Source organism: Suncus etruscus, chromosome 15 (genome assembly GCF_024139225.1).
Source record: "Suncus etruscus isolate mSunEtr1 chromosome 15, mSunEtr1.pri.cur, whole genome shotgun sequence".
NCBI lineage: Eukaryota > Metazoa > Chordata > Mammalia > Eulipotyphla > Soricidae > Suncus > Suncus etruscus.
This window is the reverse complement of record NC_064862.1, coordinates 64309051-64453229: the sequence shown is the minus strand read 5'-3', so window position 1 is coordinate 64453229 and position 144179 is coordinate 64309051. Positions and strand designations below refer to the sequence as shown.

The following is a 144179-nucleotide window of genomic DNA, read 5'->3' as shown; positions in this document are numbered from 1 at the left end:
CTGTTAATTTTTCACTTCAACAACTTTGGTTTTGGAGACAAATCTGGAAGTCCTCAGGGGTTACTCTTGGCTCTGTTTTCAGGAATCATTCCTGATGGGCTCAGGGTGTCATATAGGACAGAGGGGATTGAACCTACGTTGGCTGAATGCTAGGCAAGTGCCCCTACCTGCTGTACTATCTCTCTAGTCCCCCATCACATTTTAATACCCAAATAATTCATTCTCTAAATTTACTTGAAAACATATTTTTTTCTGAAAAAACAATCCTTATTGATATGATTCCTTTCGGCGGTAGGAATAATGGGGGGAAAATGGGAATTTTTGGTGAACGATGGATGCAAGGAAGGGTCAAAGGATGCAGTATTGCTAGGACTATGTGATGCCGAGGATAACCTAGGCACCTCTGGTGTTGCTGTTCAGGGAACCTTTAGAGTCATAACCAGCAGTGCTTGAGGGTGCTAACAGACTGCACCCCCGATGAGGCAAGGGGGAAATTTAAGAAGAGTCAGGGGCAGGCATGAGCCTTACTTAATCATGCTATCTCTCTCTGACTCTGAGACTGTTGCTTTCTAAAACTAAAACAAAAACAAACACGATGCAGTATAATGGCAAACATTCATACAGAGAGCCTTGTATATAGCAAAATAATATTCTATCGTCCCCAAAGCCATTTCCTCAGCCCAAACGCTGAGGAAAAGCCAGGCAGAAAATACACTCCTGGTTCTGAAGCGACAGGACCGTGGGGCAAGGTTCTTGGGCCTTGTGAGCCCCAAGTGGGTTCCCCGAGGCTCACGAAAGCTGATCCCTGAGTGCAGGGCCAAGGAGGAAGGCCAAAGCCTCGCCAGGTGTGGCCCCCAAACCAAAGACAGGGAATATAGACGCCGCGGGAGCCACTGCAAAGTCTCCAACCCTAGAACTAGGGCAGAGCGGAAGCGGAAGTCGGCTCAGTGGGCGCCGCGCGGAATTTTGAAAGAACCGGAAACGGGGCAAAGCGACTTCCGGCGGCGAGACCGGGAGTACCGAGGGAGCGTCCGCTATGGCGACCAAGAGGCTGGCGCGGTACGCGGAGGGGCCCTGGTGCTGCCGATGGGAGCCGGCCAGGGTGCAGCATCATGCTCCTTTCCCAGGACCGGGTCTCGAACCTGATAGACGAGAGTGGAACCCGGGCCCGCCTTCCTTCTCCAGCCTGTTTGGGGAAGGGTGGGCTTGAGCCCGCTTCTTAGGTCCTGGGGGGCTGGATCTGCGGCCCTAACGCGGCCTTCAAGTTTGCGAGCAAATTGTTTCATTCATTTGTGTCGGGAATCGTTGTTGCAGCGGGCGTGGCTTGGGGGACCCTATGGGAAGCCGGGGGATCGAACCGCGGTCCTTCCTAGTTTAGCAAGTTCAAGGCAGACGCCTTACCGCTTGGGCCACCGCTCCGGCCCCCTGACAGCTTCTTTCTTTAGGGCCCTATCTTTAACTTTACCCCACTTTGTCCACTTTTTTTTTTGTTTTTTTGGGTCACACCGGTGTCACTCGGGGTTTGCTCTGCGCTCAGAAATCGCTCCTGGCAGGCTCAGGGGACCTTATGGGATGCCAGGATTCGAACCACCATCCTTCTGCATGCAAGGCAAACGCCTTACCTCCATGCTATCTCTCAGGCCCCACTTGTTCCACTTTTAATCCTGGTACCATGCTAGGTTCCCCAGACCCTTTCCCCTTAGTCCTTTCCTGCACAAGCTGTGTGCTTTCCCAGTTTCTAGATGCCTCGTATTAGTGATTATCCGCCCGCTGGGGAGTGTCCTGCATTCACATACCAGCTCCATTCTTTGGCAATTTACCGATTTTTCTCTCCCATAAATGGATGACTTTGTCCAGTTGTTGAAGAAATAATAAAGTTTCAGTGCCTGCTGTGCCGTGAGCTGTTTACTCGATAGCTGTTCACTCGTTATTCCCAATATGTCTTGTTTCCTTTCACTCTTAGACTACAAAACTACCTCTTTAAACGACCCATTCTTCAAACTAGTTTGTCTCATCTTTTGCTTCTAAGTTTGATTCCATCGTCACCCCCCCCCCCACAGTCAGTCATTAGTTGGTTAATTTATTAACTTGTTCAAACAGGAGCGTAAATGAATATCTTGGGTTATTTTATATTTTTAGGCAGCTTGGGTTAATTAGGAGAAAGGCAATTGCACCAACTAATGGAAGTCTAGGAAAAAGCAAATCCAGTAAGTATAGTGTGCTTTATGTTTGTTTACATTTTGTAGCTGTGCAGTTTTTTTAAATAGATAATGCATAAGTCACCCTGATCTTTTGCAGAACAGTTGTTTGACTATTTAATAGTCATTGATTTTGAGTCAACGTGCTGGAATGATGGAAAGCGCCACCATGACCAGGAAATAAGTAAGTTTGATCAGCCAGTGATCTAAACAAGCTTTAGAATAATCACTTTAGGGTTTGCACATACAAACCAGTGAATACTTGGGGCCGGAGAGATAGCATGGAGGTAGGGCGTTTGCTTTGCACGCAGAAAGACGGTGGTTAGAATCCTGGCATCCCATATGGTCCCCTGAGCCTGCCAGGTGTGATTTCTGAGCGTAGAGCACTGCCGGGTGTGACCCAAAAACCAAAAAAAAAAAAAAAAAATCCCAACAAAATAAACCCCAAAACAAATACAGTGAATACTTAATTTAAAGAACTAAGATGGTTTATGAATTGATATTATATTAAGTAATATTTTTTGTACCATTGTTCATTTAAAACCTGACTGGACTAAAATGGGAACAAAAATATAAATAAAGATGGCATCATATAATTGTTTTAGAACTAATTACATGTAAAATTTCAACAGTATAGAACAAAGTAATTTTGTATAATTTTTAGATTCTAAAAATTATATGAAATTATAAATAAGAAAAAAGAATTATATCTTAGCTTTCATATGATTTTTATACCGAGTCTAAATATATATTCAAAAATTTTTATTTTAATTGTATGATTTTAATATTCTTGTTTTTTTTGGCTGTAATTTACTAAAACTAAATCATGTTACTTTGGTTATTTGTTTATTTATTTGTTTTGTTTTATGGCCACACCCAGTGATTCTCAGGGCTTACTCCTGGCTATGTACTCAGAAATTGCTCCTGGCTTGGGAGACCATATGGGATGCTAGGGGATCAAACTGTGGTTCCTCCTAGGCTAATGGCGCACAAGGCAGACGCCTTATGGCTTGTGCCACCGTTCTGGATCCTACTTTGTTTTTTTTTTTTATATACCTTAAGTAGAATAACGATTGTAAATCTATATAATAAAATTTAATTTAGAATGATTATAGCATTAATATAATAGTCACATTGAAATCATATTGTAATGCCTATTACACATTTTTTCACTTAGTTGAATTTCCAGCAGTATTGTTGAACACATCAACTGGAGAAATTGAATCTGAGTTTCATGCTTATGTTCAACCTCAGGAACACCCAGTACTTTCCAAATTTTGCATGGAATTGACAGGCATCAAGCAGGTATGATGCAGATATCAGATATTAGTTTCAGGGGCCAGAGCCATTGCACAGAGGGTAGGCATTTGCCTTGCTTTCTGTCTACCTGGGATATCCCATATGGTCCTCCAAACCTGCCAGGAGTGATTTCTGAATGCAGAGCCAGGAGTAACCCCTGAGCAAAGCTAAGTGTGGACCCTAAACAAAAACAAATTAGTTTCAAAAAAGAAAATAAAGTGTATATATACACACTCAGTGTTAGCAGATCTTCAGAATAATAATGAAGTCTTTAAAAATTAAAATGATATAAAAAGAGATTTGTTGATGGAAATGAAATAACATCAAATTTCTATCTAGATATAATTATTTTTTAGACTTGATTGTTTTTTTGGGCCATTTCCAGCAGCTTTCAGGGCTTACTCCTGGCTCTGCACTCAGAAATGGCCCCTGGCAGGCTGGGGACCATATGTCAGGAATCGAATTGGTTCCTCATAGGTCAGCTGCATGCACGGCAAATGCCTTACTGCTGAGCTATCTCTTCGGCCCCTAGGTTTAATTATTTTTAAATTATGTAATTAAATATGTGATTTTTTAGGTTGATCAGCCTCATTTTTCTCAATTTGTAAAGTTCTTTTTTTTTTTTTTTTTTTTGGTTTTTGGGCCACACCCATTTGACGCTCAGGGGTTACTCCTGGCTATGTGCTCAGAAATCGCCCCTGGCGTGGGGGGACCATATGGGATGCCAGGGGATTGAACTGCGGGTCCTATGCTAGTGCTTGCAAGACAGACACCTTACCTCTAGCGCCACCTTCCAGGCCCGTAAAGTTCTAATCATATTCTTCCCATGCATTTTAACATTTGCATTCTTTTGTTGTTTTGGGGCCATATCCATCAGTGCTCAGGGATCATTACTTTTTTGTTTGTTTTGTTTTGTTTTTGGTGGGGGGTCACACCCAGCAAGGTGCACACCCTACCCACCTTGCAACTGCTCCAGCCCCAACACTTTTCATTCTTTTTTTTGTTTGTTTTGTTTTTTTGTTTTTGGGCTACACCCGTTTGACGCTCAGGGGTTACTCCTGGCTATGCGCTCAGAAATCGCCCCTGGCTTGGGGGGACCATATGGGACGCCGGGGGATCGAACCAGGGGGATTGAACCACGGTCCATCCTACGCTAGCGCTTGCAAGGCAGACACCTTACCTCTAGCGCCACCTTCCTGGCTCCCACTTTTCATTCTTTATTAGACTTTTCTTTGTTGTATTCTTCCACAGTGCCTAATTGTGCACAGAATATATGCTTAATAATGATGGAATTCAGTGGTTAAATTTAGATTTTGTGACTATTCAGGATCAAGTTGATGAAGGGGTCCCTCTGAAGATTTGCTTATCTCAGTTCTGTAAATGGATCCATAAGATTCAGGAACAGAAGAAATTTGTTTTTGCTACTGGAGTTTTGGATCTTTGTACTTCTGAGAAAAACTTGTGTGCATTTGTCACTTGGTCAGGTAAAAATTAAATTCTATCTAAATGAGTAGCTTTTTCATGAATTCTTTAGTAAGAATTGTTAGTATTACTCTGAAGGACTTTGTAGATCACAATGGTTTCAATAAAATAAAATTAAAATTAAAAAAAAAAAGAAAGGTTAGTATCAATCTCCTGAACCAGAAAAGAAATGCAAGTGCTCACCAGATGTTAACTATGTAGTATAAATTCATTTTCTTAAAACTACCATTCTAGGACGCCTTAACAATGGAAGCCTTAATTTTTTTTTTTTTGGTTTTTGGTTTTTGGGCCACACCCGGCGGTGCTCAGGGGTTACTCCTGGCTGTCTGCTCAGAAATAGCTCCTGGCAGGCACGGGGGACCATATGGGACACTGGGATTCGAACCAACCACCTTTGGTCCTGGATTGTCTGCTTGCAAGGCAAACACTGCTGTGTTTTCTTCCAGGCCCTGGAAGCCTTAATTTTTAAGAATTTTTTTAGATAATTTCTCTGTTCTTTATCCAAGCAAAAATGATTTAGTAAAGATTATGTATCTCATTTATAAAACCTTGAGGAAAAGCAGTCCTCATTCAACTTGCATTTTTTTCTTTGCTTCTATATTTGACACATATTGATACTGTAAGGGGGGAAAATGAGTTGACCTTTTGTATTTCAATGACATAATATTGTTATTAATAGCTTAGTATTAATAAACATAGTTGATTTCTAATGATAGTAGATTGCTAAAAGATAATTGGTTTTTCCATATTTTTTCTTTAGAATGTTGAAAGAAGATAATCTCCAGATTGGCCAATTTCACACTTCTTTTTGAAGAGTTTTGTAGTATTGTGAAATACTTAGTGTATTTCATTGAGTATTTAGGAAATTGTTATGAAACTTATTTTCAATTGCTTATATAAAATGATTAGTTGTTAGATATTAACAAAGTAAAAGATATTGGCATAATTAACTTTGTTTTATTTTAATATATTTAATACAGACTGGGACTTGGGGGTTTGCCTGGAATATGAGTGTAAAAGAAAACAACTGTTAAAACCCACATTCTTAAATTCTTGGATAGATCTTAGAGTAACTTACAAGGTAAGGATCACTTTCCTTATGTTGAAAATGGTTCTTAGTTTAAAAAAAGAGGATTAAATTTTATTCTAAATACCTATATGGGGTTTTAGGGTTTTCTGTTGTTGTTGTTGTTGTTGTTATTTTTGATTTGGGGCCATACCTGGCAGCACTCAGAGGTTGATAAATTCCTTTCTTTCTCTCTTTTTTTTTGGCTTTTGGGTCATACCCAGTGGCACTCAGGGGTTACTCCTGGCTCTGCGCTCAGAAGCCATTCCTGGCTGGCTTGGGGGACCATATGGAATGCCGAGAGTCAAACCACCATTCGTCCTGTGTTGGTTGTGTGCAAGGCAAATGCCTTACTGCTGTACTATTGCTCCAGCCCCCTAACCTAATTTCTTTTTTTTTTTTTTTTTTTTTTTTTTTGGTTTTTGGGTCACACCCAGCAGCGCTCAGGAGTTACTCCTGGCTCTACACTCAGAAATCACTCCTGGCAGGCTCGGTAGATCATATGGGATGCCGGGATTTGAACCACTGTCCTTCTGCATGCAAGGCAAATACCTTACCTCCATGCTATCTCTCCGGCCCCCTAAACTAATTTCTTTTGAGGGCTGGAGCAATAGCATAGTGGTAGGGCATTTGCCTTGCATGTGGCTGATCCCTTGGTTTAATCTCCGGCATCCCGTATGGTCCCCCAAGCCAGGGGCAATTTCTGAGCACATAGCTAGGAGTAACCCCAGAGCAGAACAGGGTGTGTGGCCCAAAAAGCAAAAATAAATAATTTTTTTCTTTTGAACATTGATATTAATACTTTAAAATATTATTTAAAAAACAACAAAAATAAGTATTTCTGAGAGCTAAAAATTATGAAAAATATAAAGTTAATCATAGTTTCAAATAGTGATCAACTTTTTAGATATTGTTTTCTTTTATTAGATTTTTTATAGGAGAAAACCAAAAGGACTAAGTGGTGCTCTGAAGGAAGTGGGAATAGAATTCTTAGGACGAGAACATTCAGGTTAGTATAATAGAAAATAATTTCATGTCATTAATGAGGAATATGGGACTGGAGAGATAACACAGCCATTGGGCATTCACCTTGCACGCAGTCAACCCAGGACAGATACCCGGTTTCCCATATGGTCCACTGAGCCTGCTAAGAGCAATTTCTGAGCACAGAGCCAGGAGTAACCCCTGAACGCCACCGGGTGTGACTCAAAAAACTTAAAAACAAAAAACATTAATGAGGAATATTTTTCAGCCTATAAGAATATACTATGTGCAATTCAAGTTATTTCTAAAATTTTCAAATAACCACTTTTACAAACAATTATAAATGATAACTGCTATCTAATTACTTTCTACTGGTTTTAAAAAAAATTAAAAATTAGCCAAATAACACTTAGTGAAAAATTGAACAAGAATTGGGCTAGAGAGATAGTTCAGTGCATGTGAGAAGTGTGGATCAAGCTCTGGTACCTTACATATAAGTATATATAAGTATATATATAAAAATATATATAGTATATATGTATGTATGCATGTTTGTATATATATAAAAATATATATAGTATATATATGTATGTATGCATGTTTATATATATTTATATATACTATATATAATAGTATAGTTCTTCAAGTCCAACCAGCTAACTCCAACTTCAAGAACCACTGGGTATAATCCAAAATCAAACAAACAAAAAACCCCAACAAAATATATACAAGACTATTCATTTATTTACAAATCAAGGTCCTTTCAGAGTGTTGATGATATTTTTATGAGTGTAACAAATTATGTCTTTTTTAAATGTGGGAGTTTGGGCCCAGAGAGATAGCACAGCAGCGTTTGCCTTGCAAGCAGCCGATCCAAGGACCAAAGGTGGTTGGTTTGAATCCCGGTGTCCCATATGGTTCCCAGTGCCTGCCAGGAGCTATTTCTGAGCAGACAGCCAGGAGAAACCCCTGAGCACCGCCGGGTATGGCCCAACAACCCCCCCCCCCAAAAAAATGTGGGAGTTTATGTCTCCTTGGTAATGTTGTTACAGTTTTTCACATCAACGTAACATTATCAAAACTAACCACATATCATCATTTATATTTAAGTGATGGCTTGTTTTTTTTTTCCCCTATAGTTCTTTTTACTAGAACCACTTTAATTCACTGTTTGGTATATTTCCTCAGGCTTAGATGATTCTCGGAATACTGCCCTTCTTGCTTGGAAAATGATCAGAGATGGCTGCTTAATGAAAATTACAAGGTCCTTGAAAAAGGTTAGTCAGATCTTGCCTCTTTGTAGTGTCTTCTTTTTTTTGGGGGGTGGTGGTCACACCCAGCTTTGCTCAGGGGTTACTCCTGGCTCTACACTCAGAAATTGCTCCTGGCAGGCTCAGGGGACCATATGGGATGCCAGGATTTGAACCACCAACCTACATGAAAGGCAAACGCCTTACCTCCATGCTATCTCTCCGGCCCCTGTAGTGTCTTCTTAAGTTGCAAAAATAACCATAGTTCATTGAACTATGATTTTATGTAGTCATCTGTAAAGTAACTGCTCTTTTCTTTTATTTCTTATCACATGGACATTAAGGGAATGAATGAGCACAGCTTTTAAAATAAAATATAATATTATTTTAAATTTTAAAATAATAATAATAATTTAATTATTTTATTTAAAATTTTATTTTAGGCAGTGATTTAACAGTACTGATAATCGTGGGGTTTCTTGCAGAAATCATTCTGGCATAATATCATCCACCAGATTAGCCATTCCCTCCACTATTGTTCCAGTGTGCCCATCTCCCCCCATGCTTTTTCTGTTCTCATACCTCATTCCCCTCTCTGCTTCCAGGGCATTTTTTTTTGTTGTTGTTTGTTTGTTCGTTTGTTTTTAGGCCACACCCAGCAGTGCTCAGGAGTTACTCCTGGCTCTGCACTCAGAAATCACTCCTGACAGGCTCAGGAGACAATATGGAATGCCGGGAATTGAATCTGGGTCTATCAGGGTCGACTGTGTGCATGGCAAATGTCCTACTGCTGTGTTATCTCTTCACCCCCGCCCCCTAAGGCAGTTCTTGATTGCAATAGCCTTTGGGCATTTGTGATATCCTTACTATATAAATATACATTATATATTTTATATAATATATACTTAGATATATAGTTAATTTAAACATCAGGGTTACAAAGTTGTTTATAGAACAGTTGTTTTGGGCATGCAGTGTTCCAATACCAATCCCACTACCAGTGTGATGTTCCCTCCACCATTGTCTCCAGTTTCCCATCTACCTCCCAAGCAGACATAAAACAATTTATTTTATATTGCTTATTACAACTAAATGATTAATGGAGTTATCAGAAAATACTTTAGCAAAAACAAATTTATGAAATTTATTATATTTTACTATGGGGTCATTAAGTCATATCTGAGGGTTACCAAGCTATTTAATGCTAATTGAGCTTTCTGTGTGGTTGTTTTTGTTTATTGAACTTGGCTGGCTTCTATACTACTCTAGCATCTAATTTGGAGAGTATACAGTTTCTAAAGCTAATTGATCTGTCTGTATAAATCACAGGTTCCCACTAAGAAGAATTCCAATATTCTAGCTAGAAATTTGAATGCAGATCACACTGTTGAAACAACTACCTGGAGAAGCAACATGCAGTCTCTAAATGTAAGTGAAAAGGAATCAAAAAATGAGATAAATTCTCATGGAAAAGTTCAGATGCAATCAACTGGTGTGAATTCTCCTATAAAGGAACAGCAAAATCAATTACTGTCAAAAAGCAGTGTAAAAACAGGTCTTCCCAACGTCAAAAGCTGCTTCTCTCCTTTGAATACTAGACCCTCTACTTGTCTGGGGCAGTGGCCATCTACCAGCATGAATCTGCCTATCCCTCTGCAGAAGCAAGTACAAAATGAACATCTTGCTTTTAGTACTAAATCAAAGTCTTCAACAGTTGGTTCAGAATTGGTACTTGTTTCAACTACCCTTTCATCTGTGAATCATGTGTCTAACAGGGAAATGAGTTCTGCTCTTGACTGTTTACCTATGTTGGCTGATTGGGAGGATGTTGCTTTACTTCCAGCCTCTCAGCCTGAAAACGACATAGAGGGTATGCCTCCCATTAACGACTCATCAGTAGGCACTTTCAGTTCTGGAGAAAGAAGAACGGTTCTAAAAGAATTTGAAATACTAAATCATGAAAATGTTCAAGACATGGAAGAAACTCCTCAGAAATCTGAGACTTCTAAGTCTGTTGTGTATAAAAGTCCTCACACTACTATTTATAATGTAAAAAAAGCCAAAGATCAGGGTTCAGATGGTTCTGATTTTAAATTACCAGAATGCAAATCAAATATCTTACACACTGTTCACACCACTATTTGGGGGAAACAGCCTCTTCTCTCAGGTGGTATTAAAAGGTATTCATTGTCTCCCCAAGCTTTCCCACCTGCAAAAAAACAGACCTTCACTGTTCATGAAGAAAAGCTTTCAACACCTGAAGTCTCCCCAGTGAGAAATTCTGCACAGAAGATACTTCCCTCTGTCTTAAATTCTAATGTTAACCTACAAGATCCCTGGAAGATTGGGAAAATGACACCTCCATTATGCAAATGTGGTCGAAGATCTAAGAGACTTGTTGTTTCTAATAATGGGCCAAACCATGGGAAAATCTTCTATTGTTGTCCTATTGGGAAATACCAAGAAAACAGAAAGTGTTGTGATTACTTTAAATGGGAACATACACTTCAGAAGGAAAAAACCAAAAGCATAGTGCTTTCTCATTCCCCAAGGGAACACAATTTTAGTGCTCCAGAAACAAGCCATATTGATAACAGAAATATAAATCTGACTACTAAAAATTCATTGAGACTTAGACCTTCAATGAGGAATTGATGAACTTTCTTTATATCTAAAAATCATGATTTTATAGTGTCTGTTAAAATGAAAAAAAAAATTGGGGTGGAGAAATAGCTTAAAGGATGGAATGCTTGTTTTGTAAGCAGGAGGCCCTGAGTTTGATCTCTGGCACCACATGGCCTCCCAGAGCACCTTAGGTGTAGCTATGGTATCCCCAAGAGTCTCTGAATACCACCAGAATGGTCCCTATATGCCCCAATGCCATCAGTTTGAGTATTAGATTGTCAGTCTGAGTATTAAATTGTCAAGCTAGCAATATTAGACTGAGGATTGTCAGGACTGGCCATACTTCCCCACCCCTGCCCCAGAACATTCCTGGAGAGGGCCCTATTTATTTATTTTAAGTATATAAGCCAGGGGTGGCGAACAGGATTTTTACCGTCACTCAAAATGGCAAAATGCAATATGTGTTTAATATATTATTGTTAAAATTATATGCTTTTGTGTGAGTGTTTGTCTGTTTTGGCAGGTCACTGCGTGGTGTGGCTCTCTGACTCTCACAGTTTAAAATTTTGGCTCTTTGTATTGAACTTGTTTGCCACCCCTGATATAAGCTTTTAATATGAGATCTTGTGTCCTTATAATTTAATTTGAGGACTAGTGTCCTCAAATGCATACAAACTGAAAGTTTTACATACTTTTAATTTCATTTATCAGTTTTCTAGTATAATGTTTATGATCTTTTGTTCCTCAAATCCCCAACCATGAACATTTTAATGTCTTACAATTTTTTTTTTTTTTTTGGTTTTTGGTTTTTGGGCCACACCCGGCGGTGCTCAGGGGTTACTCCTGGCTGTCTGCTTAGAAATAGCTCCTGGCAGGCACGGGGGACCATATGGGACACTGGGATTCGAACCAACCACCTTTGGTCCTGAATCGGCTACTTCAAGGCAAACGCCACTGCGCTATCTCTCCGGGCCCAAAAAAAAAATCTTTTTTTTTTTTTTTTTTGGTTTTTGGGCCACACTCGACGTTGCTCAGGATTTACTCCTGGCTATCTGCTCAGAAATAGCTCCTGGCAGGCACGGGGGACCATATGGGACACCGGGATTCGAAACAACCACCGTAGGTCTTAGATCGGCTGCTTGCAAGGCAAATGCCGCTGTGCTATCTCTCCGGGCCCTACAAATTTTTATTTATATTTTATATATTAATGTTTGCTAAGGTTATCATCCTTTTTTTTTTCTTTTGGTTTTTGGGCCACACTCGACACTCAGGGGTTACTCCTGGCTATGCGCTCAGAAATCACTCCTGGCTTGGGAGACCTTATGGGATGCTGGGTATGGAACCGTGGTCCGTCCTAGGTCTGCTGTGTGCAAGGCACACACCCTCACGCTGTGCCACTGCTCCGGCCCTGGTTATCATACTTTTGAAGAATCAAAATATTTTTGTTCTGAGCAACCATAATATATATTATTTTACAGTTAGCCTCGAAACAAATATTTTTTGCTTGTTTTTGGGAACCACAACTACCTCAAGACTTGCTCAAGACTTCTTGCCCTGTTCTCAGGGCTCATTCCTAGCAGTGCTCAGGGAATCATCTGGGGTACTGGGGATCAAACCTCAGTTGGTCTTGTTCAAGGCAAGCATTTTACATGCTGGACTATATCCCTAGCTCCTTGAAACAAAGTTTTAAATTGTTTTACTGAGATTTGAAAAACTAATGGGTCATTTAGTTGAACAACTGATAGTTTTCATATATGACCAAAGTATTGAAGCATTAACACATGAATTTACTATTTTATTTTAAAACTCAGCCTTTAGTGACCACAATATACTTTTAATCACCCGATTATTTCATATTATCACCTCTGTATAATCTTGTTTCTGCAGGCTGTCTTGTACCACGATAATGGAATGAATTTAAGTTGTTTTCCATTCTTTATTTTTCAGTTCTTTTCTTTTTATTTTCCCACTGATAGTCTTTGGCATCTCTTGAATAAATTCTACCTGTTGGTATCAAGGGGAGAAAATTAGAACAGGAATATTTTATCTTTAGGCAAAGTTCTATTGTGTATTTTAGATGAAAGAATTAGAGCACCTATTGGACTGAATTCTTTGTAACAACTAAAACAAAGAGAGGTACTGTGAGATTTTTCTTTAGTGTTTACTAAAAGTTTGGCAAGCCAAAAGATCTAACCAATTAGGTTAAATTCTTTTTAATCTCAGATTCTGATTTTTATCCATGTCTTCAGTTCACTTTAGAATATCTGGCATAACACATTTTAAGAAGAATGTTCATGAAGATGAAGCAAATAATGTTTTCCTGAATGCTAAACAAATATAATGAAGTGCTTACCTTTCTGGGGTATTTGTAAGGTGCTGTGGATTTTTTTACATGCTCCTGAATCTCCTTTTTCAGTTGTTCTTGATCATATGACTTGTAATTGGGGTTCAGAACAATAAAAGCCTTTACCACCTAAAATAAATAGAGCAGGACAATGAATGGTGACTTTTTAGTTTGGTCTGTCTTGTTTACTGTTTCTAACCAGGAATCTAAGTGCCTAGTGGCGTGGCGCAGAGGGGATCAGAGATTGAGCACAGCTTCGTACTCTAAGCCTACCATCATAACTCCTTTTCTGTTCCACCCAGAGAATTTCTGAAACTCCTCTATTTTTTTTTTTTTTTTGTCTATACGCTTAACAGTTTGAACTCACCTGTTTCTAATTCTGCACTTGACTTCATCTCATTCTTTATCTTCAAAAGATAAAACTTGTAGAAATTTGGCAATGTGCTCAGGTAGTGTTCTAACAGTCCAGCAGGATCTAGCCAAGCTTCTAGATCCACACCCTCCTTGGTGGATCCTATTCACAATTTGCCGTATTCTTGAAGGAAACAATTGAAACCATAAACTATTCCAGAGACACATGGTGATGCGAGACTGAAAATTCTAAGTTACTAATGCTTGGAGAATCCAGCTTAGAGTTTTAGACCCTTTAGTGAGAAAGACAAATAGGTCATGGCTCCCATAGCCTTTATTATGATTTAGATAATATGATTACAATAGTAGTAGGGTTTCTTGTAATTATGAATAGTTACTGCTTACTATTGCCACTGAAGTTCCCGTGACCCTTCATCCCTGGCATGTCATTTCTGGTCTGATCTTTTCCATTGATGATTGAAAATTATAGTGTTCTTGGTTGGCTTTTTGTTTATTTGTTTATTTTGGTACCACACCCAGAAATGTTCAGGGCTGATTCCTGGCTCTGCTTAGGGTTCACCCCTAGCAGGCTGGGCAAACCTGGGTCAGCCACTCATGGCAATGCCCTACCCTTGCCTTTGCATTAGTGTTCCGGGCTCTATTTTATCCTTTTGTGACATTACATATTTACCTATATTTAGTTACTACCTATAGTTAGTTACCTGCAGACTTCCCAATTTTTTGTTATAACACTGATTTACCAAGTTGTTCGTACAGTTGTTTTAGTCATTAAATGTTAAATCACAAATTCCACCACCAGTTTGACCTTCCCTTCACCAGCGTCCCCAATCTCCCACTCACCACCATAGCCTACCTCTAGGCAGGCACAAATTTGTTTGTTAAGCTGCAGATTTTGAATTAAAACTTATTCTGACTTTAAGTGAATTGTTAAAACTATTGTTCGTATCCCATTCTAGCACAACTGGATTTATGAGAACTAAATGTTTATAATTTGACTGGCATAATTATGCTCTTGTATTTTGGATAAATTAAATAGGACTTTTATAAACCTTGGAACTAGAGAGATAATACAGTAGGTAGAGCACTAGCCTTCTATGCAGCTGGTCCGGATTTGATTCCTTGAATCCTGAGCACCACCAGGAGTGATTTCTGAATGCAAAACCAGGAATAACATGCCAGTTGTGCCCCCCCCAAAACAAAACAAATTTGTTACAGTGTATATATCTGTGTTCTTATTCTGTAGCAGTTCTTTCTGATGAGCACATTAAATTTCAGATTTGTATAGTTAATAAGTAAATTTTTATTCGGCAAGTATTGTCAGCAAATCACTTGCACAGTTTTGTTTTAATGTATGTTTCAGATTGCCAACAAATTAGGAAGTTGAGATGAATCAAGTCTTACCTCTCCTCTGATGGGGTCTGGGCTACTGACAACAGCTGACTCTGCAACAGCAGGATGCTCCAACAGGGCACTTTCTACCTCAAATGGTCCAATTCGGTAACTGGGAAAGAAAGGAAACAGCAGGAATTTTATAAAGGTGAACAGCAAGCTCATTCCTGTACATTGATGCTCCATTAACATAAATATGTATAGAAGAAGAAAATTACCCAGAGGATAATATGACGTCATCTGATCTTGCAACAAACCAGAAATATCCATCTTCATCTATATAACCCCTGTCTCCAGTGATATAGAAATCACCTCGTAAAGTTGAAGCTGTTTTTTTAGGATTATCCTGTGAAGTAAATAGCATTTTACTAATACTGTGAATGTGACTCTTCTGTTGAGTTGCACTTTTAAACGTTCAGAGGTAAAGAAAAAGTTGGTTGCCTTTAAATCTATAGTTTAGAGAAGACCAAGATTCAAATAAATACTGAATTCCAAAACTGAGCTGGCTCAACATAAGATAAACTAGGTCAGAAGAGATACCTTGCTTAAGTGAAGCCTCCAGGCTCCATGCTTGTCATTTTATTAGTTCCCCAAACATCATCAAGGGTAGCTCTGCTGCTTCCCAAGTATTGTTGGGGATCATCAAGCCATCATAGTCGTACCTTGGAAGGTAAATTACATTTAAAAAGACTAGACGTGCTTTTATTCTGATAATTTTATTAACTAGATTTCAAAATAAATAATGCAGGGTTTCAGAACTCCGAGGAGTAGACCAAGTTCTAAATAGTTGTTATTTAGGAAGAGAGAAAAAGCAATATGCAAAAAAAAAAAAAAAAGCACCATCGTGTGGTTTTTTTTTTTTTTTTTTTTTTTTTTCTGGTTACTCCTGATGGCACTCAGAAATTGCTCCTGGCAGGTTCGGGGGAGCATGTGGGATGCTGGGGAACGAATCCAGGTTCGTCCTGGGTTGGCAGCGTGCAAGACAAATTGCCCTACCACTATGCTATCACTCCGGCACCTGGTTTTTTATTTGTATGTGGTTTTGTCTTTTGTTTTACACAGAAATAAAGAATTGACTGTTTTTGACAGGAAGGAAGATGAAGCATTGTCTCATTTTACATCATGTAAAATTTACTGGCAAGTAGCCCCAGGAATTTTAATTGCATTTATGTAAAGATTGCTTTAATATTTGTCTATTAGAAAAAAATGAAAAGATGTTTCTGAGCATTAAGGAGCTTGGGGGCCTTTAGTGAAAGAAATTTACTTAATTTCATATTCTACCTCTCATTTTTCCTAAGAGAGACTACTATTTAGATTTAAGGAAAATAATTAGGTTTACTTTTATAGCAAGAAAAGATAAAGGTGGGGGCCGGAGAGAGAGTTCAGTGGTAGAGCATTTGCCTTAGACGCAGGACAGTGGTTCGAATCCTGGCATCTCATATGGTTCCCCAAGCCTGCCAGAAGCGATTTCTGAGCGTAGAGCCAGGAGTAACACCTGAGCACTGCTTGGTGTGACCCAAAAAACAAAAACAAAAAGATAAAGGTATATTAAGAGAATTGTCTTCTAGTTTGGAACAATTATACTCCACTAAGCATTTAGAAGTGCTTTCAATTTCCTAACTAAAGAATTACAGTCAGGACTATGGCTTTCTCAAGAGGGGCCAAGTATCTATACTAGGTGTATCTTAGGAAAAGTAGGAATAACAAGCACTTTTTAGAAATAAAATAGAATATAAGAGGTTACTTAATAAATCTCTTACTACATAACAAGCAAAAAGGCCAAATGGTCGATCAGGCAGAACTCGAATGCCAATATCTCCTTCTTGTCTAGGAGGTAGAGCATTGCCATCTGCATCTAAAATCTAGGATAAAACAACAATTTAAGGGAATTTCATTTTATGTCACACTTTAAATCTTGACTTTGTTTTGCCATTTATAAACAACTCAAAGCTTAAGTATGCTCTAAATTTCTAAGAGCAATGCATTTATTTACATTCTCATTACAAAATATATTGAGAATTATGGATTGGGAAAGTGAAAGAAGAACAAAACTTTATTATCCAGCAATAATCACACTTAACACCATAAACAAATCCTTTGAGATAATATAAATAGGCAAATTAGGATCACTTCATAAAACACTTTTACAATCTGCTTTTATCATTTAGCTTGTCTTTTCCCCTAAAGAAACATCACATCTACCCTCAGTGTCCACTTTCTTGCATCTATATTCCAGACCCATCCCACACTCCTCTCTTCCCTCATTGCAGATAAATTCAGTTTTATTTTATTTTATTTTTTTGTGGGAGTCATATCCGGTGGCGCTCAGGAGGGGTTATTCCTGGCTCTGTGGACCATATGGGATGCTAGGATTCGAACCACTGTCCTTACTGTGTGCAAGACAAACACCCTACTGCTGTGCTATCTCTCCGGCCCTAAATTTAGTTCTTATAGACTACCTCTTAATTTTTGTTGCCCCCTTACTTTAGTTTCTTTATATTTGAGAGGGAACATTTTGAATATCTCCTCCTGAATGATCTTACGGAGCATCATACCTCCTAGTTCCATCCACATAGTGAATGGCAAATTGAATGATTTCATTTTTTCATTGCTCCATAAAGTACCACCAGGGGTCACTCTTGAGCACCAAAGCCAGGATTAGACCTTGAGCAACCCTAATAAGGGTTTTAAACCTACAAAAATTGCTTGAGGCTGAGTTAGTTTTGCAAATTAATATGATTTAATACTTATAAAATATCACATGTACTTTCCCAAAACAGAATAAACTAATATTTTTTTGCCCTTTTTTTTTTTTTTTTTTTTTTTTTGATCACACCCAGCAGTGCTCGGGTTATTCCTGGCTCTACGCTCAGAAATCGCTCCCGGCAGGTTCTGGGGACCATATGGCAATTCGGGATTCGAACCACCGTCCTGCATGCAAGGCAAACGCCCTACCGCTGAACTATCTCTCTGGCCCCTCTTGTTTTGCTTTGGGGCCACGCCTGGGGGCGCTCTGGCGTTACTCCTGGGTCTGCGTTCAGAAATCGCTCCTGGCAGGCTGGAGGACCTAATAGGATGCCAGGAATAAAATCCAGGTCTGTCCCTGGTCAGCCGCGTGCAAGGCAAACACCCTACCCGCTGTGCTATCTCTCTGGCCCCTAAACTAATATTTCTTTTTCTTAATTATTGTTTGTTTTGGGGCCATACCTGCTGACACTCGGTTTTACTCTAGTCTCTGCACTCAGAACTATTCCTGGCAGGCTCGGAGAGATGCCAGAGACTGACTGAACCCAGGTTGGCTTTATGCAAAGCACATGCCCTACTCGCTGTGCTAACACTCGAACCCCTAAACTAACATTTCTAATCTATTTCTATATTTACAAGGAAGATACTGTTAAGATATCACGAAACTTACCTAAAATCACTCCCAATACCATGAGTATGGGAAAGAGAAAGATAGCATAGGTGATAAACAGATTGGATTATAAAATATTCTAGAAGGGAATGTAACAACCTTAACATCAAAAGCAGGAGAAGGCTTTCCCATGGAGCCAGGCTTAATTCTCATTCCTTTAAAATTTCCACAGATTAGTACCTAATTAAAAAAAGAAAGGACTAAATTATAATCCCAGTAATTTCAAAATGTATTCATTTATTCATTATGCATTCAATGCACAAATGTTTACTGAGAACATGCTATGGAATAAAATATATGCTTCCTAAAGATATACACTAAAATACATAGTATAGTACAGTAGGTTCATAGTAACTAAAATATCCATATTTGGGGCTGGACTGGAGTGATAACACAGCAGGTAGAGTATTTGCCTTACTGGAGTGATAACACAGCAGGTAGAGTATTTGCCTTACATGCAGCTGACCCAAATCCCATCTCCATTATCCCATATGATCCCCAGAACCTGCCAGGAGTGATTTACTTATTCATTTATTTTCTTTCTTTCTTTCTTTCTTTCTTTCTTTCTTTCTTTCTTTCTTTCTTTCTTTCTTTCTTTCTTTCTTTCTTTCTTTCTTTCTTTCTTTCTTTCTTTCTTTCTTTCTTTCTTTCTTTCTTTCTTTCTTTCTTTCTTTCTTTCTTTCTTTCTTTCTTTCTTCCTTCCTTCCTCCCTCCCTCCCTCCCTCCCTCCCTCCCTCCCTCCCTCCCTCCCTCCCTCCCTCCCTCTCTCTCTCTCTCTCTTTCTTTCTTTCTTTCTTTCTTTCTTTCTTTCTTTCTTTCTTCTCCTTCCTTCCTTCCTTCCTTCCTTCCTTCCCTCCCTCCCTCCCTCCCTCCCTCTTTCCCTCCCTCCCTCCCTCCCTCCCTCCCTCCCTCCCTCCTTCCTTCCTTCCTTCCTTCCTTCCTTCCTTCCTTCCTTCCTTCCTTCCTTCCTTCCTTCCTTCCTTCCTTCCTTCCATCCTTCCTTCCATCCTTCCTTCCATCCAAGCGGCACTTAGGGAATGATCCTGGTTCTGTGTTCAGACATCACTCCTAACAGGATTGGGGAATCTATATTTATGAAATCATTCATACTCGTATGAGCTTGTGCTTGTTATGCTGCTTCTTTTGAACAAATATGTACATTTTGGGTTTTATTTTATTATTGGTCTATTAATTTTAACCAGGCACTGTACCTTCATTGTTTAGAAATGTAAGCATTAGGAAAAATACATGGAAGAATTTCTTACATCTTTCCTATATTTGTTTTATTATTATTAATTTTTGGCCACACCCGGTGGTACTCAGGGGTTACTCCTGGCTCTGTGCTCAGAAATCGCTTCTAGCAGGCATGGTGGACCATATGGGATGCTGGGATTTGAACCACCGTTCCTCCTGGGTCAGCCACTTGGAAGGCAGACGCCCTCCTGCCGTGCTATCTCTCTAGCCCCTCTTTCCCATATTTGTATTTGCTCTATCCTACCCTTCCAATTTTTAGAAAATATAATAACCCCTTGAAGTCCTTCTTAAATAGTTTTTTTTTTTTAAAGTACTCTTGCCAAGGAGCTGTCTAGAAAATAGCATCTAACAAAGAGCTCAGAGTTTTCCATTTTTTGAGGTAGCCATAGGAAGTTCCCATTTATATAAGGGGACATCTCTCTGTATGTCTAGTGTTTTAATTTTAAAATAGTTTAGGAGCTGGAGTGATAGAAGTGTGGTGGGGCATTTGCCTTGTACACTGCCACCCCAGACTGACCCAGGTTCCATCCCCAGTATCTCATATGGTCCACAAACATACCAGTCATGATTTCTGAGTGCAGAATCAGGAGTAACCCCTGAGTGCCACGGGGTGTAGACTCCCCAAAAAGCCTCAAAGCAACAACAACAACAATTAAAAATAGTTTAGTATCTTTAGTGGAGAAAAAGAGCACTGGTGTCAACTGGAGTTGACACTGGTGATGGTCTGGGTGTTGAACTATATGGCTAAAACTCAACTACCAATACCTTTGTAAATCACAGTTCTTTAAATAAAATTTTAATAAAAATACATTTTTTAACAAATGGAAAAAATAGTATAGTATCTTCATCGTGTAATATAACAGTTGTCACAGGGAATTTTACAACTAGCTTTTGATTTCTTAATTGTTCTAACTACTCAACTTTTTACTTTGCCTCAACCAACTGTAAGGACACAGTAAGCACATTAATTTTGATTCATCTGACTAAATCAATCCTAGCCTTTTTCTTCAGGGAGGTGGGCGTACCGTTTCTGTCTGTCCATAGCCTTCATAAATATCCAGGCCAGTGCTGCGTTTCCATTGTTCTGTCACTTCAGGGTTGATGGGCTCTCCAGCACTCACACAGTGATTTAAGTGCTTAAATTTATAGCTTCTCAAGAAAAGAAATAGCAGGTTAAATTTAGGAGGATAAATGTTAATTAGGATTACTAATGAAATTTGTTTTGGTATCTTTCTGTCATTCTCTTACCTATAAAATAAACAAACCATCCTTATATCATAAAATTCCAACACCATTTCCTCCCTCCTTAGCCACATTTTATTTAAAATAACACGTGTGTGAGAGACCGGAGAGATGGCACAGCGGCGTTTGCCTTGTAAGCAGCCTATCCAAGGACCAAAGGTGGTTGGTTCGAATCCCGGTGTCCCATATGGTCCCCCGTGCCTGCTAGGAGCTATTTCTGAGCAGACAGCCAGGAGTAACCCCTGAGCATCGCCGATTGTGACCCCAAAACCAAAAACAAACAAACAAAAAAACACGTGTGTATGAATTATTGAAAAAAAAAAAGCCACATCATCTTCGAAAAGTATCACTGAGGGTCAAAGCGATAGTGCAGTGATAGGGTGTTTGTCTTGCACGCGGCTGACCCAGGAAGGACCTGAGTTCAATCCCTGGCGTCCCATATGGTTCCCCAAGGCAGGAGCAATTTTGAGTATATAGCTAGGAGTAACCCCTGAGCATCACTGGGTATGCCCCCCTCCCCCCAAAAAAGTATCACTGAATAGCACTTTAAAAAGCAGTGATTTAAGATTAACCTATGGGGGTTGGATCAATAGTGGGCAGGGCACTTGTCTTGCATGTGGCCAACCTGGTTTCAATCGCTGGCATCTCATATGGTCTCCTGAGCATTACCAAGAGTAATTTCTGAGTTCAGGACCAGGAGTAAACTCTGAGCCAAATATAAAACGATGAACAAACAAACAACAAAGATTATCTATTGTTTCTTTAAAGGACTGTTAAGGGCCAGAGAGTTTCTACAGGTGCTGCCTTGGATTTCATCTACCAGGTTCAAACCAGCAAAAACCACATATATCATTTGTGCCCAGTCAAGTATCATTCCTGAATACAGATATAGAGTCCCTGAACATTTCCAGGAGAAAGAAGGAAGGAAGGAAGGTAAGAAGGAAGGACGGAAGGTAGGTAGGTAGGTAGGAAGGAAGGAAGGAAGGAAGGAAGGAAGGAAGGAAGGAAGGAAGGAAGGAAGGAAGGGGAGGGATAGAGGGAAGAGAAGGAAGGGAAAAGAGAGAAGGGAAGAAAGGGAAGAGAGAGGGAAGGGAATGGAGGGAGGGAAGGGAAGGAAGGGAGAGAGGGAAGGGTAAGGAGAGGGAGGGAAGGGAAGGAAGGGAGGGAGGGAAGGCAAGGAAGGGAGAGAGGGAAGGGGAGGAAAGGGAAGGAAATGGAAGGAAGAAAGAAGGGAAGGAAGGGAGGGAGGGAAGAGAAGGAAGTAGTGAGGGATGGGAAGGAAGAGGGAGGGATGGGAAGGAAGGGAGGGAGGGAAGAGAAGGAAGTAGTGAGGGATGGGAAGGAAGGGAGGGAAGGGAAGGAAAGGGGAGGGAGGGAATGAAAGGAAGGGAGGGAAGGAAGTGGTGAGGGAAGGGAAGGAAGGGAAGGAGGGAAGGCAAGGGAGGGAAGGAAGGGAGGGATGAGAAGGGAGGGAATGGATGAGGGAAGGGAAGGAAAGAATGCTTCGCCTAGAATACTGCACCCAGCCAGACTCAGTTTCAGGATTGAAGGAAGTATACATAGATTCACAGATAAACAGCAGCTCAGAAACTTTACAGACTCAAAACTACCCTTAAGAGAAAATCTGAGGGGCCAGAGTGGTGGCACAAGTGGTAGGGCATTTACCTTGCATGTGCTAACCTAGGACGGACTGTGGTTCGATCCCCTGGTGTCCCATATGGTCCTCCAAGCCAGGAGCAATTTTTGAGCACATAGCCGGGAGTAACCTCTGAGCATCACTGGATGTGCCCCCCACCAAAAAAAAACCACCCTGAAAGGTATACTTTAAGACAAGACAGACCAAAAGATAAAACAAACTTCTACACAAGATGACACTAAAGGGGCCGGAGACATAGCATGGAGGTAAAACATTTGCCTTGCATGCAGAAGGATGGTGCTTCGAATCCCGGCATCCTATATGGTCCCCAGTGCCTGCCAGGAGTGATTTCTGAGTGTAGAACCAGGAGTAACCCCTGAGCACTGTTTGGTGTGACACCCCAAAAAATTAAAAATAAAAATAAAGATGACACTAAATCCCATGACAATTATCTCTTTCAATGTCAATGGATTAACTTCACCAGTTAAGAGACATGGAGTGGGCCGGGAAGGTGGCGCTGGAGATAAGGTGTCTGCCTTGTAAGCGCTACCAAGGAATGGACCGCGGTTCGATCCCCCGGCGTCCCATATGGTCCCCCCAAGCCAGGGGCGATTTCTGAGCACATAGCCAGGAGTAACCCCTGAGCGTCAAACGGGTGTGGCCCAAAAACCAAAAAAAAAAAAAAAAAAAAAAAAAGAGACATGGAGTGACTAAATGGATCAAAAAAGTTGAAGCCAACATTCTGCCACCTACAAAAGCATCTGACTAGTCAGAAAAAAAAACCTCAAAATAAAAATGGAAGGCTGGAGGAAAATCAAGCAAACAATTCCCTTAAAAAAGCTGGAGTGCGGGGCCGGCGAGGTGGCGCTAGAGGTAAGGTGTCTGCCTTGCAAGCGCTAGCCAAGGAAAGGACCACGGTTCGATCCCCCGGCGTCCCATATGGTCCCCCCAAGCCAGGGGCAATTTCTGAGCGCATAGCCAGGAGTAACCCCTGAGCATCTAACGGGTGTGGCCCGAAAAACCAAAAAAACAAAAAAAAAAACAAAAAAAGCTGGAGTGCAAAAGAAAAAAAGAGGAAGGGCAGAGTAATAGCACAGCAGTAAGGTGGCAGGCTACAAAATTAACACACAGAAATCAATGGCCTTTTTATACACCAATAATGATAGGGAAGAGATGGACGTTAAGAAGGCAATCCTGGGGCCGGTGAGGTGGCGCTAGAGGTAAGGAGTCTGCCTTGCAAGCGCTAGCCAAGGAAAGACCACGGTTCGATCCCTCGGCGTCCCATGTGGTCCCCCAAGCCAGGGACAATTTCTGAGCGCTTAGCCAGGAGTAACCCCTGAGCATCAAACAGGTGTGGCCGAAAAAAACAGAAAAAAAAAAAGGCAATCCCATTCACATTAGTGTCAAACAAACTCAAATATCTTTTGTGTGTGTGTGTGTGTGTGTGTGTGTGTGTTTTTGGGTCACACCCGGCAGTGCTCGGGTTATTTCTGGCTCCAGGCTCAGAAATTGCTCCTGGCAGGCACGGGGGTCCATATGGGACACTGGGATTCGAACTGATGACCTCCTGCATGAAAGGCAAGTACCTTACCTCCATGCTATCTCTCCGGCCCCCAAACTCAGATATTTTGGAGTCAACTTGACCAAAAATGTGAAGGACCTATACAAAGAAAACTATAAAGCCCTGCTCCAAGAAATAAGAGAGGACACACAGAAATGGAAACACATACCCTGCTCATGGATTGGCATAATTAACATTATTAAAATGGCAATACTCCCCAAAGCATTATACAGATTTAATGCGATCCCTCTAAAGACACCCATGACATTATTCAAAGAAGTGGATCAAACACTTATGAAGTTCATCTGAAACAATAAACACCCTCAAATAGCTAAAGCACTCCTAGGGAAAAGGAGTATGGGAGGCATTACTTTCCCCAACTTTAAACTGTACTACAAAGCAATAGTTATCAAAACAGCATGGAATTGGAATAAAGACAAACCCTCAGATCAGTGGAATAGGCTTGAGTTCTCAGAGAATGTTCCTCAGACATACATACACCTAATTTTTGACAAAGGAGCAAGAAATCCTAAGTGGAGCAGGGAAAACCTCTGCAACAAATGGTGCTGGCAGAACTGGTTAGCCACATGCAAAAAAAAAATGAACATAGACCCCACTTAACACGATGTACGAAGGTAAAATCCAAATGGATTAAAGACCTTGATATCAGACATGATAAGGTATATAGAACAACACGTAGGTAAAACACTCCATGCCATTGAGACTAAAGGCATCTTCAAGGAGGAAACTGCACTTTCCAAACAAGTGGAAGCAGAGATAAACAGATGGAATACATTAAGCTGAGAAGCTTCTGCACCTCAAAGGAAATCGTGCCCAGGATACAAGAGCCACCACTGAGTGGGAGAAACTATTCACCCAGTGCCCATCAGATAAGGGGCTAATCTCCAAAATATACAGGGCACTAACAGAACTTTACAAGAAAAAAACATCTAATCACATAAAATAATGGGGAGAAGAAATGAACAGACACTTTGATAAAAAAGAAATACAAATGGCCAAAAGGCACATGAAAAAATGCTCCACATCACTAATCATCAGGGAGATGCAAATCAAAACAATGATGAGGGCCCGGAGAGATAGTACAGTGGCGTTTGTCTTGCAAGCAGCCGATCCAGGACCAAAGGTGGTTGGTTCGAATCCTGGTGTCCCATATGGTCCCCCCGTGCCTGCCGGGAGATATTTCTGAGAAGACAGCCAGGAATAACCCCTGAGCACTGCTGGGTGTGGCCCAAAAACCAAAAAAACAAAACAAACAAAAAAAAACCCCCCAAAAAATGATGAGATACCATCTCACACCACAGAGATTGGCACACATCACAAAGAACAAGAACAATCAGTGCTGGTGGAGATGTGGAGAGAAAGGAACTCTTATCCACTGCTGGTGGGAATGCTGTCTAGTCCAACCTCTATGGAAAGGAATTTGGAGATTCCTTCAAAAACTGGAAATTGAGCTCCCATTCAACCCCGCTATTCCACTCCTAGGGATATACCCTAGGAACACAAGATACAATACAATAACCCCTTCCTCACACCTATATTTATTGCAGCACTATTCACAATATCCAGGCTGTGGAAACAACCAAAATGCCCTTCAACAGACGAATGGCTAAAGAAACTGTGGTACACAGTACACAATGGAATATTATGCAACCATAAGGAGAGATGAAGTCATGAAATTTTTCTATACATGGATGTACATGGAATCTATCATGCTGAGTGAAATAAGTCAGAGGAATAGAGAGAGACGCAGAATAGTCTCACTCATCTATGGGTTTTAAGAAAAATAAAAGTCATTTTTGCAACAATCCTGAGACAATGAGAGGAGGGCTGGAACTTCCAGCTCACTTCATGAAGCTCACCACAAAGAGTGGTGAGTGCAGTTATAGAAATAACTGCACTGAGAACTACCATAATCATGTGAATGAATGAGGGAACTGGAAAGCCTGTCTAGAGTACAGGTGGGGGTGGGATGGGATGGAGGGAGATTTGGGACATTGGTGGTGAGAATGTTGCACTGGTGAAGGGGGGTGTTCTTTACATGAGTGAAACCTAATCACAATCATATTTGTAATCAAGATGCTTAAATAAAGATACTATAAATAAAAATAAATAAAAATGAAAGGCTGGAGGAAAATCAAGCAAACAACTCCCTTAAAAAAGCTGGAGTGCAAAAGAAAAAAAGAGGCGGGGCAGAGCAATAGCACAGCAGTAAGGTATTTGCCTTGCATTTTACCAACACATGACAGATGGTGGTTTGAATCCCAGCATCCCCTGTGCCTATCGGGGCGATTTTTGAGCACAAAGCCAGAAGTAATCCCTAAGTGCTGCTGAGTGTGACCCAAAAACAAACAAATAAATGAAAAAGCTGGAGTGGCCATATTAAGATCAAATGACACAAACTTTAGACACAGAAAAGTTTTAAGGGACAAAGATGGTCATTTTTTACTAATCAGAGGATATGTACAGCAGGAAGAAATAACTCTCCTAAACATATACATACCCAATGAGGGACCAGCACATTTTTTAATATAATTGTTGACAAATCTGAAAGAAGACATCAATAGCAAAACAATAATAGTTGGAAACCTCAACTCTGCCCTGTCATTCCTTGATAGGTCAACCAGGCTAAAACCTAACAAGAATATACTAGCTCTGAGAAGAGAAATGAAAGAAAGTGGACTAGTAGGTATATATAGGGCATTCCATCCCCAGAAACCTGGATACACATTCTTCTCTGATACACATGGGTCATTCTCCAGGATAGACTACATGCTGGCCCATAAAATATATATACATAAAGTCAAGAGGATAGAAATTGTACAGACTGCCTTCTCAGATCACAAGGCATTGAAATTTAGAAGTGAACTACGAAAGGTCACAGAAGAAAAAATTTAACACCTGGAAATTAAACAGCACACTGCTGAACAACCAGTGGGTCAGAGAGGAAAACAAAACATTTCTGAAAACAAATGATAATGAAGATACAAACTATCAGAATTTATGGGACACAGCAAAAGCAGTACTAAGAAGAAATTTTAGAGCTTTGCAAGTACACATAAGAAAGGAAGAAGAGGCCTACATAAATAGCTCAATGACACAGATTTTAAAATTAGAAAATGATCAACAAAAGGAGCCAAAAATAGGTAGGCAGAAGAAATAATAAAGTTTAGAGCAGAAATTAATGAAATATAAATAAAAAACCAATTCAAAAAATTAATGAAAGTTAAAGTTGGTTCTTTGAAAAAGTAAACAAGATTGATAAACAACTAGTAAAACTCAAATGGAGAGAGAGAGAAAATTAATAAATTGGATTAGAAATGAAAAGAGGTAGATCACTACAGATACTGCAGAGATTCAAAAGGTAATCAGTTATTATTTTGAGAAAACCTATGCCATGAAACATGAGAACCTGGAAGGAATGGATAAATTCTTGGACTCCTACAATCTTCTAGGGTTAATCCAGAATGATCTAACATATCAAAATAGACCCATCACTACTGAGGAAATTAAAATAGTAAGAAAAAATCTTCCCCAAAACAAAAGCTCAGGCCCAGATGGATTCACTAATGATTTCTTTCAAACCTTTCTGCCAATTCTTTCAGTTCTTTCATGAAATTGAAAAATCAGGAACACTCCCAAATAGTTTTTTGAAGTTAACATCACCCTGATACCCAAACCAGACAGAGATCTTGCAAAAAAAGAGAACTACAGATCAATAACCCTGATGAACACAGATGCAAAGATCCTCAATAAAATTCCGGCAAATAAGATTCAAGGCGTCATCAAGAAAGTCATCCATCACGATCAGTAGGATTCATTCCAAGAATGCAAAGATGGTTTAACATACGTAAATCAATCAATATAATACACCATATCAACAAAAAGAAAAATAAAAACCATATGATCATATTAATAGATGCAGAGAAAGCATCTGATAAGGTCCAATTTACATTCTTGATAAAAATTCTCTTCAAGATGGGAATGGAAGGAACTTTTCTCAGTATAGTCAAGCCATCTACCACAGGCCAATGGCAAATATTATTCTTAATTATTCTTAATTCTAAAAGCATTTCCTCTAAAATATGGTACAAGACAAGGCTGCCCTCTCTCACACTACTATTCATTATAGTGCTGGAAGGTCTTGCCATAGCAATTAGGCAAGAAAACGATATCAAGGGCATCCAGATAGGAAAGGAAGAAGTCAAGTTCTCACTGTTTGCAGATTACTTGATAATATATTTAGAAAGTCCTAAAAACTCTACAAAAAAGCTTCTAGAAACAATAGATTCATATAGCAAAGTGGCAGGTTACAAAATTAACGTTCAAAAATAAATGGCCTTCTTATACACCAATAATGATAAAGAAGAAATGAACATTAAAAAAACAATCCTCGGGGCCAGAGTGGTAGCACAGTGGTAGGGCATTTGCCTTGCACACAACTGACCCAGGACAGACAGTGGTTTGATCTCCAGCATCTCATATGGTCCCCCAAGTCAGGAGGGATTTCTGAGCACATAGCCAAAAATGTCACTGGGTGTGGCCCAAAAACAATAATTAAACAAACAAACAAACAACCCCATTCACATTAGTGTCACACAAACTCAAATATCTTTGAGTCAACTTAACTAAAGAGGTGAAAACCTATACAAAGAAAACTACAAAACCCTGCTTCAAGCAATAAGAGGTAACAAGGAAATGAAGACACACATGCTGCTCATGGATTGGCAGGATTAACATCATTAAAATGACAATACTCCCCAAAGCATTGTACAGATTTAATGCAATCCCTCTAAGGATACCCATGACATTCTTTAAAGAAGTGAGTCAAACACTCCTGAAATTCATTTTGAACAGTAAACACTAATGAATAGCTAGAGAAACCTTTGAGAAAAGGAGTATGGGAGGCATCACTTTTCCCAACTTTAAATTGTATTAAAAATATATAATCATTAAAACAGCATGGTATTGGATTAAAAACAGACCTTCAGACCAGTGGGATAGACTTGAGTATTCAGAAAATGTTCCCTCAGACATACAATCAATTAATCTTTGTTAAAGGGCAAGAAATCCAAAATGGATCAAGGAAAGCCTCTTCAACAAGTGGTGTTGGGGCAATTGGTCAGCCACTTGCAAAAAAGTGAATTCAGATCTCCATCTAACACCATTTACAAAGGTCAAATCCAAATGGATTAAAGACCTTGATATCAGACCCAAAACCATAAGGTATATTAAGCAACCAGTAGGTAAAACACTTCATGACATTGGTACTGAAGGCATCTTCAAGGCGAAAATAGCACTCTTCATACAAGTGGAAACCGAGATAAACAAATGGGATTATATTAAACTGAAAAGCTTCTGCACCTCAAAGGAAATAGTGCCTAGGATACAAAAGCCACCCACAGAATGAGAGAAACTATTCATCCAATAACCATCACACAAGGGGCTAATATCTGAGAAATGCAAGGCACTGACAGAACTTAACAAGAAAAATACATCTAACCATCAAAAAATGGGGAGAAGAAATAAACAGACATTTGTTTTAAGTATCAGTGTTCAATTTTTAATGTCTTGTTTATTTGATTTTTTAAATGCAATTTAATTTATTACAATACTCTTACTTATAGGGTTTTATAGGTAGGTAATTCATTTTCATTTTCATTTTCTTTTTCTTTTCCTTCTCCCTTCCTTCCTTCCTTCCTTCCTTCCTTCCTTCCTTCCTTCCTTCCTTCTTTCCTTCCCTCCCTCCGTCCCTCCCTCCTTCCTTCCTTCCTTCCTTCCTTCTTTCCTTCCCTCCCTCCTTCCTTCCCTCTTTCCTTCCTTCCTTCCTTCCTTCCTTCCTTCCTTCCTTCCTTCCTTCCTTCCTTCCTTCCTTCCTTCCTTCCTTCCTTCCTTCCTTCCTTCCTTCCTTCCTTCCTTCCTTCCTTCCTTCCTTCCTTTCTTTCTTTCTTTCTTTCTTTCTTTCTTTCTTTCTTTTTTGGGTCACACCTGGCAGCACTCAGGTCACTCCTGGCTCCAGGCGCAGAAATCACTTCTGGCAGGTTTGGGGAACCATATGGGATGCTGGGATTCGAACCACCGACCTTCTGCACGTGAGGCAAACACCTTACCTCCATGCTATCTCTCCAGCCCCTAAATAGACAATTTCTCAAAAAATAAATACAAATGGCCAAAAGGCATATGAAAAAAAGCTCCACATCATTAATTATCAGGGAGATGCAAATCAAAACAACAGTGAGGTACCATCTTACACCACAGAGACTGGCACACATCACAAAGAACAAAAATAATCAGAGCTGGTAGGGATGTGGAGAGAAAGGAACTCTCATTCCTCTCATTCACTGCTGGTGGGAATGCTGTCTAGTTCAGCCTTTATGGAAAACAATATGGAGATTCCTCAAAAAACTGGAAATTGAGCTCCCATATGATCCAGCTAAACTACTCCTAGGGATATATCCTAGGAACACAAAAGTGCAATGCAATAATCACTTCCTCATACCTATATATTTATTTCAGCACTATTTACAATAGCCAGACTCTGAAAATAACTAAGATGCCCTTCAACAGATGAATGGCTAAAGAAACTGTGGTACATATACACAATGGAATATTATGCAGCCGTCAGGAGAGATGAAGTCATGAAATTTTCCTATACATGGATGGACATGGAAACTATTACGCTGAGTGAAATAAGTCAGAGGGAGAGAGAGACACACACACAGAATAGCCTCACTCATCTATGGGATTTAAGAAAAATAAAAGACATTATTGTAATAATGCCCAGAGATGAGGCCAGCAAAACCGGCTCACGATATGAAGCTCACCTCAAAGAGGAGTGAAGGCAGTTAGAGAAATAATACACTAACAACTACCATGACAATGTAAATGAATGAGGAAAGTAGAATCCTTGTTTGGAATACAGGCAGGGGGTGTAGTAGGAGGGAGATGGGGGCATTGGTAGTGGGAATGTTGCACTGATGAAGGTGGGGTTTCTTTTTGTGACTGAAACCCAACTATAGTCATGTTTGTAATCACGGTGTTTAAATATATTATAAAAAGAAAAAATTTAAATATTTTAATTAAAATATTTACCAATCTACCTATTCTATGAAATCATTACTGGAGTAAAAGACATTTATCTTCTTTCCTATTTGGCATATACAATTTCTCTAGGGCAATTTTCTAGGGGCAATTTCTCTGCAGAAAACTGACATCATCCAAAAGATAAATACTTATAATCTCTATTCATGAACTAAGATAAACATATATAAATTATAAATATATATATATATATATATATATATATATATATATATATAAATGTCCTTTTCCTCCTTTGACTTACTGGTGCCTTTCATGAACATAGAATTATCTTTTACAGAATGTGGTACCTGAGAGTTAGAGTATAGCCTGCATGGGGTTGATCCTGATTTAATCTCTGGCACCACACTTAGTTTCCTGCTAGACCCCTGAGCACAGGAGTAAATAAGCCTGGAGTTTAGCCAACTATGATCCAACCCACCCATATCCCCATAAAGAAAAAGACAGGGAGGATGATATATGTCATACCCTATCCTGTAGTTAAATTTTTAGGCAGAGTTTGTATTTTATAGTTTTCTTTTTCTTTCCCCACCTTCCTCCACTAAGTACCTGTTTATCAACTTTTCTTACCTGCTCATATCATCTTGTACAAGCATTCGGTATGCGGTGGGAGCTGAACAGAAGACTGAGATAGGAAACTTGGAAAGTGTCTGCAATTTAGAAGTAAATTCTCAGTCTTACTAGAACTGTAATGTTTCACAGTCTCTGACAGGCACAGAACAACTTAGATATTTTTTATTCCAACATGAATGTGCTCACACCTTTTCTCTCTACAATTTTTTGAGGATTATTGATTCTTCAGATGAAACATATCCATAAATCATGTCATCTGATCTGATTTCTGCAAATTACCTCATTCACCTGCATTATTAGTGACACCATCAATACATTTCTAAATGTAGATAGTAGGCTTTGCCTTACTTGCAAGATGTAAGTTGACTCAAAACGTGGTAAATAATGTGTAAATACACATGCTCCCTGGGTCCATGGGGAAAAAATGCTACTCCAGGCTGACTTTGCCCAGCCTGTGTCTGCAGTGTTCCACATCACATCTGAAGGTGTCAAATCTAGCCAGAACCTGGGAAAACAAACAAAACCCTGATGCACACAGGGAAAAAATAAAGAGGCCAATAGACATAATAATTACTTTTGTACTTTTGACACTTCAAGCTTTAGCTCTGGAGAAGTACCTTCCATTGATTGATAATCCTAAACCAAAACTGCTGTGAGTGTGGCCAGTCATTTTAGGAGATCCAGTTGTCCCACTAGTGAAATAAATGGCCATCAGCTCATCATGCCTTGTCTTCACACAGGTATGGTTGTCACTGACATGTCTATAAAGGAAAAACTGCAATGATTACAAAAGTTATTTCAAGATAAAAGCTATTTCTCTCTCCATTCTTTTAAGTGCTTCTTGAAACCCAGGAACTTCTTGAAAACCCAGGAAACTTCAGAAACTCATTTACAACAATTGATTCCATAGCTTTTTATGCTATGATAAAGAGGAGATAAAATATTGTCTAAGCTTTATTATATTACAGGCAGAATGAAGATTCTATGATCTTATGATTATGAAAAATGGTCCATTCCCTTCCACTATGAACATCTTTAACATGTGAGTCTGCCACAGAGGTCATAATTATACAAATAATTGTACAAAAGGGTCATAAATCTACCATATTTTCCAGCGTATAAGACGACCCCCCTAATTTTGCAGTTAAAACATAGGTTTAGGCCTATATTCGCTGTATCAGACAGAACATTCCTGTGCTGCAACTGTATGTACCACAGTGAGCCAATCACAACAAGCAAAGGTTCAAAGGTTATACTGTAATAGACTTTCTCTCTGACTCTGGCCAATCTGAGCAGGCTTTTGACAGTGTAGATTCGGGTGCAGACATTGTCTAATTTGCATGCATAAAAAGCCTGGTTGGATTGGCTGAGTTAGAGAGGCGGTCCAAGCAGCCTTGCAGTGATTGGTCCCTTATCATAGGCACCTTTTCTGGCGATTCCTGGTGGCGTCAGTTAATCTCCCCCACTACATAAACCAAACAACACCCCATCCTCCGACCCTAGCACTGAACCACCAACATGGTTAGCTGGGTTTTGCCAGAGTGGCCCCCAGATCTCCTGAGTACTGTTTGGGAGCCCCCAAGAAAGAGATCTGGAAACTCTGCGGCCTGATTTTTTTGTTTGTTTGTTTTGTTTAGTGGCATATTGAAACACTTTTCGGGATATACTCGGCATATAAGACGACCCCTGATTTTCGGTTGACTTTTTTGTTTGTTTGTTTGTTTGTTTGTTTCAAAAGTCGTCTTATACACCGGAAAATATGGTCTATCTCACTGGTTGTATTGTATATAAAAGGTATGCCTTTTATTTTTATAAGTTTATTTTGGGGCCACAACTAGAAGTGCTCAGGGGCTACTCCTGGTTCTGCATCCAGAAATTATTCTGGTGGATTTGGGAAAGTCATATAAGAAGTTGAGGATCAACCCCAGGTTGGCAGCATGCAAGGCAAGTGCCTTACCCTCTGTGCTATCACTCTGGCCTCCATAAATTAAGTTCTATTGGCACATATTTCTATCCACCAACTTGAATACTATCTATAGATGTTTTCACACTAAGCAGAAATAAATATTTTGACAGACTGCATGGCCTTTACAGTCTAAAATATTTATTGTTCCTTTTATAGAAAATATTTGTTGACCACCAAAAGGAAGTATTTTTTGTCTAAGAGGGTATATTTAATCCTGAATATAATAAACAATAATACTGAAGGGGGTATAAGTATTCAATCAGGGAGGAAAAATTTCACTTAAAAAGTAAAAACTCATTTTCATTTTCGAAAGATTAACTGGACTTCTATTCAAATCATGCACTAGGCTAGCTATAGGAGGCAACTGTACAATTTGGTGTGTGGGAAATGAATTTTTTTTCTGGGAGTGATGGGAAAAATGAATAAATCAGAAACACCCAGGCTATGAAAATATAAACAAAACTGTTTTCAAAACCTAATACAGCTAAATAGGCACTTAATCTATGATTCCTTTTTTAGAAGCAGCATTAGACCTATCAGTAATAGACCTATCAATCCTGTCATTAGATAAGATTGTTCTTGAAATCCAAGACAGGCTTATAGCATCAATCTTTTACTACTAATGAAGCAATCTGTGAGAAGCAAGGGCTCAGAAGTCCTCCTGCCTGTGTGACTGAAACTTAGCTCTACCAGACACTTATTTCTCTGAGTAATTACAGGTGGCTCTCAGACTTTTAATAAATTGATCTATTTGAAGTGCTTGGAAAAGCTTTTGGCCTACAAAAGCCATATAAAGGTTATATAAGCTATATAAGGGTTAACAATTATTTTTTGTTTGTTTATTTTGTTTTTGGGCCACACCCGGTGATGCTCAGGAGTTACTCCTGGCTCTGCTCTCAGAAATCTCCTGGCTTGGGGGACCATATGGGACACCAGGGGATCAAACCGAGGTCCATCCTAAGTTAGCATGTGCAAGGTAAACGCCCTACCACACATGCCACCGCTCTGGCCCCTATTGCAATGATTTTTATTTGTACATTAACCCTGTCTTTGGTAAGAATTCAATAAATATTAGTGATTCTAGAAGAGGGCGGTACTAGGCCATAGTTGGATGAATTTTCCCAAATCCTTGAGTAAAAGTACGAAGCTCCTTTCAGAATAATTGCCAAACTAAAAATAAATTATACCTAGGAATAGTTTCAGATAACACTAGGAAGCAGCCAGGCTTGAACTATAGAATAATTCAGTTTTATAGGTTAGGCTATATCTTCAGACTGTGTCCTTTAGAATGAAATCGTTTTTCTTTCTATCTTTTTTGGTTTTGGGGTCACACCAGGCAATGATGTTACAGAGTCATTTCCAGCTCGGTATTTAGAAATCCCTGTGATGTTGGGAACTGAGTCCCAGGTTAGGCTTACCAAATATGTGGTTTAGCCAGTTTAGCAATTTTATCAGCCCTGAAGTATTTGTTCTGTTCTGTTTTGTTTTTGGACCATATCTAGTGGTGCCAGGGAACTCCTGGCTCTGTGCTAAGAATTTACTCCTGGTAGACTCAGGGGATCATATGGGATGCTGGGGACCAAACCTGGATCAGTTGAATACAAGGCAAACACCCTACCCGCTTGCTATTGCTCTGGCATTGTACGTGTTCTTGTTATAACCTAGTATAGGTGCTGCTGTCAACAAAGCTCACACACAAAAGAAACAATTGTGACAATGTCCCTGGAAGGTGCTCTGAATCTGATGCCTTGTTATATCTCCTAGATTCTACTGCAGAAATCAATATAAAGGTATTGGAGACCTCTTTAAAAACTGGCTCTGTGGGACACTTGCTTTGCATATGACCAAGTGGTTAGATCTCAGGCACTGGCTCCCCAAGTACCACCAGGTGTGACCACTGAGTACCACCATGTGTAGTCCAAACTATTTCTATTTCCTGCCACCAGTTCAAAAAGAGAAATTTCCTTGGCTGAAGAAAGGTACCTTCTTCAGGTGTATGCCTCCTTCTAGGGACAGCCCATACCCAATTAACTTAAGAGTATCTAAAGGTTACTATCTCTTTAGCAGGAAACAACTATGAGGGGCTATCCAAATTTCTAGAGATCTCCATAGAATTTTCTGGAGCTTTTTAGGGAATACTCTTAGATATATTTCATTTTCTGCATGATTTTATGTCCTCCTTTTTTCAAAGATTTTTGTCCCAAGAGAACACTTTACACAACCATTTTATGTCTAAGTGTCTTTGACCTGAAAATCCTATGTCATGAAAAAAAATTCTTTCCTGCCTCAGAGTTGACACAATTGGTACAGTATTAATTGTGTTTGATTATTGCTTTAATTGACTAATGGTCATTTATGATCATTGGAGTTGAATATCATTTCATGGTTTTCTTTTTATTTGTTAGCTGTGTTCATCTTTGGCTACTCACTTCATCATCTCTTTAAGGTGCCCCCAGCCCTCTCTGGAATTCTCAGACACAATTAACTTAGAGTGAAGATTTTCACATTTAGATGCAATAGCATCTACAGCAGGGGCTAAATCTTCATTTGTAATGATACATTTTGCTTTTGAAGTCTGTAGTCTGTAGAGAATGTCTTTCTGGGTCAGCTGTGTGGTTCCTGGAATTACAACTATCCCTGAAAGAGAAGAAAATAAATTATGTTTAGAAAGATTTTCTTCATCATGTTAATTAGGGCATAGATATCTCATGTAATTTCCTATTTTCAAAATAACTTTTTGAAGTTACCAAGAAAGGTTACTGTTTCATTATTTTGGTCTGGCTTTTCAAGGGATATCGAAGTCTGTGACCCTTTTTTGACCTAATATGAATAGAAAGGATGTTCAATAACATAGAATTGACTTATCCTTAGATCATTCATAATATTCAATTACAAAAGGATTCTGATTGAAAAGTGCACTGAGCACATGAATGCTAGAACTTATTCTATATATATTTTTCAAAAACTTTTAAAACATAAAGCGAATTATTAAGTTTGAGGTAAACAGCATGGGACTGGGGCACATCCAGCAATGTTCAGTGTTTACTCCTGGTTCTGTACTCAGGAATTACTCCTGGTGGTAGTTGGCGACCCCAAATGGGATGTCAGGGATTGAACATATATCAGTCACATGCAAGGAAAATGTCCTACCTGCTGTACTATTGTTCCGGCACTAAATTCCACTTAAAATCCACATTTGTATATATTTACCCTCAGATTCATAGTTTCTTTTTTTTTTTTTTTTCAGACCACACCCATTTGATGCTCAGGGGTTACTTCTGGTTAAGCACTCAGAAATTGTCCCTGGCTTGGGGGGACCATATGGGACGCTGGGGGATCGAACCACAGTCCTTCCTTGGCTAGTGCTTGCAAGTCAGACACCTTACCTCTAGCGCCACCTTGCCGGCCCCTGATTCATAGTTTTGATCCATCACTCTATAGTTATACAGTTTACCCACCTACTTCTCCATTCCCTTTCTCTTAATATTTTGTTCTTGTCATCCAAAATTTTGTTTCATTACTTTTTAAGATAACAAGAATGAAAATATATAGTGTTGTATTTTACTAAGTGCATAATATTCTCTAGCTCTATTCATGGTGGATATATAAATATAATATATTATAAATATATAATATAATATAAATATAATTGATAAACTATAATTAATAGCTGAGTACTATTCTATTATGTGCTTACACTATGTATTTACTTAATTAACTGTTGCTAATAGACATTTAGGCTGTTGCTAATTTTTTTTTTTTTTTTTGGTTTTTGAGTCACACCCAGCAGCACTCAGGGTTACTCCAAGCTCTACACTCATAATGCTCTATATTCATATGGCTCGGGGGACCTTATGGGATGCTGGGATTCGAACCACCATCCTTCTGCATGCAAGGTGAACACTCCATGCTATCTCTCTGGCCCCTGTTGCTAATTTTTGGTTAGTGTGAATAATTTGATAAGTATAATGGTATTGGAGACAGAATTGGTACTTCATACATGTAAAGCCCGAGTTCTACCATGGAACTACATCTCTAGCATATGTAGTTTATATATGGTTAGACTGCAAACATTACTAACCTGTTCTCAGACAGGCTACGTTTGCAAGCCACCATTCTGGGATCCTGGGTAGAATTACAATTAATCGGTCTCCCTTTTGCAGAGCACAGTTTTCTGTTAGTATATTAGCAAATTTCCTAGACAAAGATCCCAGTTCCTCAAAACTCCATCTCACTTCTTCTCCTTTTCCATTTATCCACCAGAAGGCTGGATTAGGAGGTCTCTTTCCAGCCTGAGGAAAGACAAGCAATAGATGAATTTATTTCAAAAGTGGAAACCTGTTTTGTTACAATACAAAAATTTACCTTACAAAACTGAAAGCAAATGAAATAAAGTACATGCTTTTTTTGTTTTTGTTATTCATGTTTGTATAGAAGTTCACAGTAAGTTATAAATACGTCTAATGCTTTAAAATCACCTTTTCCCCCAGAGTCCTTTATGTAGCAGGGACATGTGTTATTTATTACATCTCCTCTTAATTTTTAAAGAGAGAAAACCACTTTGGGGAACAGTGAGGAAGCTCAGGTAGGAGATCAAGTCCTGGGATAAATTTCTGGGCCCAGCTCACACTGTCAAATGTGTTCTCACAACAATAAAAGAAAATGAAACTGTATTTCTGTCTTACCTAGGTACACACTAAAATTATGTTCTTGGGGCCAGAGCAATTGCGCAGCAACACGCGGCTAAGCCAGGACAACAGCGGTTTGACCCCTGGAGTCCCATATGGTCCCCCAAGCCAGGAGCAATTTCTGAGCGCATAGGCAGGAGTAACCCCTGAGTATCACTGGGTGTAGCCCCTCCCCAAAATTAAATATAAAAAATAATTATGTTCTTCACTTCGGTGGCAGGTGGCTATAATAGTCATTTTGCATATTGATCAGACATTTTAACACTATTGTAAAATAAATTAAATAAAATAATCAAAACATAAAATAAGGATACAGAGCAATAGTACAGTGAATAGGGGGTTTTGCTCACAGACAGTGACACTGATACAATTACTGGAACTATATATGGTTCCTTCAGCCCACCAGGAACACTCCCTAAGCAGAGTTAAGAGTTGAGTCTAGGGACCCCACAGGTAGCATAGCGGTGTTTGCCTTGCAAGCAGCCGATCCAGGATCTAAGGTGGTTGGTTTGAATCCCGGTGTCCCATATGGTCCCCCGTGCCTTCCAGGAGCTATTTCTGAGCAGATAGCCAGGAGTAACCCCTGAACAACGCCAGGTGTGGCCCCAAAACAAAAACCAAAAAAAAAAAAAAAAGAGTTGAGTCTAGGGGCTAGGGGCTGGAGAGATAGCATGGAGGTAGGGTGTTTCCTTGCATGCAGAAGGACGGTGGTTCAAATCCCACCATCCCATATGGTCCCCCAAGCCTGATAGGAGTGATTTCTGAGCGCAGAGCCAAGAGTAACCCCTGAGTGCTGCCGGGTGTGACCCAAAAACAAAAACAAAACAAAACAAACAAACCAAAAAAATAAAGAGTTGAGTCTAGGGGCCGGAGAGATAGCATGGTGGTAAGGCGTTTGCCTTGCATGTAGAAGGGATAGTGGTTCGAATCCTGGCATCCCATATGGTCCCCCGAGCCTGCCAGGAGTAATTTCTGAGCGTAGAGCCAGGAGTAACCCCTGAGTGCTGCCGGGTATGACCCACCCAAAAAAAAAAGAGTTGAGTCTAGAGCAACACCAGGAGTAGCCTCAAAATAATGAACAAAATGATATTGCGGTCTTCAAAGAAGGTTGTGAGGGTATCCCTGTATAGATAATATAGAAGTGTCCTAAAATAGTACTAGGACTAGTACGTCATCTGTTCTGATTTTCTAGAAAATCCTCAAACTCCTTACAACTTTGGGTAACCTATATCCAACTATATAAACATGTACAAAAAGAAGTTGATGCTAGGCCCGGAGAGATAGCACAGCGGCGTTTGCCTTGCAAGCAGCCAATCTAGGACCAAAGGTGGTTGGTTCAAATCCCGGTGTCCCATATGGTCCCCTGTGCCTGCCAGGAGCTATTTCTGAGCAGACAGCCAGGAGTAACCCCTGAGCACCGCTGGGTGTGGCCCAAAAAAAAAAAAAACAAAAAAAAAGAAGTTGGTGCTTTCATTTCTGAGTCATAAACTAAGAATATATAAATATATACATATAATGGTATTTATTCAACTAAAGTTTATTTTGCCAGACTTACTGAAAGTTTTCTCTGAAGAAAATTCATAGGTCGTGAACTAGGATGTATATGAAATATTTGTAAATAACTCTAGGATTCTCACCTGCATACATTGGGAATCATGTTATTTCTTCTAGCCCATGACATTACTTATTTAGCATGATCATGTTTCTTTCCAAAGTGTTAAAATTTTGTACTTCTTCATAAGCTCTATCCATATGTTTTTATTTTATTTATTATTATGTTTATTTCATCCATATTTATTCATCCATTATTTATCTATCTATCATAAATATTTTTTGTTTTATTTTCTTTCTGGGGCTACACCTGGTGGTGTTCAGGGGTTATTCCTGGCTTTGCACTCAGAAATTGCTCCTGACATGCTCGGGGCACCATATGGAATTTCGGAGATTGAACCCAGGCCTGCCCCAGGTCAGCAGCATGCAAGGCAAATGCCCTACCGCTGTGCTATCACTCTGGTCTCAGTCTCATAAAAGTTTGAGGTAGAGAAGACTGGGCTATGCAGAGATGCAGGGACTAATGCTGGCTCTGTGTTCAAGTTGACTCCTGGTGGTTTATGAAGTCCTGGGGGTTCAAACCAGGCTTTTAGCAACCACAGTACCATGCAAGGTAAGTGACTTCCAGCCTGTAATATACTATCTCTTAGTCCCTGAGAAACTCCCTCCTTCCCTTCCTTTCTCCCTCCCTCCTCCTGCCCCCTTCTCTTCTACCTTCTTCTCCATTCCTTCCTCTGTCCCTCCATTCTTTCTTCTCATGGAACTACTGTAATACTTCTGGAGGCCATTATGGTAGATCTCACACATGCAAAGCTTGCTCTAGCCACATCCCTGTCATAGAATTATTATTGTTATGTTTGTTTTGGGGCCACACCTGGCAGTGCTTGGGGTTACTACTGACTCTGCACTCAGGAATGCTCAATGGACCATATGGGATGCTAGGGATTGAACTAGCATGTTTGCTTGTAAGGCAGATACCCTACCCACTATCCTATTACTCATTTCGAGAATTACTATCTTTTACAACAAATTTTTGACTTAAAAATTTTAAAAATTGACATGTATTTCTTTTAGATAGTCAAATAGTTCTACAGTTTTATTTATTATTTTATGATATATAAAATTTTATATACATTTATATAACATAATATATAATATATGATATATAACATTTTATATAAAAATAAAAAATAAAACTATTATAAAATAGTTTCCATATTATTGCTTGATATTTGAAATGCTACTTCACCATCTTCATGACTAGTCCTTTCTACAAACTTTTAAAAACATTTTTCAGTTGAGAAATGCTTTCCTTTTTAATACTAATATAGCATAATTTACTACAACTTATCTCCACATTAAAATTGTTCACTTTAATACATTTTTTATTAACTGTCTCATATTTGCTTAATTTTTTAAAATATAGTTTTTATTTTAATCATAGTGGCTTACATATCATTGACAATAATATTTTAGGTACATATTAACATAAAATCAGGGGAATTCCCATTACCGAATTGTCCTCCCTCCACCTCCGTTCCCGTCCTACCTCCCATATCCTCTTTCCTCGCCCCTGGGGCTGCTAGAATAAGTGGTTCCCTCTGTGCCTAGCTTACTACTTAGTGGTCTAATTATTTTACCAGTTTTCATAGTATGTAGCATCTTACATGTCTAAAATAATTATGTAAACAAGTACTGTAAAAATATTGAAATTAATGACTAAATTTAAAGGGTATTTTATAAAACATAGTGAAACATTTTCTTATGGTGCTCTTGAGATTTAAGGATAAAATAAAAATCTTGAAATATGGGTCTCACTTTTATTTGTAATTAAAAAAACGTTTTTTTTTTCTGCCAAAGAGATAGCTCAATGAGCTGAATTCATGATTTGCATGCAGAAATCCTGGGTTCGATATGATGTGCTGCATGGTTCCCCACTACAGCTGGGAGTGACCTCTGACTATAGAGTCAGGAATATTCCTGAGCACCACTGGGTATAGTCCCCAAACAAACAAACAAAAAAAATACAAAACCTAAAACATCTTTCCGTTTTGGGGTCATGCCAGGCAGTGCACAGGGGTTATTTCAGACTCTGCACTCAGAAATCACTCCTAGCAGGCTCAGGGGACCTTATGAGATGGAACCACCATCTGTCCTGGGTCGACTGCATCCAAAGCAAACCCTTTACTGCTGTGCTATCTCTCTGAAAATATAAAACATCTTTCTACTTTTCATTCCCCCACCTTGACATGGCCATCTTTCCACAAATAATCTTCATCAGTTTATTTCTTCATTTTAGACCTCAGGATCTCTAATTGTTTACTTGAACTAAATTAATTTTTCAATCTTTTTTTTTTTCTTTTTTCTTTTTGGTTTTTTGGGCCATACCCGGCAGTGCTCAGGGGTTACTACTGGCTGTCTGCTCAGAAATAGCTCCTGGCAGGCACGGGGGACCATATGGGACACCGGGATTTGAACCAGCCACCTTAGGTCCTGGATCGGCTGATTGCACAGCAAACGCTGCTGTGCTATCTCTCCGGGCCTAATTTTTCAATCTTGAGCAATTTTTTTTTATTAACTTCCCAAAATGGAGTATGGGGATGCACATCTTTTTATTTCACCTGTTCTCTTCACATAGGTCTGTATTTCCCATTCCTTCAGTGTGTAAAATGTTACTAAATATATCTTAGTGAAAAACTAAGCTTGAAATTCAGAGTTTTTACTATCATTTCCAAGCAATAATTTACTACAATTTATCTCCACAATAAAATTGTTCACTTTAATACATGTTTTTATTAACTGCCTCATATTTGCTTAATTTTTTAAAATATAGTTTTTATTTTAATCATAGTAGCTTACATATCATTGACAATAATATTTTAGGTACATATTAACATAAAATCAGGGGAATTCCCATTACCGAATTGTCCTCCTTCCACCTCCGTTCCCGTCCTACCTCCCATATCCTCTTCCCTCGCCCCCGGGGCTACTAGAATAAGTGGTTCCCTCTGTGCCTAGCTTACTACATTTTCCAAACAAAATTGAATGAAATATATTGAGCAAGATATGTTCTATAATTTTGGTTTGGTATTTCTCAATTTTTTACATAAGCATTATTACAGTTGAGGTACCCATCATGGAACAAATAATATTTATGCCTGATGATACTTCACTGTGGGATACTGTTAAGCATGTTGTAGGATATTTACCAGCATCTTTGACCTCTAACCTTTAGCCACATCTTCCTTCATGGAAAAGAAAATGTCTTCAGACATTACCAAATAGTTCCTGGGGGTGGGGGAATTACTCTCAATTGAGAAAAATATTATATATAGTCTAGGTCCTTTCTCCATACCTTTTCTAAATTGGTCCATTGGTCCATGACATCATGAGCAAAGTTGAAATACTCTGGAATCTCTAGTTTGAAGTCACGTATCATAGATTCATAGTTGGAGAAATTCTGAGGAGTCACTGTTCTGTAATCTTTATGCAACAATCTGATAAAACCAGGGATTGCTAAACGCTGAAACGTATTTGGCATGTAGTAACATCTTCATGGTGACAAGAATGAGCATCAGTCTTATTGAATGTCCGAGTACTCAGATTTTCCAAAGATACCAACCCATCTAAAAGATAAGCAAAAGGGCATGCACTTGTTTCTGTCTCACAATAATTACAATAATATGCTTTATATTAATCATCTTATTGGTACCAGTTCTGAGAACTTATTTCAAACACCTTATTCAAGTGTTTTATTTTATATCCAGTCTAATCATGAAATCCCTAAAGGAACCAAATAAATTAGCACCTTGGATTTCCCAGACGACAGAATGATGAAAAATCAAAGACTTTTACATATCACCATTTTGGAAGCCTAAAAAACCAAGTGACTAGCTGATTTGGTTTCCCACTGAGCATATAGATGACAGATGGTTCTTTCTTTTCTCTACCCTGGCATGGTGGAGATTCTCTCTCTCTCTCTTTTTTTCTTTTAAGTTTTTGGGTCACACCCGGTAGCGGTCAGGGGTTGCTCCTGGCTCCATGCTCAGAAATTGCTCCTGGCAGGCTCAGGGACCATATGGGATGCCAGGATTTGAACCAATGACCTTCTGCATGAAAGGGCAAAACGCATTACCCTTCATGTTATCTCTACGGCCCCCGGAGATTCTCTTCTTAAAAAGACATTAAATCCCTTCATGGGGAAAATCTCACCTTCAAGATCTCAACTAAATGTAACTACCCTCCAAAGACCCCCTCCTCTATCTACCATCACATTAACATATGAATTTGCAATGGGAAAGATATATTGTCTGTAACAGAGACATCAACTGAATTTAACCCTGGCCATATCCTTATATGTTACTGCTTCCTGTGCACATTTCTAAAGATCTGGGTGTCCTAGTTTACTCTCGATAAACTAAACTTTCACCTAGACATTTCAAAAGTAGTGATGAAATGCTAATTAGAATTTCTTACAATAGGTCATCCGTAGATGAAGAAACTGAGAGCAGCCTACTATGAATTATGATTGAAAGCACTGTGCAAACCCCTCTGATGTATACAGTTTGTAGTTCCCATGTTCCCAATAGTAGCCCACGCAATCTTTGAGTCCAGGCTTGGAGGTGTATTTCCCAGAGGTGTAATAATAGGCTTAAACCTTTAGGACATTTGTGGGGGTTGTCCTCCAGGCCAATCAGCTCTTTTCTGTTGTGGTGGGAAATTATTTTATCATGATGTCATTTATTTGGCTAAGATTTCATAAATGAAGTGTGGTTAAATAGAGTTCTAGAGATTAGAGTTTTTATTCACGTTTTTTAATATTTTCCCTAATTTCCTAAAGTAAAGGACTGTTCTCACAATCATTAAGTTATCACAATCATTAAATCAGCGTAATGAATAAAACATTTTAAACTGTAGTTCTAGATATGTGGTGTATAAGGTAGTGTAGTTATGTGGAAGCATTTTCAATATTGAAAATATTACCAAAATAATAATAGCGAACAGATTTCAACAATTAATTTTACTCTAACAGGACATTTGACATTTGAACATTTGAATGTAATGTTGGTGCATTGGGAGAGCTGGATACTTCTGACCTTCTTTATTTATGAGAAGACTGATAAGGTCCGTAAACTTGAACCCTGTTAAATTCCCCCCCCCACCACCTCCTTTTTTTTCTTTTCTTCTTTCCTTTCCTTCTCTTCCCTTCCCTTTCCTTTTTTTTGGGGGGGGGCACACCCAGCAGCACTCAGGTGTTACTCTTGGCTCTGCACTCAGAAATTGTTCCTGGCATATTTGGGAGACCATATGGGATGCTGAAAAGATCAAAATCAAGGTTGGCCACGTGCAAGGCAAATGTCCTAACTCCTGTGCTATTGCACCCAGCCCTCCTTTCCCTCCCTCCCCTCCACTCCCTCCCTCCCTCCCTCCCTCCCTCCCTCCCCTCCCTCCCTCCCTCCCTTCCCATCCTTCCTTCCTTCCCTTCCTTCCTTTCCTTCCTTCCCTTCCTTCCTTCCTTCCTTTTCTGTTTACATTTTTTTTCAGGGCTTACTCCTGGCCCTATCCTCAGGAATCACTCCTGGTGGGATGTGGAGGGAAAAAGCAATTTCTTTCAATAATTTAGGTCTTAATAGACCAAATAAGTGTCTCTACTGTTTTAACCAGATCTGTTTTGCATGTGGCTCTATAACTTGAAATAATTAAATGCTATATTAAAATATCAATTTTTCAATCCCATTGCCACATTTCAAGTGCTTAAGAGTTACATATGCCAAGGGCTATAATATAAAGGTCAATATAGATATAGCATACTTCTGTATTTGCTGAACACTGCTGTGAAAAAGCATTTATCTATATAACAATCAGTCTAGGCAAGAGTGGTAAAGAGCACTAAAATCAGTAAATTGGGAAGAAAGGGGTTCCGAGGTCAGATTTTTCTAAGACGTTCAGATATAATAAAGTGTTGCTGATCACTGTTTCCTTAACTTAGAATAGTGGCAGACAGAGAGGTAACAAATCTTGTAGTAGAACTTTAAACTCTATGAGAAAAGACTGTTTTTTAAGAAACAGAAATAAGCTCTCAAGTCCTCAAATTCATTTTGCTTTACAATAGAATGGTGTTGGAAATTGAGAGGAAAACCACCTTTTTTTCTGCTCTGTGTTGCCTGTACATTCAGTAGCTATCTCCATTCTTAAAGAATTAGCATCAGGATTCCTTCAACTGATAGAAGTAGCGATCAGCATTAAGTTTTTATATAATTACTTTCATTTTTTGATTAAAGTTTTCAAATGTGGCTTAAAAATATGAAAAAATTATCTCCCCCATCTGCAGTCTCAAAGCTGCTCAGACTCACCACACTGAGTTTCCGTAGGAACGCAATACTATCCATTTCTATGTAGCTTTTGTAAGTACCTTTATGTGTGTTCAAGCAAATATAACTTTAGTCTTAGATTTCTACCCACTTTTAGATGACAGCCTATAAAAAACACCATATTTTCCCGTTCAAGTTTTTTTATTTGAAATAACGAAATATTGAAGTCTTTACATGTCAACAACAGTGTTTTTAATGCTCCAAAACAGCTTCATGTGGGGCCCCAGACTGATAGCACAACGGTAGGCATTTACTTTGCACGTGGCTGACCCAGGAAGAACCTGGGTTCACTGAGCTAGGAGCAATTTCTGAGCACAGAGCCAGGAGTAACCCACTGACCATCACCAGGTGTGGCCCCAAAACCAAAACCAAACCAAACCAAATACCAAACCAAAAAACCGTCAAAAAGAAACATTCATGGTATTCTAAAGAAAACCTGCACTCAAATTTCTTAGACCAGTCTTCTGTCAGTCATATGTGTAGTTGTTTTCATTATTTCATAATTAAATGTTTGTCAACATCCTATTCATCAAAATTCTAAGATTGCCTTCTAATTATTTGATTCTCTCTCCTCTCTCTCCTCTCTCTCTCTTTTCCCTCTCTCTTTCCCTCCCTCCCTCTCTCAGCAATCGTAACATTTTAAAAGTCCATTTTCCCTCAAAGTTCTAACATTCTCTGTAGGTGAAAGATAACTTTCAGTTTCAAAAGCATCTCAGTGTAAGTCCAGATTTTTGTACTAAGTAATGGAAAATTCTTTCAAGATCAGTGTCACTGCCGATCAGGTGGGCTTCTGCAAATATTTAAAGTTTTATCAGATACACATGTAATGCCCTACATGCGTACATTACACATGTAATGCTCTACATGAGATGCCCCTGGGTTTTTCCACTTTCTCACATCTCCATAGGTACCCACGCTAACTCACTAATCCCATGTAATAACAGTGATTACTCATGTAGTCTTCAAGTAGGGAAACCCCTCATTTTAACCCTAACTTTAAAGAGACCCTAATTTGAACATCCATAGGAGATTTTTGATCACTTTATAGAGGAAAGTGATACCTTCAATGCTAGTTCCTTGTATTTTCACGTATGTCGCCAAGTTTCTTAGAGGTAGTTTGATATTATCTGGGTGATGCAGAAAATGGATTATTATCTGTCACTAAACATAGAGGGTGGGTGGAGTGGAGAATGAAGCAATCTTATGAAAAACTCAAGCCATTCAGATTACAATTTAATTAATTTTTCAAAACACTGTAGAGCTAATAGTGCACAGTTTAAAAGTTAAGTAAAACTTAAAAACAAAATTCCAATGAAAAAACTCAATTGCTGTGCTTACAGTTTTCGAATAGGACTGGTTACTTACTCAAAAACATTGTACACAGATACAGCCAAGTAATATTACGTAATAGGTCAAAGAACATTATACCAACAGATCAAGAATGACGCATTATTAATCCTGAGTTTGTATTGCTTATGCTCAAAAGTGCATGTGTCTGCACAGAAAAGCTCTTACTTAAAAGGGAAGATAATGTACTCACCAAAAGTAACAAGATTTCACCAAAACTGGAGAGGTTGGTAGACCGGTCTCTTAGGGGCGCATTCAGAAACTTCTGCTCTTCGTCCAGGAAGAAGTGATCTGACAATTGGTAAGGAGCTAGCTTTGCCCAGAGTCTTTCTGTGATTGGTGGAGACATTCTGGAGGGAGGAACTGGAGTTCTGGGTGAGTTTACCAGTGACAGTAAAGGAATTGATTTTCTATTTAGATGTATATCCAGTAAATAGTTGGAAAGTTGGAGATTTATTCACAGGAAGGAGAGTAACTAAGGAGTTGCCAACAGAATTAGCATGAGAGAGAGAGAGAGAGAGAGAGAGAGAGAGACGAGACAGAGAGAGAGAGGAGAGAGATAAGAGAGAGAGAGAGCGAGACGACACAGAGACAGACAGAGACAGAGACAGACACAGAGAGAAGTTTGAAATGGAAGGGAAGAACTAGAGTTGTGGGTGAAGTTTACAATGACAGCAACGAAACTGTATTTTCTATTTAGATGTAAATCAGTGATCAGTTGAAATGTTGGAAATGTGGTTTATTCACAGGAAGAAAAGTAACTAAGGAGTTGCCAACAGAATTAGCATGAGAGAGAGAGAGGAGAGAGAAAGAGGAGAGAGAGGAGAGAGAGGGAGAGAGAGGAGATAGAGAGGAGAGAGAGAGAGAGAGAGAGAGAGAGAGAGAGAGAGAGAGAGAGAGAGAGAGAGAGAGAGAGAGAGAGAGAGAGAGAGAGAGAGAGAGAGAGAGATGTTTGAAATGGAAGGGGAAGAATATCACATTATCAGACCAGGGATGGATGGCAGAGGACACTGTGACATGTTGGAAGATTTTGGCCTAACAACTAAAATCAATAATGTGATTGCCTGAGCTCTCTAACCAGTTGCTGTGTTTCTTTGGTGATTTAAACAGGACTAAATTTAAATACTATTAGATTACTCCTGTGCTTGAATTCCTCAGCACTTTCCAGCTCATTATCGGCAAGAAAACCTGGAAATCTTACTTTGCTTAAGGATGGCTTTAAGCAAGGAGCTGCATTACCCATCCACCCCCACAGCTCCTCTCTTCCCTCAACAATGCTGCCCCCCACCCACCCACCATTTCTCAACATGCCTTACTTCGGATATCCCAGCAGAACAGTGCACAAAATACTGATGAAAACACTTTTTCTGTCAGAGTCCCTGGGCCAAAATCCACATTTCATAAAGTATCCTAGCAAAAGGTTTTCCTTTTTCACATTTTCTACAATGCTACCTCACATTTCTCCCCTCTTTAACCTTTTTTTTTTTTTAAACGCTTTAAAATTAAATTTCAAAGTTACTGCGAGGTTAACTTAGTTATTCTTAGTTGAGTTTTAGGAGTGTAAGGTTCCAACACCACCAGTGCTGACCAGGTCCTCAGGTTAAACATTTCTTTAAAAAAAATTTTTTTTTTGGTTATTGTAGTTTCAATCTCAGGCTTTCAGTATTGTTGACTCTGTAGTTTATATGCCATATATAAACGTGTAAATGCTTATACCACACCTCTACATCACCTATTATCTCCTGTCAAGTCCTTACTTCTCTTTTAGCTTCAGTTTCTTTCCTTTCTGTTTTAATTCTATGATCAAGGGTCAATGGTAATGCGGGTATTCTCCTTTTTGCAACCATTCCTTTCTCCTGATACTTTTTTTGTATACCACAGTAAAGGAAGTCATCCAGTTTCTATTCTTCTTCTGACTCACTTCATCAGCCAACATCATTATCTCCAGTTCCATCTGAGTTTAAATGATTTGATTGGTGTCATCTTTCTTTGCAGTTACATAATATTCCACTGGGTGTGTATACATACACCATACTGTTATTACTCAATTATCTGTTGTTGGGCACCTAAGAAGATTGCATATCCTACTTAATGTGCTGAGTGTTATAATGAATGGTGTGCATATGTTCTTTCAACTAATGGTCTTGTGTCTTAAAGGTAGATCCCAAAAAATGGAATTGCTGGATCATATGGAAGCCCTATTTTTACTTTTCTGAGAAATGTTCATACTGTTTTCCAGAAGGGTTGAATCAGACAACTTTCCCACCAGTAGTACCTGAGAGTCTTTTTTCACCACATCCCTGCCAATATAGATTGTTCCAAGTTGTTTTGCTTCTCTTTCTTGATACATGCCATTCTTAGTGGTATGAGATATTTCATTGTCATCTTGATTTCCCTGAAAATATCTGATGATGAGCATTTGAGCATTTTTTATGTGCCCATTGGCTATCCATTTGACTTCTTTAGAGAAGTGTTTTAACTTTTTCTATCTCTTACCATTACCTTGATGACTTCTTTAGAGAAGTGTTTTAACTTTATCTCTTACCATTACCTTGATGATAACAATATTAATTTTATCACTTCTCTGGGGCCGGTGAGGTGTCACTAGAGGTAAGGTGTCTGCTTTGCAAGCGCTAGCCAAGGAAGGACTGTGGTTCAATTCCCTGGCGTCCCATATGGTCCCCCCCAAGCCAGGGGCAATTTTTGAGCCCTTAGCCAGAAGTAATCCCTGAGCATCAAATGGGTGTGGCCCCCAAAACAAAACAAAACTAAAACAAACAACAAAAAAAAGAAATTTTATCACTTCTCTTTCTTCCTTTTTCACTTGGATTTATAAAGAGCCAGATGAGAAAATCCTCAACCTCTACACTTAGAGAACTAATATTATTGCAGTTCTGTATTTCTTCACATGACCATTGGCTATCCAAAATCCAAGCTTATGCTAAACTCTCTACCATGTAGTTGATTTTATTTATTCTCTCCTATTCAAGAACATTGCTTTAGTTATTTCTCCTCTCTCCTGCATCAACAACCTCCCCTCTTTTTGGTACAAAGAGTCAGAGGAGAGGAACACAGCTCTAATACTTGGAAATATTTCCCATATCATATTACCTTGAGTCTGAGCCAGAGCGATAGAACAGTAGTAGGGCATTTGCCTTGGCCAAAGTTGATCTGGGACAGTTCCAGGTTCAGTTCTTGGCATCCCATATGTCCCTGGAGCCTTCCAGGAGAGATTTCTTTCTTTTTCTTTTCTTCATTTTTTTATTAAATATATTTTTTTATTTAAATAACATGATCATATTTGGGTTACAGTCATAACCAGAACACCCCCCTTCACCAGTGCAACATTACCTCCTCCCCCCTTCCCATCCCCTGCCTGTATTCGAGACAGGCATTCTACTACGGTAATTTGTTTTTAAGTTCAGTAAGTTGTATTTTTTTCCTTAAAGGATAAGAGCAAAAAAATATAGTAAAGGTGTGATAGTGGCAATTGCCAATGTTTGCATAGGTCCAGAAAAATGGAGAAAATGGAAAAAAAATCCTTGACCTGATTACAAAAAGGCCTCACCCCAGAAGTTTATTGGCATAAGACAGACTCTGGGTTCCAGGCATACCATTCTATCCAACTCCAGTCATTCTCAAGGTCCCGGTGAAACTTTTTCACATTTTAGCTATTGCTGGTATCAGACTCTTATATTTAAAGACTCTGGATTCTGTGCATTTCTTTCATCGATGTCAGGCTGATGTGGAGCATCCTCTAGTTTTAGCATATCATTAAATGCGGAGCGATCTGCCCTGCATGCAGACTGTTGCTGAGTCGCCTGGGTGTTGGGAGCACTCTTTGGAGTAAGTCAATGCCAAGCAGTGGTAGGTCTTCTCTGGTAGAGGCTTGTATCCTGGTAATGTTAAAGACAATTGTGGTTGTTTTCATAGATGGTATCCATTGTTCAGGTGTGTGTGGGCGATGCCCATTCTTCTGAGGCCTGAGCCAAATCATTATGCCAATGTTCAGGGTAAAAGGCCTAATTACATTACCAAATTTGTGTTCCCATCTCTATTAGATAAGAACTTGTTTGCATATGTATTATTTTCCCATTTTAATGTGCCTATGCAAAAGAGAAGCAATGCCACAAGATATTGTTGGTGCATCTGGAGGCCGACGAATAAAGTTCAACATTTCCCATAACTTGGTATAAACGTTAAATCTATATAGAGTTACTCTTCTACCAGTATTGCTTATAAAACAGATCTCACAGGGGGAAAATCAAACAATCAAATAACTAATCTAGTGGGCAAAATTGTCACTATATGAGGATATTCGAAAAGAGTTATAGATGTTAAGGGAATACATCTGAGATATACAAAAGAGATACATGTGACCCTTTTATGTTTGAAAAAGAAAAAAAAAGAAAGAAAACAAGGGTATTTGAAGACAACAGGTGATAGTTGAGTTTGAGACATGTTTTGCGGCATTACGCAACCCTATATTGTCCTTGAACTAGGGGTTTTGCTGAAGCTGATTTCAGTATCATGCAACGGTCCATAGTTTGATGGGGGCATGAGGGGCCACCAAGCATGGGTCAACAGGCATGTTGGTTGTAGTTGTTTGTAGAGGCATGAGCGGGGACCGAGAGGGTGTCTTTCAATGAGGAGCTGGATGGTGGTGTTGGGGCAGAAGGTCAGTCTTGGTGTCTACCCAATTAGGAACTGAGGATAAGGAGGGTTGAATAAGGGGAAGATAATGGTTCAGGGTTTGGGTATGAGGAGGTAGGAGAGACACAGGGGTGAGGGGAGAGGCAGTACATAAAAGACTAGACAATAAAGGTCAATTTGAGTGTTTTATCAAAATCTTGGGCATCCTGATTCTATTCCTAGGAACAGTCTAGGATCAGGAATGTTTTTGGATAATGCTTAAAAAGTATATTTGTCGCGCAGGTGCATTTGTGCCTAAAAAAATAGTATTACTAGCAAGAAAAACAGGGAGTCCAATATACATAGGGGAGGGGTTTCCCTCCTCCACCTGCCCCCCAGGGCCCGAGTTGCCAGGGCTGGCCATGAAGACCCGCCTGGCGTGGGGGGTCCCAGTCTCCTGGATCAAGTGTTCCGTCCAGGAGATCTGTGGCCCGCTGTCCAACCAGCGCTGACCAGCGACCCTGACATACCAGAAAAAAAGAGGGACGGCTTTCTTCCAGGAGAGATTTCTAAGCACAGAGCCAGGAGTAACCCCTGAGCATCTCCAGGTGTGGCCCCCAAACCAGAACAACAACAAAAAAACAAATCAAAAATCTTAAGTTATTTACCATTTTCTGCTGCTTCTTTCCTCTTTTGCCTTTTTATAACAAGTTTCCAAAAATCAATAGCTTCTATTGTAGCTGCTCTTCTTTATGTATTTTATTTATTTATTTATTTATTTATTTATTGTCACACCTGATGACTCTCAGGGGTTATTCCTGGTATGCACTCAGAAATTGCTCCTGGCTTGGGGGATGATATGGAATGCCAGGGGATCAAACCGCAGTCTATCTTAGGTTAGTGCATGCAAGGCAAATGCCCTACTGCTTGCGCCACTGCTCCAGCCCCTCTTCTCTATAGAAAAATTTCAACCCTATGTACACATACTTAAAATAATTTAACAAACCTTAGGGATCCTTATGTAACCATCATGTAATTCCAACAATTGCCAACATATGCTCAATCTTGTTTCATATATGTCCTTAACTACTCTTCCTTTTCCATACCTTAATTTTACAAAATAGAAATTAATTCATTAATACTCTCCATTATCTCAATAGTGACTCTATTAAAATAAATTCCAATCCATTATAATAATGAAAAAACCACCATAATCCCTTATTTCTTATTTAAAAAATTTTAATATAATTAAATTTTTTTTTTGTTTTTTCGGGCCATACCCATTTGATGCTCAGGGGTTACTCCTGGCTAAGTGCTCAGAAATTGCCCCTGGCTTGGGGGGACTATATGGGATGCCGGGGGATCGAACCATGGTCCTTCCTTGGCTAGCGCTTGCAAGGCAGACTCCTTACCTCCAGGGCCACCTCACTGGCCCCCATAATTTAAAATTTTTTATATTTCAACTTTCCATAGCACATGGAGGGGCAGCCTCCCATTCTGACTCATGTAATGATGGTTTCTCTTTCTTTTTCTTTTTTTTTTTTTTGGCTTTTGGGCCACACCTGGCGGTTCTCAGGGGTTACTCCTGGCTGTCTGCTCAGAAATAGCTCCTGGCAGGCACAGGGGACCATATGGGACACCGAGATTCGAACCAACCACCTTTGGTCCTTGGATTGGCTGCTTACAAGGTAAACGCCGCTGTGCTATCTCTCCGGGCCCAATGGTTTCTCTTTCAAAAAAAAAAAAAAAAAGTGTTCCAAATGTTAAGCAAAGTTAACCACAAATTTAGGCCAAAAACTATAAAGTAATCAATAGTATGTTTGACTCCAGTTTTCCTTGACTGGTGATACAATCTTATTTTTCTGCCTTATCACCCCAGAAAATTACATTAAATATGAGATATAAGAAAACACTTCCTTAAGTATCCCATTTCTTTCCTTTTTGGGGGGTGTAGCTTGGGTACTGGTACTTAGCACTTAGTTCTGGTTCTGTGATCAGAGATCACTCCTGACAGTGCTTGGGGACCATATGTAATGCCAGGAATTGAACAGGAGTAAGCTGCATGCAAGGTAACCCTCTCCTCTCTTTCTAGCCTCACATATCTCAGTTCTTGTGAAATCACTTGCTTCAATTTTTACTTTTCTACTCTGTTGTAACAAATAGAATGGTTAACACCAGAAACTCAACCTTAATATGGTAACTTAATCAAAAGAATTTAAGGGAGATTAAGTTTTGTGAATGCATATAAAGATATTCTTATATGTATTTCTCATGTGAAAAAAGAAATAGCAAAGTTAGCACCATGTTAACTGCTCATCTTAGATATTTTATTGCTTTATAAACAACCATTAAATATAAATGTTTCATTGGGAGTATATAGGTCAGTAATAAATAGTGTTCCTCCATTTACTCACCACAAGCAGTACGTTGTAAGGGGAGCAACTCCAACACAAAGCACTTACAATTCAGTTTGGGGGTGCTGGAGAGATAGCACAATGGGTATAGAGCTTACTTTGCATGTGGCAGGCCTGGGTTCAATCTGAACCTGAACACTTCCAGGAGTGCACTCTTATTCGTGAATGCAGTGCAAGGAGCAACCTTTTGAGCATTACCAGGTGTGGCCCCCAAACAAAAACTAAGAGTTCGATTTGATTTTTAACTGCATGAAGCACAAGGAGTTGGATTACTAACTTTAAGGTATGGAAATACAATATTGTGATGTTAACCCTTAAGCGATTACTTCCATCCAGATTAGGAATTTTTAAATTAAAAAAATTTTTTTTGTTGTTTATGGGCCATACAATGCAGTAATCAGATCTTACTCCTGGTTCTGTGTCCAAGGATCATTCCTACGGCATCAGGGCACTATATGTGGTACAGGAGTTTGCATCCCAGTCAGCTACATGCAGTACAAAGCAAGTGTTCTAACCCTTGGGGTAGCTTTCAGTGAGACAATGGAGGGAAGCACACACTTTTCTTTTTTTAAAAAAGTTTTATTTTATTAAAGTACTGTGATTTACAAAGCTATTCATAGTTTGGTTTTAGACATACAATGTTCCACTACTGAGCAAGCCACCAGTGTCAACATCACAGGTTGTTTCTCTTACCCTCCCTCCCCCAGCCTGTCATCCTGACATGCACCTTATGTTCCATACCTTAAGGTCTATAGCCCGTTACAAACCAGCCTGTAAATAAATAGGCCAAGTCTGTCGCTGGACTCCACCCAAACCAACCAAAGAAGGATCTATCATCCAAGGCGCCCAGAGAAGGCGCTCTTGCTCTTACTCGCGTTAGGACCCAGCGCAGCACAGGCGGGAGATTGGGGGCGGGGCTAGAGGCGAACGTCGCGCACGTCTGACGTCATCACCCCGCACCGCAGCGGGGGCCGCGGAAAAAGCCGAGAAGCACGTTTCTGCTTCCCCGAGCGCTCCAGAAGCATGGCGACCCCCGTGGAGCAGCCTCCCCAGCCTGGCGGGAAGCGCAAAGGCAAAGCCCAGTACGTGCAGGCTAAGCGGGCGCGGCGCTGCGAGGGAGGCGGGCCTCGGCAGCTGGAGCCCGGGCTCCAGGGCATTCTTATCACCTGCAACATGAACGAGCGCAAGTGCGTGGAGGAGGCCTACAGCCTGCTGAACGAGTACGGCGACGACATGTACGGCCCCGAAAAGGTAGGCGGCCGGCGTCATCTGTGGGCTTTTTCTGGGCCAGGTTGGCGGCGGCCAGTGGGCCCGCGCACCCGCGTGCTCCTGGGAGGGCCGTGACTTCCGGTCCCGGCCCCGACTTCCGGGTCCGCCTCCTTTGGCTTCCGGTCCCGCCCATCGGCTTCCGGTCCCGCCCCCCGTTTTGGCACTTTCTTGTCTTGTTAGTGTGCTGTCAGGGAGAGGGACTCTGAACTCCTGGTGGGCTTTCATATTTGTGTGCATCCCCGCGCCACCCGGTGCTCAAAGGTTACCCTTGACTCTGCACTCAGTGTAATCACTCCTAGGCTTGCTGTGGGGGACGACTAGATGGGATTTCAGAGCTCAAATCCGTGTGTGTCTGTATGTTTACCCTTGGCTCTGCACTCACCATAATCACAACCGGCGTTGCGGGTGGGAGTAAGGGACACGACTGTGTGGGATGCTGGAAATCGAATCTGGGTCGACCTCGTGCAAGGCAAATACACTGGACTCTACCGCTGGACTCTGTAGCGTTCAGGCCCAGGTATTTTATATCTGAAAAGTTTCCAGAACTTAATTGCCAAGGGAGTCTCTAGTACCTCTTTGCCTGCTTTTCTGTGCATCTGCCTCACCACTACTGTTAGAGAAAAAAAAAAGGCTCTAAAATGAAGGTAGGGCTGGAGAGATAGCATGGAGGTAAGGCGTTTGCCTTGCATGCAGAAGGACGGTGGTTCGAATCCCAGCATCCCGTATGGTTCCCCCATGCCTGCCAGGGGCGATTTCTGAGCGTAGAGCCAGGAGTAACCCCTGAGCGCTGCCGGGTATGACCCAAAAACCAAAATAAATAAGTATATAAAATAAAAATAAAAATGAGTGTAGTACTAATTATTTTCCAAGTGCATATAAAATACACGTTTTAAAAAATAAAAGCTTTGGGGCCTGTGGTAGAATGCCAGCCCTGCAGCCATGAGCCCCCCTGGATTCAATACTTTGCATCACACACCAAAAATGTCAGGGCTGGAATATACAGCTGTTGGTTGCTTGCCTTGCCTGTGGCCTACCCGGTTGGATTTTTAACCTGCATTCCACCCTCCAACCCCCACTCACCAGGAGTAAGTCTTGAGCAAAACTGGGAGTGGCCCCCAATTAAAAGTGAACATTTTTATTAATGCCTCTAATACCTAATGATCTCAATGCAGATTGGAAGTCATTACGTTATTGGCATAGGATCTGAGTCAGTATTTATTATACTTCCACTTTAAGGAATTAGTAATGCAACATAGCAGTGAGGTGATTTGAACTTGGGTACTTCTATTTATTAGATCTGGGGCTTGGGCATGCCAATTCTGTTGTGGTAGTACTTTGGTAAAAAGAACATTACTAAGGTTAGCTAAAAGTTTGCTTCTATACATAATACATTTCTGGCATACTATAAAGGCTCCATAAATGACTATAATTATTATTAGTGACTTAACCTCATGCCTGGGGTCTGAGGGCTGGACAACAAGCACGTTTTCTATACTCTGGCACCTTCTTGAACTATTTCTGTGCTCTGTTTCTCTGCACAGTGGGCATGAGGGTTTTTTTCTTTTTTGTTTTTTTTTTATTAATTTCATGACTATTTGATCTAATTTATAACTATTGTGAAGTGCTGGGGGAATGTACATGCTGTAGTAGGGCTCAAATTCTGGGTTTTGCACATGCAAGTCACATACTATGCCCTGTGAGCCACTCACAAACCATTGTTCTTACCACAAGGAAAGTATTATCAGGCATATGAAGTCAGAGTAAAGGCCATTCTGATGCCATTCATCTGGTGAGAACACTTCCCTCTTTACAATGTCAGAATGCCTTTGAAAACATTTTCAAATTCTGTGTCACGGTCTGTTAAACTCTTTTCTTCCTCCACACTTGGAGATATTGATGCCTGTCTCTCCACAGAAACCCTGTTTCCAGTATTGAGCCTTCTGCCAGTAGTGGTTTCACATAAGTTGTTAATTATAGCTTTTAACATGCACTATCATGGCATTGTTGCTCATTAGTTCTATGTAAATAGTTTATAGACAAAGACCAGCAGCCTTCAGCAAGTGAGGGAGAAGATGACGACGATGTGGAGGCAGCTTTGAAGAAAGAAGTTGGTGACATTAAGGCATCTACAAAAATGAGGCTAAGAAGATTTCAGTCAGTGGAAAGTGGAGCAAATAATGTTGTTTTTATCAGGACCCTTGGGATAGGTATGTCTAGTAATAATAAATATACCTTGTAATTGCACCTCAGTGATATCTGCACATATCAGATTTTCAGGGAACACTGCCTTCAGCTTGGGGGTATGGCTTTGTCAATTATTCAGTTGAATCCTTGCTACACTATTTGCAGTAGGCATATAACAATAAGAGTGGGATAGTGTATGTAGCATTGGTGAAAGTGTTTGAATCTGTTCTCCCACTTCTTTTGTATGTAACTTAAGAAAAAACAAGAGCACATTTTTTCTGTCTCAAAAGAACAGGATCAGCCAATTTGAGATGGTTCCAGCTATTTGAAAATGTACTCTGTAGGACAAGATCTTCTGGCTTAAAAAAAAAAAAACCAAAAACCTGGAGGTTTCTATATTTTAAATTCAGAAAACATGAAAGTATTGAAAACACTGAGTTATTTGACTTGTATATATTATGTATGTCATCCAGAATTAACCCTGTGCAGGTCCTGGTTCCTTTCAGGTCTGAGAACCAGAATTCTGTGTCAATTTCAGTAGTTGAATAATTAATTTAAGTGACTTGCAGAGTTTTGTGGATTTTATAAAAAATGAAGCACATTATATCTGATGTCTCTTACATTGATAGTTGCTGTGATTATAGGAAAAAAACAGTAGGGATATTTCAATTGAATATGCAGACATCACCCCAATGTTAAACACAGTATTTTCACAAACAGTTGATTGGGATAGAGGGCTCGAACCTAGTGTGCTTATTTTTGCTTGGGATTACTCCCAGAAGTGTGCCCAGCAGGTCAGGATATCTAACCCAGTCCTCCAACATACATAGCATGTACCCCCTCCCCAACAAATAGTTGTTATTAGTGAAAGCAGTTATTAATGTTGAGTTGAAATCTTACAATTCACATACAAAATTAATATATAACAGTAACCAAAGGAATATTTGGAAAAATTATGAGCTTTTTCTTGTATTTTACTCTCAACTTATATCTCTGCCAAATGAAATTTTATTGTATTTTAATTTTATCTTCCTTTTGGTTTTTGGACTATACCCATCTGTGCTCAGGATTCGTTTCTGGCAGGACTAAGGGCACCATATGCTAAATTTGGGTGTTGAAACTGGGTCTACTACATTAAATGCAAAGAATTTACTTGTTGAACTATCTCTCCAGCCTCTGAAAATTCCTTTTAAAGGGTTGAAGAGCCTTTAAAATGTCTGGGAAATTGAATTATTGTTTGCTCTGTGCTAATTTTTCTTTAGAGCCTGAGAAACTGGTGCATCATATCCTCCAGGACATACACAAAACCAAGAAGAAGAAGACTCGGGTCATTCTGCGAATGTTGCCCATCTCAGGCACATGCAAGGCTTTCTTAGAAGACATGAAAAAATATGCTGAAACATTTTTGGAACCCTGGTTCAAAGCTCCAAACAAAGGGACTTTTCAGATTGTATACAAGTCTCGAAATAATAGTCATATGAGTAGAGAAGAAGTTATCAAAGAGTTGGCAGGTATGTTTCTCTTAGTGATATTCTGTAATATAGAATAGGAAATTCTTGGGTGTTTTTGATGTGCCCACAACCATGTGGTGCACATTGCTTACTCATTGTCTGTGCTCAGAGATCATTCCTGGTAGGGTTTGGGGGATTATACAGAGTGCCAAGTATTGACTCCTGTGTGGGTTACATGCAAGGCAAGGCAAGGCAAATGCTCTATATGCTGTACTATTTTTCCAGCACACTTTGTTATATTTTTTTCTTTTTGGATCACACTCTTGTTGCTCAGGGGTTACTCCTGACTCTGCACTGAGGAATTAATTCCTGGTGATGCAAGGGGAACTATACAGGATGCCAGGTATTGATTGAATCCAGGTCTACTGCATGCATGTCAAATGTCCTCCCTGCTGTGATAACTCCGGCATTTGTTCTTGGTTATAAGACTTTTTTATCTTTAGATTTTAGGTCTATGTTTTTAGTGTAGGACAAGTATAATATCATTTCCTTAAAATATCAAACCTGGTGCTGGAGTTACAGTATCGGGCAGTAAGTCTCTTGCTTTCCACAGCAGCCAGACGTTTGCCTGTTTGATCCTTGGTATCACAAATGGTTCCGCAGGACTGCCAGCAATAAATCTCTGAGTATTGCTAGGATGGCCTCAAAGCAAAAGTCAAACCTGATTGATTTTTATATAAGATTTTCTGGTAGTGAGATACAAATTAAGATAAATTTTCTTCAAGGGCTGAAGTACCCTTTTACATGTTTTAGGATCTTATTTGTATTTTATTGAAAGGGCTCAGAGAATTTGATTTGAAATTTGTGTAAGACTATTAGATATATCATTTTAGCAAGGCCCTAAAATATAGGGATTCCTTGAAGCTTAATACTGTCCTAAATATTTCTTTCTTTTTCTCCCCACAGGAATAGTAGGCAGCCTCAATTCAGAAAATAAAGTGGATCTTACCAATCCACAATACACAGTGGTAGTAGAAATCATTAAAGCTGTCTGTTGCCTGAGTGTTTTGAAAGATTACATGTTATTCAGAAAGTACAATCTCCAGGAGGTAGTAAAGAGTGGTAAGGAACCATCACAGCTTAATTCAAAGCAGACGGTGCAAGCAGGAAATGGGAATGAAGCAGAATTGGAATCTGGTGACAAATCAAGTCAGAGTGACTCAGCAGATGGAAAAAAGAGCCAGCAGATGACAACAGAGAATACGACAAAATCAGTGTCTGAGACCACTGTGGCAAATAAACCTGAACTTGTAACTCAAGCTACAGAAGATGAAAAGGACCCCAAGTGAGAAAAAAAAAAATGTGTAGTTGGGAGGGAGGTTTCCCAACAGTTCTATGAGATGTTGCTGGAGTTCTCTATAAATACTGTTACTGAAAATAATTGTTTTTGAACTTAGTTTGCTGCATATGCAGTACTCACAAAAGGTGAACCATGAATAAGCAGTCCTGTTAACAGTTTTTTTTTGAGATCTTTCAGCCCTGATTAACAGCATGCAGTTGGCCCTTTAGCTAGGGAAAACTAATTGGTGACCACTTGAGAAAAAAAAACAAAACAAAAAAACAAACAAAAAAAAACCCCTCTGAATTAGAAACTTGAGAGGCAAATTTTTATTCTAAGGAAGGAATTTAGGGTGGGGCAGTTTACACCCGGTGATTCTCAGAGGTTGCTCCTGCCTCTGCACTCAGGGATTGTTCCTGGTGTGCTTGGGAGACCATGTGGGTTGCTAGGGAGTGAACCCAGGTTGATTGTGTGCAATGCAAGTCCCCTACCCACTGTAGTATTGTTCCAACCCCAGTAATTTTTGTTTTTAAGGACAAATTTTTACTTACCACAACTCTTTGTCTAAGCATTGTAAAAATATGGGAATATAGGTTAGTGAATTGTTTCATGGGAATTTTGTACTTTTCTGTGATTTTCTTGTTTAGTTATGCCCAAGTTTCTTAATACATTTGTTATAAACAGATTTTATGCTCCAGTGTTACCATTTTTGAAGTTAAAGCATAAAATAGAAGAGGATCATTTTAGACATTTTAGTCCAACAGTTATTTATGGGAAGGTTAGTGATCATAATCTTCAGAGTTACTCAGTATACTGTTGTAACAAGGAACATAAATTCTTTGCACGGAAAGCTATTTCTTAATTGGCTCTCTATGAACTCATAATTCAAGCTGTTTTAACTGTTGTGTGTTTTCAGTACACTGTAAATTATGTAAAAATGCACTAGCATTTGCTCTAGCAATTGTAACTATTAACCAGAACCAGTTGATGAGTAAAGATGTTGGTTATTTTATATGGCTTTAGATTATTAAAATAGTAAAGCATTTACCTTATAAAATTTAGGAAGCAAAATTTTTTAATAGCAGAACTTAATCCAGAAAAGAAAAATTAACATCGTTTTTAAGAAATTAGTATCAATATAATAAAGTAGAACATGGCACATTATGAGTTAAAAAGATAGCTCTAAAAAAGGTGTATACTAGATTCTCATTTCTCCTATGGCTCCTCAAACTATTTCTGAGGAGGCCATAGGTGACTATCCCCTAAACAGGGTATCACCTAAGACTAGGTGTCAACCAGTAGAAATAGAAAAGAAATAAGGTCAGAAGGAGGTCATAGTTTTTCTAGATGTTGAGAAATGCTGCATTGAATGTTTTGTTACATAATGATAAAAAAAGTTTGTGAAAAGCAGCCATTTCTCTAGGTTGATGAATTAAGAGGTCAGAAGTATTTGGTTATCTTAGCAAGATTCCTAAGTGGTAAAAATTGAAGATGGGTATTTTTGCTGTTTGAACCTCTCAAAGTAAAGCATTTATATACAACTTTTTATCTGAAATACAAAAAAACAAAAACAAAAAGTTCTGTCATCTATACCCCTTATTCCTTTCTTGCTCCGATAGTTTACATTGCTTAGTTTAAGAAAATTCAGAAGTTGATGTTAGAGCACACTACTTTTACAGAGAGGTGCTGATTTTAAACCCCAAAACCATGGAGAAGTAAAAAATTGGTTAAGTTTGTTTATATGGATTTTTTTAAATCAAAAATGCAAAACCTGAATAAACTAGTCTCAGCATCTGCAAAGAGAGTTTAACATTGTCCTTTTCTGGGTGCCCTTACTATCTTTCTTTTGCTTAATTGCAAGAAAAATACTATACTATATTGATTAGAAGTGGTAAGAGTGGGCATCTTGTCTTGTGCCTCATCTTAAGGAGAAATTTAGTTTTTCCCCATTTGCTCTGGAGTAGTGGTTGAACATTGTGGTGTCAAAGTTGTGGGCTTGTTTTTATTTGTTAAAAACTGGGTCAATTAAAAACACTTCAGTGTTTTGCTTTAGTAAACTTGTTTTCCTCTATGGAGGAGTGTTAAGCTAGGCATTTTAATCTTATGATTCCTAGGCGTTACTTGTATTTGCTTTTGCCAGCACTCAGCTTGGTTTTCAAAGTCCCTGATATTTTCAGAAAAATAAAAATAATTTTTGTTCCCTAAAATTTGATGTCTGGTGATTTTTCTTTTTGCTTTTTATAAATACTTGCTTTATGATTAGTAGATAGGTAAGGGAACAGGTACTAGAAACTCCATCTTGTTCTTCACAGATTCTTTTTTTTGTGTTTTTTTTTTTTTTTGGTCACAACCCGGCAGTGCTCAGGGTTTTTTTTTTTTCCTGGCTCTGTGCTCAGAAATTGCTCCTGGCAGGCCCGGGGGACCATATGAGATGCCGGGATTCGAACCAATGACCTTCTGCATGAAAGGTAAATGCCTTACCTCCATGCTATCTCTTCAGCCCCCTTCACAGACTTTTGAGACCTCTTGCTCAGTCCTTGCTTCTCTTTCCCTGATGTCAGAAAAGGTTAGTATAAACTCTTTAATGTTAAACTCTGAATCAGTTAAGTGGAAGTAAAAGAACTAACATGTTCTAGATAATGTCACATGGAAGACTGCATAATGGTGATATGTTTTAAAAAGAACATGCTGTAGTAATTCAACCAAACTGACCTCAGTGGGACATATTATTGGTCCTGTCTGCCACTAGCCCACTACAAATTAACTTTCTTCATTAATACCACTCCCAACCTGAGAATCAGTTTTAGGAAGACGAGTCCATCTTATATGCCTACCCCCTAAATAAACTTTAGCGTGTTTTTCTAGAATATTAACCAAAATACAAGTAATTGTACTTTGTATTCATAACAGACATAAGAGATAATTATTTTTATTTGAGAGGGCCCAAGGTTGTGCCACAGCTGGTGATGCTGAGGGTTTACCCTGGCTCTACACTCAGGAATCATTCCTGGTGTTGCTTGGGGGACCATCTGGGATGCCAAAACTCAACCAGCTATGTGCAAAGAAAATGCTCTACCTGTTGTACTAGCATTCTAGCCCATTAAGAGACATGTCAAATTATGTATCAGAAAAACCCAAGTATATGGTTTTAAAAGAGTAAGGAATTTATTAAGGACTTGAATAAATATTAAGCTAAAATCATTATACATTTGCATCAAATTGAGTTATTACAGAAATTCAATGATAAGAATGCCTCATGGTAAATCACAACAGTTGTATATGTTAAGCAGAAGAACTTGTCTTGAATATTTTTGTTAGTATAGTTCATAATATTTTGAATTAACCGAAGATATTCATTGTCCCCTGTACTTTTCTACTTAAGCCCATTTTAAACACAAGTCAATCTTTGTTACTATGATCATCATAACAATTTTCTTCTCACATAGTTTTAGATTTTAATCTATTTTTTAAACTATAAAACAAAACTTTGAGTTTCTCAGCCCAGAAAAACTTGAAGCATTTTGAGAATGGTTGCTTTGAGTGGACCGGAAAGTCATGCCTCATGGCTCAGTTTTCTGTTGGTCTGTTTTCTATTTTCGGCTCCATTCCTGGTTTCTTAAAACATTGCGTTTGATTTTCCCAGTGACTGTCTTTGGGAGCTCTTGAACAAACTCCACCTAATGGAAAACCATCATGAGACATGATTCCACTTTGATTATTCCAACTGAGTGTAGTAAGAGTTTTCATGAAACTTAAATTGAGATTTCCAGGGCTAAGAGGTTATTTTAGCTTTGGTTTTATAAAATTTCCAGGACTTTTTATTTATGTACTTACTGAGTTTTGAGTTTCAGGGCTTACTCCTGGGACTGCTCAGGGATCACTCCTGGAGGGCTTGGGTAGGGAGTGCCAGCCAGAGGTCAAACCCAGGTTAGCTGTGTGCAAAGCAATTCTGGATCCATGCTTTTTTTTTTTTTTTAAGATGATAGTGGAGCACTAACGTGGATTTTTAATAATAATTTTCTTAGACTGGGCTGGAGCATTATCTTAACAGACTGAATAGAAATTGCACAGGGAAGATCATTCAAACACTACTGAGTGGCTTCAGATTTTTTAAACAAATGTATTTAAATCACTTACCCAAGAATATAATAATCCTGCTACTCTGCTTTGCTCTGGTCAACCTTCTACTGCCACAAGGATATAGAAACCTCATCGGATTGCGACAAAACCCAGCAAGTTAATTCTTGCTTTTGAGCTGTGTCCAGGGATTCTGAGGGAGTGTTTTTAAGAGCTAATGTAGTACACATAACTTATCCCAAGTGCCCTGACCTTACAAGCAAAGTCCACTTTTTAAGTGACTACTTTTTTTTAAAATGTCTTCAAAAAGCACATGGGGTGTGGGTGATAGTCCAGTGGGCAGAGTGCTTGCCTTGCATATGGCAGACCTGAGAACCCAGAACCTGCATATGTTCCATTGAGCCTTGCCAGGAGTAATCCCTGAACACAGAACCAGGAGTAAGTCCTTCATCAGGTCTGGCTGCAAAACAGAACAAAACACCCCACAAAACCGAAGAACTTTCCTGAATACTGATCACCAATTTAGTGAATTAATGGAGAAAATAAAATGAGTAGGTGACTCATTTGACACACTTTTGACTTAAGTGTGGCTAATTGAAAGGCATTTCTCAAGCTTATTAGTGAGGTAAAGGCAAGGTAAGTAAGTGTATGTGTGTAAACCACAGAACCATCAACACTGCAAACAGGAAACCTAAACTACAATTACCAGAAAATGTTACTGCCAAGGAGACAGGTGGGGTGGGAGATGGGGAAGAGAGATTTCCAACATTAGTGGTGGAAAGGTCACATGGATGGTATAATGGTGTTTGGAGCAAGTCTGAAACTTATGGATAAATTATACATCATGGTGTGTTAAATAATGGTGTTGGAGCCATAGTGCTATGGGTAAGTCACTTGCCTTGCATAGCTGGGTTCAGTCCCACATGGTCAATCCCATATGGTCCCCTGAGCACTTGAGTGTGGAGCCAGGAGTAACCCTGAACATTTCGAGGTGTTGTCCCCCTCAAAAAAAAAGGTTAATATTTGGGATAGAGCAATGATAGAGGAGGTAGGATGCTTGCTTTGCAAGCCAGTTGTCTCTGGCTCTATTCCTGGCATCTCATATGGTCCCTGAGCCTGGTAGGAATGATCCCTGTGCACAGCCAGGAGTATGCCCTGAGCATATCTGGGTGTGATCAAAAAACTAAACAATAATAACAAACATTTTTTTGTTGTTGTTGTTGTTTTTGGGGGGGACCACATCTGTTGGTGTTTAGGACTTACTTCTGGTTCTGTGCTTAGGGATAACTCCTGGCAGGCTCAGGCAACCCTATGGGGTACTGGGAATTCAACACAGGTTGCCACTGATCTGCCCCCTCAAATGAATGCTTTTTAATGAATTTCTCATGCAGAGAATCAGCAGGATCTTAGGTGTAGAAGAAAATTGCAGAACAATCTTCATGTGATATTAAATTCATGTTTGTATCAAAAAATCTAACATGCTTATTAATATGATTGTATATTTAACTATGGAGAAAATTACTTGCCTTTCTTGGATATTTGTATGGAGCAGTAGATTTTTTCACATGATCCTGAAGTTCAAGAATTAGTTTTTCTGGGTTGGATGATTTGAAAGGTGCAGATAAAACAACAAAAGCTTTAACTATCTATAGGAGAAAAGACAACTTATATTAATACTTTCAGGAATAATGGAGTTGGGCTACATTTAACTGTCCTCAAGGTTAACTTCTGGCTTTGTGCTTAGTGATCACTTCTGGTGATGTTTGCAGGCTCATAAATGATAACTTGAGTTGGGATCAGAGTGCAAAGTAAATGCCTTATCCCTACTTACCTGCATTATTTTTCTGGTCCCAATACATTTATTTCTCAGAAACAAAGAGTTTGAAAGTGGGGCCCAAGCAATAGCACAGTGGGTAGAGCTTTTACCTTGTATGTGGCTGATCTGGGTTCAATCCCTGGCATCCTATATGGCCCCTGAGCCATATAGGAATGACCCCTGTGTGCAGAGCTAGGCATAACCCCTGAGCACCACTGAATATGATCTCCCTCCAAAAAAGTTTGAATGTAATGATAAGTATGGGTATTTATTTTTTAAAAGCAGCTTGAATGGTGAAAGTAAATATTAGAGATTATCTGAATGAAGCTGAGGTACAAGAACAGGGAAGTTAGGAGATCTAAGTTCTGATAAGTAGTTTTGAGTGTGAGTTCATTGGTTCAATCAAACTAAAAGCTGAGTTATTTGTATATTATTCATGCATTTAATGTTTTAATAAGACAAATCCTATATATCATACAACTTTTATTTTTTTGATTTACCACTTAACTCCATCAAGCCTGTACTTACTTTAAGTAGCAGACAGGAAGACAAATGGAGGTTCTAGAGTAAATGGTTTGAAGGGGATGTGGGGAGGCTTGCTAGAGGAAGGATTGTGTATGCTGGGAAATGAACTCAAGAAAAATCCATCTATCTCTTGAAAATTTTTTATAGTCTGATAACTTTTGCTTTTTTGAAATATTTACAACCTACCACTTAGCTAATTTTGGACAATGACACCTATGAGAGTGGTCGCAGTAGTGGTGGTATGAATATGGCTTCTCTAGTGCCACTGTAGGAGGGTCACTGGGACATGATATAAGTAAATTATCACATCATGGTAACCAAGCCATTGGTACAACACATGAAATTGAGGTGAAAGGACACTTATAGACAAATTGTTCCAGAGTTTTTTTCCACTTTATGAATCTAAAGGAAACTTTATAAGAAAAAGAAAACTCCCTATAAAAACTCTCTATACCTTTATCTTAGAACTAAGGTTGTTATGATTATTTCCTGAATTCCCTTCTGGCTACTGTATAGGCTTCTAGAACTTACTGAAAACCTGGCCAGTCTATTTGCATTGTATTTCTGTGACAAATGTATTCTGAATCGCACGGCAAATGTGTAATAGACACTGCTGCTTTTGTTGTGCAACATCAATTTCTGCCCTTTCTTACCTCACTTTCCTATCATTTGTGCCCCTATCTCCAGGGACAGGTATCTGATCCAAGACCAGCCAACTTAACACATAATATTCCACAGATGACGTCAGCTAAAGATCTGATCTAAAATAGGCAAATATAATGCTGGAAGTTACTTGAAACTATTGGAAATGTAGCAGCCTCCTTTCCTGGGCTGGTTGATCTGTGTTTGTGTGAAATTGTTTGCCCCATGATAGGAAGAATCTATCCTATTGGGGCCAATATAAAGCACCAGATTCAAGAAAAGGGGGGAAACCACTGGTAATTTCACGTGATATCTGACCATTTCAATTTTTTTTTGTAATTTAATTTTTTTCATTTAAATGGTAAGAAGTCCAAGGCAGAACTCAAAACTGTGCTAATGTAAACTTGACTATAATGTAAACTTGACTATACACAATTTGGTTTATTCATTTCCTTTTGGAAGGAAACTTCTAGTTTAAGTGCTCATAAAATGATTTTAGAGAAATTCTGTAAGTATGAAAAGAGAGCAGCAAAACTATAATAAGGAAAACATTACAAAATCATTTAGCATGTGTTTTTATCATTTTCAGGCCAAATGTGTGACCCTTAGTGAGGATACAAATTTTAAGGTCAAAGTTACAAGATGGAATGTGGAAAATATTAGTTAAAACCTTAATGATCTATTTTTGGCAGGAGGTGGTGCAGAGGCACCAGGGGAGCGTGGGGAGAGTTAACACCACACAATGCTCAGGGCTTACTTCTGGCTCTGTGCAGTGCTCAGGGGATCAATATTTGAACATTTCTATACCTAAAAACCTCACATATGTGTGAATATATACATTCCATACAGCTCCCCTGACTCCCTCAGTTTGAATTGGGTTTCTGTCATTTGCACCAAAAGAACCCTAATACATCCTCTTTGGAAATCAACTCAATTGTATTGATTAACACTTGGGGGCACAGGTATGCCTCCGAATGAGAAAAAAACAAATATTTTTTGTCTGTTTTGGGGCCATATATGGCAATATTTAGAGGTTACTCCTAGCCCTAGCTCTCCAGCTAGGAGTATTAAGAAATACTCCTGATGGTGCTCAAGGAGCTATCAGGGATGCCAGGGAGGGATTAACATTGATCTGGGTCAACATTGATCAAGGCAAGCATCTACCCACCGTGTTATCTCTCCAGCCCAAACTGACTATTTTTCATCTTTAGAGTAATCAGCTAGACCGAACTTGAAAGTACTGAATTGCTCCTTCAATTAGTGTCATTTACTCTACCTCTCCTCTGATTGGGTCTGGACTACTGACAACAGCTGATTCCACAACAGCTGGGTGCTCAATAAGTGCACTCTCCACTTCAAATGGGCCAATACGGTACCTAAAAGAGGAAAAGAAGCCCTTGATTACTCCACTACCCGTGGAAGAAATCTCTGGGGAATTGTTACTTTCTAAATGAGGCAAATGTACAAACCCTGAGGATATGATGACATCATCAGCTCTGCCAACAAACCATAAATACCCGTCACTGTCCATCACTCCTCTGTCACCAGTGACATAAAAATTTCCTCTTACTGTGGCAGCAGTTTTCTCTGGATTATCCTAAAAACCAAAGATGATATTTGGGAATTAACCTGGTCAGAATAGAAAAAGGATATAGAAAAAGATATGCCTCCATAAAGTCACTAGTAGATTTATACATCCTGTTTCTATGAGAAAATTCATTTTCTAGTATGGAATATAAAATGCCCAATAGTATTATAAAAAGTAAGCCTTTCTGCTACTTGCATGACCCCTATCTAAGTGTTACCCACCCTTACAATTTGCCTAGCTTTCCTTTTTGAACAACCTCTACAATTCCTTACACCTGGAAAAACTCATAGGAGATAATGGTTATTCTATTTTATAACTGTTGAAATGCACTTGAACTTTGCATCTAGTCCAAGGTTAAATAGAAAAACCTGGTGAATCTAAGTTTGTATGTGCCTAACACCACCCACCACCTGTTCTATTAAAATGTGAATAGAGGATTCTACATTCTCATACCACATATTCAGAGAAGAAGCAGAAAGGTCTTGTAGATTTTAGTCTGAGAGCAATTTCTCCTTCTTTGCCATGTGGTAGAATGTTGGCATTTTCATCTATAATCTAGAATGAAAGAAGTAATTAATTTTATTTCCCACAATATAAAACAATATTGAAAAAAATGACGTAAGTTCGGTCAGAAAATGAGAACATTCACTCTTCTTTATTAAACCAGTTATATTTTCCAACCCACCTGGACATCATAGGGTTGTACTCCTTTTCCCATGGAGCCTGGTTTAATTTCTTGTCCTTTCTGATTGGCACAAATTATTCCCTATTGAGAAGAAATGTTTTATGTAAGTAGGTAAACATTTATGCCCCACAGTTAATTATATCATGACAATGAAAGTTAACTCAGTCATAACTGAGTTTCCAGACTTCTAGTTTGTTGGCAGTCACTCTCAGTAGTTCTGGGGAACCTTGCAGGTCTTTAAAATGCAAATAAAGCACATTAGGCCTGTCCTGGAGAAATAGCACAGCGGAGTTTGCCTTGCAAGCAGCCAATCCAGGACCAAAGGTGGTTGGTTCGAATCCCAGTGTCCCATATGGTCCCCCGTGCCTGCCAGGAGCTATTTCTGAGCAGACAGCCAGGAGTAACCCCTGAGCACCGCAGGGTGTGGCCCCAAACCCAAAAACCAAAAAAAAAAAAAAAAAAAAAAAAAAAGCACATTAGGCCTTTGAGCTTTCTCTCCGTGACCTAAATTGGTCTTTTTTTTTTGGTTTTTCGGGCCACACCCATTTGATGCTCAAGAGTTACTCCTGGCTAAGTGCTCAGAAATTGTCCCTGGCTTGCGGGGGACCATATAGGACGATGGGTGATCTAACTGCGGTCCTTCCTTGGCTAGCACTTGCAAGGCAAATACCTTACCTCTAGTTACACCTCGCCAGCCCCTTATTTTTAAAATTACATGTTTAAAAAATCAAAATCATCAATATTTTTAGTTGAAACACAAATTGCTGGACCCTCTCCCCGTTTCTCACCAATAGGTTTGGGGTGATATCTGAGAATGTATATGTTCTCACATGAAAACCCCACCATTAGACTAGAGGTTCCAAATCTTCCCTTCTATTTGAATCCTGGGTAACTTAAAAAATGTTTAATGTCTTTTAAGTACTCTTAATAATATGGTTGAGGGACAGATCACAGTTGTGATAATTAGTCATAATAACCTCAACAGTGGGACTCAGGCTTTAGTAGTTCTAAATTTTTTCAGGTCATTTCAGTGTGCAACCATCTTTGATAACTACTGATTTATACTAAGGTTGTCATAAAGAGCACTGTAATAATTTCCCTCTGAGGGCATTTGGGCTTTTCCCATGCAAAGAAATGATGAGCAGCTCAATTCTGAACCTACCCAACCTCTAACATCTCTGAGATATTTTTGGGAAGTCAACAGGAAGAATATATAATTAATTCCCTTGTATCTAAGCTAATCAGTGAAGGGCTGGAGAAAGGTCATAATGGGATGGAGAACATGCTTTACATGCAGGAGGCCTACATCTGATTGCAGATACCACATGGTCTCCCAGACACTACCAGGAGTAAACCTCAGACATAGAGCTGGCTGTAGTTTCTGAGCACCTTTGGGTGTAGTCCTCAAACAAAACAAACGAACAAACAAAAAACTAGACTGTCCATTCAGCAATTTTAGTAACTGTTGAAGTAAGATCATCCTCAAAACATTATAAAAATTTAGAAATTGGGCCAAAGAAATAGTACCACTAGGCACTTGCCTCACATGTGGCCTACACTAGTTTGATGCCCAGCACCACATATAGTCTCTGAGCACTGCCAGGAATGATCTCTGAGGACAGTCAGGTGTAAGTCCTAAGCACATGTGTGGCTCTAATCCCTTCCATATCCTCCAAACCACCAAAAATATAAATCTAGATGTGCACTTCAGGAAGTCAGTAGACAGTCCTGGGGTTGAAAGCTTCCAATATGCAAAACTTAGATTAGGAGCCATTGAACATACCACTTCTGTCTGCCCATAGCCCTCGTACAGCTCCAGCCCAGTCTGGGCCTTCCACTGCTCCATCACCTCTGGGTTGAGTGGCTCGCCTCCTGTTAGGCAGTGTCGGAGCTTCTTGAATTTGTATCTAGAGACAGAGAGAGAGAGAGAGAGAGAGAGAGAGAGAGAGAGAGAGAGAGAGAGAGAGAGAGAGAAAGAGAGAGAGAGAGACAGAGACAGAGGCAGAGACAGAGACAGAGACAGAGAGACAGAGAGAGACAGAGAGAGAGAGAGAGAAGGATTTTAAGGGACAAAATCTGTGTGACTTCTTTTGTTGCAAGATAATTAGAATGAGCAAGGAAAAACAGCAAGTCTTAGAAATATTAAGTCCATGAAGACTTGTTGGGCCCCTTCTACATGGCCAAATGTCTTAGATATGTAAAACATGTTAATGATTAAAATTTTCCTAGGAGAACCTTTGTTTAGTAACACTGCTAATACTTAGAAGCAGGCTATAAAGGGGAGGAGAGTAGAACATCCTAGTAGTAACATTAAGTGCTTATTATGAGCCAAATTATTTGGACATTGCCTCTATTGTTATGACCTTTAGAAGCCCTCTCATTTTCATTACCCTGTTTTAATAATATAGAATTTGAGGTGAAGATATGTTAAGAACTTGACAAGGTCACCCAAGTTATAAATATGGGTTAATGGAATAGCAGTTGAAGTTGAGATATTAAAGAACTTAGCAATGCCTCCCAAATAGTAAAGGGCTGGTTAAATATACAGTACTCTGCACTTACCACTTGAAAGATATCTCACCAATCATGCCTCCTACAATGAATTCTCACCACAATCCTTTACTCCATTAATACTTTCTCATGGATGGAGTTATGGGAGAGAGGTTAAGCAATGCCATCTTGAATGTTGAGGTTCTCTCTAACAGTAGGAGGCACAGTCCAACCTGTTTGATTTTGAGCTTACATTTTAACCACTGACCTTAGAGCTTAAAGCATAAGTTTTTAAACTTTAATTGAGTACACATAGCTCTGGTGAAATAGCCTGGATCATGGGGTTTATGATACCTAGAGATCCAAAATAGGGAAAAAGATAGAAAAAAATGTACCTATTCAAAAAATTGTACCCATTCAAAAGGATTCTTGAATATCCCTTGAATTATACTTAATATGTAAGTAAGTTTATGAGGCACAAAGGAGTTATTACAGATCAGGAAAGAGAAGATTTATACCCGCCCCAAGTACCTCTTAAGATCTTTTTGTACAAGCATCCTGTAGACAGTAGGGGCGCTGCACAGGGTCGTGATGGGGTAAGTGGTAAGCGTCTAGGATGGTGGAGAGAGAGAAACGCATATCAGAAGAGGAGAACTAAAGCCCTTGACGAGCTGTTCTCAAGTTAGACTAACAAAGCAAATAATAACCAGTCTTCAAGAGTGACACTGTGTTGGGAAATTCCAATTATTAGAACGAATGTATATATGTTAAAATAATAGATAATCAAATGAACAAAGAAAAGGGAAAGTGCTGAATTCGAGAAGTCTCTCATTATGAGCTACTTACTTTACTCACACCTGCAAATGATCTATTATGGTAGACTCCTGAAAACTGACCAGATGTACTAAGACAATTATTTCCTTCAAAAAAATTTTTTTAAAGTGGAGGGAATGCCAAACCCTGCCACTCCAGCACCCCTTCGTTTTCTTGTTTTGTTTTGGTTTGTTAGTGTTTGACTTTATTTTCCTTCTTTCCTCCACTTTTCTCTTCCCTTTTTACTCCTGTGGTTATTATTTGGTGATTTTTTTTTCTTTTTTCTTTTTTTCCTCATTAGCCTGGTGCATTTTTTTTCTTTTTTCTCTTTCTTTTTTTTGGTAGTTGCGGCCAAATTTTTTTTTCTCTTCTTCTTTTTTCCCTTATCCTTTTTATTGCAAACAACAACAGAATAGATAATCTATAACAAGCTGTAAAGTGGAGACCAGTTGCACTAGTGTTCTGGGGGGAAAGGTAGGGAGATATGAGATGCATGCTGGAAACGGGGGTGGAGGGAGGACAGTACTGGGGGTGGGAGTGCCCCTCATTCCTTGTCACTATGTATCATAAATAATTCTGTAGAAAATAAATAAAATGTTTTTTTTTATTTTATTAAAACCATTGTGATTTACAAAGTTATTCATAGTTGAGTTTAGACATATAGTATTTCAGGACCAATCCCACCGCCAGTATCAACCTTCTATCACCAATGTTTCCAGAGTGCATCCCATACCACCCCCACACCAGCCCACTATCATAACAGGCCCATTTTAAACTTTTGCTGTTAAAGTTTGGGTCTCATGATTTCATTGTTGTTGACTCTGGCTTGTTTATTTAGCTTTGTCCTTTCTTAAAACCACCAATGCCAAGACAATTATTTTCTAAAAAATTAGTTTTTTGACCAGACCGATTAAATGCATTAAGACATCTGTGTGTGTGTGTGTGTGTGTGTGTGTGTGTGTGTGTGTGTGTGTGTGTGTGTGTATTGACAGCGTAGGGTAACAAATGTAGTGCTCAAAGTCTACTCCTGTCTGTTCTTTGGAGGATTATATGGTACTACTATAAGGCTCACTACATGCAAACTCCTTAACAACAGATGCATAAGTAAGACATTATTAAAAGCCTTTTCTTAATTGTTAAAGGTTTGAGGGGCTCATATTTGCAGTTCCTTAAAACCAAATAATGACCATTATTAACTCCCATTAGAAAAATATTAAGAATTTAAAGACGTTTCTTATAGAGAATTTCTGCTATGTCACATAGTGAATCGACAATTTCTATTAGATTTAAACATTTAAGGGGATTATTTCAAAATGTTTATGTAGACTATCTAAATTGCCATAGATCAGGAAAAATTTTAGTTTATAAATGAGCATTTTCTCATGTGTGAACTTGTTCCCTAGAATCCAGTAGTGTAATTAAGAATAGTGTAAAGTTGAGCCTGGAGCAACAGCACAACTGTTAGGGCACTTGCCGTGCTCATGGTTGACCTGGGTTCTATCCCCAGGCATTTTATATGATCCCCTAAACATGTCAGGAATAATTCTTGAGTGCAGACCCAGGAATAACACCTGATTATCAACAGGTGTGGCACCCCCAAAAAATAACTGTAAAAATCCCTAGCAATTTTTATAGCACTTAGTTTGGAAAACTTAAATATTCTTACTTCAATATTTATACTTAATATATTAAATAAAACATACTTGTATCATTTAATATTCATGGTATTATTAATATATTTAACATAACCTAAAGACATTTGCATGCTATGGAATATTTAATATTTATAAATTTTTTTACTTTTAGAAATGTAGGTTTTGAAATGAGCTTAATTTTTTTACTTCAGGAAATATTGTAATTCTGATATAGAGAGCTTAGTTCTTATTATTAACCTCTATTTCTTTTAAGATCCTCAAGCCATATCGTGTTAGACCAGTTAGCAGAATAACAGGATAAATAGCTTCTATTTACACACAGGTGTGGTAATTATGTATTTTGTTGAGTGCAACTGACTTTTCATGGTTGGAAAATAATTGGCTTGACACACCTATTTCTAAAGACTAAAGAACTCAGTGTCACCTGATACCTCTAGCTGAGAAGGAAGGGCATACTTGATTTCAAGAAGAATGTTGAATTTGGAGTTCAACAAAGTGAAAAGCATAAGGGGAGAATGGAAATGTTTTAGGAGAAAGGTGAACCTACCTTCAACTGCTCAAACAGTGTTTTAGACTCATCAGCTATTGTCATTGTTTCATTGACTCAGAAACTTATAGTTGAGATTTTAATGTTATTTAGACTCAGACTGTCAAACAGTCACAGTTTTAGAAGCACCAGAAAATCATGAACAATTTAAAATATGAGTAGATTTCTGCCTGACAATGCTGTGTGTGTTCCCTTTCCATTCAATTAAAATTGCAGACTCTGTTTCTTAAAAGGAATGATTTTCACAATCCAAATAAATTCCAAGGAATCATTTCTATGTTGTTTGGCAGAGAAGGGAAAGGTGTAGTTAGAAGTCAGGACTTACGTCTAGAAAGATGTCAGTGTCAAACTGAGACATTCGATGTACAAAAACACAGGCACCCTGAAGCCAGGAAGAAAACAAGCTGCCAATGGCAGCCTTGATCCAGCCAGTGTCAGACATATTCCAGATGATATCTGAGGATTTCAGGTCTAACCAATACCTAAAATGATGTGAAGAGGCAACAAGTCAGAGAGAGAGGGAGGAGGGGGGAGGAAGGAAGGAAAGGAAGGAAGGAAGGAAGGAAGGAAGGAAGGAAGGAAGGAGGAAGGAAGGAAGGAAGGAAGGAAGGAGGGAAGGAAGGAGGGAAGGAAGGAGAGAGGAGGGAGGGAGGAAGGAGGGAGGGAGGGAGAAGGAAGGAAGGAAGGAAGGAAGGAAGGAAGGAAGGAAGGAAGGAAGGAAGGAAGGAAGGAAGGAAGGAAGGAAGGAAGAAGTAACGAAACAGAAAAATTGGTATCTTTAGGGACTAGGCCAGAACCAAATTGTTACAGAAGCCCCAGTGATTCATTTGAAGGATTCTACCTCTCAATCTCATAGGACTTTTTCAGAATCTTACTAGAACTAAAAGTGGAGTCAAAGGTTGCATTGAGTATGATTTCTTAAGGGTTTTCATTTAATGCAACAAATACTTATTAAGCAAATATTGTACACTAGTCCCTGATCTATCTGACATAGTCATCAAGATACATCAGGTCTGTTATTTTACAGAGGTAGATTATGTCAGGAGACATACATTAAAATGAATAAAAACATAAATGCTTATAATTTCAAATAAAGACATGTGGTATAAGGAAAAAGCTTTAGAATAGAATTTCTACAAAATTTACCTGTCAAAGGGAAGTCAGAAACATTGCTGTGGGTATTGAATAAAGATTGTTTCCTGAATTCTTGCATGGTGAGTTGTTATATGATCTTTACCAAGCCAAGGTTGGGCAGGAACACCAAGGTTTTTATTTTGTAGGTGTCACCATGGCTATAAAGAATAACCTTCCAAAATAGATATGTTAACTAAGCAGTTGGAGATAGATATAAAGATATATATGATAGATAGATAGATAACATAGAGATAGATGATAGGATACATGATAGAATGATAACTTATTTAGCATATAATTTAGCAAAAACAAAGTGAAATTTCTTCCATACCTTCCACAGAGGGTGAACCCAATTCCAAGACTACTCTGAGAATGCTGAGCCATCTTAGGGGAGCCTGTGGTCCCACTGGTGAAATAAATGGCCATTGGTTCTTGACTTCCTGTCTCCACACAGCTGTGCTCTGTAGAGGCAGACCTGTAAAACATGAACTCCCAATGGTAGACCAGTTTGATAATAATATTTATTTTTCCCTGCTATTTAAGACATTGTTTTGATGCTAGACGATCATCAATGGGACAGAACTGAATTCCAAACCATCCTGACTTCAAGAATTCTTTGAGGAAATTTTCAAGTTCAATCTTATGAGTTAATAGACCAAGTTTTCCTATCATTTTAGAAAGATACACTTCCAAAATAGATAGCCAAGTTGTTTTTTCAGCATCATTAACAATAGAATAAGCATTATTTTCTCAAAAAATTTTTCTTAATCTGTGGCCAGAGAGATAGCATGGAGGTAGGGTGTTTGCCTTGATGCAGAAGGATGGTGGTTTGAATCCCGGCATTTCATATGATGGTTCCCTGACCCTGCCAGGAGTGATTTCTGAGCATAGAGCCAGGAGTAACCCCTGAGCACTGCCGGGTGTAAACCAAAAACAAAAAAAATTTTTCTTAATCTGTATTTTTGAGAGTCAGTATAAAGTTTTGTATATTATTAATTTGCTAAACAGCTATATGACATAGATACATAGAATCCTTTTATTTTTTTCTGTAAGAATATAGGATTATTATGGCTCTATAAAGCTGTTTATTAACACACTGTGATGGGAAATTGTTCCCTATATAGCTCTTGACTATGACTTTCTTACTTGTTTTTGTTTTTGTTTTTGGACCACACCAGCTGTGTTTAAGGTTTACTACTGGTTCTACACTCAGGAATAAGTCCTAGTGGGTTTAGAAATCATAGGAGATGCCAGGAATTAAACACAGGTTAGCTGAGTGCAAGGCAAATGCCTACCTGCTGAACTATGGCTCTTGATTAATGTGAGTAAATTATGATAATGCTCTTCCTTGCCAGTAGCTGATTTAGAAATTAGTTTGTGATTCAGTCATAATTAATGACATTTTAAAGGTTATAGGAAAATGTCTCCTTTATCTAGATGAAATCACAAGAAGGAAAATACTGCCTATTTCCCATCTCCCTATCTTGATTTTGAGCTAGTGTATATTGTGAAGGTACTTGGTATGTGGAATTACCCAAGGAACAATTAGCAAACCCATTGAAGATGGCATGATAGAAAGACAGATGAATCTGCATTCTTGCTAACTTTGTCAAACCACTGAATTAACCACTCCATTTCTTTCCGATAGCTTTGGACTTTTGATTTGTGATATAATAAACTTGTCTTGTTTAGTTCACTCCTATTCCTGAAACGAAGAATATTCAAACTGATAACAATATCTGTGTAAGATTGTCTGCATAGACACCTCCATAATTCTTTCCATCTTTGTATAGGCCTATCACTCATTCTGCCATATATTTTTGAATCTTGAATGTACTCTGTCCTAACTCTCCTTGGATGATTTTCTTTGACAAGAGAATGAGACAGGAGTTTGCCTCTGCATGTGATATACATGAATTTCTAAGCTACAGACTTAGAACAAATAAATTGATTGCTATTTACAATACAGTTTGGAGATGAAATGCCTGAGTTTTGTGAACTTAGGTATCTATTTCTAATTTTCTGGATTGAGGGAAACAGGATTGAAGATACTGTGTGTGTGTGTGTGTGTGTCTGTGTGTGTGTGTTTGGGTCACACCTGGCACCACTCAGGGCTTACTCCTGGCTCTATGCTTAGAAATCGTTCCTGGCAGGCTCAGGGGACCATATAGACCAGAGTAGTGCTCAGGGGCCAGAGAGATAGCATGGAGGTAGGGTGTTTGCCTTGATGCAGAAGGTGCTCACATATACAAAGCATGAGTGCCTGTACTGTTTTAGTGCTTAGACCCATCTCTGGACTTCAACACATCCATTTGTAAACTTACTAGCTACTCTACTGGGTCTTTCTCCACTGACTGAGCCCTACTGTCATTCAAATGGAAAAGCTGAAGACTCTTCCTTAGTCCTCATGTCCAACCAATCTCTAAGTCTTACCAGTTATTTAATTTGCTTCTTTACCTCCTTTCTTATTTAACAAAGTTCAGATTTATTCCTAATTTAGTCTCCAAGATTATTTTCCTGGTTCCAGTCTTTTATTTTCTTGTTCATTCTCTCAATAGTTTCCAAATAAACCCTTTGAAAGTTTCAGATTGACCTTGACATTTACCTTCTTAAAATTCCCCAATAACATCTCCTTGTTTACAGGGTCCAAATGAAAGATTTAGCATCACTAGAGATATTTAGTTATTTAGTTAGCTTTGGGACCACACCTGGGGGGTGATCAAATACTATTCTCTGCTCTGAATTGCTCCAAGTGGTGCTCTGAAAGTTTCAAGGAGCCAAATCGGGGTTTTCTGCATAGAAAGCTTGAGCTTAGCTATTAGAACTCCTTTCCTGACTACCATATGTGCCCTTCACAAGAGGATGCCATGATCTAGCCTCTTGCTCCTTTAGCCCCCCATCTTAATTTCTATTTTGTCCTTCAGGCACTCAAAAAGGTTTATTCCCTGTACAGTTTAGACTATTTTTTTTAATTTATTGCTCATATCGCGTCTGCCTGGAAAAATGTCTTTAAAAATCAGAGTCTAGGGATTTAAGACTTGCAGGGAAGAGTATGTTTGTAGGGTAGGAAACAAGAAATGTTAGTGTGGCCAACAGTTTGACCTCTTGCACATCCTTCATCAATTTCTGGAAAGTGATCTTGGACTTGTATCCTTGGAAAGCAGAAGACATGTGAAAAAAGTTTTCAAAGAGAAGATTAAAAAAAAATAAAGGAGAAGATTGGTTCTATCTGAGCCATGTGACCAATGTAAATTTAGCACTTATGACTGCTTATGGTTTTCTGGGAAACTGGTAAACTGTTGAAAACAAATCTTCTTTACTTCAGTTTTAGAGAAACAATCCATGGAATATGGGATTTCTTATATTCTGGAGAGGGAAATTACCTAATTTTGAAAACCACATCCCACCAAACATACACATTTAAGTTTCAAATTCTCATGAGTGCAAGTTCTTTATCTTTTGTGAATTTGTGGCATCTTTAAAGTTTCTTGCAGGCTTAATTAAACGTTGCAAAGCTATTTTAGATGAAAAAGTGGAGGCTGTGCTTGCTGTTCAGTGGATATAAAAGAAATGAAGAGGAAAGATAAGAGATTTTGGAATTATATGTATTCTTTTTTTAATCTTATTTTTTAGTTTTGGGATTTTTAGTGCATAAAGTACATCATATACTTTTAAATATATAAATATATATTTATTAGAAGAAAGTATTAAAGCATTTGTATGAAATCCAGAGATTGTTGAATAGACTGAAGGGAATTCAGAAAACAACACTGCTTATTTTCTTTTTTTTTTTTTTTGGTTTTTGGGCCACACCCGGTAACACTCAGGGGTTACTCCTGGCTATGCACTCAGAAGTTGCTCCTGGCTTGGGGGACCATATGGGACACGGGGGCTCGAACTGTGGTCTGTCCAAGGCTAGTGCAGGCAAGGCAGGCACCTTACCTCTTGCGCCACCGCCCGGCCCCTCTGCTTATTTTCTTATTATTTAATAAGTAATAAAATAACTAAGAATACATTTAACAAAGGAATTGAAAGATCTGTATATTAAACCATATAAGACAATATTGAAAGGCACAAAAAACCCCTTTTATTCTATTTTTATGGATTAGAAAACTAATACTGGGCCCGGAGAAATAGCACAGCGGCGTTTGCCTTGCAAGCAGCCGATCCAGGACCAAAGGTGGTTGGTTCAAATCCCGGTGTCCCATATGGTCCCCTGTGCCTGCCAGGAGCTATTTCTGAGCAGACAGCCAGGAGTAACCCCTGAGCACCGCTGGGTGTGGCCCAAAAACCAAAAACAAAAAAAACAAACAAACAAAAAAAGAAAACTAATACTAAAATTGCCTTTTTATCAAAGGAAATATATTGTTTCAATGTAATTCCTAACAGAACAAGAATGAATTTCTTCACAGAAACATCATCTCAAACTCCCAAATTTGAACAAATTCCCCAAACAAATAAAAACCCTCAAAATGCTAGAATATAAAGAACAAAAAGAAAGTATTATGTTTTACTACAAAGTAATAAGTTTAAAATTAATATGTCTCAGACCCATAACATATAAAGAGGGGGAGAAGAGATGAGTCTACACTTTTATCATGAAGACATACAGATGATCAATAAGCATAGTATATGAGAAAAAGCTAATTGTTACTTAGTATAAGGGAAACACATGGAAGAACTAATGATAATTCAGATAGCAGTAAGCATTATGAGAGAAATAGAATGATGATGATGTAGTTTGAAGTTTTACTTTAGGTGGTCAGGGACAGCTCATGAAGAATAACATTTGAGCTGAAATTTGGCAGAGTTTATTATAAAAAATAAAGGGAAGGGCTTTCTAAGCCAAGAGACAAAAGATGAAGTGCAAAGGCCCAGAGGTGGAGAAGTCTGAACAATCAGAGAACAGAGTAAGTCAAGGCTGGGAGGAGAGTGGTGGGAGAAACATTCCAGGAATTAAGCAGGACTACATCATGCAGAAATTGCATTACAAGTCATGGCAGGAAGCAAAGAAATGGGGCAAAAGGTCCCTTCCTCTGCCTCAAAGACCTTTTATTACCTGATTCTTTCCTGAAAAGGAACAGACCAATCTACAGCGTTATTGAGTCTTTAGCAACAAGGAGACTCTGATAAATAGCTGTGATTGGTGTGTTTTCTGTGACTAAAGATGATGTCAGAGAAACTACTTACTGGAATAACTCCTGGAAGCTGAGCCAACCATTTCGACTTTGTGGAGAAACCAGGAGTTTGGTTTTCAAGTCAGGACACTCTGACACAATGGACTCGACTGCTGGGAACACCTCCTCACTGATTACAATACACTTAGCCTTGGATACTTGTAGTCTGTAGAGGATGTCTTTTGCTGTTAGCTGGATTGTTCCTGGCATAAAAACAAGTCCTAGGAAAGAGAGAAGGTCTTTGAATAGAACTGCTGTGGGCTCAGGGAAATTTGTATTTTATGCCTGGATTTTGGGAACCCATTCTTCAATTTCCCAGAATTGTCTCTCAGGACCCTGATCACTGAGAGAGAATTCCAGGAGTGAGATCTTGGCCCAAGCTTGTCCTTTGTAATTTTTAGCTTTGTGACCTTGAACTTATTGCTTAAGCTCTTATGGCTGTGCCTTCCTTTTTTATGTCTGTGAACTGGGAAAAAGAAAAATTAGCATCTACTATAGTAAGCAGACTAGTAATGGACTATTATGTAATATTTTTGGAGAAACATTAGAATCATTTCATTATAATGCTTAAATAATATTTCTAGTTAATAACATTTGCATTAATATTATCTTAATTGGGTAGAACTAATTAATTCTAAAGATAATTTTTTTGCCCTGTCACTTGTTTATTTTTTTTAATTCAGCTTTATAGAATAATTGATATAAAAACAGACATCAGACATTTTAATTGTTATAATTTAGGGCCAAAGAGAAAGTAGAGGGGGGTAAGGTGCTTGCCTGGCATATCACCAACCCAGTTCAGTACTCTGTATTGCATTTTTTTTTTCTCCTGAGCACTTCAAGAAGTGACCTCTGAGTTTAAAGTCAGGAATAAACCCAAACACTGCTAGATGAGACCGCAAACAACAATAACAACAACAAAATTAATAACCACAACAAAATTATTCTAATTCATAAATGAACATGAAACATGTTTGCATATCCATAAAACCATTACCACAATCAAAATGATCAACTTATTCCTTGTTCCCAACTTGCCTGTTCTGCTTTTGTCATTAGACATTAGTTTACATTTCCAAAATTGTCTAAGTAATTGATGAAGTTGTTACTCTTTTGATTGACTTTCACTCAGAATAGTTGTTTTAAGATGAATTCATATGGAAAGAATTAGGCAGGACTACATCATGCAGAAATTGCATTACAAGTCATGGCAGGAAGCAAAGAAATGGGGCAAAGGGTCCCTTCCTCTGCCTCAAAGACCTTTTATTACCTGATTCTTTCCTGAAAAGGAAATATGAAATATGAATTCTTTCCAAAACTGTTGGGAACATTGTGTTCAAATTTTTTTTATCTCTTACCTAAAATGTCTGAACTTTACCACTGAGCTACAAACCTAGCCCCAGAGATTGAATTACTATTTTTTATATATATTTTATTTAAACACCTTGATTACATACATGATTGTGTTTGGGTTTCAGTCATGTAAAGAACACCACCCATCACCAGTGCAACATTCCCATCACCAATGTCCCAAATCTCCCTCCTCCCCACCCAACCCCCGCCTGTACTCTAGACAGGCTTTCTATAACTCTCATACATTCTCATTATTAGGATAGTTCAAAATGTAGTTATTACTCTAACTAAACTCATCCCTATGTGTGGTGAGCTTCATGAGGTGAGCTGTAACTTCCAGCCCTTCTCTCTTTTGTGTACGAAAATTATTATTGCAAGAATGTCTTTCGTTTTTCTTAAAACCCATAGATGAGTGAGACCATTCTGCGTTTTTTTCTCTCTCTGACTTATTTCACTCAGCATAATAGATTCCATGTACATCCATGTGTAGGAAAATTTCATGACCTCACCTCTCCTGACAGCTGCATAATATTCCATTGTGTATATGTACCACAGTTTCTTTAGCCATTCATCTGTTGAAGGGCATCTTGGTTGTTTCCAGAGTCTTGCTATGGTAAATAGCACTGCGATGAATATAGGTGTGAAGAAGGAATTTTTGTATTGTATTTTTGTGTTCCTAGGGTAAACCCTAGGAGTGGTATAGCTGGATCGTATGGGAGCTCGATTTTCAGTTTTTGGAGGAATCTCCATATCGCTTTCCATAAAGGTTGAACTAGACGGCATTCCCACCAGCAGTGGATAAGAGTTCCTTTCTCTCCACATCCCCGCCAACACTGTTTGTTCTCATTCTCTGTGATGTGTGCCAATCTCTGTGTTGTGAGGTGGTACCTCATAGTTGTTTTGATTTGCATCTCTCTGATGATTAGTGATGTGGAGCATTTTTTCATGTGTCTTTTGGCCATTTGTATTTTTTCTTTGTCAAAAAGATAATTTTTTCAAGATAATCTGTGTTTGCCTTGTATGTGGTTGACCCTGGTTTGATCACTGTCAGTATCACTAGGAATGATGCTTAAACACAGAGCCAGGAGTAAGCCCTGAGTACATTAGGTGTGGCCCAACCACTCCCCATCAAGAGAAAAAGAAAATGAAATATTTGAATTTAAAAATAGATAATAAAATTTTTTGGCTATGCATTAATGTGCTCAGGGCAGTGTTTGGGGGACTGTATTTGTGATGAGAATCAAATCAGGGTCAACTCCATGTAAGGCAAGCACTTTAACCCCTTTGCTATATATCTATATCTTAAAAATTATTTTTATGGGGCTGAGTGATAGTCTAGCAGGTAGGGCATTTACCCTGCATGTGGCTAATCTAGGTTTGATACCAGGCATCCTCATTTCAGATGGTCCCCAGAGCCTGTCAGTAGTGATCAGGAGCACAGAGCCAGGAGGAAGTCATGAGCACTACTGAGTGTAACCGGGGGAGGGGGGGGGAACAACCAAAAACAAGGATAATTTTCTTTTTTTTACACTTTGAAGTTACTTTTGTATATATTTTATAATATGCTTCATACCATATACAAAATAAGTATCTCCAGATGGGCAGTTGTGCATCCCAAATATTTTTTATTGATAGAGTGTGCAGCTAGAAAAGCCTGAAAATCCAGTGATGGAAGGTTCATGAAGTCTTTGCTATTTGATGAACTATGAGCTGTTGAGCAGCAGAGTTAGTCCACAAACCTAGACCCTCCCATTTGCTGAAGCAGTCAACCTTCAAATAACACTAAATACTGGCCCAAGATGGACTGGGTTTAGGGCGGTTCTATATGATGAGAACATAAGTGAATAACCGTAGGAAAAAAATAACCAAATTGGAATACATCAAACTAAAAAGCTTCTGAAAAAAAAAACCACAAACATAAAAAGGCACCCAATTGCCTGGGACAAGGCATTCGCAAACTATGTCTGACAAGGGATGAAGATCTAAAATAAAGCAAGAAGATAAATCAATGATAACAACCCCAAACAAAGAAAGCCAAAACATAATGGCAGAAGATTTGAATAGCCTCATCTTCAAAGAAGACATAGACATTACTAGTCAGCACTTGAAATAAAATATCATCATTGATTTAACAAGTAAATGCAAACTAGAACCTGAATAAGATACCATCTCATATGTGTGAGGTTGGCTTAGACCAGTGACAAGAAACAACAAGTAGAAGAGAAGAAGTGGCCAAAAAAAAAAAAAGGAACTTTTACCCACTGTTGGTGGAATCTATACTGGTGGAGCCAGTTTTAAAAACAATATAGAATTTTCTCCCTCACCCAAACTAAAAATAGAGCTGCCTATCAGCCTGCAATTCTACATCCAGATAGCTGAAGAGCAAAGAAAACAGTTTCTTCATGAAGAAGAAAAAAATATATGTACAGTATACACAATCAAATACTGATTTGCTTCTTAAAACAACAACAACAACAAAAGAAATGAAACCTTGACATTTTGACAACATGAATGTAATTTAAAGGAGAGAATACTATAAGTTTCAGATAAATTTAAAAGAGAGGGGCCTGCGAGGTGGCGCTAGAGGTAAGGTGTCTGCCTTGCAAGCGCTAGCCAAGGAAGGACCTCGGTTAGATCACCCACCTTCCCATATGGTGCCCCCAAGCCAGGGGCAATTACTGAGCTCTTAGCCAGGAATAACGCCTGAGCATCAAACGAGTGTGGCCCAAAAAACCAAAAAAAAAAAAAAAATTAAAAGAGAAAGACTTCCCAGACCTGTGGACATAAAGAAACAAAACAAACAAAACAAATCTTGGAATCTGATCACAGAATAAGGATTTATAGGTAGATAGGAAAATTGGTAGAAGTGGCTAAAGGGACTTATTGGATGATGAGCTTGGTGTGGTGTCATATATTTGAAGATATACAAAGCAATTGCATATCTTCTAAAACTTAGACAGCTTTGCAAACCACTATAACCTTAAAATTGAAAATTAACTTTAAAAAGAGCATGCATGGGAAAATTAACTGAAAATTTAGAGAATGGTGATTCACAATTTCTAAAATGGGGAAAATAAAGCATTACAAGTAACCATTACTTTTATTGTATTACTTATGTATCTGATGTTTCAAGTATATATATTATATATATATAATATGACAACTTTCATAAGTACTGATTTACTGTAATTACAACATTGGTAACTGGCAGAACTAAACTTATTCTCAGCTGAATTATATTTTATTTAATATTTTCTGTATAGTTGTTTCCAACTTTTTTTTGGTTTTTGGGTCACACCTGGCTGCACTCAGGGGTTACTCCTGGCTTTACGCTCAGAAATCGCTCCTGGCAGGCTCGGGGGACCATATGGGATGCCGGGATTCGAACCACCGTCCTTCTGCATGCAAAGCAAATGCTCTACCTCCATGCTATCTCTCAAGCCCTGGCATTCTCATTATTTTTCTTGTTTTTTTTTTTTTGTGTGTGTGTGTCACACCTGGCTGGACTGCACAGGGCTCATTCTTATCATTCTTAGTGGTGCTCAGGGAACCATATGTGGCATGAGGGATAAGACAATTATTTTCCAGATTAACTATCACTCTGGCTCCATAATTTTTTTTATTAACTTTTGGGTAAAATTTTCTCCACACCCAGAAGTACTCAGAGTTTATTTATTCTTGACTCTGTACTCAAGGATCACTCTTTGTAGACTTAGGGAACTATATATGGTATCAGGAATTGAATCTAGTTTGACCATGTGCAAGGCAAACACCTTAACCTCTGTACCATTTCTATGGACTCTTGCCCCATCATTTTATTTCTTTCCTTTTCTTTTTACCCCCTCATTTAAAAACTGACTTATAAACTCTTATTCCATGCTAAAGAGCAGATTTGGACAACTGTTTTTCTTTTTTTTTTCTTTTAAAGTTCTTGTCCATCCTGAGGGCGAGAGAGAGAGGACAGAGAGAGAGAGAGAGAAAGAGAGAGAGAGAGAGAGAGAGAGAGAGAGAGAGAGAGAGAGAGAGAGAGAGAGAGAGAGAGAGAGAGACCAATGAGGACTATTGTCCACCTTGGTCAAATATGCAGATCTCTAAGGCATATATGAAGAATATTTTTACTGTGTGTGTGTGGGGGGAGAGAGACAGAGACAGAGAGAGAGACAGAGAGAAAGAGACAGAGACAGAAAGGCTAATAGAAACCAAACAATTGTTTTTCAATAAAGAGCAAGACAGAAAATATTTCAGACTGTGTGGGTGGGTTATAGCACCACTATCTTTTTTTTGTTTGTTTGTTTTTTGTTTTTTTTTTTTGTTTGTTTTTGGGCCACACCCGGCAGTGCTCAGGGGTTACTCCTGGCTATCTGCTCAGAAATAGCTCCTGGCAGGCACGGGGGACCATATGGGACACCGGGATTCGAACCAACCACCATTGGTCCTGGATCGGCTGCTTGCAAGGCAAACGCCGCTGTGCTATCTCTCCGGGCCCAACACCACTATCTTAATGAATAATTCTGCCATTACAGAAGTCAAAGAACATAGAAAATATATACACAAATAAGCAGAGCTATAGTTTTTATTTTAAGATTTATTCACACATGCAAAGACAAAGCATGCATGCTACCTCTTGAATCACATCTCTATCCCCAATTAAAAATATAAAAAACATAAGGCCTATATTTATAAAAAAAAATAGAAGGCCAATATATTTTTCTAACCCTTGCACATGGAAGAAAAGAGTGCTATAGATAAAAAAAATTATATTGGGGGACTGTAGAGAGAGTAGAGCAGGCAGGAAGCTTGCATTGTGGCATCTGATCCAGGTTCAATCCCTTGAACTCTATATAATTCCCCAGGCATCTGCAGGGATGATCCTTGGAAACAGTCAAGAGCAAGAAGACCTGAGTATTATTGGGTGTGGCATAAAACCTCCAAAATTGTTTATATAAAAATAGAAGTTTATTAATGCAAAGTTCCATTGTACATTATAACTTGTTGCATTGGGAGAAAATGAATGACTGGATACATGAATCTTTTTTTGTCTAGAACAAGTGATATTTATACTCATATTCTCATACCCTTGCAGCTAATATGTGTTTCCTTCCTTCCTTTTATATTTTCATATATCAGGAAGAATTCAGATACATTCAGAGCAATAAATTCTGATTCATTTGTATGGACACACAATAATTCTGCATAAAAAAGAGGCATTGGTTCTCTGTTTTAGAACTTTACGTTTAAATCCCAATTGCTTAGCTCTCTCTAGCACTGTGCCTAGGGACGACTTCCTTAACCTCTCTGAGGTTGTTTCCTTTTCTGTGAAAAAACATATCAAAGCAACATTTATCTTTTTAAGTAGTAGTTATAAATATGTCAGAGGTAGGAATTCAGGAAAAAAAATCAACCTAAATTTTCATTTCTGCATGGTTTATTAACATTAAATATCGGCACTAACCTGTTCTTATGCAAGCCACATTTATGAGCCACCACTCTGGGATTCGGGGCAGAATCACAGCCACTCGGTCTCCTCTCTTCAGGCCACAGGGTTTAGTGAGAACATTGGCTGCTTTTCGAGACAAGGAACCCAGTTCTGTAAAGCTCCATTTCACCTCATCCCCTTTGCCATTCACCCACCACAGGGCTGGATTGGCCAGTCTCTCTCCTGTCTGGGAAAGCAAGACACCTTTTAAAGAGGAGAAGAAAGCTTGTTTGGCCTGTCACCAACAGAACAAATAGGTTCTTTGTCTGTCTGTCTGTCTGTCTGTCTGTCTGTCTGTCTGTCTGTCTGTCTGTCTGTCTGTCTGTCTGTCTGTCTGCCTGCCTGCCTATCTGTCTGTCTGCCTGCCTATCTGTCTGTCTGTCTGTCTGTCTGTCTGTCTGTCTGTCTGTCTGTCTGTCTGTCTGTCTATCTATCTATCTATCTATCTATCTATCTATCTATCTATCTATCATCTATCTATCTAACATCTATCTATCGTCCTATCTAATCTATTCACCTAATCTATCTTTCTATTTAATCTACCTGATATTTCTATCTTTTCTAATCTATCTACCTATCTATCTTTAGGGTCACACCTGATATTGGTCTGGAGTTACTCCTGGCTCTGTGCTCAGAAATTACTGCTGGCAGACTCAGGGGATCTTATGGAATGCCTGGAATTGAACCTGGGTAGGCAGCTTGCAAGAAAATGCCCTAACCACTGTGCTATCATCATGACCCTGGGTTATATTTTTCCATTAAATGTTGATGAGATAACTTATCAGGATGCCCACTCTTCCCTTACCAGTAGATGGGCACATGGCAAAAAATTTAGGTCAATGAAACTTTTGGATTGGGGTTTTCTCAAAGGATAGAAAAATGGACACTGCAAAATCTGTGGGGTCTTGGGACTTAGGTATCCTTAGGAAAATACACTAGTCCTCTTCAATATCTAGTCCAATTTTTCAAACTCTCCTGCATATCACCCATCTTTCTAAGCTGTTAGACTTTGTTTCATCCAAATAACTCTAGTGTGCATTCTCAGATTGATTAGGAACATAATGTCTTATTTTAATTTCAAGGGCTGAGGTGAGGGTTCAGAAATTACAAACATCGGTGTGGAAGGACCTATTACTTATGTGGAGCAAGGGTGGTGATTGACAGATAGATGAAAATTTTAACCATAGTCAGCCATGCAAGTCACTTGTACTGCAAAGCCTTATTGCTTTAGGTATTGGGGGAAAAATTCTTTCTTCCACCTTTTTGTAATGTTAATTTTTATATTTCCTGTTTAAAAAATATTTCAGAGGGGCCAGAGAGATAGCATGGAGGTAAGGCGTTTGCCTTTCATGCAGAAGGTCGGTGGTTCAAATCCTGACATCCCATATAGTCCCTTGAGCCTTCCAGGAGCGATTTCTGAGCATAGAGCCAGGAGTAACCCCTGAGCGTCACCTGGTATGACCCAAAAACCAAAAAAAAAATTTTTTTTTGAGAGTCCAATTTCTATTTCCTTATTGTCTCTGAGCTTCCCATCCCCCATCCAAAATTATTTGGGGGAAACTCCCACTAGCGCTGGGGATAAATTCAGAAGTTCCCACAGAGCATGTGATGGAGCCTATTGAGCATTTCACTGACCCTAAGCTCTCATTGGTTACTCTTCTTTTCTTTGATTTTTTTCTGTAGCTTTTTTCTCATATTGTAGGGGACACCACTATACAGTGCTCTGTTAAAGCTGTGTTCCTAGTACAATGTGTAGGGTGCTTGCTTTGCACGTAGCCAAACTGGGTTCAATGCCCTGCATGCCATATGGTTCCCCTAGCATTGTAAGGAGTGATTCCTTTGCTAAGAGCCAGGAGTAACCCTTGAGAACTGCTAGGTGTAGCCACCCTTCTAAAAAAAAAAATCTAAACAAACAAAGCTGTGTTTCTATCCTGTGGATATAAACTCTCTGAGAAGAGAGATTGGACTGGGAATATAGATGACTCAAAGAACTGCAGTGCATGCTTTATGTGCAGGAGTCCTAGATTTAATCCCAGCACTACATGGTCTCTTGAGTACTGCTGGGAGTTAACTCCCAAGACCTAGGACAGAAATAGCCCCTAGCACTATTAGATATGGTCTAAGCATTGGACAACAACCAACTAATCAAAGATAAGAGGCTGATTCTTTTACTTTGAAAACTGGTGGCCTTGGATAAGTAGGAGATTATGTTCCCCATTTGAATCTCCCACGATGGTGATGGGGATTTATTGAAACAATATAGGAGGTATTTCTCAATCATCAGTCATGTGAGTACCACTATTTTTGAAAGATACGTCTACACCTGTGCTATTGTTCTTTGTATTTTTTACACTAGATAACTTTTATTTGTATACATTTACTTAAGAAAAAAATTTAATCATCACAGCTGTGAAAAGGTCACTTGCTAACTGTAGATTACTGAAAATGGAAAACTAAGTATTTATGTTCACTTAATTAACACATGAAAAGCTCAATATTCTCTTAAATTTTTTCTTTTATTTTTGTTTTTGGACCACACCCGGTAATGCTCAGGGGTTACTCCTGAGTATGTGCTCAGAAACCGCTCCTGGCTTGGGGACCATATGGGACGCCAGAGGATGGAACCATGGTCCGTACTAAGCTAGTGCGGGCAAGGCAGATGCCTTACCGCTTGTGCCACCACTCTGGCCCCAATATTCTCTTAAATTTTTACCTAGAGACAATCAACTTCTACTTTCTTTCTTCAAAAGAGTTTAGAAAATTGTATAAATTCCAGTTACAATGAAAAGAATTGACTTTCTTTCACTATTTATTTAAAAGAAGAAGCAACTCAACATGATTTATTACTTTGTATATCTAGCATTTACTATCATCAGAAGCATAGGTTCTTTAAATGCATTTAAGAACTGATAGATAAAAATGCTTAGTTCCATGCTTGAGTCAGGGGTCAGAAAGACCTCATGCGTCTTGTTTTATTCTCATCCTCCAAATCTTACCTTATTACTCCAACAATGACTATTTATAAACCCAAAACTTATTTGGTTGCTTTTTTATAAACCTATGACCAGCTAAAACAAGAAAGTATAGTGAAGGTATGCTGTTTGGGGTCTGGAGAAAAATGAAGAAAAAGAGTGCTAAAGGGCCAGAGAAATAGCATGGAGGTACGGTATTTGACTTGCATGCAGAAGGATGAATTCCAGCATCCCATACAGTCCCCTGAACCTGCCAGGGGCAATTTCTGAGCTTAGAGCCAGGAGTAACCCCTGAGCGCTGTTGGGTGTGACAAGAAAGAAAGAAAGAAAGAAAGAAAGAAAGAAAGAAAGAAAGAAAGAAAGAAAGAAAGAAAGAAAGAAAGAAAGAAAGAAAGAAAGAAAGAAAGAAAGAAAGAAAGAAAGAAAGAAAGAAAGAAAGAAAGAAAGAAAGAAAGAAAGAAAGAAAGAAAAGAAAGAAAGAAAGAAAGAAAAAGAAAGAAAGAAAGAAAGAAAGAAAAAAAGAGAAAGAAAAGAAAGAACTAAAGAGTTAGTAAAGTTAGTGACCCAAAAAGAGAAAGAAAGAAAGAAAGAAAGAAAAGAAAGAGAGAGAGAAAGAAAGAAAGAACTAAAGAGTTAGTAAAGTTAGTAGCCTTGCATGAGGTTTGACCTACATTTGATCCTGTCACCCCATATGGGGCCCCAAGCCCTGCCCAGAGTGAAATATGAGCGTTGCTGGTTATGGCCCCAAAGAAAAACAAAAACTAGAAAGAAAATAGACAGGACTCAGAGAGTAGCAAAGAAATGGTGGGGGTTGGGGTGGGGTTGAGTAAACTCTAGGGAAAGACAGTCTCTTGTAGCTGAGGATAAAAAATTCTTCCCTGGGGAGAGAAGAGGGCAACTGGAAAACAAAGAAAGGCATCTGAGTAAATATGATGAAAGAATAGCATAAAAGATGACAGGTGGACTTTAGAACAAAGCTCTGAAAGGCTGAGAACAGTGGACCTTAAGCAACTAATAGAACCCATAATCTGTACCTTCTCCTTTTGTGACCACTGGTCCAGAACATCCTTAGCAAAGTTAAAGTTCTTAGGCAATGACATCTCACAGCGATTTATGGCTTCAAAGTCAGCAAGAGTCAGAGGCACCCAAAGTTGGTGATCTTTGTGAAAATGCCGGCCAGAAGGCTTGGCAAACCATATGTATCTGAATCTTGTCTGGTAACGTAAGAAAATTTTCATGTTTCCGGAATGGTGTGGTTTATTGATATGGAAGCAGAAGTACCACAATCTGTGGAGAGAGATGAGAGGAGATTGTTGTTAGTGTCCCATGATGCTCTTTGGTGAAAATGTGTTTCTGAGGAGCTGAGGAACACGTGAGCATCTATTCCATCTTCTAGGGTTGTGACAGTTAGCCACTAATTAATCTCATTGGTATTTGATATGACACACAATGATAGAATTATCAAACACACCTTCCTCACAATCAAACACTAGACAAACAATATTTACTCTTTGGGCTGACATTCCAGGCTCTGTTTTGATATATTAGCTAACTCCTTACTTGACTAATCTCTTCCAATAAGCAGTCCTTTCAAGATTTTTTTTTTTAGGGCAACACCCAGTATCACTCAGGGGTTACTCCTGGCTTTGTGCACAGAAATAACTCATGGCAGTGCTTGGGGGACCATATGGGATGCCAGGGATCGAATCCAGGTCTTCCCATGCAAGGCAAATATCCTACTTGCTGTGCTTTTATTCCTGCCTAGCCTTTTAAGCTTTAGACGTATCTATTCCAACCACTAAAATTTTAATTTGTCTTTCTCCTTTTTTCTGGCTTTATTTTTCAATCATTACACATTTGAAACCTTGATTAAAGTCCTAGACTCTCTGGGAAGGTAAATTTTGGCTCTAAGACTTTGAGTAACTTTACCTAACCTGCCTCTACCTCAATTTTTTAAATCTGTAATAGTGAGGAAAAAATAATTGCCTATCTCTTAAAAAGTTTATATTTGATGATTTAATACATTACTACATATAAAATACCTAATATGAACAGGTAACTTCAAAATAGTTACCAATATGACTGTTGAGCCTCTGTTGATTAGTAAGTACTATAATGGCATGGAATCACGAGTTAGCCTTACAGAATCAACCAGGAGGCCTGGACTTAATTCCCAACTCTCTCAAAACTTTAGCTTTGTATATTTGATAAAAAAAATCATCTCTTTCTGGACTGCCTTTTTTGTTGTTGTTTTTGGTAATTAAAGAAGCATAGCAAGCATAAGTAATAAGGGGTTACTCCTGGCTATGTGCTCAGAAATCACTCCTGGCTTTGGGGACCATATGGGACACTGGGGGATTGAACCACAGTCAGTCATAGGTTAGCTAATGTAAGGCAAATGCCCTATTGCTTGAGCCATTGCTCCTGCCCCTCAACAAGCATTTCTTATTGTGAATTTCATAACATCTCTATATCACCCAGAAACAATTATCTACATTGTTCTATGTACATGTATATATATATATTTTTTGGGGGGGGTCACATCCGGCAGCACTCAGGGGTTACTCCTGGCTCTATGCTCAGAAATTGCCCCTGGCAGGCTCGAGATATGGGGATGCCAGAATTCGAACCAATGACCTTCTTCATGAAAGGCAAACACTTTACCTCCATGCTATCTCTCTGGCCCCATGCATATATATCTTGACCCTCCAATTTTACTTAGGAAGCATATTGGATCATTAGCACTTTATATGGCTCACTAGTTATCTTCAGCAATAAAGCCATTGCTTATTTGATGCTAGCTATACACCAAATAGTTTAGATCCCTTTAAAGCTCACAACAGCTTGTGAGGTTGTTGCAATTAATATTTTCACTTACAAATGGGGAAACCAAGGACCAATGTAAATTAAGTAACTTTCCCACTGCCCTTTATCTTTCATTCATTCTCTTTTGTGCTGCCTTCTTCAGTAAATGTTTTTGTTCATGGTGAACTCCTTCCATTTTTGCTTCAGTCCTTAGATGCTTCGTCTGGGATGGAAAAATCTGCAGGTGCAAAGGGTATTTGCACTTGTAGCATGGTGATAACAAATAAACATCAAAACAAAGGATGCAAGATTGTTCCATGTCCTCATTGTTGGTGTTAAATGCTTCCTACTTTTCAGTGACATTTGAAGAAATGGGACTGCAATTGACTGTTGCCCAGAAAGAGCTATTTTCTTTATTTTTTAAATTTTTTTCTTTATTTACATGATTACATACATAATTGTAGTTGGGTTTCAGTCATAAAAATAACACCCCCCTTTACCAGTGCAATCTTCCCACCACCAATGCATCCCATCTCCCTCCTTCCCCACGCCCTCCCTGCCTGTTTAATTAGAGAGATGACTACACTCATTTTCATGATAATGTTAATGAGAGAGAAGTAGGAAGAGCTATTTTCTGGTGGTGCCAATGGTTCTAAACTTTCATTATATTATTAAAAGGGATCAATTCTTACCTGGGACACTTTATCAAGTGCAGTGGAAGTCTCAAGAATGCAAAAGAGGGCCCGGAGAGATAGCACATCGGCGTTTGCCTTGCAAGCAGCCGATCTAGGACCAAAGGCGGTTAGTTCAAATCCCGGTGTCCCATATGGTCCCCCGTGCCTGCCAGGAGCTATTTCTGAGCAGACAGCCAGGAGTAACCCCTGAGCACCGCCGGGTGTGGCCCCAAAACCAAAAAAACAAAAAAAGAATGCAAAAGAAGGGGCCATATTTTGGTCATCAAGTATCTGCCTTTAGTATGAAGCCATGAATTTGATCAGTGGCACCAACCCACTTGCTAAGCATGTTTCTGGTGGCACAGTCATTTGAGATTCCCATTGCCACAATAAAGTGTACAATACAATCATGTGTGAGAGCACCACTATTCACAACACCCATTTTTCCTAAGCACAACCAAGCAACTGTAACTCTGGGTCATAGCAACAACAACCAAAGAGAGTAGAGGGGTAGAAAATAAAATAAAATTTAGTTTTATGAAAGAGAAAAAAAGTCCTCTATGGTAATGATTTAGCTTTCATGAAAGAGAGACTCTCTTTTTTTTAAACACACACACACACACACACACACACAATATCAAAACATTTTTTCTCCGATATACACAAGGCTACCTAACAGCTCCAAGTTTTATTCATTTGTTCAATAAAAGTGCAGGGGAAATTGATGTTGGGAAATGAACACTGGTGAAGGATAAGTGTTGGAACATTCTATGATCAAATCCAATTATCAACAACTCTGTATCTTACAGTGATTTAATTAAAATAAAAGGATAAGTCTTTTGGGGTCAGAGCAATAGTACAATGGAGGGTGCTTGCCTTACATACAGTTGGTCTCGGTTCAATCCCCAACAACCATATGACCCCCCAAGCCCACCAGGAGTAATTCCTGAGTACAGTGACAGGAGTGGCCAGAGTATCACTAGGAGTGCCACCCTTCATGAAACTATAGATCATCCCTCCCTTTATGAAGTGATGAATCCACTGAAAATCGAAAATATTATACATTTAAAATGAATTTAAAGCACTTAGCATATCAAATATTATAGTCCGTTTTAAACATGTAAATCAGCCTAAAATTGGGTTATCTGGAGCCAGAGAGATAGCATGAAGGAAGGGCGTTTACCTTGCATACAGAAGGACAGTGGTTCGAATCCCAGCATCCCATATGGTTTCCTGAGCCTGCCAGGAGTGATTTCTGTGTAGAGTCCAGAGTAACCCCTGAGCGCTGCTGAGTGTGACCCAACCCCCCCAAATTGGATTATCTAACACAAAGCTATTTTATAAAAATGTGTTAACAAGACTCATAATTTATTAATTACTATAAAGTATATATATACTATAAAGTAAAAAAGAAACATTTATGAAAATACAAAACATAAATGTGCATATATTTTAATAAAGGAAAATACCTGTTAATACCATACACTGAGTTTCAGTTGTTTACCTCCATGATGGCCAGACAGAGAGTTGTGGCTCAGTACTTCCCAGTATCACAATATCTCAATATATATGCTAGACTGGGAAAAGGTTAACTTTCAGTTTAAAGTGTGATTTCTACTAAATGCTAGTTTCTTTCAGACTATCATGCAGATAAAAACATTATAAAGCAAATCACTATAAACATGGTACTATCCATAATGATCATGCTTTCTTATCGGCTATTTGTAGGGTTAGAATTGATTTGGATTTAATAACTACTGTACATTCAGAACTAAAATTCAGAAATGTTTATGGCAGAAGACGTTATCGCTGTGGCACACACAAACAAACAAAAAGGCATTTGGGCTAGAGTCACCAACTTCTTTGTGACATCTTATTTCTGCATCGCTTCATTGTGCACCGGATTCAGTGCTGAACTGAGCGCCATCAGTATGAAGCATTGTAGCCTTTATCCTCATCATATTGAGGTTGGATCCCAGTTTAATGATGAGTTAGAAAGTCTCTAGTTTAAAGAAGATTTAGGACACCTGGTACATTCTTACTTTCAGGGAAAATAGATAGAAAATATAACAGATTGTTAATGCAGATATCCTCTTAATCTTCTCCAAATAAAAAAGTAATTTTCATTATTATTTTCCAGAAATGTCTCTATTCGATTGCTTAACTCCTCAGGTTAACATAACTACAAATGTAAAATAAAATGACAGCCCGTATCTGATGTGAATGTACAATCTCAGAATGTCTGTGCTATGTGCATAAATAGAAATAGGTTTTGGGTATACAGTAACAAAATATGTAGTAATAAAATATGATCAAGATATCACAGAATATAAGCTTTCTGTGTCTCTGGTATGATTATGAATTTTCTGCATAGGTTTGAAGGCCAGGAAACTCTGAAGAGTCACCATTTTGAATTGAACAAAGCCATTTCCTGACTTGGGATTCTTTGGAAGTTAAAATGAATCTAGAGTCAAATCTTGGTTTACTAAGCACAACAGGTTACTGATTATTGTAGCTCAAGATTTTTCCTTTGTAGTAATTTGTAAACATTTATATTACCTTTGATAAAACATCAAGATAATTATGAATGACAAAAGTTAAACTAGGCAATTCAGAAAGTCATAGTGATTTTCAGAGATTTTAAAAGAAAACTAAATACTTTCCCTGTAAAATATTGAAATTTTGCTTTCTGTGGCTGTAGGGTCTGGAGATCCTGGCTGGCCGAGGACATTGGTTTATTCGCCCCTGAAGATCCCCCCACACCCTCCAATAAAAATGCTTTGATCTGAAAAAATATATATTGAAAATTTATGAAAAAAAGTATTGAGCAACAACTGTATCAGCACTATGGTCATATTTTCTTGCAATATCTATTCATTTCTGTCGATATTCCTAGGAGGTAATTTTATTTTGTTTTGTTTCATTTTTTGCTTTTTCTGGATCAGCACAGCAGATGGGTGATTACTTCTGATTCTGTGCTCAGTAGTTACTTCTGATGGGCAGGTATTTTTTGTTTTGTTTTGTTTTTGTTTTGTTTTGGGGTCACACCTGGCAGTGCTCAGGGGTTACTCCTGGCTCTATGCACAGAAATCGCACCTGCAGCTCAGGGGACCATATGGAGTGCCGGGATTCGAACCATCGACCTTCTGCATGAGAGACAAAAGCCTTACCTCCATGCTGTCTCTCCGGGCCCCGGGGCAGGTATTTTATTGTACACATCGGTTGAATGAAACACGAGGAAATATTTTACTAAAAGCCTTTCATGTAGCACAAATTCCAGCCCACTTTTGTCTCAAAGCCAAAGCAAAGAAATGCTAACATTGACTTTGCTCCATTTCTAACAATCTTCAAAAAGTTGAATAATTCGTTTTCCTACCTAGAGTCAACTCTGTATTTTTTTTTGGGAGGGTCACCCCCGGCAGTGATCAGGAGTTACTTCTGGCTCTATGCTCAGAAATCACTCCTGGCAAGCTCAGGGGACCATATGGGATTCTGGGGTTCGAACCACCGTCCTTCTGCATGCAAGGCAAACGCTTTACCTCCATGCTATCTCTCCAGCCCCGTCAGCTCTGTATTTGTCCTTTTATAAAAACATAATGTGAGACATCTCTTTCTGCTCTATAGATTTAAATGTGCCTCACAGCTTTTCGCTTATTAGCATATGCATTTTTTCTTACCAGAAAATGGTATTGATCCAGGATGGCCTTCAGCTCCTTCACAAAGTCTCCGTATGTGCCAAAAATGTGGTTCCTTCCCTCACTTCTTTTGGTGGCATCTATGCCATCCTAGACTGAAGTCTCTGGTGCGCAGTTGGAAGGATCCTAATCCCCTGGGTGGAGAGTTGTCGTTTCTCTGGACAACCTGTGATTAAAGGAACAGCAACTTATACTACCTAGCTGGGAGGGGAAAGAGGAAATGCAGGACTAACCTTCTTTAGTGGTTCAGTGTCAAACAATAACTAAAGCCTCAGCACATTAGCGGATTAATCTCTTTCAGAGAGTTCATGGATATCAAGATCTCTATGCTTAAGTGACCTATTGTCAGAACCTCTGAGAAGCTTATCCAGTAGTCTAGGACATTGGCATGCTCAATTATTGTGGTATAGTTAATAAGGTTCTGACCTGGCAAACCTGCCAATGGAATCACATCTATACTCAATTCAATGGTTAGAAGAGAGCACTAGTAATAGGCTAGGCTCTGGCTTCTTAGCCATTGTACCAGCCTCTGCTCAGTGTGCCTGTCTTGATGCTATGTCACCTGAAAATCATCTTAAAAAGTCTCTGACTCATTTGGAAATAGATTTTACTTGCCTGTGTCTTTGTACATGTTAGTACATTTCTGTGCTTAAGTGTTGTATCTTGGGCAATGTGATGGTGATAGAATACAGAAATCACCTTAAGGTTTTATCTTTATTCTATGTAATATTCAGAAGACATGAAGAGAAGTCCTTAGTTAATAAATAAAAGGCAAGGTTAAATTCAGCAGGGATAAAATTAATAAGAGACTTCTAAAATTTATATCCTAATCAGTAGGGCCTGTGAATGTTTCTGCATATGAAAAAAGAAATTTTTCCAAATATGTTTAAATTAAGGAGCTTGAAATGGAGGGATGCTCTAGAGAAAAACATAGGCAGAACACTCCAAGACGTAGACCTCAAAGAAGTCTTCAATGATAGCACTCCAATAGCAAGGGCTATAGCATCAAATCTGAATAAATATATGGCAAAAGAAACATGGGCTAAAAGAAGGCAGCTAACTGAATGGGAGAAAATTTTTGCACTCAATGCATATATATATGTATATATATGATATATAGGAGTGAAATCTAGGATATAAAAAGTACTCACAAAAGTCCACAAAACCTTGGGCCTGGAGAGATAGCACACCAGAAGGGCATTTGCCTTGCACACAGCTGATCCAGGAAGGTCAGTGGTTCGAATCCCAGCATCCCATGTGGTCCCCCGTGCCTGCCAGGAGCAATTTCTGAGTGCAGAGCCAGGAGTAACCACTGAGCGCCACTGGGAGCGACCTAAAAAAAACAAACAAAATAAGTCCCAAAACCCCAAAACTATAAAAAATGGGGAGAGGTAATGAACAAGCACTTCTTTGAAAAAGACCAAAAGATGGCCAACAGGCACATGAAAAAAAATGTTCATCATCACTTATCATTAGGGAAGTCCAAATCAAGACAACAATGAGATATCATCTTACACCAGTGAGGTGGTACATACCAAAAATACTGGGAAAAATCTGTGTTGGTGAGAAAGGAACTCTCATCCACCTCGGGTGGGAATTCTACCTGGTCCAGCCCCTATGGAAAACAGTATGAAGGGTTCTCAGTAAACTCAAAATTAAGCTGACAAATGACCCAGGAATCCCTCTTTTGGGTATCTATTCCCAGGACAAAACAAAACATTTATCCAAAAAAATGTCTGCACACAGCTATTGATTGCAGCACTCAGCAAAATAGCTAAGACTTGAAACCAATCTAGTTGTCCAACAACAGATGAGTGGATTATGAAAATGTGGTACATGTGTACAATACGTAGCTGTATGGAACGATGCAATCATGCAATTTGATATGTGAATGGAACTGGAAGACATTATGTTAAATGAAGTAAACCATAAGAAGAAGGAGAAGGGGCCAGAGAAATAGCACAATGGTAATGCGTTTGCCTTGCATGCAGCCAAGTCTGGATGAACCCAGTTCAATTTCCGGCATCCCACATGGTCCCCCAAGTTTGCCAGGAGAGATTTCTGAGCAGAGCCAGGAGTAACCACTGAGTATCCCGGGTGTGTCCCTCAAACCAATCAATTAATAAATATGTAAACTGCTATAAATTAAAAAAAAGTAGGATAAATACAGAGTGATATTAGTTATATGTGGTATTTAGAATAACTGAAAAAAATGCAATGGTCTAAATAGGACTTGTCTCAAACACTGTTGCCCCAGAATAAAGCAAGTAGAAGGAAAGAAACTGAGTGGAGGAAGAGAAACACAAATATGAAAAGATGGAGGCCATGTGGTCTCAGGTCCATTGGTGGAGATTAAAAAAAATGACAGAACTAAATATCCAGGCCAAAGTCAAGAACAATGGAATCAAGACTAACAATCTAAACTATAAATGGGACTGTTATACTTGCAGATTGGGGGGCAAGGGTGGTGGTATGGGATACACTCTGGGAACATTCTGGAGAGAGATTGACACTGGTGGTGGGATTGGACCTGATTCATTTTATGTCTGAAACCCAACTATGAAGGACTTTGTACATCACAATGGTTTCAATAAAATAAAATTTAATACAAAGATTACTATTTTCTTTTGTTTTGTTTTTATTTTGGGACCACATCTGGTTGAGCCCAGAAGCTACTCTCAGCTCTGCTTGAGGCTTACTCCTGGCATTGCTCAGGGAAATATGTAATGCACGGGATTGGCTCTAAATTATCACTTATTTAGCTATAATTACAAGGAGTCATATCTTGTTCTCCCTGTACTTCCCACTCCCCATAGGAGCTCAGAAAAAAAATAGATGTAGGCTAAATTGGTTGAGAGAGTCTTTTTTTTTAATTTATTTAAACACCTTAATTACATACATGATTGTGTTTGGGTTTCAGTCATGTAAAGAACACCACCCATCACCAGTGCAACATTCCCATCACCAATGTCCCAAGTCTCCCTTCGCCCCACCCGACCCCCGCCTGTACTCTAGACAGGCTCTCCATTTTCCTCATACATTCTCATTATTAGGACAGTTCAAAATGTAGTTATTTCCCTAACTAAACTCATCACTCTTTGTGGTGAGCTTCCTGAGGTGAGCTGGAACTTCCAGCTCTTTTCTCTTTTGTGTCTGAAAATTATTATTACAAGGGTGTCTTTCATTTTTCTTAAAACCCATAGATGAGTGAGACCATTCTGCGTTTCTCTCTCTCTCTCTGACTTATTTCACTCAGCATAATAGATTCCGTGTACATCCATGTATAGAAAAATTTCATGACTTCATCTCTCCTGACAGCTGCATAATATTCCATTGTGTATATGTACCACAGTTTCTTTAGCCATTCGTCTGTTGAAGGGCATCTTGGTTGTTTCCAGAGTCTTGCTATGGTAAATAGTGCTGCAATGAATATAGGTGTAAGGAAGGGGTTTTTGTATTGTATTTTTGTGTTCCTAGGGTATATTCCTAGGAGTGGTATAGCTGGATCATATGGGAGCTCGATTTCCAGTTTTTGGAGGAATCTCCATATCGCTTTCCATAAAGGTTGAACTAGACGGCATTCCCACCAGCAGTGGATAAGAGTTCCTTTCTCTCCACATCCTCGCCAACACTGTTTATTCTCATTCTTTGTGATGTGTGCCATTCTCTGGGGTGTGAGGTGGTATCTCATCGTTGTTTTGATTTGCATCTCCCTGATGATTAGTGATGTGGAACATTTTTTCATGTGTCTTTTGGCCATGCGTATTTCTTCTTTGTCAAAGTGTTCATTTCTTCTCCCAATTTTTTGATGGGGTTAGATGTTTTTTTCTTGTAAAGTTCTGTCAGTGCCTTGTATATTTTGAAGATTAGCCCCTTATCTGATGGGTATTGGGTGAACAGTTTTTCCCACTCAGTGGGTGGCTCTTGTATCCTGGGCACTATTTCCTTTGAGGTGCAGAAGCTTCTCAGCTTAATATATTCCCATCTGTTAATCTCTGCTTTCACTTGCTTGGAGAGTGCAGTTTCCTCCTTGAAGATGCCTGTAATGTCCTGGAGTGTTTTGCCGATGTGCTGTTCTATATATCTTATGGTTTTGGGGCTGATATCGAGGTCTTTAATCCATTTGGATTTTACCTTCGTACATGATGTTAGCTGGGGGTTTAAGTTCAATTTTTTGCAAGTGGCTATCCAATTGTGCCAACACCACTTGTTGAAGAGGCTTTCCCTGCTCCATTTAGGATTTCCTGCTCCTTTATCAAAAATTAGGTGGTTGTATGTCTGGGGAACAGTTTCTGAGTATTCAAGCCTATTCCACTGATCTGAGGACCTATCCTTATTCGAATACCATGCTGTTTTGATAACTGTTGCTTTGTAGTACAGTTTAAAGTTGAGGAAAGTAATTCCTCTCATATTCTTTTTCCCAATGATTGCTTTCGCTATTCGAGGGTGTTTATTGTTCCAAATGAGTTTCAAAAGTGTCTGATCCACTTCTTTGAAGAATGTCATGGGTATCTTTAGAGGGATGGCATTGTCCTCTTGCGTGAAACTCATGTGAGTGGGGCAAAAAGAGGCTCCAGCGGAGCACGGCCGCGTAGCGAAGCGCTCTTTCTAAGGAAAGAACTCCATTGCAACAAGAAGGAAAAATCACACTAAGAACGGCGCTATATCACAGAAGCAAACATATCTCTCCGGACAGTCTTCTCTGTTGCATGCTCGGGCCTAAGATTTGACCCAGTGTGAGGCTTCATCCACGGAGGACTCCCCTCCCTTAGAGGCAAGTCAGCCCATCCAGAAAGGGAGGAGCCAGAGGAGTGTGCTGCCTGCATCATATAGACAATGAATACCACCGCAACACGTAGAAAAACCCACAATACAAGTGTGACAATGGGGAAACAACGCAGGCCAGCATCAGACATAGAGAATGAAGATGACAATTCTGAGGACCAGATAATGACCAACCAACTAATCAACCTCTCAGATAAGGACTTTAGACTAGCAATATGGAAGATGCTCAACAGACTCCAAGAAACCATGGATCGAGTTGAACAGAACACTAATAAGAACCAAGAAAATATGAAGACAGAAATCACAAAACTCCAAACTGAAATAACATGTCAACTAACAGGACTGAAAAAGTCAGTAAACGAAGTGAATGACAAAATGGATAAGCTCTGGAACAGGGTATCAGAAGCTGAGAATAGACTTGGTGCTGTGGAAGATGAGATACATAACAATTCCATACAGCAGGAGAGATTGGACAAAAAACTTAAAGCAAATGAGCAGACAATGGAAAAATTAGTCAAAGAATGGGAACAGATGAAAATAGAAGTCTATGATAAGATCAACAGAAACAACTTAAGAATCATTGGAGTCCCAGAGACCCAGGAAGAAAATTTCCAGGAAGAATCAACGGTCAAGAACATCATTAAAGAGAAACTTCCAGAGCTAAAGAATATATGTGATCAAATCCTGCATGCCCGAAGAGTACCAACCAAAAGAGACCCCAGAAAAACCACCCCAAGACACATCCTAGTCACAATGACAAATCCCACAGATAGAGACAGAATTCTGAAAACAGCAAGATCAAAAGGGGAAATCACGTTCAAGCAAGCTTCCCTGAGATTTACAGCAGACCTGTCACCAGAAACACTCAATGCCAGAAAGCAGTGGTGGGATATTGTGACAAGACTGAATGAAATGAATGCTTCACCCAGAATACTATACCCAGCAAAACTCAATATCCGGTTTGACGGAAGAATACATGGCTTCACAGACATAAAACAGCTCAGAAACTTCACAGACACAAAACCAGTCTTAAGAGAAAAACTGAAAGACCTAATCTAAGACAAGACTACCCAAAAGACACACCAAATTTTGAAATAAAGATGGCGTTAAATCCCAGGACAATTCTTTCTCTCAACGTCAATGGACTAAATGCACCAGTTAAGAGACACAGAGTGGCTAAATGGATCAAAAATCTCAATCCAACCTTCTGCTGCCTACAAGAAATGCACCTGAATAGTCAGAACAAACATAGACTCAAAATAAAAGGCTGGAGAAAAATTATCCAAGCAAACAACACCCATAAAAAAGCTGGAGTGGCCATACTAATATCAGATAATGCAAACTTTATACTCAGGAAGGTTGTAAGGGACAAAGATGGACATTTTATATTAATCAAGGGGTACGTAGAGCAGGAAGAATTCACTCTCCTAAACATATATGCACCGAATGAGGGGCCAGCAAAATATTTAATACAACTGTTGACAAATCTGAAAAATAATATCAACAACAACACAATAATTGTGGGGGACCTTAACACGGCTTTATCAACACTGGATAGGTCAACCAGACTGAAACCCAACAAGAATATACTAGACCTGAGGAGAGAAATGGAAGAAAGAGGCCTAGTGGATATATATAGGACACTCCATCCCCAGAAACCTGGATACACATTCTTCTCCAATGTACATGGGACATTCTCCAGGTTGAGAGAGTCTTATGGAGAAAAGTGAAACTTCAGTTGGGCTTTGGTGAATAGAGATACTCTGAGTGCATTTAGTAAAAAAAGCCATGTGTCTCAGGAAGGGACCAAATGTGGAAAAAAAGCAAAAGATACCAGTTAGGGGTGATAAATAGACAAGTCTCTAGAGCAAAGCTCTATGTTGGGAAATAGCAGGTGATAATGTTGAAAGACAGGTTTTGAAGGTCTTCTCAGGAAAGCACTTTACTCTGTAGCTAATAGGGTGATACAGATAGTTTTGAGTTTATCAATAGTAGTGGCAATAGCAATGCTTTATTTGTAGTTTATCTGACAACAAATAAACAACATGAAATGGAATGAATTTTATAGTAATAGCTAAGGAAAAACAGTATAAAAATTTTTTAGGTGCCAGATAGATACTACAGCAGGTAAGGTGCTTGCCTTGTATACAATTGTCCTGAGTTCATTTCTAGACCTGATATGGTCTCCCAACTCTGCTGAGCAGCCCTGAACACTGCTGTATTTGGCCCCCAAACCTAAAAAGTATTTTATTTGTTCTCTTGAATTGGACTAAACCGGATACAAGTTTGGAAATAGATGACAATGACAAGTTCAAATAGGGCTAAAGTTACTTTCCCTTAGTTTTACTACAGAGCAAAGAAATAGCAATGAAAGAACATACAGCGGTCAAGGACGTGTACAGGCACATTTCAGTATTGCAGCAGGAGTTGGGCATGTGATATGAAGATTTATATATATTTAAGTACTGCGTGAATACCTGGCAAACCAACACTATACCAAAAACCCACCAAACAAATGAAAAAGCCTGGCCTGTAGTATTTAAAACTTTCCATGGTTTATATACTCCTATCATAGTTGATTTCATGAATTATTTTTTCCCCTTTAAATTGCCATGCCTGAACACAAAACTGGAAAGTGATGTGTGCAATTTGGCTTTGGTGAGCAGGTAGGAGTTCACTCCAGCACACCTTTTTAACGATCTTCCTTCTTATCAAGAAAATTAAATCTTAACATATTAATGTGTTATGCCTACATTTTATGTCTTTCTTTGTGTTAAGTTGCCATAGCTTCCGGCCTACAGGCATGATGGCTGAATACCAGCAGGACTGCTGTGGTGTAAGCCTAGCCTCCTCTCTGAAAAAGGGGATCTGGTCCTGGCAGATACTGCTGAGAAAAGGCCAGTTGTGCCCTAGGTTAGTGCTTTGCAGGATAGCAATAATGAACTTATTATACATTAGTGAATAATGAGAAATAGCAATACTGAGTACATAAAAAACTATATGCTTTTGCCTCTTGCATTAAAACAAGAATTATTGGAACAAACCTTACTTACTCTAAGCTGATGAAATTATTTACAATAATATTTTTCTCAAGCTGGTAGATCCTACAATAATATCTTTCCAAGCTGTTAGAATCAATAATAACATTTGTTTAGTCAGTTAGTATTGTATAGGTTACAAATGTGTTTTGTCTTTAATTATATCTGCCTTCTTTTTACAATAGATCTTTGGCATAACAATAGACAATATATTTTGTTGATCAAAAGTTGACTAGCTAGAATTCTATCCAAGAGGAAAGAATAAGTATTTTTCTGATTTCTGTTTATGGTAAATGAAACTGATGACAAAGAATTTATAAAATACATACTTTTTTTAAAATGTGGAATGCTTCACGAATTTGCATGTCATCCTTGAGCAGGGGCCATGCTCATCTTCTCTGTATTATTCCAATTTTAGTATATGTGCTGCCAAAGCGAACACACATACAATGTTTTGATGGTTGTCTAATGATTGTGCTGATACATAATATTTAATTCTATGGCTAAACATGTCACACTTCATCTACCCAACTTCCTACTACCGGTAATTTTTTGCTTAAATATGAAGCAGAACTCCCAATAAATCAGACTCAGTTCCAACTACTCTTGAGTGTATTTGGTCTCTTAGTACCCACTCTTCGCTGACTCTTCAATCTCATCCTCCTTTCGAATAACCCTGAAGCCCCTCTTAATGTTGCCCAACTCAGCTGGCCTGCGACATTGAGCTCCTCTAAATTTTAATTTAATTGGCTTGATCTGACACAATATGATCCCAATCATGTGAAGCAATATGGAAGTGAATAAAAATACTCTGAAGTATTTGTATAGAGATAGTTTGATTAAGTGATTTTCATTTATTCCTTATAGTTTCTAGAATTAAGCATGTATATGTATAGATACTTCTATAATCAGATAATTTATTAAAGGTTTCATGTGAGCATAAAGAATATAGTTATATATTCAGATATGAAATTATAATTTTATTTCTCTGTGAAATACTTTCAATTTTAAATTCCATGTTGCTTACAAGCAGAACACTTGGATTCAGATTTCATATTGGCTTAAGTGTCAACCAGAAGACCAGTGAACAGAGGCCAGGATAGGTGTGGAGTTAAAAAGAACCTGGGACTATTATGTTAATCCCTTAAGTAAGGACAAGGCTACTCTAAGAATTGGTTTCTGGACAGACAAATATAAATATCTGCCTCATGTAATGATTATCATATACCAATCTCAGGTCCAGGAATTGGATATAGAACAGTGTTCAATATTTCTTCTAAGAATGTTGTGGTTTAAAACAATAAAAATTACTAATTTTTGGACAATATTTTTCTGAATTTAATTTCTCAAATATTTTCTTTCCTTAGTTTTTCCATTTAGAATATGGGCAGAACCACCAACCATAGATCCCTTAGGGTCCATTTGGTCTTCTCAGCATCTTTGAGCTCTCTGAATGACTCCTATAAATTGTAAGGGCTAAATTGTTTCTCCAAGTAGGGACAGTATATATTCAATGCTTTATTGGTCACACTAATGTCCTAGGGAGGTGCTTGTCAAAACAAGAAAGGCATGATAACAAGTCAACACTGTTAGATTGCTATTGGCCTTCTAATGGTTCTTTTGAAAGAATCAATATTTCTTCTATGTTGATAAACATCAGGGGCTTTGTTATGCAGGAGACCTTGGGGAGTATATGGACATGCAGCTTGGACCATTAGTTTGGTCTATGGGGAGCATACTCCATCCCTAATGAGAAAGGAACTCAGCAATTATAACCTAGTATAGATTTCAGAATGGGGGTGGGGAAGGGGGAGAGATTGTGAGTCATACAGAGTAGAAAATCTACACCTAACTTTTCAGGTAGGCAATTTAAATAAGCAACTGAGAATGCTGAATCACATCTGAGGCTCTTTTAGGAAAACCATTCCAATAACTAGGAATATAAAATTCCTGAAAGAGCTGTTTTATTTGGAAACTGTCCACATAGTAATCATAGCTATATTTTTATATGTATATAGTAACTATAATTTCATGGGATCCCCTGTGTTGTTATTTTATGTAATCTTCACATGAAATCCTTCACGTAATCCTTTATGCAATTCTATGAAGAAGGTACTGTTTGTACAATCACTTTACAAATGAGCAAGCCAGAGCTCATGTTAAGAAATAACATAGGGGGCCAGCGAGGTGGCACTAGAGGTAAGGTGTCTGCCTTGCAAGCGCTAGCCAAGGAAGCACCGTGGTTCGATCCCCCGGCGTCCCATATGGTCCCCCCAAGCCAGGGGCAACTTCTAAGCACTTAGCCAGGAGTAATCCCTGAGCATCAAACAGGTGTGGCCCGAAAAATCAAAAAAAAAAAAAAAAAGAAATAACATAGATGAGTTGAACAGTGGCACAGCGGAAGGACATATGCCTTGCATGCGGCTGACCTAGGACGGACCTTGGTTCAATCCCCTGGTGTCCCATATGGTCCCCCAAGTTAGGAGTGATTTCTGAGTACAGAGCCAGGAGTAACCCCTGAGTGTCATGGGGTGTGACCCCAAAAAACAAAAAGAAAGAAAGAAGAAAGAAAGAAAGAAAGAAGAAAGAAAAAAGAAAGAAAGAAAAAGAAAGAAAGAAAGAAAGAAAGAAAGAAAAGAAAGAAAGAAAGAAAGAAAGAAAGAAAGAAAGAAAGAAAGAAAGAAAGAAAGAAAGAAAGAATGAACCTAGAGGAACTAGAGTGATGGTAGTAGTCAGTATAGGGTGCTTGCCTTGCACTTGGTCTATCTAAGTTTGATACCCAGCAATTCTTTTTTTAAAAAAATTTTTTATAAAATCTCTATTTAAGCACTATAATTACAATCATGATTGTAGTTGGATTTCAGTCATAAACAGAACACTCCCCTTCACCAGTGCAACATTCCCACTACCGATGCCCCCAATCTCCCTCCTCCCCCTCCCCTGCCTGTATTCAGGACAGGCATTCTACTTCTCTCATTCATTAACATTTTCATGCTAGTTGTTAGTGTAGTTATTTCACTAACAGCATTCACCACTCTTTGTGGTGAGCTTCATATTGTGAACTGATTCTTCTGAGATTATTACAATAATGTCTTTACTTTAAAAAAAAACCCATAGATGAGTGATACTATTCTGTGTCTATCTCTCTCCCTCTGACTTATTTCATTTAGCGTAATAGATTCCATGTCCATCCATTTATAGGACAATTTCATGACTTCATCTCTCCTGATGGCTGAATAATATTCCATTGTGTATGTGTGCCACAGTTTCTTTAGCCATTCATCTGTTGAAGGGCATCTTGGTTGTTTCCCAAGTCTGGCTATTGTAAATAGCACTACAATGAATATAGATGTGAAGAAGGGATTTTTAAATTGTATTTTTGTGTTCTTAGGGCAGTGGTCGGCAACCTGCGGCTCGCGAGCCACATGTGGCTCTTTACACTTTTAATTTGGCTCTTCTGTGTGCCGGGCAGATGCTCCAGGAGTCAGGAGTCTGCTCCTAGCCTCTGTCAGTGCGCGCCCTGTGTGCAGCCCAGGCGGCTGGCTCCAATAGTGTAAGATGATACCCAGTATAAACCCTAAACAAAGGTTTTCCCCCAAGGTCATCCTTTCTTAAACCTCTTCCTTTGATATGTAAAAGTCTACTGAATATGTACTTCTCTCTCTCTCTCTCTCTTTCTCTCTCTCTCTTTCTCTCTCTCTCTTTCTCTCTCTCTTTCTCTCTCTCTGTCTCTCTCTCTGTCTCTCTCTCTGTCTCTCTCTGTCTCTGTCTCTCTCTCTCTCTCTCTCTCTCTCTCTCTCTCTCTCTCTCTCTCTCTCTCTCTCTCTCTTGACCTGAAGCCTCCTGGTATTGGGAATTGATTTTAAGAAAGATAGAGGTGTTCTAGCTTTTTGGGCTTGAAGCAGAGAGTACAAGGTAAAAGGCTATGGACTCCATGATCATCCTTTCCTGGCTAGCTTGGTTTATTATTTCTTTCCTGCTACCCTGCTTCTTCAGACCAGGATGGCAGTGCCTGGAGTGATCTTAAAACACATACTTTATTTTGCACAAGAGTGGGCATCTTCCATGAAGGGATTCTCAACCCAGAGTTTTCTTTTCCGTGGATTCTCATGTTCAGAGTACTCATGATTAAAGTTGTGAGCTAATTTCCTTAAATGCTTTTTTTTCATATTGATTATGACTTTCTGCATAATATAAGTGCCAATCAGAAATTTTTGCAAGAGTGGAAACATTTCAATATCTCCTTCTCAGACACAGCTATCCCAGAATCAGATTCTTTTTTAGACACATCCATCTTATGTCTCACTGTAAAAACTACTTGTGAAACTCCCCTGCAGAGAAATATTAAATTCATAGAGAAAATGAACTATGTCTGCTAAATACACAAACTTAGCTACCCATTCCTTGTCCAACTGGGGCTGTACAAAGTCAGAGTTCTGCTCTCACAGGAACTGCACTACTTCTTCCCTCTTGCCAACAAGGCGAGAAAGCACCCTTCCCCTGAACAGCCACTTCACTTCTACATGGAGAAGATGCTAGTAGTGGGCATCCATACTCTCACCCAGGGTGGTGAATAGCCTGGATTTTATCACAATTGTGAATTTCACAAATTATCTTTACTGTGTCATCTGTCACAGAGTTTAGCTCAGCAGGGAGTATTTTGAATTCAGTCTATCATACAATGAGTGGATACAATGTACAGGTGTGCAACTTCTGTTTTTTTGTGACTATACAAAAACACTGAGCCATGTACAGTGCATGATCTGTACATACATCAACACATCAGCTTATTATTCTGAGTGAAATGAGTCAGAAGGAGAGGTGTAGACACAAAATAATCATTTGTGGCATATAATAATAATAAATGGCAATATGGTAATAATATCTAGAGAAAATAGGGATGAGGGACAGGAGGACTGGTCCATGATAGGAATCTTGTCATAAAAAGTGGTGAGTTCAGTTGGAATAGAGAAAGGTACTTTATGACATTGATAGTTGGAACATATTACTCTGGACAAGAACTGGATACTGAAAATGGATAAGTGACATGCATGGTACCCTTTAATTAACAATATTGCAAACCACAGTGTCAGAAAGGAAATTTTGCAAACCTCAGTGTCATTAAGGAAAAGAGAGATAGAGAGAATAAAACAAAATGCCTGCCCCTGACATAGGCAGAGGAGGGTGAAGGGGAAGGAAACAAGGGACATTGGTGGTGGGGAAAGTGCACTGGTGAAGGTGGTGTACATTCTATGATTAATACTCAAGTATGAATAATTTTGTAACAAATATATTTAAATAAAAATTATTTTTAAAATGTTTCAGGCACTGTATCATAATTCCCTTATGATATATCATATGCCTTTAACAAAGTGCCATTTTTGTTTTTGTGTGTATTTTAGTTTGGTTTTTTGCAGCACACACTAAAGTGTCAATAGATTTTTTTCCTTTCTTTTTTTTTTTTTTTTTTTTTGGTTTTTGGGCCACACCCAGTAACACTCAGGGGTTACTCCTGGCTATGCACTCAGAAGTTGCTCCTGGCTTGGGGGACCATATGGGACACTGGGGGATTGAACCGCGGTCCGTCCAAGGCTAGCGCAGGCAAGGCAGGCACCTTACCTTTAGCGCCACCGCCCAGCCGATTATTTTTCTTTCAGTGAAATCCCTACTTATCTCTGGAACACTGTCCTTGCTTTTAAAAATTGTTAAAAGGTTTTTCTCTTTTACCTGTTTAATCTCCATATTGTAGAGTTTCAAATTTTCAGCCCATTTTGGTTATCAAGAGAAAACATTTTGAAACGATTTACTTCCTTATTATCAGAAATCAAAGCATTTTTCCTCGAGAAGTGTGTTCACTATTCAGAATTAACAAATAATCAGTGGATTCAAAAACTGTATTTTATGGTGGATGTTACTTCACATCTAAACCAGCTTAATCATAAACTACAGGGGAAAGGAAACACAATTTTTCCATGTTAGAAGAAGTTATTTTGTTTGAAAACAAATTATCTGTTTTTGCTCAAGATTTTGACAGAGAAACTTTGATTCATCTTTCAAGCCAAGAAAATAATGCTGATATTGACATTACCTATTTTAAATCAGCACTTTTAAATATGAGGGAAGCTTTTCTCAAGAGGTTTCAGGATTTCTGAAACAGCAAAGCAACGTTGGCCTTTGTTAAAAAACCTCTGGATGCCACTGTAATGGAATTAAATTTTTCTCCCTTTAATATCGACATTGGCAACTTTGAAATGCAATTGCTGGATTTAAAAAACAAAGAACTGTGGAGCTCGAAATTTGAATGTCTTTGTGCTAATTTAGAAAGATTGGAGAAACACGAATGTGAACTTAGTTCACAGCACAAGTGGTCTGCTTTGAAAGACCTGGAGAAGGAAGATATGTTGATTTTTAACACCTGGAATAATATTCCTGACTCATATAATCAACTAAAAAAGCTAGCATTTGCTGTTCTTTCCTTGTTCGGGTCTACATATTTATGCAAACAATCATTTTCAAGCATGAATCTTATCAAGAGTAAATTGAGAAATCGTCTCATTGAGGAGAACCTGGAATCGTGACTAAAATAATAAACAACAACATACAAACCTGACTTACTCAAACTATCCAAAGAAATGCAAGGCCAATGTTCATATTAGTGTTTGTGACTTTGTCAGTCATTGTCAGGGTGTAATTTTCTCTACATTGTAAGGTAAATTTTATGGAATTTAATGTTATCAATAAATAATATTCTAAAGTTTTTGTTTTATTAGTTGTGTTATTTGTATTCTCCCGACTTATGTGGATATGTGCATGCAGAATATTCTCAATAAAAACTTATTGAAACTAAAAACAGTGTACCATCCTATGTATTTTCGGTTTTAAAAATGTGGCTCTCAGGGCCGGAGAGATAGCATGGAGGTAAGGCGTTTACCTCTCATGCAGAAGGTCAGTGGTTCGAATCCTGGCATCCCATTTGGTCCCCTGAGCTTGCCAGGAATGATTTCTGAGAATAGATCCAGGAGTAACCCCTGAGCGCTGCCAAAACAAAGCAAAACAAAATAAAGCCAAAAACCAAAAAAAAAAAAATGTGGCTCTCAAAATAAATTTCAATCGTGGTCTTTGCGAGATTTGGCTCAGTTGACAAAAAAGGTTGCCGACCACTGTCCTAGGGTATATCCCTAGGAATGGTGATACCCAGCAATTCTTCTGGTCTCCCTGATCTCATAAGGAGTGATTCCTGAGCATAGATGCAAGAAGATTAAGTCCTGAGCACTGCATTGTATGGCTCCCCAAACAATGAACAAAATAAAAACAAAAACAAAGTAAGACAAAATAAGAAATTAATCACTTAAAGAAGTTAGACCATGGGAGATGAACAGAATCACCTCTCTTATGTTGGGTATAAAGAAACATAGGATGGGAATAAAAACTTTCTAAAGGCAATAGAAGAGAAGCTAACTTGTCATTTGAAGGAAGCTTGACATTGAAGTGGGGTAGTGAGATGGGTGAAACTGGGGCAGATATAGATCAGTGAGTGAATACTATGATAGTTGAAAGGGAAAGTGCTGGCTATGCAGGCTGGGGTGGGAGGGAGGGAAAACTAGGAATATTGGTAAAGGGAAGTGAAGACTGCTGAAGGGATGGATGCTTTGGAACACTGTACACTTGAAACTCAATCATAAGTAATTCTGTAACTGCAGTTTACAGTGATCCCCAAAAGAAATCACCTAGAGTCTTTTCTCCCCTTCCTCTTTTGTTATTAAAATTTCTAGGGGGTAAGGGCCCAGAGAGATAGCACAGCGGCGTTTGCCTTGCAAGCAGCTGATCCAGGACCAAAGGTGGTTGGTTCGAATCCCGGTGTCCCATATGGTCCCCCGTGCCTGCCAGGAGCTATTTCTGAGCAGACAGCCAGGAGTAACCCCTGAGCACTGCCGGGTGTGGCCCCCCAAAAAAATTTCTAGGGGATCACTCACACTTGGTTATGATGGTAATCAGGAGTCGTACCCTTCTAATTATGGTGCACAAGTTCACTCTGGCTGCAGTGCTCGACAGGTGAGTACATTTGGTTGGAGTATTTACACATTTAGTTGTGGCGCTTGCCAAGGGTCGCAAACTTCAATGGCGATCTTCATACACAGTAGTCACAGTGCTCTGGAGATCATTCACTCTGTTGTGTGCTGGGGATTGTAAATGGATAGTGCTTAGGGATCATGCTCAGCATAGAGCAGGTGGGTTTGGGACTGAACTCTCCATTCCATACTGCAAGGTAAGGATTTAACAATGGAGTGACATTTCCAGGCCCCTCAGATCTCATTGTAATTTTGGATTCTTTCCCTTTGTTATAAATTTGTGATATAATGCATTGGAGTTCCAACAACCTGAAATAGTGCTCACAATTTTTCTTCTATATTTTAAAAGTTGTATTACAGTTATATAATTACATATATTCATATACACAAAGAGTGTTTTAACTCAATGATGTTCGTTTAAAAAAATTGCTCAAATAGTTTCAAGTCATCATAAGAACCCTGCAGGATGGCATCTGTGTCCCTTCACATGTGCCTATTTTGCTTGATTTCTGGCAAAGTTAGATATCTCTGGTTCATCTTTGGACATCTACTGTTTGATATTTTTTAAATTAGCCATTCCTTCAATGTGTGATGGTTTCCTTTTAGTGACAAATAGTTCTTGATAACCAGTTAATCAACCATCATTTGCTATTGTGCTTCTCATGTTTAAGAATAGTGCCCGTGGCATGTAAAAATTAGTGCTTTATAAAAAAAGTAGTGCTTTATGTCAGATCATAAAGGACCCCCTGCTTTCATATTTATATTTGATTGAATACTATGCTTATTCACTCTTCAAATTTTACTAATTGACTCAATTTAAATCAGACTCTATAAATTCCTAGAGATATAGAACTACACACACTCAATCATAAGAATAAAGTAATGGTGGGGTGCCAATATTTTTATACCTTTTGATATTGAGTGACTATTATTCAGTAGCTGATTATGAATTTTAGTAAGCATAAACTCATAGTCAAATATGTTCTTACTTTAAGCTCTCCTTCCAGAAACTACTAATCTGAGTGGATAAACATCCTAGGGAAAGTATAATCTTAGAAATTATTCATATCTTCAGTGGTTCTCAAAGGGTTGAAGGGAATCTTAGATGCCAGATGAAGCCATCAAAACATCAATTTCAATTCTAGGCTAGTGGGCAGGACCCAGGTGCAGCTAGGAGAAGAAAGGACTGTTGTTTTCTATTAAAGGAAATAAAAAAATACCAGTGTTTAAGAGTTTAATCCAAATTAATGACCTGTATTTCAGGGCTCCAGATGGTATAGGTTAGATTACCACACATACTGCTTTAGACTTTACTCTAAATATTGACATATTCTTGCCTTATAAGAATTGAGGTTGCTGATTTTCCACAGTTCTCATTTATCCAGCTGAATGCTCCAATAATGAGAAATGGAATTTATACAATATCGTGGAATAATTAAATGTTTTTGGAACCATGTCATTATCATATCTTCTTCCACTGGAGTATAAACTTTAGAAAAACTTTGCTCTGATCATTATTCTATTTTTTCAGACAGTCTTTTCAGAGCTTTGGACAAAACCTGAAACATATTAGCTTTCCCAGCAGGTGTTGAATGAATTAATGTACTTTTTTCCCATCCAGGATTAATGCATAGAATCTCTTCCTTTGAGACCTTACTTTGGCTCTTGCTGAGCTCACATATGCATTTTCCTCATAAGTAGTATTTGTGATATAAATGTAACAGTCTCAATTAAAAATTTTTTGACAATTAAGCAAAAATACCTTTACTAGAAAATATGGGAGATGTTGGGGAGAGAGAACAGAAAATTTTACATGGTAACAGACAGCAATTAGACACCTCAAATTGGGACAAAAATGGGCCGGAGAGATAGCCCAGCTTTGGGCATTTGCGTTACATGCGGCTGATCCAGGACCATCTATGGTCCCCAGGCCAGGAATAATTTCTGAGCGCATAGCCAGGAGTAACCCCTGAGTGTCACTGGGTGTGGCCCCAGTGACAACAAACAAACAAACCAAACCAAAACAAAACAAATTGGAACAAAAATGACCTCCAAAATGAAGCAAAGACCAAAAATAAAGAAAAAATGTTGTACACACAGAATATAAGGTGTGGTTCAAATAATAATTTAAATTATACTTATTAGTCACAAAATAAAACACATACAGAAGTACACTTTGGGACATGTATTTTGCATTGAGCTGATAATTTTTCAGCCCTTGTAAAACATGACGAGGAGAACCCAATTTTTTCAGGATAAATAATATGTTATGCTGTGTGAAAAAAGTCTTTTAAATTGCAGTGATGTATAAAACAACAAAGATTTGCTTATTACTTCACTCTTACCCTCCTTGTCCATTGGAGTTTTCTGGAAGTGGTGATGAAACAGCTTCCTCAGTGGGGAAATGTTCTTTTCATTTTATTTTTTTTATAATTTTACTTATAATAGTGTTAATCGTCTGCCTACACAGCTCCCTGCAGTGGGAGAATGTTGAAAGATCACTTCTTAACATGCTCCTTCAGCTTACAAGTTTCAGCTTTCATTAATTTTCTGCATTCATATAACATTTTTTATATGTATTCTCTTCAGACGAAGTCTAAATAGTAGATTATGAACCTTAGATATTATTTGACAGGTTACAAATAGGTATATAAAAGGGAGAAATTAGATGCTCTAGCTTTAAAATGATAGCTATTATAATTAGCAATGATAATCAAAACTATTGCTCCCACTCATTAGCCAGAGCTTTTCATTTATCCAAAGAGCCTAATGACTTCCACAATGGTCGCCCTACTAAAATAGTTTAATTATATCTGTAAAAATTTTATAACAGAACTCAATAAAATGTCAAGAAAATCAGATAGACTATTTTATAACTGGAGCAAATTAGATCGCATAGACAAATCATAAAATTTGGAATCAACTCTCATTACTTAGTAGTTGTATGTATTATAAGACATTTACTCTTTTCATGATGGGAGAATAATCAATTCTATAAAGTTGGTCTACTTCACAGGTAGAATGAAATAGTCCTGAAAATAAAATGAGATTCTGTAGAACAAGACTGATCACACAACTGAATTACTGTTTCAGTATGTGGTAGTTGGAAAGCCTTGCTTAATATTTCAGATATTGGTTTCTCTTGGGCTATATTTTCTTGGTAAGGAAATGCTTTTGTGTTCTCAGGATATCTGGCAATGAAGAATTCTCAGATTTCTCAGTGGGGAAATGCTCTTTTTATTTTATTTTGCTATAATTTTACTTATAATAGTGTTAATCGTCTGCCCACACAGCTCCCTGCAGTGGGAGAATGTTGAGAGATCACTTCTTAACATGATCCTTCAGCTTACAAGTTTCAGCTTTCATTAATTTTCTTTTATATGAATTCTCTTCAGACATCCTGGAAGTCTCAATAGTAGATTGTGAACCTTAGATACCCTTGAGGAAACTTGACCCGCTTTGTGATACAGGAAACTGAGGCTAATAAGATTTTACTTGGGACCAGCACTGGCTCCAAAGAAGGCTGGACCCCTGTGTGAGAAGAAAAATTGAACAAACAAAAATCTGTGTATGGAAAGGACTTTTAAAAAATTGCCAAAAGTTCAGAGCTTTTCCTCTATAAAAATATTATGGCTAATTCTTTTGTGTATAGAAAACCCCAGGCCAAGACAATCTGAAAAAAAAAATCTTCATATATAACTCTATTTCGAATGCCATTCAGGGCTTTCTCCCCTCTGGAGTAGCCTGCCTTCTTGCATTCTCTCCTCTCTTTCCTTCAAAACTATCTCTGCATAAAACTGTTTTTTCTTCACTATTTGTCTTCTCTTAAAATTCTTTCATGACAGGGAAAGTGACGGACCTGTAAAGAAACTGGGTAGAAGTTAGAACTTTTTTTTTTTCTTTTCCTACAGAGGAACTTATTGCTTTAGCCTTAGTCAGCATTCATGACACCTGGAGAAATCATAGAAATCATAGATTAGTTTCCATGACATTTAGATAAAGTGAGACTCAAAATCTGAGGACATTCCAGGGATGCAATTGACCATGCAGTAGGTGCTTGTGGCCAACTTCCTCAGATGAGCCATTCAGGCAATTCCCACGGTGAATGAGTGGAGGGGAGGGTAAAAGAGGTAGGGAGGAAAGTGGACGCCCCCGCCCCTTTCCAGGCTAATACTTCTCATCTCCTCACTTTATTTACGTCATCTGCAACAATGAAAAGGAAGTATGTAGTTTAAACTTGAATTTTGCACCAGAAATTTATATGGAAAACTTCGCAAACCTCACTGACCCTTAGTATCCTCAATGATAAAAGGGTTCAGAGAACATTTATCTTTAAAAATGTTGTGAAAATAAAATTAATAAAAAGGAAAAAAACACAGGAAAAATAGTCTTATATTTCATGGGAATTTCATAAATATTGTTAAAAAGAACTTGCCATTCAAAATACTGTGATTCATTTTATGACCCTTATACTCTAGTTAGAAAGAAGAAAGGGGAAGGAACTTTTCCCTCAGACTTCCTACCTCCTTCCTTTCATTTTCAGGAATACAAAGACATTTCAGAGAACTGATGGCTTCTTACTTGACCTTTCAATTTTTTTTTTTAGTTCCTTTCAAGTGTCTCACCAAATTCTCTTGTTTCATAGCACATAATTGCTGCTATGGCTTAGAAATGATTGCTTTTTTTTTGTTTTATCAAGAGACCATCTTAATAGTTGAAATTCTAATGGACTAACATTAATGCTTTACTTTTTGAGGGGTAAGGGTGGTCTCCCAAGTGGTGCTTAGAGACCTGGGGAGCTACTCCTGATGCTTCTATGCCAACTAATAGGGTAATTCAAGGGGAGGACAGAGAGATTGCACAGTGGGTAAGGCATTGCTTTGCGATCCAATCCCCAGCATACCATATGATCCCCTGAGCCTTCCAAGTGTGATTCCTGAATGCAGCTGGGTATGGCCCCTAATTCCACCTCAAAATGTGAGGGCCCTGAGAGGACCTATTTCTCTGGTCACCAAGGGAGTGCTAGTTTTATATATCAACCTAGGGGTTAGATTGCCAGAGTTGCATCTTTCAGTGTTTCTACAAGCATTCCTGAGAGTCACTCTTAATCAACTGTACATACCTTGTGTCTTCTTATTGCACTTAGACTTGATTTTCCCATATTGAACTTGGGTCTAACATATTTGCAGCATGAGTTAGAAAGCACATAAGAACCTTTATCAGCATCTATTTTCCCAGAGTCTTGTAAGCAACCCCTCTCATTTATTTGTTTCTGCTCCACTACCTATATTGTCCTAAATACCTGAAATTATTAAAGAGAACATTTATTTACATCTCTCTCTCTCTCTCTCTCTCTCTCTCTCTCTCTCTCTCTCTCTCTCTCTCTCTCTCTCTCTCTCTCTCTCTTGGTTTTTGGGCCACACCCAGTAACGCTCAGGGGTTACTCCTGGCTATGCGTTCAGAAGTCGCTCCTGGCTTGGGGTACCACATGAGACGCTGGGGGATTGAACCGCGGTCCGTCCTAGGCTAGCGCTGGCAAGGCAGACACCTTACCTCTAGCGCCACCACGCCAGCCCCTACATTCTCTCTTATATTTTACTTCTGAGGGAGAAAATTTTGTTAAAGGTCAGACTAAAGAGTGTCAAGTTTTCAGTTTTTTCCCATTAGAAGATCTCTATCCTGCCTTGAAAACATTACTTAAAATCCCTTAACCTCAATTTCTTTATCCATAAATGATAGTAAGTACTATATGAGAGTTGTTTAACTTTAATACCTTTGAACAAACTTTACCTGGATCAAAACAAACTTGGAAATACAGTAACAAATCAAAACTTCAATCCTCATTTTTTCTGATGATACAGTGAAAATTTTAGTTAAGACCATTTAACCAGGGTGTAAATTTTTGGGGATTGGATAAAGTGGGCTGTAAGTTGTAATTGTGAAGTGATTATTATAAAACTTTTATGTCTACTAATATTGAGGTAACACAGATGAATGTTACCAGAAAATTTCCTCCTTTTCCAGGGTCATTCCCTTCCCTTCACCATTGTTGTAATGTTCTTTTTTTCCTGTTCTACCTATTCCCCAAAGTGGCAAGCTTCCTACTGAAAATTGTTTCTCATGTTCTTTGAATAAACTTGATGTGACAACAATCACATCATTTTTTTTTCTTTTTCTTTTTGTTTTAGGGCCACACCCATTGATGCTCAGGGATTACTCCTGGCTATGTGCTCAGAAATTGCTCCTGGCTTGGAAGACTATATGGAACGCCCAGGGATCGAACTGTGGTCCGTCCTAGTCTTGCACTTGCAAGGCAGATGCCTTCTAGCTTGCGCCACAGTTCCGGCACAATCACATCATTTTATTGTACTTCAAAATCTTTATTTGTTAATGCAGCTGACTAAACTATATAGGAAAAGAACTTTTTATTACTTTTCTATATTCAAGAGAAATTTTTATTATAATTTATTAATTTTCTATGATAATTTTGTGATATTTATTTCCATGTAGTATTCTCATTATTACAGGTGATTGAGGCTCTAAAATATATTTCCCAAAGCAACTCTGATATAAAAATAAATATCATGCCAATTAGATCCACATCTGTTTTCTGATGTTAAATTCTGATATCCTCCACGGTATATTCTATTGTACTAAATAAATGTTTGAAAGTATAATTACATTGTTTTATGTTTCAAGAAGTTGTTCATAGCTTCAGAGAGATAGCATGGTGGATTTGGGCACTTGCCTTTCATAAGGCTGATCTGAGCTTGACTGCTAGCTGGTTCTCAGATCCCATTAAAAGTGATCCCTGAGTACAGAACCAGAAATAAATCCTGGCTCACCTGAAGAGTTCATCTTCATTCCTCTACAGGTTGTGAAATCAAAGAAAAAAGACATTTACTTCCACACATCAATTATTATTAAAAGATATTGACTTATATGAGACTTTGGAGCAGATAAAAATCATATTCCCAGAATTAAAATAGTCTCAGAAAAAATAGGTACCATATTATTATTAAGAGACGTGCATATAAGGACATAGTACTTTTTAATATATGTTATATATATATATATATTAGTGACTGAACTCCAATATACATAAGTCAGTTATTAATAGGACTAAATAGAAATATCTATAACACAATAATAGTAGATTGTTTATTTTAAAACTCTGCTCACAGCTATGAATCATAAAATAAATTAACAATAATCTTGAAAGACGAACTAGATTAGATAAGATATATACTAGATATTTATAGAAAATTTCACCCTTAAAAACAGAATTTGCATTCTTCTCAAGTGCACATGAAATGGTCTCATGGACATGCTAGAATATAAGAAAATTGTCAATACACCTAGAAAGACTAAAATTGTACTTATTACTTTTTCCAAATATAAGACTATAAAATTGTAAATCAGTAATAAAAAATAAAATTAGAAAAACTTAACTGTATAGAAGCAACTAAGCAGTGTTTATCAATAAATCTTTGATTGACAAGGCAATCAAGGCAGAAATTTAAAAAAATACAGTACTTGAGGAAAATTAGTAGTATAGATCTATATCAAAAAAACTAGAAAAAATGGAAAACTTAATCTTGTACTGAAAAGTCACTTTAAAAAAGAAAAAGAAACTGGAACTAGAGTGATAGTACAGTGGGTAGGGTGTTTGCATTGCATGCAGATAACTTGGATTCAATTCCTGGCATCCCATATAGTTCCCTTGCAGATCTATCTGCCTCAGCTCCCAGTACCAGGGCAGAATGTAGATAGTCCTGGTGTTTCTGTTGACAATGATGGTGACTGTGGGATGACCAGCAAAAAGAAACACCCTCTTACCCAGACTGTGGATGGTGGTTTGTGGGTCAAACTATCACCCTAGGGATCCCTCCCCTAAAATTTGAGTTATGCAATTTGTTTGGGAGTTTATCTCCTGCTACTGAAGAGTGTTATAAAAGAAGTGGGTACCAACCCATGGGTTTGGGTGCCAGGATAGGGAAGTTGCTCAAAGAGCATTATCATTTTATGCTTGTCCAGAATAGAGTCCCTGGAAATGTGGGAGAGAGATGAACTTTCTCTGCAGGGTATAGGAATGTGACAGGGAGGCCATCTGGCAGCACATACTAAAATTACAGAGGGAGTCAGATCCTGAGGCTAAGGCTGGAGATCTCAGGTAGGGTTTGGAGAGTGCTGTTAACCAGAGCTGTTTGGCCCAAATATCAGTAGAGCCTTTAAGAGAATGTGTCCAGGCTAACTTCCGAATATGGAAGAATCAGTTAAAGCAAATAAGAAGGATGGCACCAGCCATTAAACACTACTTTAAGGCACCAGTGTAAGCCCTACCATCAAGCATCGGAGTAGAAGAGAGCATAATAAGTGGACCTGCAGAACAGGAGGTGTTTTGACATAGGTTATTAAAAACAAGGTGGACCATTTATGGCTTAAAAGAAACAGATTAGGGTCATTGGGGGATGCTGTAGCAAGTGAAGATCAGTATGCAGCAGGAGAGGAAAGATTCTTCCTCCCAGTATGTAGAGTGTTTAACTCAATAATCCTGGATAACTGCCCTGGCTAGGCCACTATTTATTTGTGTGTATGTATGTGTGTGTGTGTGTGTGTGTGTGTGTGTGTGTGTGTGTGTGTGTGTGTGGTGCTCTCAATAGGTTCTTGCATTATTAATTTCCTCACCCACTTTATTCAGGCATGTATAATAGATGCAGTTAAGATGCCTGTGCTAAAGTCCCAGTATGCGTCTATAAGCAGAATAGTGACAAGGAACCTCAAGAAGAGTAAAGTCGGCTATCTCTGCCCCTCCCCCGGTCGCGTCCCTGAGATTTCTAGGTCTGGCAGACGGAAGGGAACTTCTGCTGTCTCCACCCCTCCCATCATGTCCTTGAGGTTTCTGGGTTTGGCAGGCGGAAAGGAACTTCTGCCGCTGGGACAGGCTAGGAACCACATACCAGAGGGGTTTTCGGCAGAGGCCTGGAGGGGGCGGAGCTCTGCTGGCTTCATGGTTGGGGAGGCCAAGGGAGCCAGGCTTAACAGCGCCCTCCATTGCGGCCAGGAATGGTACTGCACTGGCTGGCAGCGAGAGTGGGAGCAACTAACCAGGTTCCACTAGAGGGCACGCTAGAGGCCAAACCTCAGCCATCCCACCCAACAATCTCACCCAGAGCTGAAATCCAGAGAAGGAACCCAGCCCCACACCACAGGAAGAAAAAGCAGGCTAAAATAGGAAGGCACTGCTCTTCAAGCCACATCAATAAATGCAAAAACAAAACAAAACAAAACAAAACAAAAAACATGGGTAGACGGAGGACCCTAACAGCTGGAGATACAGAGAGAAGCCCTAGTAAGTTCCCAGTCCACCAAAATGCACAGATCCAAGAGATGAAGATTTAAAAGCAGCCACGAGAAAGGAAATGCAAACCATGGTAAAGAAAATGAGAGAATCGCTAGCCACCAAGTACAAGAAATTCATGGAGGAACAAATTAGCCAAATTAAAGAAGATCTGATACAGAATATGAGAGACTGTATACAAAAGGAATTAACAGATACAGTAAAAGCCAGATGAGCAGGATCACAGAGCTGGAGAAGCACATAGTAGTACTCGAAGGAAAACTGCAAACCAAAAATGACCAGGAAAGGAATAAAATGAGCTCCTGGATGGCTTTCAGATTATGACAAACAGATTAAACACAATGATATCCAAATATTTGTTATTATGTTATTATGTCCATGTTTCACAATGGACAGGTTTAGTAAGGAAACCTGCCTGGGACTTCCTGAAGCCAAAACCTATTGTGCTGCTATTCCCCATGCTGGCAGAAGCTCCCGGCACCCAGGAAGGAAAGAGATCCTTCAAGTGCTGGAAGTCTAGAAGGTCAAGGCCCCCACTCAAACCCTCCCTATGGAGCCAGGAGGGAAATGGGGAAAGCCTAGGGTAACCTATGAGCTCCTCCAAGGGACAGGGACCCATCTTGCTGGCTTGCCCAGGCATGTGGCCCAGAAGCCCTGAGTTCTGGAGGAAGGAGGTAGAGGGGTGCTGGGATGACCCATGTCCGGCACCCCTTCCTTGGCTGGTTAAGAAGGCCTTTGGCATGGCGGAGGGCTCCCGGACCCCATGCTGGCAGAAACTTCTGACTCCCAAAAAAGAAAGAGATCCTTTGAGTGCTGGAAGGCTAGAAGGTCAAGGCCCCCACTCAAACCCTCCCTCCAGCCGGGAGGGAAATGGGGAAAGCCTAGGGTAAGAAGGCCTTTGGCATGGCGGAGGGGCTATTTTGTTCTAAAGAAAGAAGAAACTGCTTCAGAAATCTGTTGATGTAACTGTCAAGTTTAACTTTGTTGTTTTTTTTTTTTTCTGAATGAATAATTATTATTTAAAAAAATGACCAGGAAACCAAAAAGGAAGTAAGAGGCAAGGCACTGGAAGGAAAAGTCCAGTACTTAATGAACAAAGACAAAAGAAATAATCTAAGAATTGTAGGTATACCAGAAGGGGAGGGAACAGTGAAAGGGGAAGAACAAGTAGTTAAGGGAATAATAGCAGAAAACGTTCCCACCCTTTGGAAAGAGGACTCCATGCAAATACAGACCCTAATAAACCAACACCAAGACATATAGTAACCCAAATGGCAAAACAAAAAGAGAAAGATGAACTCCTTAAAGCAATAAGGGAAAAAATGAACCTTAAGTACAAAGGAAGGGACATAAGAATCAAACCAGATCTCCCATTTGAAACAATTCAAGCAAAAAGACAGTGGAATGAAATATTTAAACGACTGAATGAAAGAAATTTCCAGCATAGGGTAAATACCCATAAAAACTGTCATTAATATGGGATGGTAACCTAAAAACATTCTCAAACAAAAACAAATTTGCAGTATTTGTGCAAACAAAACGGATCCTTAATGACCTACTCAGAGACGAACTACACAATCTAAATCCCCGATTGTAACAACAACCGCCCTACACAACACAACTGCCTACACAACACAACTGCACAACAGCCTTCTCTGTCAATAATCACCCTAAATATTAACAGACTAAACTCTCCCATTAAAAGACACATAGTAGAGAACTGGATTAGAAAACATATACTGGACTTCTACTGCCTGCAAGAAACACACCTACAAGTACAGGACAGGCATGGGCTTAGAATAAAAGGATGGAAATCAATTTTTCAAGCCAGTGGAAAACAAAAATGAACAGGGACAGCCATTCTTATATCAGACCAAATTCCATTCAACCTCGAGAAAGTGATCAGAGACAAAGAGGGTCACTACATACTAATCAGGGGAACACTAGATCAAGAGGTACTAACCCTGATAAATATTTAAGCACCTAATGTAGAGTCAGCAAATATCTGAGGTGGTTGCTCACTAACCTGGAGAAACATATGAAGGAAAATGTGATAATAGTAGATCTCGAGCAGGATTTTCAGCCGGCACGGGCTGGCTCCTGGCAGACCTCCGTATGTGCCGGGGGCCACTTGGCTTGGCCTAGGGTAGGGGGGCCCGGACCTGGGTCACCCGACCCCTCTCTCCCCCTTTCCTCCGGATCTCCAGGTGGGTTTCTGGGAGGACCTGATGGGGCACCCTGGGTTTTCCCCACTCCCAGGCCAGCTGCGGAGATTGGCCTAGGGTGGGGCTTGAGCTCCCGAGATTGGCTTGGGGGGTGGTGTTTGATCTGTGGGGTGGCAGATAGCTGGTCAGTTATACTCAGGCTGTCACTGGCAATTTCATACTAGTCTACAGGATGCAAACCTATACTCCTCCCAACATATACTCCTCCCAACCATCAGTACCCCAGATTTACCCTTCTTAACTTCAATAATACACAGTTCTAATCTCAGACCAAAGACATACAGTGGATCTAACAATCCCAAAACTATTTAGAAGGACATAAATTGAACACATATATCTTTTGAATATTTTATGTATATTTTCTTTAATAGTTGTAACTCTCTATGTATTCTTTTACCATGATGTTTGTATCCACTTTTTATCCTGTCTTTTTTTTGTAAGCTGTTCAGTAAGGATTGTTGTTGGAACTGTCCCTCAGTTTAATGTTTATGATTGAACTATGTCATGGAAATTGCTGGTCTTGTTCCTATTGCCTCCAAATGGGCTGATAACGTTTCATGGCATTGATCTTTGTTTGCATAGACACATTAAAATAGGAAAACATTATACCTACAGATAAGTTCTTATCTAATAAATCTCAGTACAATGTACCTTACACCCTGAACATTGATATAATGACCTGGCACAGGCCTCAAAAGAATGGGCATCCTCCATTCACACCAGAACCAGGCAAGCTAGCTACGAAACATCCAAGGTTTTTTATAGCAACAGCTGGAAGCAGTCCTCTACCAGGAAAGACACTACCAAGGGTCTGACATCGACCTCCTAAAAAGAGACTTCCGTTTACACTGAGAAGACTTGACAACAACAATGACCTGCTCTACAGTGCGGGGTCCAGAAGCCCCCCAGGGGGGCCCGGCCAGCAGGAATTAGCTGGGAAGGCTTCTCAGACAACCGCACTCCTATTTTGCTGAGTAGAAGAACAACCACACCTGTAAAAAATCTGAGAGAGGTTAATAATAAAGACCTAAGGCAATATCTCACTGCTCAAAGGCGTTTATTGAAATACAACTCCTTCTTTTATAGTGAAGGAGAAGGGGGCAGTACAAAGGTGCTGTTAATCATACTTTTGGCGCGAAATGGACAGTGGGCTAGGGGGCTGGATGACCTTCAAGCTATGCTGAACGTGCTGTTTCAATGGAAACTTTTAGTGTCCTTCTAGCTGCATTCCTAATTGCTTGACTATCAGGAAATGGTGCAAGATGTGCTTGTCTCAGTGATCTTGAACAGACAATGTAGCATATACTTATTGAAAACAGCCTAATTCACTCCAGAATGTGGTCTTAAGGAATGGGGCCTAGTTTCTGATAACTGTACCAGGCAGTTTTTACTCTCCTCCGGGCTTAGAGCTAAATTATGTCCTGCAGCTGCACATTCTTTTCTCTTAGCTCAAAAATTTGCAGCAAGACTGCATATTGCTTTTAGGTGAAAAGCTGGACTATGGCAGAAAGAACCGCAAAATGTCCTCAAACAAGTCAGTTCCCAACACTACAGGACATGGTTCTCTCTAGTGCCCCTTAAGTGTGAGGTGAAACGAGAGGATGCTCTGCACCATCCTGACTGCAATATGGGATATGCAGACTCCAGGATCTTTAATACAGAAGCATGATACCAACAACAGAGACTATGTGAGGAATGGAGGTGTATTGCCACTACAGACGATGACTTGAATTGGACAAACTAGTTTGCCTGGAGCCTAGAGTCAGTCCTGTGCCAGGAAACTTCAGGGGTAGGGTCTCCTTGTATTTAGACCATAATTTTTCTTTCCATGTCCCTTATATTTTGGTGGGCCTATGCAAACAAATGCCACTCTAACACCATTTTTTACTATTTTCCCTTGACTCCAATCCTTAAGAAAAACAACCCACTAAAACTTTTGAGGTTAACTTAAACTAGTAAGCATGTGCATGGAACTAGATAAATGTACTTTGCCCTCAATGTTTAAGGAGTTACATAAGTCTAATCTCTTTGGATTATATTGTGTGCTGCTAAGAAATAGTATGTAATACAACTGGGGATTTGAGGGACAAATTAATTGTATTGTACATGGGTTCAGTTTTGTTTTTCTTAATGTTCTTTGGCTGAAAGTTCAAGGCTGAGATATCATCGATGGAACTACCGAGAATTCTGTTTATGGGTGATTGGGCTTCCACTGTAACTTTACCATGTCCTCTTTCTTTGCATCTTTGTTGTCATAATTAAAATAAAGAACAACAATAACAAAAAAATAGTAGATCTCAATACTCCACTACCACCACTGGACAGATCCAGGAGACAGAAAAATAGCAAATAAATAAGAACCCTAAATGAAAAATTAGAAGATCTAAGGCTAATAGACTTATATAGGACCCTCCACCCTCAGAAAACAGAATACACATTCTTCTCAAGCCCTCATGAAACTTTCTCCAGAATAGACCATGTCTTAGGATTCAAATCTAACCTATATAAGACCACAAATGTAAGGATCATTAGAAGCACCCTATCAGATCACTATGCAACAGAGGTCAAAATTGACTGCAAGAAGAAGCAATGGAGAAAAACTAATACCTGGAGATTAAACAACATGCTGCTCAACAACAGCTGGATCAAATAACAACTCAAGGAAGAAATAAAAATATTCGTTGAGACAAACGATAATGAAAAGACGAATTGTCAAAATTTGTGGGACACAGCAAAAGCAGTAATTAGGAGGAAACTCATAGCAATACAGGCCTATATCAAGAAAGAGGAAAATGACAAAATCAACAGTTTAAAGGATCATTTCAAGGAATTGGAACAACAGCAGCAAAGAAATCCAACCACAACCAGAAGGCAAGAAATAGTAAAAACCAGAGCAGAAATAAACAACATAGAAACTAAGAAAACAATACAAAAAATCAATGAGACCAGGAGTTAGTTTTTTTGAAAAAATAAACAAGATAGACTAACCACTGGCAAAACTCACCCAAAAGAAGAGGGAAAACATCCAAAATCACTAGGATCACAAATGAAAGGGGAGAGATCACAACAGAACCCCAAGAAATACAACATATCATGAGATCATATTATGAACAACTATACTCAGTTAGGCTAGAGAACCCAGTAGAAACTGACAGATTCCTGGAAAGTTACCATCTTCCGAGACTGAAAAAGGATGACCTAGTAAGCCTAAACAGACCAATCACTTCAGAGAAAATTGAATATGTAATTAAGAAACTCCCTAAGAACAAAAGCCCAGGCCCAGGTGGATTTATAGGTGAATTCTATCAAACATTCTGAGAAGACTTACTACCACTTTTCCTTTTCCACATGCTCTTCCAAACCATTGAAAAAACAGGAATCCTCCCCAACTCCTTTTATGAGGATAATATCACACATTCCCAAAGATGGCAAAGACACCACCAAGAAAGAAAACTACAGACCAATCTCACTAATGAACATAGATGCAAAGATACTCAACAAAATCTTAGCAAGCCAAATCCAGCACTTCATCAAAAAGATCATACACCATGACCAAGTGGGTTTTATCCCAGGAATGCAAGGTTGGTTCAACATACACAAATCAATCAATACCATACATCACATCAACAACAAGAAAGACAAAAACCACATGATCATATCAATCGATGCAGAGAAGGCATTTGACAAAATCTAACACCCTTTCATGTTGAAGACAGTTAGCAAAATAGGGTTAGAAGGAACCTTCCTCAAGATAGTTACAGCAATCTATGAAAAGCCCACAGCCAACATTATCCTTAATGGCGAACAGCTAGAAGCATTTCCACTAAGGTCAGGAACTAGGCAAGGCTGTCCACTCTCTCCACTCTTATTCAATATAATCTTAGAAGCCCTTGCAATAGCAATTAGACAAAAGAATGGAATAAAAGGAATCCAAATTGGGAAAGAGGAACTCAAACTATCTCTTTTTGCAGATGATATGATGATATACATCAAAAACCCTAAAGAGTCCACAGTAAAACTCCTAGAAACAATTAACCATTACAGCAAAGTGACTGGCTACCAAGTCAATTCACAAAAAACAGTAGCATTTTTCCATACAAGTAACGAAGTTGAGGAGAGAGAAAAATTAAAAATACAATTCCATTTAAAATAGTATCAAAAAATATCAAGTACCTAGGAATCAACCTTACAAGGAAAGTGAAGGACCTATACCAGTGAAATTTCAAAACACTTCAGAAAGAAATTGAAGAGGATCTAAGGAAATGGAAGAACATCCCATGCTCATGGGTAGGTAGAATCAACATAATCAAAATGAATATCCTGCCCAAACTTCTATATAGATTCAATGCAATCCAAATTCAGGCATCATTCTTTCAAGACTTAGGACAGTCAATCATAAAATTCATCTGGAACCACAAAAGACCCAGGATAGCCAAACAGATACTCGAAACAAGAAGCTGGGTGGCATCTCTTTACCTAACCTGAAGCTATACTATAAAGCCATAGTGATCAAACAGCATGGTACTGGAACAAAAACAGAACCTCAGACCAGTGGGTTAGAACAGAATTTCCAGACATAAATCCCCAGATATATAGTCAACTAATATTTGACAATAGGGCCAAGAACTTGAAATGGAACAAAGAAAGTCTCTTCAACAAATGGTGTTGGTACAACTGAAAAACCGTCTGCAAGAAACTGAAAATTGACCCATACCTCACTCCTTATACAAGAGTCAACTTAAAATGGATTAAAGACCTTGAAATTAGACCAGAATTTATAAAGTTTATTGAAAAAATAGGCAGAACATTCGAAAACCTATATATTAAAAAAGTCTTCAAGAATGGAACACCAATGGCAAGGATTTTAGCATCAAACATAAACAAATGGGATTACATCAAACTAAGAAGCTTCTGCATAGCGAAGGAAACCCAACTTAAAACAAGAAGACAGCTAACTGAATGGGAAAAATTTTTGCACTCAACATCTTATAAAGGGCTGATAACCAGAATATACAAAGCACTCAGAAGCTGAGTCCCCCAAAACCAAATAAAGCCATAGAAAAATAGGAGATGAAATGAATAGACACTTCTCCGAGGAAGACCGAAAGATGACCAACAAACACATGAAAACATGCTCACCTTCACTCATCATTAGGAAAATTCAAATCAAGACAACAATGAGGTACCACCTTACACCAGTGAGGATGGCTCACATAAAAAATAATGAGAACAATCTGTGTTGGCGGGGATGTGGTATGAGAGGCACTCTCATCCACTGCTGGTGGATGCTGGTGGATGCTGGTGGAGAGTAGTCCAACATTTACGGAGAACAGTCTAGAGAGTGCTCAAGGAACTCAGAATTGAGCTGCCATTTGACTCAGCAATTGCTCTCCTAGGTATCTACCCCCAAGTCAGAAGGACATTCATCCCAAAGTATGTGTACACCCCACTATATCGCAGCACTCAGTATAATAGCTAAGTTTTGGAACCACCCTCGATGTCTAACAACAGATGAGTGGATCATCAAGATGTGGTATCTATACACAATGGAATACTACATGGCAGTCAGAAATGATACAATCATGGACTTTGCAGCAACATGGATGGACCTAGAACATATTATGTTAAACAAAGCAAGCCAGAAGATGAAAGATAAACACAGAATGATAGCACTATTCTGAAGTACCTAGAATATACACCAGATATACAACCAATACCTTGAGATTAAATAACAGGGTGTAACAGGATAGAAATCTCAAACACAGTAACAATTACCATATACCGGGGTGTAGAGCCCAAAACAAAGAGAAGAGAAACAACACAAAGCCCGACTACACATTGTATCATAAAGAAACCAGCAACAGCAGAAACAGCAGCATAGAGAGAATAGGTATGTAATTATCGTTTTACTACAAAGGCCCATAATAATTTATTAGGGATCTTATACAGGATTACAGGTAAAGATTAAGAGGGGAAATTACTGAGTCCAATGGAAACATCTCAAAACATTATGCTTGAATGCCTGAACCTTATCACATTTAAAATAACCTCTCAGTTTTTCTGTCCATAAGGGTTCCTGGATACAAAGGGTGAACATCCTATGGTGGTACCTCGATGCTCAGTCACACAAACCACACTTTGCTTGAATCATGAAAATGGCCGGATAAAACTCTTTAACATACCCTTTATCTCTAGATTATGTCTTCTTATAGGACCTGAAGCACACGACCAGTCTGATCACCGAAGCAACAACCATGACCTACAGATTTTTACCATAGGGCCTAAGCATCGAACATATTCAACCAAACTAACATGCACTTGTTCTCATACCCTCCCTTCTCATTACTTCGTATTTTTGTTGTTGTTGTTTGATTGTTGTTTTGTTTTTTCTATTCTCTCTTCTTGTCTCCCTCTTCTTCCATCTTCTCCTCCTCGTTATCATCAATTCAATCTATGTCAAATAAAAACCACATGGTTACCTCCTCTATAGGAAAGGAAAGCTGACATATAGGGTGCTGTGGACAATACTGCAAAGAGTAAACACCTATATATATATAGACCTCACTAACACAATGATCAGTACTCGAGACACGAAATCTATACATATCCAAAAGTTGATCTATTAGTTTCCTTTCCTTACAAGTACTATACTTACCTATCTTTCTGTACTCAACACACCTCTTGCCCTCCTCACCTCTCTACATTAATATACACCTAAGCTAACTTCTATATGTCATATGTGGGCAGGAGCACATAGAGATAGAAATTCTCCTTAAGGGACAAACCTAAACCACAAATACCCCATACCTATACCCTATATAACCCCTCCCATATACTATTACCACTCCCTCCTCCAGAAATCTGACTATCCCTTTACTCCTCAATTCCACTCCCAATATCCCCACCACATTATAACTCTTCACCCTCAGTTCTTAATCCATTAGGTATCAAGACTGACCTCCTACCCCAACGAGCCAGTGCCTACTACCCAAGTGAAGAGACACCCACTCAAACTCTCACCTCGTTCCCAGCAAGAAAATACAATCAACACCCTGACTGACCCATGCAGTGTGGCCCTCCTAATCACCTCTCCCTAATGTGGACTGTGGCTTGATACCGGAACTAGCTCCAAAGTAACCCCCACTGCAAGAACTCTACCCAAGACCTCCCTGCCTGGACCCCACACCTCACAAGGAAATCTCAAAAGACAATGGGGAGGCCTATAAGTTCATCATAAGTATAGACCTATATAACACTACCTCTTATCCTGTTTCTCCCCAAATGTAAAGTAATCTCCTGTATCACTTTCTCTTTTTCTCTTTGTTTTTTTTTCTTCTTGTTCGTTATTTTTATTGCTTGTTTGTTTTGTTTTGTTTTCATTTTTGTTTTTTGATTTGACTTGTTTTTGCTTCTTTTGGGTCACTCCTGGCAGCACTCGGAGGGTGCTCCTGGGTCTATGCTCGGAGATGGCCCCTGGTGGGCATGGGGGATCATATGGGATGCCAGGATCTGAGCCACCGTCCTTCTGCAGGAAGAACAGATGCCTTGTCTCCATGCTATCTCTCCCGGCCTCATTTTATTCCTTTAATTACGTCTTTTATTTAATCTTTTTTTTTTTAAAGAAACTTATTTTCTCTTTAGGTATGTGTGAGCATATATATTCTTAGTTTTTGTCGGGTGTCTGTTTTTCTCTCTCTCCACCCCCAAATCCACCAACAATATAATGTAGCACCACTTCTTCTGTGGGGAGCCTAGCTGATGAAACCTGGAACATAGGACACCTCAGTAATTCCTAATCTGGCCACCCACGTGACCAAAAGGCCCATGCCTTGAGAACAAAGGAAATAGACAAAAATAAAGTAATTCAGAGCAGCCCAATATATCCAGCCAGAAAGAAAAATATAGAGTTTGCCTTTGTGTTAGCAAACATTATTAAGAACTTTGTTTGAATCTTATGCCTTTTAGTAAAACGTGCTCAGGTCTACCTCTGCCCCTCCCTACTACCTGCCCCAATTTATGCTAATGAATGCTTGTAACTGTGATTGGTGTAAAATTTGTAACACCCCTGACGTGTTTCAGCCCTTAAAAGCTGATCCCCCAACAATAAACTTCCCTTTTTGAACAGCATGTGTTGTCTTGAAGGCTTCTTTTACTAATCTCTCTAGTTCTTCTTTACAGGTCGGTTCTGCTCGAGTGAACCCACTAATAACTAGCAACTTTCATTTCCACACCCCCGCGGGTCGGGGGACTCCCATGAAAGTTGCATTCTTCCTGCAAAGACATATTAAACAAAGGGGAAATTTTATGGGTAAAAACAAGCTCTTATCTACTAGGGATAAGAACTCATACTTGTTTACAACACAGGGACATCTCCCATCCTGTACGTATGTCATGTGGAAACAACTTAGACTCTAGGGAACTAGACACTGACCATCCAACCTTGACCCCTAGATCCCAGACATAGAAATGACAGAGTTCTCCACAACAGCTCCAGAAGTCAAATCCCCTACAGGGCATTCATAATGCTGCTCTGACGCCAACATGAGCCAGTTCTAAATTGATAACCTGACAATGACGAAATGGGAACAACTTGATCTAAGAGCAAGTTGTTCTTTCTCATCAGTCAACGATAAGACAAAATAAAAAAACATGTCACCCTTTGATCTGTGCAAAAGCCAAGATCGCCAATTCTAAATTGATAACCTGACAACGAGGAAAAGGGAACAACTTGATCTAAGAGCAATTTGTCCTTCCTCATCAGCCAACAATAAGACAAAATCAGGAAACATGTCACCCTTTGATCTGTGCAAAAGCCAATATCGCTATATACAGATGACTGGACAGTATGCATTCAGAAACCAACATCATCAACAACAGCAACAAAAAGGTCTAGCCTAGCTTTTGGTATACGATCTGTTTAACAAACAAGATCTCCAATTTTAGAGGTCTGACTGAGACAACTGCAACAGAATGGGTCTTCTGAAAACATAATGAAAGACTTTATCCCAGGTTCCATCCTAGGATCAACATAATGACCAAGACCACCAACTACAGAAGATGGATTAAAACGATACTGAAGAACCAGAACTGCTAGAACCACAAAGAAAGACCACCATAACCTCCATTCTTTGAGCTGCACAATCACCAAGATCTCTAGATATAGAGGTCTGATTTTACCATCTGAGAGAAAGCAGAAGTCTTCCATACACCATGAAAGCACAGAGGGGAGAGTAAATGATCATGCAAGGAGTATATAGTTAATCCCATGACAGTATACTTCAGGGGTGGAGAAACCCTGTATCTCCTAGGCCAAGGAAATTCCCTCTATAATATCCCCAATAGTTACTGTGCCTATGCAGGGGGGGAAAAAGGGGGGAATACAGCACAAAACAATCATTTTTCCACATATTTATCTATTAATTGATCAATTTTTTGACGTCTTTATTTTGGTGTAGAGATTGAAGTTGATGTCTCCAATATTATTTTATTTTACTTTATTTTATCTTCTCTTTCTCTTTCTTTTTGCACTCCGGCATGATTTGATTTCAGAACCGAGACTATTGTGTGGTGCTTGTCTTTATTGCTGTAGTGCTCACTGGACATTTAATTTGATATTTCTTTCTGTATTGTTGTGGTGTTTCAATTGCCCTTTTCACATCATCTCTCAAACTGAGGTTAAAAGCCTCTAGAAGGACTCTGCTCATTTTAGCATATTGACTTTTATTATTTTGTACCCCAATCTATTGCTTTTCTTTCCTTCAAACAAAACCACATAACTCGATTTATCTAGCTCTACCTATAAAATAGAGGGGGAAACAAGGGAGGTTACCAGGACCAAACAGATATATGATCACTAATAGTAAGCTAGACAAAAAGGGGACCACCTACTCTAGTAGCCCAGGGGGGGGATGGTGGGGTATATGGGTTGCAGAAAGGGAACTGGAATTGGGGGAGGACAAATTTGGTGATGGGTATTCCCCTGATTCAATGTTAATATGTACCTAAAAAACTACTGTGAAAGATATGTAAGCCATTGTGATCAAAATAAAAATTAAAAAATAAAAGAAGAGTAAAGTCCATAAGAAGAGGGTATACGGGGTTCTGAGTTCTGAACAAGGAGAGATACCTTTGTAAAGGCCACATGTCAATTTTTTATTAGGTTCTGAACATGGAGAGATGCTATTTTATAAGGACCACATGTTATAAGTCACATGCTAGGCATTTTCAAGCCTATTTCCATTAACACAGCCCAAAGCCAACTGGTCATACTAGGTAGCCTATCTGGAAAGGACACAAGGGGCAATGGAAAGGTATCTTAGACAACAGCCAATCATTTTAAAGATCATTAGAAGATAGACCCTCTCTATATACCCTCCCTATATTATCTGATTCATGACCTTCATCTCCTGCTAGAAACAACCCTGACTGGTCAGTTTGGAGCTTTTGGTAGATGGATCTAAGTTTTGTTCAGCTAATAAAATAAAATAAATAGATGCCCTAAAAACTGGTAAGCTGCATGTTTAAAATATATACTCAGCCTCTGATTCCTGATTATATGCAAAAGTCAATTCACAATGATTTAAAGGCCACAATATTAACCTAAATCTATACATTTATTGAGGAAAACATAGACAAAATCATTAATGATACTAAATCCAGAAGCAAGAGGCATTTTCAACAATTCAGTGCTGAGCAAACTGAAGCAAAGATAACTAATAAATTGCACTAAATGGTAAGATAAAGGATGACCAAAACAAACGAGATGACCAAACAAAGGATGACCAAGCAGGGAGAAAAATGTGCCCACTACTCACTTGACAAAGGATTAAGATTATAAAGAATTATGAAAATAAAATCAGCCTCATCAGAAAATGAGGAGATGAGATCAACAGAAACTTTTCTCAAGCACATAGATGGCTAATCTGTTTATGTGAAAATGCTCTGCATCACTGATAATTAGAAAAATAAAAATCAAAACAAAATGATATTATCAATTCAAACTCATAGGACTGGTTTGCAAAAAGAACAAAAGAACAACAACAAACAAACTGAAAAGGAACAAAACAACCAGACATGAATGTAGGGAAAAAGGAATCCTTAACTACTGCTAGTGGAAATGTTGATTGATTGGAAAATAACACACTTTTCTGTTTTGTTTTGTTTAATCTCAGCTTTACAGACATGAATTCAAAATAAAAGGTCAACAAAACAAAACTGTCCCCGCTACCCCACCCAACTACAACAGCAACAAGAACAAAAATCCAGAGAACAGATTTACTTCCATCCCCAATTTAAAAGTCTCAGTAGTTTTTTGACAACTCGATGCTGACTGGAAGCAGGAAGCTGCACTCCTGGGCACACCTGCCCACCCGCAAGTACATGTGTGTCTAAAGGGCACCATGCAAGGGGCAGTGCTGAGGTGCACGAACCGAGGGGTGTCTTGAGGGGTGTCTAGCTGCATATACTACACTCAGTCTGAGGACTTGCAAGGCTGAAACCCCGTTTGTTCATAGTTCATAATCCTCTAGAAAACCAGCTTTTGTGGATCTGCAAGTTTGTAAGACACTTTACTTATATTTTTAAACTTTTAAAAATGTTTTTCCTTTTTATTTTATTTATTTTATTTTTTCTTTTGATAAAACAAACCATTAAAAAGCCAATTTAAAAATAATGTAATGTGGGGTCGGAGAGATAGTATGGAGGTAAGGCACTTGCCTTGCATGCAGGAGGACGGTGGTTCAAATCCTGGCATCCCATATGGTCCCTCAAACCCTGCCAGGAGCGATTTCTGAGCCTGAAGCCAGGAGTGACCCCTGAGCGCTGCTGGGTGTGACCCAAACACCCCCCCCAAAAAAAAAAAAAGAAAAAAGAAAGGAAAAAAAGTAATGCACAAGTTTCCTGATCAAGCAGGCAGGGAGCACAATGTTTTATATATCTATATCTATATATAAATATAATGTCATATATATATTTAAAACATACTCGAGGGTATGTTGTCTGTCTTTCTTGCAAAACAATCAAAACATTGATCATTTTTTAAAAAAACATAAAGTAATTTTTAATATATAAAATACTCTTCAAACATCTATTTCTCTCGAGTCCATTATTTGGTAAATATGTAACTGCTGCACATTAGAGATTAGGTATTCTTATTTGTATTTTTTTCTTTTTTCTTTTTTCTTCCATTTTTCACCTTTATTTTTGTTGGTTTCTAATAACATCTTCAGTGCTAGGAGTTGGGTTTAAAATACATGAATGGTTGGTGGCTGCCCCTCGGGAATTTGGCTTTCCTGAGAGTACGGCATGTTCAAGTCAGCTACACGATGGCCAGAGGGCACAACACTGTCCAATCCCAGAGCTCTGAGTAGCGCATCTGCATCAAAAATAGGGCTCTTTACCATGCAAGTCTTTTTTCTTTTTTTATATTTTTCTTTTTTAATTCCTTTCAAAACTTTTTTTTTTTTAATTTTAAAGCCTGAAGGAGGAGGGGGAACAAAAGGTCTGTAAACAGGTGGGAGCCCGAGCGTGGCCCCCAAGTGCATCACCGCCCAGTCCAAGTGCTTGTTCATTTCTCCCCTCGCCAGCTTCTCTTTACTTTTGTATTCCCACGAGAGAGCAACAGTGGCCAGCTCTGGGGATCGTTCGTGTTCTGGTGTTAGTCCGCAATAGAAAAGCTGCTAAAGGTAGGTATATAAAGGATTCTTTCTCCAGAGATATACACTGTCAGTTTTCAACGCAATCCAAGTTCTTGAATAAACATTTACACATGAATTGCCTCCAGCCCTGTCCCGTGACTTCTCTGTGGTGAGTGGGAAGTGCCAGGGCATACCTAAGCTTTTAGGGGGGCTCAGCCCACCAGATGTATCCTCAGATTTTCCTGGTGGGTAGAACTAATTTGACCCCCATGGGGTTCCTCAAAAGGCCCGCTGTGGACGCCTTTTTCCCCTGTGTGGATGGTTGAGGAATTTCCAGAGATGCCTGGCAGTACATTTTCAGTCAGTATTTGACTATCTCTCCGTTGTATATATCAGGCAAAATAATGGCCTCTATTAAATAATTTGGCTCAGAAATTCCAGCACCAAAGATTATTTGAGAACCCTTTTTCTGGATATAGTCAGCCCTAAAAGCAAAGACAATTTTTCTCTCTTTTTCAAATATGTCTTTGCAGCTGCAGTTTCTGGTAATCAAGAGCGTAACCAGAATGCAGATCTTGACTATTGACCCTCCTCTAGAAATAGGGAAACTCATTTTTGGGGATTTGGCTCCTCCCTTCACTTAACCTCTAAAACTATAGAGTCCAGCACAGGTAGATCAAGTTCCTAGACATTTTCTACTCCCTCCTAATCCTAATTTTGCATTTAAAGTAAGCTTGCATAGTTACCTTGAGTTGTAACCTTCTCCTTTGTATTTTTACAGTCACACCCATAACTTAGGTTTTGTTACTATTGTACTATGCTTTGTGATTACAATTGTTCTTTACCTCTGGCTAATTTTACCCTTATAAATTCCCCTGCTCTAAAAATTAAACTTGTCGCACTCTGCCAGAAGATGTGTTGACCCCACACACTCTGTGTGGTTTCATTATTTCATATTTCATATTCGGCCACTTGTGTTACCCATTTTCCTCTCGTGAAAGGTCTCCATCCCACTAGGATTGCTGAGACGCAAGACACCTGCAGCAGGGAAGGGCAGAGACACTCAGTGAAAGGCAGAAGCTGAAGGGGTAACAAACGTTTGTCTGATGCGCCCGAAGAGCATATACTGAATTGCAGGGAAACCTAAGGCTTCTGTGGGCCCCAGTGTTTACACGCACACATACATGCACTTGCATACTTGCACATGCATGCAGGTAACACAACACTTTTCAAACAGCTAAGAATTGGGGCATGTAAAGTATTCGTATTGCATGTGGCTTGCCCAGGTTTGACACCCAGCACCCTGTATGGTTTCTTGAGCTCTGAGATGTACAATTCCTAAGCATAGAGACAGGAGTAAGCCCTGAGCATTGATAGGTGTGGCCTGAAAACAAAACAAAACAAAACAACAACAACAACAACAACAACAGGAAACCAATAAAAGAAACTAAGAATTGAGTCTCCACATGACCCAGCAATTTCAATCCTTGGAATCTACCTGAAGGATCCCAAAATCTATTCAGAAAGTATTCGTTCTTTGTTCATTGCAGCATTATTCTCAATTGCTAAAAATATAGAAAAACCCAAGTGCCCAAGAATAGATTATTGGATAAAGAAGAATGGTAAACAAAATGGAATACTACTTGGCTATGCAAAAAAGCAATTTTTGGGCTGGAGTGATAGCATAGCCAGGAGAGCATTTGCCTTCCAGTCAGCAAATCTGGGTTAATCCCAGGCATCCCATATGGTCCCCTGAGCACTACCAGGAGTAACTCCTTGAGCACCTGTGGGTGTGCCTCATCCCAAAGAAGAAAAATGCAATTTGATGCTATATGGATGGAACTGGAGGGGATAATCTTGAGTGGATTAGTCAGAAGGAAAAGGACAGATACATAAATATCTCTCTTATATAAAGAACCATGGCAAGGAATTCACAAATGACCAAAAGCAATTGAAGCTGTGACTGGTCTATAGAACTGAGTTTACCATGGTGGGGTGGAGTGGGTTGGGGTGGGGTGGGGAAGAAAAGCTGGGAAATAAGGGAAGATTTCTGTAAGTTGGCCTTGAATGTAGAAGAATGTCTTTGTTTAAAGACTAGTGTTCCCTGCTGTTATGAGTGCAGGATGAGCTGAGGAGAAAGTCATCCAGGTCAAATCACCTGACCTTATATCTAGATTAATAGTGACATAAGCATTGCAACCATTATCTTTACATACTTGTTATATATGAAAGCATCTCTATAAGATTATTATCTTACTGCTCCTACCCTAATCAATTATTGTACCTGCCCTAGGGTGTGACCTGGTGATAGTATATCGAATTATTCCTTACTTGATATTCGGCTCCCACCCTAGTGTGGTACCCAATTCTTGTCTATAAAAGCAAGGGTCTGGGGGAAGGCTGGGGCTTTTTCTTCAGCCTTATCTACTGAATAAAGCTGACATCTCCTGAGGAGAAAAACCTCATCCTCCATCCCTCCATCATCCAGCCCCATCCAGGGCTGACCTGAAATACATACTATCTGATTTAATGATGCCATAAACATTGTAACCACTATCCTTTCATACCATATAAATTAATGATCCATGTACCATGTGATCAGTCTCCACATACCTTCTGGTTGCTGTAATGCCCAAGTAATGTAAAGCTGTATTACCCACATTCTGTTTCCTGCATAAAGTTTGCCTTAAAAACCCTGTCTGCCCCTACCTTCAATAACAAAGTCTATTGCTCTGAAAATACTTCCCTATGAGTGGTCTGTGGCTCGAAGTCTTCTCTCGTCTTCCCGAGTCTGGCCTCACAGGGCTGGAAGACACCCTGGCCTTTCCTTGCATCTGCCTTGTCGTGGGGTGGGGTGAACTCCCATCAGAGCCTGACAGGTAGGGGAGGAGAGTCTGAGGAGGTAACCCGAATACAATGGTGGAGAAAAATGGACATTCTGGTGGAGGGTGTTGTGTTAAAATGTTGTATACAAGAAACTGTCATTGACAGCAGTGCTTGGTGGCAGTAGTGCTTTAGGTGTGGTGATTATGTAGATTCTCATTATAATAATCACCAGGTGTCACACACATTCTCACTAGGGTTTTTATACTCAACTGCAGTGCCATTATATTTTTTCTTTTGTTCTGTGTTTTGAGGACATATCCTGCAGTGCTCAGGAGTTATTCTTGGCTCTGCACTCAGGAATCATTCCTGGCTGGCTCAGGAGACCATATGGGATGCTGGGGATTGAACCTAGTTGACCTTGTATGAAGCAAGAACCTTATCTACTATACTATCACTCTGGTCCCTGCTTACACAATTTTGTTGTGGTTTTTTTTCCATACCAATCTTTAGTGCACTATAGATCAAATACCCTGTTGTGGCATTGGGGGTACCCAAAAGAGGAGCTTCCAGGATGTGGTAAAGTTTCGAATACCACACTCTGTACTTCAGACTTGCAACATCAGTATTTTAGCCACTGACTTATCCCCAAGATCTGATTTGTGTTTTTATTGCTAAATTATATTCAGTTGTACAAATATAATGTACTATAGTCTAAAGCATCTTATATTACCTATATCATTGGGGGGGGCACACCTGGCTGTGCTAAAGGGTCACTCCTGACTCTGTGCTCAAAAATCACTTCTGACAGGCTCAGGGAACCATATGAGATGCCATAAATAAAACCTGGGTAAGCTGGGTGCAAGCCAAGTGCCCTACCCGGTGTGCTAACACTCTGGCCCTCTACTTAAATAATTTTTTTTTGGTTTTTTGGGTCACACCTGTTTGATGCTCAGGGGTTAGTCCTGGCTAAGCGATCAGAAATTGCCCCTGGCTTGGGGAGACCATATGGGACGCTGGGGGATCGAACCGTGGTCCTTCCTTGGCTAGCGCTTGCAAGGCAGACACCTTACCTCTAGCGCCACCTCACCGATCCCTACTTATATCATTTTGATGGTGCCCGGCCTTTCCAGGTGTTACATATTATAAATAGTGCAGAATGTTTTTATATGTGTTTTGAGAAATATATTTGTTTTCATGACATTTGGAAGTAGAATTGCTGGGATACAGGGGTTGTATAGGTTTGGTTTTCTTTCTTTTTTTTTTAAGGTAAGTTTTTATTTTTATTTTTTAAATATTTTTATTTAAACACCTTGGTTACAAACATGATTGTGGCTGGGTTTCAGTCATATAAGATGACACCCCCCCCCATCACCAGTGTAACATTCCCATCACCAATGACCCAAATATCCCTCCTCCCCTTCCCACCCCTACCTGTACTCTAGATAGGTATTTCCCTCAGACATTCTCATTATTAGTATAGTTCACAATGTAGTTATTTCTCTAACTAAATTCATCACTCTTTGTGGTGAGGTTCATGAGGTGGACTGTAACATCCAGCCCTCCTCTCTTCTGTCTCTGAAAATTGTTGAGAAATGTCTTTCATTTTTCTTAAACCCATAGATGAGTGAGACCATTCTGCATTTTTCTCTCTCTCTGATTTATTTCACTCAGCATAACAGATTCCATGTACATCCATGTATAGGAAAATTTCATGACTTCATCTCTCCTGATGGCTGCATAATATTCCATTGTATATATATATATATATATCACAGTTTCTTTAGCCATTCATTTGTTGAAGGGCATCTTTGTTGTTTCCAGAGTCTTGCTATGGTAAATAATGCTGCAATAAATATAGGTGTAAGGAAGGGGTTTTTATATTGTATTTTTGTGTTACTAGGGTATATTTCTAGGAGTGGTATAGCTTGATCATGTGGGAACTCAATTTCCAGTTTTTGGAGGAATCTCCATAACACTCCAGAAAGGTTGAACTAGTCGACATTCCCATCAGCAGTGGATAAGATTTCCTGTCTCACCGCATCCCAGCCAACACTGTTTGTTCTCATTCTTTGTGATGTGTGCCAATCTCTGTGGT

At 39.0% G+C, this 144179-nt stretch overlaps 4 protein-coding genes and 1 non-coding gene across 5 annotated transcripts in view; 2 read left to right on the top strand and 3 right to left on the bottom strand.

The window, feature by feature from the left end:
* The window catches only part of ERI2 (ERI1 exoribonuclease family member 2), a 20878-nt gene extending 9944 nt beyond the window's left edge, over window positions 1-10934 (top strand). The window contains exons 2-10 of the mRNA XM_049788145.1: window positions 668-1133; window positions 2101-2207; window positions 2299-2382; window positions 3376-3503; window positions 4825-4981; window positions 5960-6060; window positions 6973-7054; window positions 8218-8306; window positions 9609-10934. Coding sequence (XP_049644102.1) covers window positions 668-1133; window positions 2101-2207; window positions 2299-2382; window positions 3376-3503; window positions 4825-4981; window positions 5960-6060; window positions 6973-7054; window positions 8218-8306; window positions 9609-10934 — 2540 coding nt within the window. The remainder of the gene's footprint in view (window positions 1-667; window positions 1134-2100; window positions 2208-2298; window positions 2383-3375; window positions 3504-4824; window positions 4982-5959; window positions 6061-6972; window positions 7055-8217; window positions 8307-9608) is intronic.
* A 1887-nt stretch (window positions 10935-12821) lies between these two features.
* On the bottom strand, window positions 12822-43638 carry ACSM3 (acyl-CoA synthetase medium chain family member 3). Its single transcript, XM_049789514.1, is given in 14 exon segments — window positions 12822-12908; window positions 13258-13377; window positions 15022-15121; window positions 15228-15355; window positions 16770-16871; window positions 18524-18604; window positions 20704-20827; window positions 31807-31886; window positions 32158-32314; window positions 32427-32570; window positions 36205-36412; window positions 37857-38067; window positions 43370-43546; window positions 43548-43638. Coding segments are annotated over 14 exon segments (1761 nt in total). The 5' UTR covers window positions 43590-43638.
* A 12127-nt stretch (window positions 43639-55765) lies between these two features.
* THUMPD1 (THUMP domain containing 1) lies at window positions 55766-61574 on the top strand. Its single transcript, XM_049789536.1, has 4 exons — window positions 55766-56029; window positions 58077-58254; window positions 59494-59742; window positions 60649-61574. The coding sequence occupies exons 1-4, from the start codon at window positions 55802-55804 to the stop codon at window positions 61029-61031; spliced, it is 1038 nt and encodes a 345-aa protein (XP_049645493.1). The 5' UTR covers window positions 55766-55801; the 3' UTR covers window positions 61032-61574.
* A 3037-nt stretch (window positions 61575-64611) lies between these two features.
* On the bottom strand, window positions 64612-93209 carry LOC126031229 (acyl-coenzyme A synthetase ACSM4, mitochondrial). Its single transcript, XM_049789520.1, has 13 exons — window positions 93006-93209; window positions 88976-89186; window positions 82184-82391; window positions 77325-77468; window positions 76185-76341; window positions 73376-73455; window positions 72138-72261; window positions 70355-70435; window positions 70123-70224; window positions 69551-69678; window positions 69358-69457; window positions 66625-66744; window positions 64612-64698 (listed from the first exon to the last, which is right to left on the bottom strand). The coding sequence occupies exons 1-13, from the start codon at window positions 93207-93209 to the stop codon at window positions 64612-64614; spliced, it is 1746 nt and encodes a 581-aa protein (XP_049645477.1).
* A 14094-nt stretch (window positions 93210-107303) lies between these two features.
* Window positions 107304-107410, bottom strand: LOC126031643 (U6 spliceosomal RNA). The gene has a single exon (XR_007503476.1). It is a non-coding gene; the product is annotated as a U6 spliceosomal RNA (small nuclear RNA).
* Between the last annotated feature and the right edge of the window lie 36769 nt (window positions 107411-144179).

Bases quoted from the DNA above. Each gene is read 5' to 3' on its own strand.
- THUMPD1 (XM_049789536.1), top strand. From the start codon at position 55,802: ATGGCGACCCCCGTGGAGCAGCCTCCCCAGCCTGGCGGGAAGCGCAAA. The intron at 56,030-58,076 runs GTAGGCGGCCGG...CTATGTAAATAG, and splicing joins ACATGTACGGCCCCGAAAAG to TTTATAGACAAAGACCAGCA. The intron at 59,743-60,648 runs GTATGTTTCTCT...TTCTCCCCACAG, and splicing joins AGTTATCAAAGAGTTGGCAG to GAATAGTAGGCAGCCTCAAT.
- LOC126031229 (XM_049789520.1), bottom strand. From the start codon at position 93,209: ATGAAAATTTTCTTACGTTACCAGACAAGATTCAGATACATATGGTTT. The intron at 89,187-93,005 runs GTACAGATTATG...TTGCTTTCCCAG, and splicing joins AGTGGTCACAAAAGGAGAAG to ACAGGAGAGAGACTGGCCAA. The intron at 76,342-77,324 runs GTATGGAAGAAA...ACATCATTTTAG, and splicing joins GGGTTCACCCTCTGTGGAAG to GTATTGGTTAGACCTGAAAT.